This window comes from Eleutherodactylus coqui, chromosome 7, assembly GCF_035609145.1.
Source record: "Eleutherodactylus coqui strain aEleCoq1 chromosome 7, aEleCoq1.hap1, whole genome shotgun sequence".
Lineage (NCBI taxonomy): Eukaryota > Metazoa > Chordata > Amphibia > Anura > Eleutherodactylidae > Eleutherodactylus > Eleutherodactylus coqui.
This window is the reverse complement of record NC_089843.1, coordinates 222,215,147-222,359,325: the sequence shown is the minus strand read 5'-3', so window position 1 is coordinate 222,359,325 and position 144,179 is coordinate 222,215,147. Positions and strand designations below refer to the sequence as shown.

Sequence of the window (144,179 nt, the reverse complement as noted above, 5' to 3'; positions counted from 1 at the left end):
AGAGATCCAGAGGGAGGGGGGCACACCAGATATGTGAGAGATCTAGAGGAGGGGGGCACACCAGATATGTGAGAGATCTAGAGGGAGGGGGGCACACCAGATATGGGAGAGATCTAGAGGGAGGGGGGCACACCAGATATGTGAGAGATCCAGGGGAGGGGGGCACACCAGATATGTGAGAGATCCAGAGGAGGGGGGCACACCAGATATGTGAGAGATCTAGAGGGAGGGGGGCACACCAGATATGTGAGAGATCCAGGGGAGGGGGGCACACCAGATATGTGAGAGATCTAGAGGAGGGGGGCACACCAGATATGTGAGAGATCTAGAGGAGGGGGGCACACCAGATATGTGAGAGATCCAGAGGACGGGGGCACACCAGATATGTGAGAGATCCAGAGGACGGGGGCACACCAGATATGTGAGAGATCTAGAGGGAGGGGGGCACACCAGATATGTGAGAGATCTAGGGGGAGGGGGGCACACCAGATATGTGAGAGATCTAGAGGAGGGGGGCACACCAGATATGTGAGAGATCCAGAGGACGGGGGCACACCAGATATGTGAGAGATCTAGAGGGAGGGGGGCACACCAGATATGTGAGAGATCCAGGGGAGGGGGGCACACCAGATATGTGAGAGATCCAGAGGACGGGGGCACACCAGATATGTGAGAGATCCAGAGGGAGGGGGGCACACCAGATATGTGAGAGATCTAGAGGAGGGGGGCACACCAGATATGTGAGAGATCCAGGGGAGGGGGGCACACCAGATATGTGAGAGATCCAGAGGGAGGGGGGCACACCAGATATGTGAGAGATCTAGAGGGAGGGGGGCACACCAGATATGTGAGAGATCTAGAGGAGGGGGGCACACCAGATATGTGAGAGATCCAGAGGAGGGGGGCACACCAGATATGTGAGAGATCTAGAGGAGGGGGGCACACCAGATATGTGAGAGATCCAGGGGACGGGGGCACACCAGATATGTGAGAGATCTAGAGGAGGGGGGCACATCAGATATGTGAGAGATCCAGAGGAGGGGGGCACACCAGATATGTGAGAGATCCAGAGGAGGGGGGCACACCAGATATGTGAGAGATCCAGAGGGAGGGGGGCACACCAGATATGTGAGAGATCTAGAGGGAGGGTGGCACACCAGATATGTGAGAGATCTAGAAGGAGGGGGGCACACCAGATATGTGAGAGATCTAGAGGAGGGGGGCACACCAGATACGTGAGAGATCTAGAGGGAGGGGGGCACACCAGATATGTGAGAGATCTAGAGGGAGGGGGGCACACCAGATATGTGAGAGATCTAGAGGGAGGGGGGCACACCAGATATGTGAGAGATCAAGAGGGAGGGGGGCACACCAGATATGTGAGAGATCCAGAGGGGGGGGGGGCACACCAGATATGTGAGAGATCTAGAGGGAGGGGGGCACACCAGATATGTGAGAGATCTAGAGGGAGGGGGGCACACCAGATATGTGAGAGATCTAGAGGAGGGGGGCACACCAGATATGTGAGAGATCTAGAGGAGGGGGGCACACCAGATATGTGAGAGATCCAGAGGGAGGGGGGCACACCAGATATGTGAGAGATCTAGAGGGAGGGGGCACACCAGATATGTGAGAGATCTAGAGGGAGAGGGGCACACCAGATATGTGAGAGATCAAGAGGGAGGGGGGCACACCAGATATGTGAGAGATCCAGAGGAGGGGGGCACACCAGATATGTGAGAGATCTAGAGGGAGGGGGGCACACCAGATATGTGAGAGATCTAGAGGAGGGGGGCACACCAGATATGTGAGAGATCTAGGGGGAGGGGGGCACACCAGATATGTGAGAGATCTAGAGGAGGGGGGCACACCAGATATGTGAGAGATCTAGAGGGAGGGGGGCACACCAGATATGTGAGAGATCTAGAGGAGGGGGGCACACCAGATATGTGAGAGATCTAGAGGGAGGGGGGCACACCAGATATGTGAGAGATCCAGAGGGAGGGGGGCACACCAGATACGTGAGAGATCTAGAGGAGGGGGGCACACCAGATATGTGAGAGATCCAGAGGGAGGGGGGCACACCAGATATGTGAGAGATCTAGAGGGAGGGGGGCACACCAGATATGTGAGAGATCCAGAGGGAGGGGGGCACACCAGATATGTGAGAGATCTAGAGGGAGGGGGGCACACCAGATATGTGAGAGATCCAGGGGAGGGGGGCACACCAGATATGTGAGAGATCTAGAGGACGGGGGCACACCAGATATGTGAGAGATCTAGAGGGAGGGGGGCACACCAGATATGTGAGAGATCTAGAGGGAGGGGGGCACACCAGATATGTGAGAGATCCAGAGGGAGGGGGGCACACCAGATATGTGAGAGATCTAGAGGGAGGGTGGCACACCAGATATGTGAGAGATCTAGAAGGAGGGGGGCACACCAGATATGTGAGAGATCTAGAGGAGGGGGGCACACCAGATATGTGAGAGATCCAGAGGGAGGGGGGCACACCAGATATGTGAGAGATCCAGAGGGAGGGGGGCACACCAGATATGTGAGAGATCTAGAGGAGGGGGGCACACCAGATATGTGAGAGATCCAGGGGAGGGGGGCACACCAGATATGTGAGAGATCCAGAGGGAGGGGGGCACACCAGATATGTGAGAGATCTAGAGGGAGGGGGGCACACCAGATATGTGAGAGATCTAGAGGAGGGGGGCACACCAGATATGTGAGAGATCCAGAGGAGGGGGGCACACCAGATATGTGAGAGATCTAGAGGAGGGGGGCACACCAGATATGTGAGAGATCCAGGGGACGGGGGCACACCAGATATGTGAGAGATCTAGAGGAGGGGGGCACATCAGATATGTGAGAGATCCAGAGGAGGGGGGCACACCAGATATGTGAGAGATCCAGAGGAGGGGGGCACACCAGATATGTGAGAGATCCAGAGGGAGGGGGGCACACCAGATATGTGAGAGATCTAGAGGGAGGGTGGCACACCAGATATGTGAGAGATCTAGAAGGAGGGGGGCACACCAGATATGTGAGAGATCTAGAGGAGGGGGGCACACCAGATACGTGAGAGATCTAGAGGGAGGGGGGCACACCAGATATGTGAGAGATCTAGAGGGAGGGGGGCACACCAGATATGTGAGAGATCTAGAGGGAGGGGGGCACACCAGATATGTGAGAGATCAAGAGGGAGGGGGGCACACCAGATATGTGAGAGATCCAGAGGGGGGGGGGGCACACCAGATATGTGAGAGATCTAGAGGGAGGGGGGCACACCAGATATGTGAGAGATCTAGAGGGAGGGGGGCACACCAGATATGTGAGAGATCTAGAGGAGGGGGGCACACCAGATATGTGAGAGATCTAGAGGAGGGGGGCACACCAGATATGTGAGAGATCCAGAGGGAGGGGGGCACACCAGATATGTGAGAGATCTAGAGGGAGGGGGCACACCAGATATGTGAGAGATCTAGAGGGAGAGGGGCACACCAGATATGTGAGAGATCAAGAGGGAGGGGGGCACACCAGATATGTGAGAGATCCAGAGGAGGGGGGCACACCAGATATGTGAGAGATCTAGAGGGAGGGGGGCACACCAGATATGTGAGAGATCTAGAGGAGGGGGGCACACCAGATATGTGAGAGATCTAGGGGGAGGGGGGCACACCAGATATGTGAGAGATCTAGAGGAGGGGGGCACACCAGATATGTGAGAGATCTAGAGGGAGGGGGGCACACCAGATATGTGAGAGATCTAGAGGAGGGGGGCACACCAGATATGTGAGAGATCTAGAGGGAGGGGGGCACACCAGATATGTGAGAGATCCAGAGGGAGGGGGGCACACCAGATATGTGAGAGATCTAGAGGAGGGGGGCACACCAGATATGTGAGAGATCCAGAGGGAGGGGGGCACACCAGATATGTGAGAGATCTAGAGGGAGGGGGGCACACCAGATATGTGAGAGATCCAGAGGGAGGGGGGCACACCAGATATGTGAGAGATCTAGAGGGAGGGGGGCACACCAGATATGTGAGAGATCCAGGGGAGGGGGGCACACCAGATATGTGAGAGATCTAGAGGACGGGGGCACACCAGATATGTGAGAGATCTAGAGGGAGGGGGGCACACCAGATATGTGAGAGATCTAGAGGGAGGGGGGCACACCAGATATGTGAGAGATCCAGAGGGAGGGGGGCACACCAGATATGTGAGAGATCTAGAGGGAGGGTGGCACACCAGATATGTGAGAGATCTAGAAGGAGGGGGGCACACCAGATATGTGAGAGATCTAGAGGAGGGGGGCACACCAGATATGTGAGAGATCCAGAGGGAGGGGGGCACACCAGATATGTGAGAGATCCAGAGGGAGGGGGGCACACCAGATATGTGAGAGATCTAGAGGAGGGGGGCACACCAGATATGTGAGAGATCCAGGGGAGGGGGGCACACCAGATATGTGAGAGATCCAGAGGGAGGGGGGCACACCAGATATGTGAGAGATCTAGAGGGAGGGGGGCACACCAGATATGTGAGAGATCTAGAGGAGGGGGGCACACCAGATATGTGAGAGATCCAGAGGAGGGGGGCACACCAGATATGTGAGAGATCTAGAGGAGGGGGGCACACCAGATATGTGAGAGATCCAGGGGACGGGGGCACACCAGATATGTGAGAGATCTAGAGGAGGGGGGCACATCAGATATGTGAGAGATCCAGAGGAGGGGGGCACACCAGATATGTGAGAGATCCAGAGGAGGGGGGCACACCAGATATGTGAGAGATCCAGAGGAGGGGGGCACACCAGATATGTGAGAGATCTAGGGGGAGGGGGGCACACCAGATATGTGAGAGATCCAGGGGAGGGGGGCACACCAGATATGTGAGAGATCTAGAAGGAGGGCAGCACACCAGATATGTGAGAGATCTAGAGGGGGGGGGGCACACCAGATATGTGAGACATCCAGAGGGAGGGGGGCACACCAGATATGTGAGAGATCCAGAGGGAGGGGGGCACACCAGATATGTGCGAGATCCAGAGGGAGGGGGGCACACCAGATATGTGAGAGATCCAGAGGGAGGGGGTCACACCAGATATGTAAGAGGTCTAGAGGGAGGGGGGCACACCAGATATGTGAGAGATCTAGAGGGAGGGGGGCACACCAGATATGTGAGAGATCTAGAGGGAGGGGAACACACCAGATATGTGAGAGATCTAGAGGGAGGGGGGCACACCAGATATGTGAGAGATCTAGAGGGAGGGGGGCACACCAGATATGTGAGAGATCCAGAGGGAGGGGGGCACACCAGATATGTGAGAGATCTAGAGGGAGGGTGGCACACCAGATATGTGAGAGATCTAGAAGGAGGGGGGCACACCAGATATGTGAGAGATCTAGAGGAGGGGGGCACACCAGATACGTGAGAGATCTAGAGGGAGGGGGGCACACCAGATATGTGAGAGATCTAGAGGGAGGGGGGCACACCAGATATGTGAGAGATCTAGAGGGAGGGGGGCACACCAGATATGTGAGAGATCAAGAGGGAGGGGGGCACACCAGATATGTGAGAGATCCAGAGGGGGGGGGGCACACCAGATATGTGAGAGATCTAGAGGGAGGGGGGCACACCAGATATGTGAGAGATCTAGAGGGAGGGGGGCACACCAGATATGTGAGAGATCTAGAGGAGGGGGGCACACCAGATATGTGAGAGATCTAGAGGAGGGGGGCACACCAGATATGTGAGAGATCCAGAGGGAGGGGGGCACACCAGATATGTGAGAGATCTAGAGGGAGGGGGCACACCAGATATGTGAGAGATCTAGAGGGAGAGGGGCACACCAGATATGTGAGAGATCAAGAGGGAGGGGGGCACACCAGATATGTGAGAGATCCAGAGGAGGGGGGCACACCAGATATGTGAGAGATCTAGAGGGAGGGGGGCACACCAGATATGTGAGAGATCTAGAGGAGGGGGGCACACCAGATATGTGAGAGATCTAGAGGAGGGGGGCACACCAGATATGTGAGAGATCCAGAGGGAGGGGGGCACACCAGATATGTGAGAGATCTAGAGGAGGGGGGCACACCAGATATGTGAGAGATCCAGAGGGAGGGGGGCACACCAGATATGTGAGAGATCTAGAGGAGGGGGGCACACCAGATATGTGAGAGATCCAGAGGAGGGGGGCACACCAGATATGTGAGAGATCCAGGGGAGGGGGGCACACCAGATATGTGAGAGATCTAGAGGGAGGGGGGCACACCAGATATGTGAGAGATCCAGAGGAGGGGGGCACACCAGATATGTGAGAGATCTAGAGGAGGGGGGCACACCAGATATGTGAGAGATCTAGAGGGAGGGGGGCACACCAGATACTTGAGAGATCTAGAGGGAGGGGGGCACACCAGATATGTGAAAGATCCAGAGGGAGGGGGGCACTCCAGATATGTGAGAGATCCAGAGGGAGGGGGGCACACCAGATATGTGAGAGATCTAGAGGGAGGGGGGCACACCAGATATGTGAGAGATCTAGAGGAGGGGGGCACACCAGATATGTGAGAGATCTAGAGGAGGGGGGCACACCAGATATGTGAGAGATCCAGAGGAGGGGGGCACACCAGATATGTGAGAGATCCAGAGGAGGGGGGCACACCAGATATGTGAGAGATCCAGAGGGAGGGGGCACACCAGATATGTGAGAGATCCAGAGGGAGGGGGGCACACCAGATATGTGAGAGATCTAGAGGGAGGGGGGCACACCAGATATGTGAGAGATCTAGAGGGAGGGGGGCACACCAGATATGTGAGAAATCTAGAGGAGGGGGGCACACCAGATATGTGAGAGATCTAGAGGGAGGGGGGCACACCAGATATGTGAGAGATCTAGAGGGAGGGGGGCACACCAGATATGTGAGAGATCTGGAGGAGGGGGGCACACCAGATATGTGAGAGATCTAGAGGGAGGGGGGCACACCAGATATGTGAGAGATCCAGAGGGAGGGGGGCACACCAGATATGTGAGAGATCTAGAGGAGGGGGGCACACCAGATATGTGAGAGATCTAGAGGAGGGGGCACACCAGATATGTGAGAGATCCAGAGGGAGAGGGGCACACCAGATATGTGAGAGATCCAGAGGAGGGGGGGGGGGGCACACCAGATATGTGAGAGATCTAGAGGAAAGGGGGCACACCAGATATGTGAGAGATCTAGAGGGAGGGGGGCACACCAGATATGTGAGAGATCTAGAGGAGGGGGGGCACACCAGATATGTGAGAGATCCAGAGGAGGGGGGGGGGCACACCAGATATGTGAGAGATCCAGAGGAGGGGAGCACACCAGATATGTGAGAGATCTAGAGGGAGGGGGGCACACCAGATATGTGAGAGATCCAGAGGAGGGGGCACAGCAGATATGTGAGAGATCCAGAGGGAGGGGGGCACACCAGATATGTGAGAGATCTAGAGGAGGGGGGCACACCAGATATGTGAGAGATCTAGAGGGAGGGGGGCACACCAGATATGTGAGAGATCTAGAGGAGGGGGGCACACCAGATATGTGAGAGATCCAGAGGAGGGGGGCACACCAAATATGTGAGAGATCTAGAGGGAGGGGGGCACACCAGATATGTGAGAGATCTAGAGGGAGAGGGGCACACCAGATATGTGAGAGATCCAGAGGAGCGGGGCACACCAGATATGTGAGAGATCCAGAGGGGGGGGGGGCACACCAGATATGTGAGAGATCTAGAGGAGGGGGGCACACCAGATATGTGAGAGATCTAGAGGAGGGGGGCACACCAGATATGTGAGAGATCTAGAGGGAGGGGGGCACACCAGATATGTGAGAGATCCAGAGGGAGGGGGGCACACCAGATACGTGAGAGATCTAGAGGGAGGGGGGCACACCAGATATGTGAGAGATCTAGAGGGAGGGGGGCACACCAGATATGTGAGAGATCCAGAGGGAGGGGGGCACACCAGATACGTGAGAGATCTAGAGGGAGGGGGGCACACCAGATATGTGAGAGATCTAGAGGGAGGGGGGCACACCAGATATGTGAGAGATCTAGAGGAGGGGGGCACACCAGATATGTGAGAGATCCAGAGGGAGGGGGGCACACCAGATATGTGAGAGATCTAGAGGAGGGGGGCACACCAGATATGTGAGAGATCTAGAGGAGGGGGGCACACCAGATATGTGAGAGATCCAGAGGGAGGGGGGCACACCAGATATGTGAGAGATCTAGAGGAGGGGGGCACACCAGATATGTGAGAGATCTAGAGGAGGGGGGCACACCAGATATGTGAGAGATCCAGAGGGAGGGGGGCACACCAGATATGTGAGAGATCCAGAGGTGGGGGGGCACACCAGATATGTGAGAGATCTAGAGGGAGGGGGGCACACCAGATATGTGAGAGATCTAGAGGAGGGGGGCACACCAGATATGTGAGAGATCCAGAGGGAGGGGGGCACACCAGATATGTGAGAGATCCAGAGGTGGGGGGGGCACACCAGATATGTGAGAGATCTAGAGGGAGGGGGGCACACCAGATATGTGAGAGATCTAGAGGAGGGGGGGCACACCAGATATGTGAGAGATCTAGAGGAGGGGGGGGGGCACACCAGATATGTGAGAGATCTAGAGGGAGGGGGGCACACCAGATATGTGAGAGATCCAGAGGAGGGGGGCACACCAGATATGTGAGAGATCCAGAGGGAGGGGGGCACACCAGATATGTGAGAGATCCAGAGGGAGAGGGGCACACCAGATATGTGAGAGATCTAGAGGAGGGGGGAGGCACAGCAGATATGTGAGAGATCCAGAGGAAGGGGGCACAGCAGATATGTGAGAGATCCAGAGGGAGGGGGGCACACCAGATATGTGAGAGATCCAGAGGAGGGGGGCACACCAGATTTGTGAGAGATCCAGAGGAAGGGGGCACAGCAGATATGTGAGAGATCCAGAGGGAGGGGGGCACACCAGATTTGTGAGAGATCCAGAGGAGGGGGCACACCAGATATGTGAGAGATCCAGAGGGAGGGGGGCACACCAGATATGTGAGAGATCCAAAGGAGGGGGGGCACACCAGATATGTGAGAGATCTAGAGGAAGGGGGGCACACCAGATATGTGAGAGATCCAGAGGGAGGGGGGCACACCAGATATGTGAGAGATCCAGAGGAGGGGGGCACAGCAGATATGTGAGAGATCTAGAGGAAGGGGGGCACACCAGATATGTGAGAAATCTAGAGGGAGGGGGGCACACCAGATATGTGAGAGATCCAGAGGGAGGGGGGCACACCAGATATGTGAGAGATCCAAAGGAGGGGGGGCACACCAGATATGTGAGAGATCTAGAGGAAGGGGGGCACACCAGATATGTGAGAGATCCAGAGGGAGGGGGGCACACCAGATATGTGAGAGATCCAGAGGAGCGGGGCACAGCAGATATGTGAGAGATCCAGAGGAGGGGGGCACAGCAGATATGTGAGAGATCTAGAGGGAGGGGGGCACACCAGATATGTGAGAGATCCAGAGGGAGGGGGGCACACCAGATATGTGAGAGATCCAGAGGAGCGGGGCACAGCAGATATGTGAGAGATCCAGAGGGAGGGGGGCACACCAGATATGTGAGAGATCCAGGGGAGGGGGGCACACCAGATATGTGAGAGATCCAGAGGAGGGGGGCACACCAGATATGTGAGAGATCCAGAGGAGGGGGGCACAGCAGATATGTGAGAGATCCAGAGGGAGGGGGGCACACCAGATATGTGAGAGATCCAGAGGAGGGGGACACAGCAGATATGTGAGAGATCCAGAGGAGGGGGGCACACCAGATATGTGAGAGATCCAAAGGAGGGGGGCACGCCGGGAACACAGCTCTGTGCCGAAAAACAGATTTCTCGGGCCTCCCTCACACCGGCGTTTTTTTCAGCGTTTAACACTATGTCTTCAGCGCTGCGCTAACTGCTGTACAACGCTGTCATTCACTTCAGTCGGGCTTCTCAGACAAGTGTTAAAAAGCTGTGCTGAAAACGCAGCCAAAACGCTCGCAAAGCGCACGACAACACTGCCGAAAACCGCAGTAAATGCAGCATTTTTGCAAACGCCTGTGTGAGGGCGGCCTTACAGAGGAGACGGAGAAGATAGTGAGAGATGCTCCGACAGACATGCCGAGGTCTTATACTTTAAGGGTTCCCACACAATCGCGTTTTTTAATATGATTATCAATGGGACTTTCTAATGTTAAAGAAAAATCGCAGAAGCGCCAACTTGTGATGAGTTCTTAATATTAGAAAGTCCTATTGACATTCGCGTGAAAAAAACGCAAGTGTGCCGGAGCCCCAAGGGCTTATTCAGAGGGGCATACTTTCTGTCTGTGTATTTCATGGACAGACCCCCTATAGCCTGCGAGGCTATACACATCAACACTTTTTGACATGGATTGATGGTCCGTGTGAAAAAAATCACTACATGTCCTATTCTCATCCATATCACGCATGAGAAAAGGACCTGCAGAGTGAATAGTCCCCGCAGAGGGGGCTGTACAGGGACGGGTGGCAGTATGCTGGCCAATTAAGGTTGCGCTAGAGATTCTCAGGCACAATACTTGCTACGCAGTCTGAATTAGGCCTAATAAACTCTGCGTACCTGGAATAAACAAGTGTCGCCTGGTACCGTCCTGCAGGGTTGTAGCTGAAGGCTCATGAGCCCGGGGACAAAAGTTTAACTTTGGCCTCGACAACTCTATTTCAGACGCTCCTCATCCGTCACTTCTAAGTGACCCGTTGATGCACAATTAGCAATCAGAGGCTTCGCCAGAGTCTTAAGACACATTTTGCTCCCCCACAAAATAAAGTATACATACCCACTGGAGACGGCGTACAAACAATACATACAATGCTGACAACATAAACTAACTTTTAGAGTCAAAATGTGTCATTCCAAGAGACGTTGTACACAGCGGGTAAACAAACAATAGCGTCACATTTGTATCGCTTGTATAAGGGGGACTATTGACAATACAAAAAATCAACTGAGAGGAACGACTGCACCCCAAACAGCAAGATTTATACCGTCTGCAACTTATTTTATTGAAACTTAACTGTCTTTATCAGCGCTCATCGAGAAACGGGAAATAAAGAACCAACTTTACTTTGTTAAACCATAAAAAGTGTTTGTAAGCCAATTTCAGCTTACAGGGAAAGGATCTCCCAAGGGAAACCTCTATAGGGGCAAGAATGGAAAGATGACAGAGGGGGAGAAAGAAGAGGAGAGAGATGAAGAAAAGGAGGTGAGGAGGAATAGGTAGAGAAATAGCGCCTCAGAAGGTCACCCTCAGCGGGACCCCTAACAGTCAATTAAGAAGGTAAACCCCATTCTCAAGCCACTGATCAAACCCAGTGGAACTATGGAACGTCATCCAAACCTCCCATGTGGTATAATAAGCCAACCATTTATCATCGGCCCTGGCTCTCAACTCTTCCATATACATAATTTTGTTTAAAGCCACCGCCCAGTTCAGGCATGTCGCCAGTACCTGGGTCTTCCAGAGCCAAGGGATTTCCATTTTCATGGCTAGGAGGAAGAATCTAAGAATATCCCTTTTACTAGCGGCGATAGAACCCAGCAGGATCGATAATAAAAGAAAGCGCGTGAGCACCTCAGGATATTGTATAGGGCCAATATCTCAGACCATAAGCCAGAGATCCTAGGACAGGACCACCAAATAGTGTGAACGTGCCTGTCCCACTCAAGCACCTCCAACATCTGAGGATACAGGAAATATCTTGGCCAGACGGACCGGGGTGCGATACCACCTTGAAACAAGCTTATAATTCAGCTTGCGGTGCCTACCTGCAACCGACGCCATGTGTGTTAGGTTTAAAGCTTTGGCCCAATCCTCGTCTGTCAGGGATTGGTTTAGCTCTTTATCCCAAGATTTACGTAATCCCCACTCCAAGTCCCAGGCTTCCCCTGGCCACCAGAATACCATAGACTGAAGAGATCTCCCCCTTCAATGCTCGGGGGTTGCACACAACTCTTCAAAAGGAGTGTAGGGATGGACAACTCTGAGATTGGACCCTGAGCTCGCATGAAATGGCATAACTGCAGGTATTGGGAACACACAACCACCACAGGTCCTCCGTCTCCTACAAGCGTGCTCAATGGTTTAATTCTGTCTTCCTGCAACAGATCATGCACTCTAGGAATATGAGTTCCCAATCTATCAAGGAGCGGTAATCCTGTGTCTCCTAAACGAAAGTCCGGATTCCCAACCAAGGAGGTCCACGGGCCCGGAACGGTTATCAGGCCGCCTCTATGCGCAAAGCTGTCCCATATCCTTAAAATAGAGTTCAGAAAGGGCAAGACCTTAATACCCCACCTGCACAGGTCTCCACTAAGCCAGAAGAGACCCTGGGCCCAATACAGGGCAGAATTCTGCTCTAGTTCAACACATAATTTGGAATGCCCCTTGTGTGTTAGGTCCATAAGCTAAATGGACTGTTGAAACTTTATTGGGCGCAACCAAGATGGCGCTTATCTTTATGGCCCTCCCAAAGCTCACTCCCTTCGGCAATTTCCCGACAAACACAATTGGCGCCAAACAGCCAATGCCCTGGCCTGGTGCAAAGTAGGGGGGGGGGGGGGGACTACGCCTACTTCATAGACTTGCTAGTGCCCACAGTGGAAGGAGCTAACTGCAGCTGCAGACTCCTGGGCCCAAAAGCATTACCGGCGGTAGAACAAGGAGTATGTCTGCCGCTACGGACGCAAACATCCGCATGATATGTGGAGTACCTGCGGGATACCCACCACCTGAACCCCAATATTATTGGAGAGATAAGCCGGATCTCATGGAGCTCTTGAAGGAAATTACTCCAGGACCGAAAAAGAAGAAATTTATCCCTCCGGGGACCTTAAAGCCGTGCAGACCACGGAAGTCAACCAAGCCTGGAGGAGGCTATGCTGCTGCCAGCCATCCCATCCACAGATGTACAAAGACCAAGACAAGTGCCGCTGCTGTGGCCACAAGGGAGGAAAGAGCCACCGCTCCTGTGGATCGTGGTCCACAAGGACAACCAGCTCGCTCGGGCACTGATACCCCCGTTGTTGCATCCCCTGATCTGGGATTTTGAAGACCTGCAGCTAAAGGTGCATTTCAGTACAAGGGAGCATCTGCTCCTGTGGAAGGAACTGAGGCCACTGCTGACACTTCCTATAGTCACTAGTACACTGGGGGTGGGTTAGGCCTTAGAAATAGGTAACGAGAGGCTGGTAATTGTGTTTACAGGTTTCACCTTGCACAATCCTCGACTGCGCAGAACGTTTCTAGTGTTAGTGCAGTAATACACTTAAGACGGCACGTCTCCGGATGTATACACTCTGTTTTAGAGGCGCCGGGTTCAGCTTATTTTTAAGTAGGGGGAACTGTAGTGTCCCAGAACATCATTCTGGACCGCTCCATATTGTTATACATGTCTGTCCTATGTAGATGCACTCTGCAAAGCTGTCATGTCTAATTTTCTGTATTTATGTTGCACAGCTGCAGCGTCTGAAGGGTTAACTACATTAAAATCATTGCAGGGAGTTTGGTTGCATATTGTGTGTACCGATCTTGCTATGTCATGTGATGTGGTGTGCATGAATCTATAAGTATAAGTGATTGGTTTCCAAAGAAGAGTTCCATCTTGTCTGCTGAGGAGCGCCCATCTACCATCTCAGGGTTTGCTACCACAGAGGGCACCATCAGCCCTTGTGCAGCTGAAGATGGAGGAGACGAAGAGACCGCCGGACCGTATGTGGAGCGCATGGGAGTGAGTGAGCCTAAATGTGTCACCCATAAAGTCCCACCACAAGAGGGAGCCGTAGTGAGTAATTACCCTGCCAGAGACAAGAAGTGTATACAGTTATATAACAGTGCAGAAGTCTACTGAACCGCTGAAGATAATACTGAGATTTACTGATGATTCCTATGTGGCCGTCTGGAGTATAGATCACCGTATAGAGGTACACCCGTAACTGACACCCACGCGTACTGAAGTCTATGACAGCGGGGTAAACTCTACATACTGAAGTCTGCTATATTGTATGGAAAAGTCACTGGTAAAGTTCTACTGTGCCTCCCCGTTCCGGAGGCCCCGAGGTGCTACACACTTGTCCAGTGTGATTAATGCGCTGTGTGTGAATGCCGGTGCATGGAATGGTGGCGTCACAAACTGACAACTACTACCCCTATCATTGCCTGCCGTTACGGGTAACAAGAAGTTTATCCCTCGCCCCATGGACACTTCTTGGCAGTCACGAACAGGATATATACATACACACATATATTCATTCCTCTGCCCACTGCAGAACTTGGCCTCACGTAACAGGATCGTTTGTATATATATTTTACTTAGTTGTTCACTGCATCTGCACTGTTATATAACTGTATCACTTCTTGTCACTGGCAGGGTAATTACTCACTACAGCTCCCTCTTGTGGTGGGACTTTATGGGGGAAACATTTAGGCTCACTCCCATGCGCTTCACATACGGTCTCTCCGTCTCCTCCATCTTCAGCTGCACAAGGGCTGATGGTGCCCTCATGCCCCTCTGTGGTAGCAAACCCTCAGATAGTAGATGCGCGCTCCTCGGCAGACAAGATGGACTCTCCTTAACTCCAACCCAACCACTCATACTTATAGTCACATGACATAGCAAGATAGATACACATAACATGCAACCAAACTCACAGCAATGAGTTTAATGTAGTTAACCCTTCAAACGCTGCAGCTGTGCAACACACATACAGAAAACGGACATGACAGATTTGCAGAGCGCATCCACATGAGACAGACATGTATGACAATCATGGAGGGGACCAGGATGGTGATCTGGGACACTACACCTGGTAACGTGTGTGAGATCCGCTGTCACGCTCAGTACAATTTTGCTGCCATCCGTGGCAGTACGCTGCGTGACCCATGCAGCATTTTACGCTTACGGCCGTAGAATGCAGCAATGATAAACATAATATTAAATAATGATAAAATAAGAATAATTTTGAAGAGAAAAAAGATTATATTGTACAAAAGTGGAAAAACATAAAAAACACATAAAAGATATTAGTTTGGTGTCATCGTAATCGTTTCACCCGGAGAAAAGTAATCATGTCATTTGTAACGCTGTAAAAAACAACGGCAGAATTAATGTGTTTTTCCCCTGCCCTCCACTATTTATAAAAGTGGCACCAACAACAACTGCAGTCCGCCACACAAAAACCAGGCCCTCAGATGGCCGTGCCGATGGGAAAAATGACAAGAGCTTTGGCTTCTCAATAGTGGAGACGAAAATCCTAAACAAATCGTTGATTCCTTATGGCCCAAATGGGCCGCGCCCCTGAGGGGTTAATAAACTGCTCAGAATTGTTTTACAAGGTACACTGATTGTGTTGGGTGCCGCCCTGCTGGCCATTTTGCTGTCATCACATTTGCTACCTGGCTGACATTTGCATACACACAATGGCTGCCACTGCAGTGACCATGTTGTCGTATCACTCCCCTCCAGCCCAGCATGGCGCGGTTGTCAGCAGTGGTGAGCGATTACGGAATAGGCTGTTTCCACACCGCATTAGCGCTCGATTCAGGGTTTCCATTTTTAAGTGAGAGAAATGGAAACAAAAGGGGAAAAAAGTGATCAGATTTTTTCCCCTTTGATTCCAATGGGTTTTCAAAAAAAAAAAAAATTCTTCCATTCCCTTTAGGTTTCTGCTTTTTGGGATGGAAAAATAATGCTGCAAACTGCGCTAATTTCCCACCCCTAAAAAACGAAACCAAACGGAACAGAAGCAAATGAGAACCTTTCCGTTTATTTTAGATTTTTTGAAACCCCATTGAAATCAATGAGGAAACAAAGATCCGTTTTTTCTCCCTTTTTTATTTGAGTTTCTCTCCTCCAAAAATGGAGCAGAGAGCCGGAAACCCTGAAGGGACCCCAACGCAGGAGTGACGGCAGTCGGGAGTGTCAACCAGATTGTAAGAGATAATTGTGCGTTGGTAGTCCCGACGCCGCAGCACGCTCTATCATGTTGTAATAGCGGTAAACTGGCGAGCGTAAATATACAGGAAACCTACATAAGAAATCATTGTGATAAATGTAAATAAACACAAGCATATTTTGCGCTGCGCATTGAGCATGTACCTGCGCACGCATATACATAATGCTCATTTCGCAAATACGTAGCGTAAATGGGCACATAAATACGCCTACGCTTGTGTGAATCCAACAAAGTGCGCAACAAGTGTGGGAGGAGGCAGCGCTGTGATTAACGTCACGTCTGCCGTGAAAGTCTATAGACGCACAGCGCACGCAAAGTGCATGCAAATGGCGTCACACGCTCCTGGCTCACAAGGTTGTTTCACACCTACATGACATCCAGCTGTGAGGCACTGGGATAGCAGGAGACAGGACTGCTGGTTGAGCTGATGGACCAGTATGTATCGCGTTCACCCCGAGTATAAGACGAACGCAAATAGAAAGAAAGGACTGGTGGGACGGTAGGATGTGCTATGTCCAAGGAGCAGACCCCAGCCCAGGAGACAGCGGGGTAGATTAGTTTACTTGTCACGGTGGCTCTACCATCTCCTACCCGGAGGGCAACCAGGGACATGTCCAAGGGGCACGGGCAGACTATATTAAATAGGGGAACCCACGAGTGGATTACTTAGTTCTTCTTGTCACTCGTCACGCCAGTGTTCCTTCCTCCGTGGTGATCTCTCCAGGGAATAAATAATAGTCCACACACGGGGTAGAATTCAAATGGCCAAACTGGGAACGGTCGGTGAAGCCGTTTACTAAGAAACTTGAACTAACAATCCACAACAGTCCTCTTTACATCCACTGGCAGAATAGTGAGGGTTCAGAACACGTGAAGTGGCAAGGAGGAAACATGGGAGGACAGGGTGACTTACACAGGCCAAGTTATCTGTGGTTCCCTGGTCCTGGACCCGACTCTGGAGAAACTCCACCAACACTCTACTGGTCCACTCTCACGGATCTTTGCAACCTTTTTACCCTACACCGCACGGCTGGCAAACTCCACTTGTATTCCATCAAAAGAGGGGAAGGAGAAAAAGGGGTTCACGGCATTAATGGGATATCCGCTCAGCCTCTTCCATCTCTTCTTGTACTCAGACTGAAGGTATCTGAGTACAGACCAGGCTCTCTTTCTCTCTCTTGCTCCTCCAATAGAAGACTCTCCAAAAAGCCCCTCTCACACATCTTGCACCCACATATATATAACGAGGTCACATGACATACAAATACTTTCCCAGACATAACCCAGACAGTAACCCATTCAGTGCTGCAAAGGTGCAATACACATCATATTCATACACATAGAAGACAGTGGGAAAACACTGAAACACAAGACTACATAGACCATCCAGAAACTTCCAGAACACACGTGCACATCAACTTCTGTACGCTACAGATATATTATTTAACTTCTCTTTAGCATATTAAAAACCAGCATAGGATATGTGTTTCGGGGTGGACGCCTTCTTTAGTCAGGGCTGGATGGGACATCACTTCTAGGACTAGGAATATGGGTCCCAAAAAGTGCTTGTGTAACCAGTGATGGAGCTGGAGACACGGCAGGAGAAGTGAACGCAAATAGAAGGCTGGTCATTATGTTACGTCTGTGCAGGCCTTGGGGACAATGACTTACATGGACGCAACCCAAACAAGGGCAGGAAGGAGCGGATTGAGATAGGGGAACATGCATACACGCGGAACACCATAACAAAGGGAACTGCAAACGGAACTTGCAAGCAGACATCCAACAACGACTGAAACAGTCACCTAGAATACCAAGACGCATAAGCAGATGGAACAGCTAACGTATGTACGAGGCAGTGGTACTTAAGCTCATGAGTCCATGACAAGGGTCCTCGTTGTCTTGGGAGGCCCTACTCTAAAAAGACAAATCAAACCCTAGGAGTCCTGCCTATAAGTGGGGCGATTGTCCCAATAGGGACGGCGCCACACTGGAACCTCAGGCCTGGCTCACCCTAGATGGCAAACGCTGAACAGGACACTGTTCACATCAACAGATGAGGGACATCTACCTTTGAACAGGGAGCTGATCACACCAAGTGTCTGGTCACCTACACAGACATTGAGCATGTCACTGTTCACACCAACAAAAAGGGAATTCCACCCAGAACCACATGTGTTAAAATTACCAAAGAGAAGTCAATCTCAGACCTCGTGTAGAAGCATGGGCCCCTAGGAGAAATACAAATCACACCAGCCTGTTGCAGCATCAAATGATCTCTAATGTATTCAAAGTTGCATGTTGTTTATATATCATAAATGACATCACAGGAAAAGTATATTTATTATTATTTTGCCTGGAACAGGTTTCGGCCGGTATACGGGCTGGTGCCACAAACTTGACATTATTTACTACCATACTCGGCCCAACTAAGGTCTCTCTCACACAGGCACTTTTTACCTAGATTAACGCGGCATTGTGAATTACGCGTTAAATGCGGTATAGCGCTCCCATTGAAATCAATAGGGCTACACAGAAATGCGGAGTCTGTTCTATATTTGGCTATTTAGCGCACCTCATCAGTCATCACAATGATGCGGTGGGATAAAACACGCTGTTGGCTGGAGGGAGCTGCGGCCTCAAAGCGAAAGTGAAATAATGGCAAAGCTTTGCATTTGAAATCGCAGCATTTTGCCGCGTTCATGTGTGGGAGTGGCCTAATAGCTACCGCCAAAATGCCAAACACAGTATTTTTATACAGCTTTCGGCTGCCGCCATTTGGGGAGGGAGTAGCGGACCCACTGTCATCATTACCATACAAACACCCTCACATTCCCTGGTGTGCGCCCGCCACACATGCATTGGGCATATGGGTTTATAGAGAATCTGTCAGATGGAACATGCTGTCTAAACTGCAGGCATGATGCTATAGAGCAGGAGGAGCCGAGTGGAGGGATATTTAGAGTATTTTATTCATTAATATCTCTGCACACCCCGCCCACCGGACTGTTCAGCTCAGAATGTGCAGAGATAGAAATGAATAAAGTACAACTTCTACTGAATCTTCCCTCATAAAAACTTTATATCAATCAGCTCATCTTTCTCTATAACATGATGTCTGCAGACCCCCTTTATCACAGGCACGGTGAACCTGAAGGGACTGGAGAGGTACGATCGCTTGTGCTTCTGAACACCACTTTCCATAGTTGATTTGCAAGGTGTCCACATCAAGCATTGCAGACAGGGAGTATGACACTGTATCATGGGATCTTAAAGGGGTTGTCCCGCGCCGAAACGGGTTTTTTTTTTTTTCAATAGCCCCCCCGTTCGGCGCGAGACAAACCCGATGCAGGGGGTTTAAAAAAAAAACCGGATAGTGCTTACCTGAATCCCCGCGCTCCGGTGACTTCTTACTTACCTTGCGAAGATGGCCGCCGGGATCTTCACCCTCGGTGGACCGCAGGTCTTCTGTGTGGTCCATTGCCGATTCCAGCCTCCTGATTGGCTGGAATCGGCACACGTGACGGGGCGGAGCTACGAGGAGCCGCTCTCCGGCACGAGCGGCCCCATTCAGAAGAAAGAAGACCGGACTGCGCAAGCGCGTCTAATCGGGCGATTAGACGCTGAAAATTAGATGGCACCATGGAGACGGGGACGCCAGCAACGGAACAGGTAAGTGAATAACTTCTGTATGGCTCATAATTAATGCACAATGTACATTACAAAGTGCATTAATATGGCCATACAGAAGTGTATACCCCAACTTTGTTTCGCGGGACAACCCCTTTAAGAAGTTGTGCAAGACACAACAAGCCAGAATTACCTTGTCTATTTTTTCCTGGAAGGAGATTGATTGTGGTGCGAAAAATGTGGAATCATTTGGTCATAATGCCAAAAGCATTCTCCACCAAATGTCTGGCTCTTCACCGATAATTTTAAAATATTTTCCTTTATGGATCCAATAGTCTTTGAGGGAAAGGTTTAAGCAGATGTGTCTGCAGTGGAAGAGCCTCCAAAGAACACAAAATTTAAATTTGCTCTTGTCTCTGTATTGCTCAGTAGACCTAGTCTGTCTGTTTGCAAGAGCTCCATGAATTTGGTGTGCTCCAAAACACAGCCATCTGGTACTCATCCGTTTCTGCCAACATCTACCATCAGAAATTTGTAGTTAGCTTTCACGGGGGCCATCAAGAGTACACTGAAGTAACCCTTGTAATTATAGTAGTATGATGCTGAGAGATGCAAACTTGTTTGCCATCAAGGGCCCTCCAAAGTTGGGGAATGGCACTGTAGCGGCCCAGATGGTCCTCCAGAATAGCCACACAATCATTGTCCTGTGAACACCTTGCTATGTGCTCATTCAGGAGACATAGAAGGTGTCATACGTTGGAAAACCCGTTTTCCCCTTTCTTTCTACAAGCTAAACTCACTGCTTGGCAATAGCTGGCTGCTGATTGGCTGGTTGTCACACAGACACCAAACTGCAAAAATTAGAAAGGGTGACTGGCAGGAAAAAGAACAAGAGACGAGTGGAATGACCATCACTCTCCCTGAAAAAAAGCAGAACAAGGTGAAAGGAAGGCCACGCCTACTGAGACAGACTAGACGGCTGCAAACACTGAGACGCGACATGGGGAACACAAGAAACCTCCAGTCATACACATAAATCACACATACCACACATGCGGCTTCATGCACACAGTGGCATATCTAAACTAGACATTTTTTACATTTTGCATATTTAAATCAGCATATTATATTAAAAGGAAAATATATTACTGTAAATTAAACGTGAGCAAGTGAAGCAAACAAATCCCTGTATTACACATCCTCCTGCACATTACTTGAACGTTGCAAACATAATAAAACTTTGCAATATGAAAAAACAGGTATTTTAAACTTATGCAAAGGGGAAAAAACACTTTAAAGTCCTTTCTCCTTGTAAGGGGCTTAACTGGGGAAAAAACAATGTCTCTTATATAGAGAGTCCCTTTTTTTAAGTCTGAAATGGCTTTACATTACCAGACTACTTGTGACACATATACTTCTTCCTCCGAATCTGAGGACCAACCTGTGGGAGTGACTGAGCTACCCCAAGAACGGATTCCCAGGGAGGCCACAGAAGAGGGGCTGTCAGTGCCCTTAGCATGCCGGGTTGCAGTCCTAGGCAGTGTAGTAGGGCAAGGTTCCTCTAAGGCAGCCGGTCCTGAGAGTGGAGGGCGCAACTCCCTCCAAAGATGCAGGTGTTCCCGGACACTAAAGAACACCTGTACCCCAGGGTCCTCAAAGTCCCGGACAAAAGGATGTAACCCCGGGGGTATCAATATGCGTACCACCTTGTTAGCCCGATGAACCACAATCCAGGGGAGAGGCGGCTCCTCTAACCCATTAGGCAGCACTGTGGAGCAGGTCTCCAATGCAAGATGACCGTCAGGACGTCCACCCCTGTAATCGTAGGAACGTCCCTCGTGGGCGCAGTGACCTCGCACACATTCACCAGGCTGAGAGATCCCCGGGGTCTGGCAGGCTGGAGTGGCCTTAGGTGTAGACACCGTTTTTTTTCTTATCGCGGCCTCCTGTTCTACCGAAGGTGGCGCTGCGGGGGTATTTGTAGGCTCTGGTTCCTGGAGATCCTTCAGACCCCCCTAAAAGAATTGAGGCCGGGGTTGCAGGTAGCCAGCAGCCACACCTGATATCACCTGGCTGGTGCAAATCACGGGAGAGAACATCACCCAGCAAAGTTTAGTGAAGGACTGAAGTGAGGAGTCTGCAGTGGCAGATAACTCCTCCCCTTTTGTGTTTCTGAACGTCACTTTAGTAGAGTGGGGGTCCTGCCCCCTACTTTGCGCCTGGCCAGGGCATGGTTCTTTTCTCCAACTGTGGTGGGAGAATTTTGGCGGAAGTGAGTGAGCCAGAGAGGAGCTTTAGTGATCGAGCACCATTTTGTAAAGTCCCGCTCGGAACATGCGGTGGAACTATTTGAAAGTCATTAAAGCATTTCTTCTTTTTTCTATGTGGCACACAAGATTCAATCGTGTTTCCAGTGATGCCAAAAAGACGCATAATCCTGCAGCGTCCCGTAGGGAGACCCCGGACATATGGCATATGCTGAGGAGCTGGGAGGGCAAGATGCTGGCTTGTCATGGCGGCACTTATAACGCTCCCTCCTCGAGGGACGCACGCAGCCAGGGCAGCGCTGGGCCTCTTCCAGACACCTCCAGCATGGGGATGCCCAATCAATATTAGGACAGGTGCAGAGTTTGCCACGGGTGAAGCCACCGTTCTGACACCCATCGGCATGAACATCGGCGGGGACATAACTGAGCCACAGACAATAGTATAGTACCTCAGGTCCCCAGGAATGGTCAGGGCCTGGAAATAACTTTACTCGATAACTTAAGCAGTACACAAGGCACAAATGACAGATCTGGAAAGTGCAGGAATTAAATAAGACAAAGTACCTCCATACGGCAGACCCAGACTTCAGGCCGCCTGTGTGTGACTAAATAAAGACGGGTACCTCCACTCAGCAGGACCCAGACTTCAGGATGCTGGAGTGCGAACAATAAAAGTAGAGTACCTCCACCTGACGGTCCCAGACTTTAGGACGATCGGATGTGAAACAATTAGGTTGGAGTACCTCTGCACTATGCTTGGAATTAAACGCTCACTCGGTGTTCACTCACTCTCTCTCTCTTTGGGGCACACTCACTTCTTCATGGGTAGCAGGCACTCAGGAAATCTCTCCTCTTCTTCCATGCTTCACTACAGAAGGGCTGAAGGTGCCCTCATGCAGCTGGACCTCCTGACTCCGACTCCAGAAGACATGGAACTCCTTTCCCGCTCTCAATCACTCACATTTACAGACTCACTCATAGCACATTACAGGATAGAATTGATACATTTGCAGACAGTCAGCTCACACTTTGCAGACATTAACCCATCACATCGCTGCAGCTGTGCAATACACATAGCAAAATGACAAGACAGTTTTGCACAGAGCATCTTCATAGGACATACATGTATGGCATTATGGAGGAGGCCGAGAAAGCATGTACTGGGCCACTACAGTTCCCCCCTACTTAAGAATAATCCAACCCCGGCGCCTCTAAAAGAGAGTGTATGAATCCAGAGTCGGGTCCAGAGTACTGTTAGGTAACCTCTGGGAATAAATAGAGAGAGTGTTGAAGAGTAAAGTGGTAAATGTACTGAACTGGATTTGTGTAGCAAAGTCATTAACTGCAAGTCTGCCATTATTGTGCTTGTTCAACTGTTTCCAAAAAGCTAGTAAACTGCATACCTCCAGTTTGCAAACTAAGGCTAACAGGACTCGTGTCAGTTATTTTGTCCTTAGCCCAAAGATTCCTGAAGAGGTGCTGGCATCTCGTGACAAGCCACCGTTAAATTGTGATTACTGCATTGTCTCTTTCTGCCACCGTATACAGCTGAGACAGGCACTTTGCCGCCATTGCTGGGAAAGATTGCAGAGCCACCCGTGACAACCATCTTTATAAACCGTGGTCTCCCCCTGCTGACGCACCACGCTTGGACACTGCACCACAGACAATTAAAGTCCTCTGCAACAATCATGCACTCCTCCGCGGTCTTTGGGAACTGTAGAAAAATAAAAAACTTGGGTTACAAGAATAAACACAGAAGTGAAGCTCACGAGCAAAAGCGCAAATAAGCCGCATTCTGTTAGGTTTCATTTACACTGGGCGAGTAGCACCGGAGACTCTTGTGTCATGTGGGTGACGCTGCATAATGCATGCCCTGTTTTTGTGTCATTCTTGCACCAAAATAGGGCAAGAAGAACGTGGGTCCAAGTGAAGAAGGGAAAAAAAATCACTTGTGTATTTGAACCCATTGAAATGAATTGGGTTCATTTTCCGTGCGAGTTCTGTCCGTGTTGGAAAGGACACAACCCGCATGACTTTAACAGGCGTGTAAATATTTCCTTAAAGTAAAATTTTTGTGCAACAATTTGTTACTTTTGGGATTGTCCACCCTGGGCTACCAAGCTGGCAAGTGTTCTTCAGACCAGATAAGTAACTACAACAACCTACCTTGAAATAATCCACTCTCAGGTTTCTCACTATTGCATCACAGGTTTGAGGAATTATGGCACTTGAAGAAGTACCAGCGATGGCAACTGAGAACTTCAGGCCTTGCAGGGATCTGCCTTCGGCCAAGAAGCGTAAAGCCACCACCAACCGCAGCTCTACTGAGGTAGCTTCACGCATAACGCTCTCAATAAATGGTTTCACCGAAGTCAGCAAAACAGAAAATGACTCCTCAGACCTGCGCAAGTGATTCCTGAACTCCTCCGGGTTTTGGACCAAACTCTCCGCTGACACTTGTGGGACGTTGTTCTTCTTCCTCCATCTCCACTACATGCAACATGATTTCTGCTGCCAGACAGCATTTGGTCCAGCTAAGCATTGTAGCTCTCAAAGCGTCGGCCGTCCTACAGACCAACAGCAGTAAATAAGTAGAACAGGTGCATTAAACGGGGATGGAGTCCACCGAGAGCAATAAGACTGCCAGCTTACAGGCGAGCGGGCACTGCAATGGAGGCGCTCGCTCTTACGAAGATTCCCTCTAGAAAGCAGAACTTCCGAATGAACTATTTACATGTCCAAATATCCCTCGAAGAAGTGACCTAAATGTCTCGCAGGTGGCAGCACTACGTGGCCCTCTATTCGCCATGGCAGGAGCTGAAACATAACGGGTTATTAACCCCTTCCCGCTCCTGGACGTACCTGGTACGTCATGGCAGCCTGGTACTTCCCGCAACATGACGTACCTGGTACGTCCTGGAGATAGCGCGGGATCACATAAGATCCCGCGCTATCCCGCACCGGGAGCCGGCTGTCAGTCACAGCCGGCGTCCCGCTCCAACAGCGGGGGGGCATCGGAGATGCGCCCGCCGCTGTTAACCCCTTCCCTGCCGCGATCTAAGTAGATCGCGGCAGGGAAAGAGTTCACAGAGGGATCGCGATCCCTGTGTGTCTCCGGCCGGAACTCGCGATGTTATCGCGAGAGCCCGGCCTGTCACCATGGCAACAGGACGCCAGACACTGGCGTCCTGTATTGCCTGTGCCTATAATCGCTGTACAAGCGATAAGGCATGGCAGAGCAGTAGCTCTGCCATGCCTTATGACAGCGATCATAGGCACAGTGATGTAAGTCCCTCAGAGGGACTCAAATAGTATAAAAAAAAAAAAAGAAAAGTGTAAAAAAAAGAAAAATGTAAAAAAAAAAATGTAAAAAACCCCTTTTTTATGCTTTTTCTAATATTAGCATAAAAAAAGGGAAAAAAAACTAAAACCCCACATATTTGGTATTGACGCGTCTGTAACGACGTGTACAAAAAGTTGAACACGCTTTTTATTTTGTACGACAAAAAGCGTAAAAAAAAACGCTAAAAAACAGAGGCAAAATGCTAATTTTTAGCATTTTGCCTCACAAAAAATGCAATAAAAGTGATCAAAAAAGCCGTACATTTCCCAAAATGGTACCAATAAAAACTACAGCTCGTCTCGCAAAAAATAAGCCCTTAAAGAGCTCAGTACATAGAAAAATAAAAAAGTTACATGACTTTGAATGCAGCTATAGAGAAAAAAAAAAAGATTTCCAAAAAAAGGGGGTTTTATTGCAAAAAAGTGTAAAAACCTAAAAAAAATATAACAATTTTGGTATCGTTGTTACCGTACCGACCCGCAGAAAAAATTTAGTGTGTCATTTATGCTGCATGATTAACGCTGTAAAAAAAAAATAATAATCTATGGCAGAATTGATGCGTTTTCTCTCCCTGTTATCATTAAAAAAAAAAAAAAAAATTTTACGATATTGTCTATATACCCAAAAGTGGCACCGATAAAAACTACAGATCGCCACGCAAAAAACAAGCCCTTATACGGCCGCGTCCACGGAAAAATAAAAAAGTTATGGCTTTTGAAAAATGGAGATGGAAAAATACCAAAAAATCGCTTGGTCCTCAACGCCAAAATAGGCCGTGTCATTAAGGGGTTAAAGATGATTTTGCTGCTGTTAAATCCCCAGAACTCCGTTTAATGACTCTCAGATACAGATATATTAATGGAGGCAGAAACTCAAAAAGTTTCATTCAACAAAACGGTCTACCATAAGATGTCCTTGTTGCCCATAGCAACCAATCATACTGCAGCTTTCATTTTTCAAGCTGCTGAGATAAACCAAAGGCTGCACTGTGATTGGTTGGGCAGCAAGGATCATCTTACTGTTAGACAGTTTTGCTAAGTGAGGCCCAAAATGTTTTATTCTGCCATAGTTTTTTTGCAAGCCATACACATTGTGCACCTCATTACCAGGTTTCTTTATTGTGTAGTGCCCACTGTATTACCATGTTTCCTGCAAAATAAGACCCTGTCTTATATTAATTTTTGCCCCAAAAGAAGCACTGGGTCTTATTTTTCAGGGTATTTCTTATTATGAAAATACTAACAACGACCTGTCCGTCAGTGAGCGAGTTACAAGCTCCACCCCTGATCACATGACTGTGATGTCATCAAAGGTCCTTCATCCCAAGTGAGTGAGTTGCATGCTCCGCCCCTGATCACATGATAGTGACATCATCACATGTCCTGGAAGTACACAGCTGCTGTCCGGCTGGGTATTCATTAGTATTCCCTAGCAACTGAGGCCATGGGGGTTTGTAGGGAATGGCATACTAACGAACACCTACAGCAGCCGCGTGCTTACAGGACCTGTGATTATGTCACCGTCATGTGATCAGTCATTTGTGTGGAAGGAGTGCAGGGGTCACATGACCAGGAGTGATCAGTATGTGCAAGACTCTGCTGTGCTGCTTTTAATCCCTGTTGTATGAAGAATGTATGTAGCAGTGCTGTGTGTGTGTGTGATGTGCATGTAGTAGAGCTGTGTGTTGCATTGCGCCACCAGAAACACTGGTACTATATAACTTCCAAATAATTACTAGTACTTACCTAGCAGGTTCGTTCCAGGTCCCTCCCGCTGCTCTCCAGAGTACCAATGCGTTTCTTGCAGTCCTCTGCTGTCCACAGAAGATCACTTCCTGGTTACAGGATTCATAAATCCCACTTCCAGGGAGCGATGGCTCTGATTAATTCACGACCGCTGATCAGCCAATCAATACAGCGCTCAAAGAACCAATCACAACCATCACATTGTGGAGGTGGGACTTATGCATTGGCTGAGCCCTGCCATTGATTGCTCAATTCATAATAGCTGTGATTGGTTCTTCGACCACTGCTCAGCCAAGCAACGCAGCGCTCTATGAACCAATCACAGCCATTGCATTGGTTCATTGAGCACTGCATTGAATGGCTGAGCACCACTCGATGAACCAATGCGATGGTGAGATTTCTGAATACCGTAACCAGGAAGTGATCTTCTGTGGGTGGCCAAGGACTGCAAGAAGACCGTTGGAGCTCCGTAGAGCAGCGGGAGGGATCTGGACTGAGCCTGTTAGGTAATTTATTTCTTTTTTCATGTATTGAAGCTAGAGCTTATTTTGAGGGTGTTGCTTATATTTCAAACTTCCTTGAAAATCCCAAAAAAGCAGGGTAGGTCTTATTTTCATGGTAGGTCTTATTTTCTGGGAAACAGGGTATGCTCTGGGTGGAGGGTGAGGGTGATCTGTAATAACCTCTATTATGTTCTGGGGGACGCTGATCTGTAATAATCAATATTATGTTTTGGGGTGTCACGTGAGGGGCATCTGTAATAACCTGTATTATGCTTTGAGGGTGTCATCTGTAATAATCTGCATTATGTTCTGGGGTGTCACATGGGGGTGATCTGTAATAACCTGTATTATGTTCTGGGGTTTGATCTGTAATAACCTGTAATATGTTCTGGGGTGGGGGTGATCTGTAATAACACTGGCCAACAAAAAAACATTTTGGAATGTTTCCTTAAAGGGGTTGTCCCGCGCCGAAACGTTTTTGTTTTTTTTTTCAATAGCCCCCCCGTTCGGCGCGAGACAAACCCGATGCAGACGTTTAAAAAAAGAAACGGATAGTACTTACCCGAATCCCCGCGCTCCGGTGACTTCTTACTTACCTTGTGAAGATGGCCGCCGGGATCTTCACCCTCGGTGGACCGCAGGTCTTCTGTGCGGTCCATTGCCGATTCCAGCCTCCTGATTGGCTGGAATCGGCACACGTGACGGGGCGGAGCTACGAGGAGCCGCTCTCCGGCACGAGCGGCCCCATTCAGAAGGGAGAAGACCGGACTGCGCAAGCGCGTCTAATCGGGCGATTAGACGCTGAAGATTAGACGGCACCATGGAGACGAGGACGCTAGCAACGGAACAGGTAAGTGAATAACTTCTGTATGGCTCATAATTAATGCACAATGTACATTACAAAGTGCATTAATATGGCCATACAGAAGTGTATAGACCCACTTTGTTTCGCGGGACAACCCCTTTAACTTCATAAGTCAAATCTTACTAATTTTGTGGTGAAAAAAACAAATATGACAAAAAAAATTTTTATTAGCTCTCTGTGATATAATATAGGTGGAGGTATGTTATTTTAACGGATTAAGAGAAAATGATGCATTTTAGTTACATATGCTAACAAAATTGAAAGCGCATTTGAAATTTTTTTAATGCCAGTTACATTCTAAGGGTTCTATACTGATGGAAGAATTCCTGGCAGGTGGTTCGGTGTGAAGAGAATCATGTGGTGACGTCATGAGATCGTTTTCTTTTGGCTTGCCTCTTGTAAGTGAGTTCCGGAGCATCCCTACACACAGACCAGCAGTAATCCACAAGCATTGCTTCATTCCAACGGCCCTGATATCTTTGCTTCATTACAGAAATATCCTGGTGGAATCGTTCTCAGTGTTCATCACTGACAGCTCCACAACTAGGAGGGAAGAAGTCTAGGTAGGAGTGGAGAACATGGATTTTAGGGACATGTTGCATCCGAGTTGATGGTATTTTCCTAGAGGTACGGTCACCAACTGAGTGTAGTTATCATCTGTTGCCTAAGAATCCATGAATAACTCTCTTTAAGGCTTGCCAAGCTTCCTTTTCTTTTCTCTCCAAAACTTGGTCAAACGCAGGATCCTTTACAAGTTGTCGAATTTGTGGCCCAACAAAAATACCTTCCTTAACCTTTGCATCGCTCAATTTAGGAAAATTGTCTCTTAAAGGGGTTGTCTCGCGGCAGCAAGTAGGGTTATACACTTCTGTATGGCCATATTAATGCACTTTGTAATGTACATCGTGCATTAAATATGAGCCATACAGAAGTTATACACTTACCTGCTCCGTTGCTGGCGTCCCCGTCGCCATGGTTCCGTCTAACTTCGGTGTCTTCTTGCTTTTTTAGACGCGCTTGCGCAGATGGATCTTCTCCCTTCGGCTGGTCTTGGAAGCATCAGCATTTTGGCTCCGCCCCCTTGTACGCGTCATCACGTAGCTCCACCCCGTCACGTGCCGATTCCAGCCAATCAGGAGGCTGGAACCGGCACACATCATGGGGCGGAGCTACGCAATGACGCGTACAAGGGGGCGGAGCCAAAACGCTGATGCTTCCAAGACCAGCCGAAGGGAGAAGATCCATCTGCGCAAGCGCGTCTAAAAAAGCAAGAAGACACCGAAGTTAGACGGAACCATGGCGACGGGGACGCCAGCAACGGAGCAGGTAAGTGTATAACTTCTGTATGGCTCATATTTAATGCACGATGTATATTACAAAGTGCATTAATATGGCCATACAGAAGTGTATAGACCCACTTGCTTTCGCGAGACATCCCCTTTAAGTACTTAAATGCCTGTCCTTCCTGGTTCATACCTTTGAGATTTTTCATTAAACCCAACTTTATATGAAGGGGTGGAAGAAGAACATCTTTTGGGTCCACGAGAGGCTCGGCAACGACATTTTTCTCGGTAGAGTCAAGATTTCTTGCAGGCCAGTCCGCTTGATTGTAATGTGATTTCCTGTCCCTACTGTCCCCCATACATAAAAAGCATCAGTATTTAGTGTACCCCAGTTGCATTCCTATGAGTACAGAGATGACTTTTAGATCGCCACAGATTTTCCACTTGTGTTCAGCATATTTGATTGAGTCGAGGAGGGCTGTCATGTTTGCATAAGTCTCCTTCATGTTAACTGCATGACCAACAGGAATAGAAGGAAGACGATTGCCGTTGTGCAGTTATACCGCTTTCATACTAAGCTGTGAGGAGTCTATGAATAGTCTATGAAGCCTCCATTCAGTTGGATCATGGTTCAAATTCACACATTTCATCAAGCCATTAATGTCGCAGCAAACAACCAGAAGGAAGCCGATCCCTCTGAGGTTCTCTGTGCTGTGAGACCCTGACATCACGATGGAGAAGATTCCATTGCTGTAGTCTTGACCCTAGAATTTCCGCCTTCTCTTTTGACACGTCAAGGTCTCGAATGAGATCACTCCGTTCTGCCTGACTCAGTCTGTGCGGTGTATCATCTTTTACCTCACAGTCAGGGTCATGGGATGTGGAAGGCTTGTTGGGTTCTTCTTTTTCCACCTCTCCTTCATTTTCTACTTCAAGCTCATAATGTTGGGGTGGAGTAGGAACTGGTAAACTATCTGAATGTGGAATAGGATGAACAGCAGATGGAAGATTCAGGTATTGAATGGTTCCTGTTTTCTTCATTGACAATCCTGCCTTTATAGGTGGAGTCAAGCAGAAATAGCCGCCATCTGTATGGTGTGTAGGCTCCTGCCAAACCATAGGCACAGCAGAAACCAGAGATGTTTTTTGTTTTTCAGCCAATCTTGTAGTTCAAGTGAACAAGAGTTACAACATATATGTGGAGCCCATGACTTGTCCTGGTCCCCGACCTTCATACCAAAGTAATGATGCTAGGCGGTCTTCACAAGAGGCGTCAGATTGCGTTTCTGTGACGAAAATGTTATTTCACCACAAATGTAACAAAAATTATTCACTAAATTTACACATTTTTGTGGCATTTTGATAGAGCAAATTTTACACTTCATAAGCAGAAAAACAGAAATTCTGGAAAAAGGAAAACAGAAACAATATGACCCTCAGTCATAGGAGCATTTATCATGTTTATGACCTACAAACATACGGAGAACGTTGTGTTATGTCAGCTAGAGGTGTGACACCTCCCCCCACCCAAAAAAAATAAAAAAATTACCACAAAATAAAAATGTAAACTCTAAACAATGACATGTCACTGTATCTCCGAGAGCCGGTCGGTCATTGTTATGGAGATTTTTTAATTCAGCAGATGGAAATACATAAGAATGCGCTAATTTTGAGTCCGAAACAAAATCATCGTTGGGCAGTATAATCTGTATTATGTTCTTGGGGTTGGGTGGGTTGATGTGTAATAGCCTGTATTATGTCCTGTGGTGGTGGTGGTGGGGGGTCATGGCTAATTAACTGTATTATGTTCGGGGGGTGGGTGGGGGGGTTGATCTGTAATAATCTGTATTATGTTCTGGGCAGTGATCTGTAATAACCTGAACTATATTCTTGAGGGATGGGGGTGTAATAATCTGTATTATGTTCTGGATGGTCATCTGTAATAACCTGTAATATTACCTTGAGGGGGGGGGTGTAATAATCTGTATTATGTTCTGGATGGTCATCTGTAATAACCTGTAATATTACCTTGAGGGGGGGGTGTAATAATCTGTATTATGTTCTGGATGGTCATCTGTAATAACCTGTAATATTACCTTGAGGGTGTGTGTGTGTGTGTGTGTGTGTAATAATCTGTATTATGTTCTGGATGGTCATCTGTAATAACCTGTAATATTACCTTGGGGAGGGGGGGGGGTGTAATAATCTGTATTATGTTCTTGGGGTGTGTGTGTGTGTAATAACCTGTATTATGTTCTGGGGGGATGTGTAATAACCTGTATTATGTTCTGGGGAACGGGGGTGTAATAACCTGTTCTATGTTCTGAGGGGAATGTGATATAACCTGTTCTATGTTCTGGGGGGATGTGATATAACCTGTATTATGTTCTGGGGGGGGGGTGTAATAACCTGTGTTATGTTCTTGGGGTGCGTGTGTGTGTGTATAATAACCTGTATTATGTTCTGGAGTGGATGTGTAATAACCTGTATTATGTTCTGGGGGGGGGGGGGGGTGTAATAACCTGTATTATGTTCTGGGGGGGGGGGTGTAATAACCTGTATTATGTTCTGGGGGGGGTGTAATAACCTGTATTATGTTCTGGGGGGGGGGGGGTGTAATAACCTGTATTATGTTCTTGGGGGGGGATGTGTAATAACCCGTATTATGTTCTGGGGGGGGGGGGGGTGATAATCTGTATTATGTTCTGGGGGGGATGTGTAATAACCTGTATTATGTTCTGGGGGGGGGGGGGGATGTGTAATAACCTGTATTATGTTCTTGGGGGGGGGGGATGTGTAATAACCTGTATTATGTTCTGGGGGGATGTTTAATAACCTTCATTATGTTCTGGGGGGGATGTGTAATAACCTGTATTATGTTCTTGGGGGGGGGGGGATGTGTAATAACCCGTATTATGTTCTGGGGGGATGTTTAATAACCTGTATTATGTTCTGGGGGGATGTGTAATAACCTGTATTATGTTCTTGGGGGGGGGGGATGTGTAATAACCCGTATTATGTTCTGGGGGATGTTTAATAACCTGTATTATGTTCTGGGGGGGATGTGTAATAACCTGTATTATGTTCTGGGGGGGATGTGTAATAACCTGTATTATGTTCTGGGGGGGATGTGTAATAACCTTCATTATGTTCTGGGGGGGGGGGTGATAATCTGTATTATGTTCTGGGGGTGTGTGATAATCTGTATTATGTTCTGGGGGGGGTGATAATCTGTATTATGTTCTGGGGGGGGGGTGTAATAACCTGTATTATGTTCAGGGGGGGATGTTTAATAACCTTCATTATGTTCTGGGGGGGGTGTAATAACCTGTATTATGTTCGGGGGGGGGGTGATAATCTGTATTATGTTCTGGGGGGGGGGTGTAATAACCTTCATTATGTTCTGGGGGGGGTGTAATAACCTGTATTATGTTCGGGGGGGGGGGGGGTGATAATCTGTATTATGTTCTGGAGGGGGGGTGTAATAACCTTCATTATGTTCTGGGGGGGTGATAATCTGTATTATGTTCTGGAGGGGGGGTGTAATAACCTTCATTATGTTCTGGAGTGGATGTGTAATAACCTTCATTATGTTCTGGAGTGGATGTGTAATAACCTTCATTATGTTCTGGGGGGGGATGTGTAATAACCTGTATTATGTTCTGGGGGGGGGTGTAATAACCTGTATTATGTTCTGGGGGGATGTTTAATCACCTTCATTATGTTCTGGGGGTGGGGGGGAAGGTTACCACTAACTCGGCCTCGGACTACAACATGGAGGTGGCGGGGTGAGGGGGCGCACAGCCGGGGCTCCCGTCAGACGCGGGCAGCCATCTTAAGTCTGTTCTGTGCGGAGAGCCGGCCGTTGTTTGCAGCAGGCCCCGGGCGGCGGCTCTCCTCACGGAGCCGTGTGACTACTGAGACGCCCGTGTGAGGGCCGAGGAGGCCGCCGGCCGCACAGCTCGGAGCGCCGCCACACAATGAGCCGCGGCCGTCAGTCACAACAAAACTGCGGCCTCGCTACACGGAGACTCTGAGCATGCGCCAAGGGCGAACACAAGGGGCGACGAGCTTTGCACGTGATTGGTCCGCTCTGCTGTCAGTCAGCCTTTTTCCGTCCGTGATTGGTTGGCTGTGAGGGACGGCGGAGCACTCTCGCAGTGACGGTAAAACATTTACAACTTCGCTCTGCTACTTCTTAGTATCCTTTCGCATGAGGCGAGAAGAGAAATAGTCCAGCGCTCCCGCCCTGTGTGAGCTCGGGCCGGGGGAGGACGCGGACCGCGGAGTGTGAGTACCGTGCTCGGGGGGGCTACCGCCGCCGTGTGGGAGGCCGGGTGCGGGGGAGCGCGGCTGGGAGGGACGTGACGGGGCCAGTGACCGTGCTTGGAGGCCGTGCGGGCTGAGGCGGCTGTTTATGAGGCGCTGGCACGGGCGGGAGGGTGAGAGCAGACGGATGGAGGGGGTGGGGGAGGGGAGCGCTGTGTGGCGGGGGGAGGGGTGGGCCTCAGCCTCTCCCCTCCCCCTCTTTCTTACTCTGTCTCTCTCGTTACATTGTAGCACTAGAAGTAGTTACAGTTGCCGTTTCCCAGTCTTGAACAGACATCTGTATTCCCCGCCCTCCACAGTCTGGAAGGGGCAGCGACTGCGGACCCCCGAGCCCCACAACTCCTCGGCCGCCTTTGTTTTTCCTGCTTCTTGTGGGGCGCTCCTTCCTCCGCAGCTCCATGAAATCCTGAAGCCCTCCTGGATGTTGTTGACTTTGTAGCGAGGTAAGTGGGGCTGGTGGGCGCCGGGGGGTACGTGTGCCCGGGGGGCCCTCCGCAGAGGCTGCGGGCATCTATATACAGCCCCTAACTGTTGTATTAGGTGTTTATTGCCACCGGCGGGGTTTGTGGCCGTAATCCCGGGCATCACTGATCCCGGTGTGGTGGGCACCGGCGTCCCGGCTGTAAAGTTGTGCCCGCCGGCCGGGGGCACTAAGTTGCCGCTGTGTTGTGGGCAGCGCGGAGACGCATGGCAGGGTGTAATGGTGGATGAGAACCTTTTGTCCATAAGGAATTGGTTCTTCCTGAGTGAGTTTGGCAGGCTCAGTTTGTTGAAGGAGGGGAGGGCTGAGGGAGAAGGAGGGGGATCCACGAAACATCTGCTATGTGTTAGCCGACTCGCCATTCATCCTCCAGCAGAGAACTTCAGGCCGCGCAACTCCTGGGCCGGCCGACCCCGCTCCTCACAAGGGCTGGTGGCACGGCCGCCGGCTGGGACTTGTAGTGCATCGCGGACAGAAGTCCATGTCTTGTGCTTTTAAAGAAAAAAATTGGTGTACGGGGTCCTGAAAACCGCCGGGGAGTAAGAGATTTATCAATCAGCTGTGAATTATATCCTTGGTATGTGGAATAACACTTAAGACACTTTTGAATTGTGTCCGGGGGGTGTTAAAGGGTAGCGGGGGCGGGGCCTGTAGTCACAGCTGTGCGACATATGTGCCCAGAGTGTCCGCGGCGGGCCGAGCGCAGCCGTTCTGCAGGTTGCTGTGTCTGTGGGTTCTATAAACCAAGTGTCTGCGGATCTACGTCCCTCGCTTAGCCAAAATAATGCCGCATGTAAAGACCTAAAACACAGCGGAGCCGCTCAGTGTGCAGCGTCGCTCCGGGGGGGTAAGTCCTTCAGTAGGTGGCCGTCATCTTGGCGCTCTGCTTCACATAATCGTTCACTTGTGAGAATGAAGGATTTTTTTTAAAAGTTACTCCGGCTATTGTGGAGCACAACTGGCATCGGATAGTACCCGGCCCCCCCGGACCACCACATGTCTGAGATCCAACCAGAATAGAACATAAACCCCGTGTGATCGCTCACATACAAAGGAACGGCTTCTGTTTACTTCCAATCTTCAGACTGAGAATGGTCCGTGTGCCGACATCCTCAACACGGCCATGGGGTAAACAATGAACCATAATTCACTTATCATTCATTTTATGTAGGCATGAATATCAGGCATTTCATGGGAAAGGCGATCATTCAGTCATTCGCTGGCATTTCCAGACCCCCCTGACCGACCAATGACGGACTGAATGAATGTAAACAGACCTGATTTGTAGGCATATAGCTGGGTTCTCGTTCTCTCGTCCTCCGACTAACCTCTCCTTGGACGAGGAGTACTAATAGTTACTCCGAGGCTTCCTGGGCCGCGGGATGAGCGCTGCGACGTCTCGCTGGGGTTTTACTTGCAGCCGGATGTGATGACAAATGTTTGTCTGTTCCGCCATGTTTGCTTCACCCCTCTTGGATCGGGCCTGGAAACGCTTGCTGCCCTGTTTCCCTGAAAATAAGACATAGCATGATTTTCCAGAATTTTTGAGGATGCAAAATGATTTTTCAGGCTTTTTGAGGATGCTTGAAATATAAGCCCTACTCCAAAATTAAGCCCTGCTAACAGTTAATTAAAAAAGTCAATTCAAATATATAAGACACTGTCTTATTTTCGGGGAAACACGGTACATAAGCTCAGAAGTCTCTGCGTCTGCACTGGTGTCCTTTAAGACTTATATTTGTTATTTTTTGACTTTTGTGCTTGTGATAAGATTTCAGTTTGCCTTATTTGCATGTGGGCTGACGCCGGCCATCCAGACACTATTGCTATTAACCACACACATGTTGTTCTATTTAGGACACTTCTTACATTGCTCATCTTTTGGTCTTTGCCCTCCCCTACTTTGGGGACAGTGTAATCCCACTGTATATGGTTTTTACTTCTCTTAAAGGGGTTGTCTCACCAAAGCCAATGGCTGCCAATGGCTGAAATGCAGCACCCGAGGACTAGCTGAAGAGGAGTGCTTTAACGCTGGTATCTCCATGGTTCGCACGCACCTACTCCACTCCCCACTTTTCGCGATGCACCGGGGCTGCATTCAGGGTATCGCCTTGGGTGATGCAACCCCTTTAAAGAGGACCTGTCATTGTAACTGGGCTGGCTGCTGACTATGGCTTTGCCCTTGGCTCGCTGTGAATCTGTCAGGTGGGCGGTTCTTACCACTTGCTGCCAATGGATGATGCCCAACTTTAACCAAGTCAGATGTGCTTGCCCACTAAATACATTCCCAGCGTCTGAGCCCGGATCCTAGTAGAGGTTGTCGGGGTGAATGGAGGGGTGTATGGGGAAAAAAAGGGGGGATGGCGTAAGCGAAGCTACAGCTGCAGACTCTGCGGCAGCCCTGCTCACTTTATAGCATGATGGCTCCTCCTTCAGACCCCCATACACATTAGAGAAATTACGGCTGGGCACGGGTGACTCTTTGAAGTGTGTGTGACTCTTACCCTAACAGATGATGGTGAATTTTGGTACCCAATCCTTTTGTTCTTCCTGGTGGTAGCTTCCTCCACTTGCCAGCTTGGCCAAGTGTGCCTGTGTACGGAGACGGCGGGAGGGCTAGCTGGTGACTGAACCATCATCTGGCCAACGGCTATCAGAAGTGTATGCAGCCACTGTAATGGCTATATGGGAGCCTTATTTAAAGGGCAGTTCTACAGGAGGTTTTCAGTTCCTCTCATCTGCACCCCTTGTTTTCGTGTTGGGTACTTTTTAATATGTTTATAATGTAATATGTTTTGTGAATATGTAGTAGTGTTAATATATTTTATTTTTAGGAGTTTGCCTTTTTCACACCTCCACTTCTTATAAAGTTGTATTTTGGTGTCTGGTCAGTTGGGTTCCCATTGCTTTGTGACTGCCAGTGCTGTTCTTCCATTTATAAAAACCGGACACTCACTGGAAACAGGAACGACCCATTAGAAGTTTTGGGATTTCATTAAGGGCTTGTTCATGGGGCCCCCCCCCTTTTTTTTTCTTTTACTGATCCAGTTTTATTAAAATCGGACGCCTGTAAACAGAAGTGAAAAGCGTTTGTTCCGTTTTACATGCTTTCCACTTACATTGGCTTTTCGGCATTTAAGATGTGGTGGTGGTCCCTCTTCAATGCATGCGGCACTGTTGCCTTGTAGTGCTGGGGTCCTATGGTCAAATCTCATCAAAGAGAAACCCAATACTGATGTCACCGTTTGTCAGATTTGAGCCAAGGACACCAGCACTGCAAGGCCACAGTGCTAACAACTGAGCCACCATATTAGCTGGCCTTCCTCTGGAGGTGAAAGAATAAAAAAAAAACAATACAGATGTCACCCTTGGTCAGATTTGAGCCTCGGACTGTAGCATTGCATGGCAGTACTACTAAGGACTGAGCCGCCATGCTTGCTGTTCTTTCTTTGGAGAAGAATGAGAAGCAAAGAGAACATACAGTCCATGCAGATGTTGTCCTCGGCCAGGTTTAAACCTAGAACCCCAGTGCTGCAAGGCAAAAGTGCTAATTACTAAGTCGCCATGCTTTTTATTTTTTCTTATTCCTCTTTCTTCAGAGGAGAAGAATAAGAAGCAAATGGAGGAGAATACAATCTGTTCCTCCTCTTTCAGTTTTCGTAATCTCAGTGGCTAGCACTCCTGCCTTGTAGCCATGGGGTTCTAGGTTCACGTCTGACTACGGACAACATTTACGTGTGTGCGTGTGCGTGTGCGTGTTTTTTGTTATTTCTCCTCTGGAGAGAAGAAAAACAACATGGTGGCTCAGTTGTTGGCGCTGTTGCCTTGCAGTGCTGGAGTCCTATGTTTGTTGTCTTGAACCTAGGACCCCCAGCACTCCGAGACAACAGTGCTAACCACTGAGCCACATGCATTGCAGATGCAGCACCAACTGGAATGAAGGCGCTAGTGTGAACTCAGCCCTATAGTGGAAGCACATAGTAAACAGCAGTGATACTTCTGGACTGATCATAGGATATGTTTATAATGTAACATGTCGGCTCTGTTCACATGTATTTATAACGGAAGACCTAATACTGCTGGTGGTGCCGTCAGTAGTGCCGAGGAAGCTCCTTTTGGGGTCCGTGGCATTCTGCTGATGTGACTAGTGTCACGTAATGCAATCTGCCATGAGGGCTCTGCGGAGCCGATGTGAATAAAACCCAACGGCAGCAAATCTTATAAGGGAATCGTTTAACATTTAGAAAACTGCAAACACAGAAAGTGACCATCGAGGAACAATATGACAAAATAAGTGCAAAAACCGCTTGTAAAGAGGATGGGGGTACAGAGTGCTCGTGGTCAGAGGATGGGGGGGGTACAGAGTGCTCGTGGTCAGAGGATGGGGGGGTACAGAGTGCTCGTGGCCAGAGGATGGGGGGGGTACAGAGTGCTCGTGGCCAGAGGATGGGGGGGGGGGTACAGAGTGCTCGTGGCCAGAGGATGGGGGGGGGGGGGTACAGAGTGCTCGTGGCCAGAGGATGGGGGGGGGGGTACAGAGTGCTCGTGGTCAGAGGATGGGGGGGGGGTACAGAGTGCTCGTGGTCAGAGGATGGGGGGGGGGTACAGAGTGCTCGTGGTCAGAGGATGGAAAGCCCATGTGTAAAATAAATATATAAATCATTTCCGATTATTCCACCTTCAATGTGCCCCGTTATCTGTACAGTTCCATTGGAAAACAAACTGAAATCTTTTAGGCCGGCTGTCCACGGGCGATGCGGTATCCTGCGGCAGCCGTCGCCTGGGAGCAGGAGCCGCCGCCGAGTCTCCACCGGTCAGCCCTATCTAATAGATAGGCTGACTGCGGAGAATCGGGACAATTCGCAGCATGCTGCGAATCGCCCACTGCGAGCGAAGAATCGCAGTGATTCTCCGCCCGTGGACAGGCGTCGGCGCTTTCCATAGCAATGCTGTGGGAAGCGTCGGCCAGCGTGATTCGCCGGTGGCCTACCGACGGTGAATCAACTGCCGTGGACAGGGGGCCTTAGGGTTTAAGAATGTAAAAATACTGCTGTGGTTGTACAAGTCTGCAGACCCTAAAACTAATACTTGCTGCACCTCTGACTTTATGACAGCGCTCAGTCTTTATGGGTCGCTGTCTGTCAGCATGGGGCATCTTGACTTGGCAATCTTCGCCCACACTGCCTTGTAAAAGTGCTCCAAATCTGCTAGATTATGAGGGCATCTGGTGTGTAGCGCCCTCTTCAGGTCACCCACAGGTCTTCAATGGGATTCAGGTCTGGGCTCTGGCTGGGACATTCCAGAACTTAGATCTTCTTCTGGTGAAGCCCATTTTTTGTTGATTTGGAGATCTGCTTTGGGTCGTTGTGCTGAAAGGTGGACTTCCTCTTCATCTTCAGGTTTTAGCCAAGGCCTGCAGGTTTTGTGCCAACATGGACTGATATTTGGAACTGTTCATAATTTCCTCCACCTTAACTAAAACCCGAGTTCCTGCAGCAGAACAGCCCCCCACATAATGCTGCCCCCACCATCCTCACTGGGGGTCCGGTGATCTTCTGGTGACATGCGGTGTTGGCTTCACACCTAACATCCCTTCTGGAATTTTGGCCAACAAGTCCCCCTTCGGCCTCATCAGTCAGAACACGTCCCCCACAGACTTCTGCAGACAGGATGGAGGTTTAGGGCTTGGATGTTCTGCTTAGTTAGTGAAGGCCTCCCCCCACAGCCCGGACATGTGAAGAACACGGGAGATGGTTGTCACATGACTACACAACCAGGACTTGCCAGAAACTCCTGCAGCTCCTTTAATGTTGCTGTAGGCCTCTTGGCCGCATCCTAGACCACTATTTTTTTCTGGCCTTTTCATCAATTTTTGAACATCCCATTCTTGGTAATGTCACTTTTGGGACAAAGGTAATGTATTTCTTGACTTGTCTTCTGTGTTCCATGGTATATGTAATGTCTTGGACATGTTTCGGTCTCCTTCTCCTGACTGATATCTTCCAACAATCAGACCCCTTTGATGTCTTTATGATCTTTATGCACCTCCTAGAAGAGACTAACTTTATATGGGGAACCAGAATCCCTGTAGGTAATGGCAGCGGAGTGCTGACTACTAGTTATCAGGAGGTTATGTGTGATTGGCTAATCCTGAACATCCCCAAATATAACGGGTGCGGACACATTATTTTTTTCCACCCTAAGGCCCGATGTCCGTGGCACGCGCAAATTTTCAGTGCGAATATCCGCAGTTGATGCACTGCAGATCATATTTAAAATGACTTTTTTAATGGCTTGTGGGTGATCGCGGATTGTGTGTTTACATCTCCATTAGAGATAAATGGAGCCACATCCACGATGGAGTGGAGCATGCCGCGATTTTATGGCATCCGCAAAGCACTTAAAAATCAATTGGGGTTTAATTCAGTTGCGGGCGCCCCATTCTTTCCTATTGGTGGCTAGAGCGGCGGATTTAATAAATCAAATCCACACGTGGACATTGGGCCTAAAGGATCAGATAACGGGTCACATGGAGGGTGGATGTAAAGGGCATAACAATGCAAGAAGGGAGCAAGTTAAAGGGACAATACGTCTGCAGTGTTACAGCTGGGATCATGATGGACAGACGTCTAGTTGGGGCTTATTCACATGCGGCAGTTACATCGCACTTTATTGCTATAACCACTGCCAGATTGTGGCAAAACGCCTTCCCCTCCCCAAAATCCTCACTAAATTGTTAGTTTTCAGCATTTTCGCTTTAGTTGCACCAAACCACAAATGGACCAGCGTGACTAGAGCGGTGCAGACGTGTATTTCCAAGGCCTGTTTGGAGCGAGTCTGATGCCCATGCAATCACTGAGGGGCAGGAGAGGTCCGAGAGACCATAATGGGGAGAGGAGTCTCTGGCTGGGCAGTGTGTGAATGAAGGAGTCCTATCGCTAGAACATGTCCCATGCCTGGTCAGGACCAGGAGGACCGCATCGGCAAGCTGCCTACAAGGGGGCAGGTCCTATTCATGGCCATGTTGGCTGTTGGCTCGTTGAACCTTATTAGCTCTTGATGCCATGATTGAATGTTGTCCTCTACCCTCAGGATAGGGGATACGGTTTTGACTGGTGGCGGTCTGATGATTGGGACCCCCCCATCGGGGGGGGGGGGGGGGGTGTCCCAAAGGTCTTCTCATGAATGGAGCCGTTGAGCATGCGCACTGCCAGGGAGAGCTGAGCACTGGAGTTCGGCCATCTCCGGTGGCCTGCATTCTTACTGCCTCTTCATTCATGTGGTGACCTTTGGAATTAGTAGCAATGCCAGCGGTCTGACCCCTGCCAATTGGGAACATCCGCTATCCTATGGGTAGGGAATAGCATTAGGCCGCTATCGCATCGGCTGCTTTTTACCAGGATTAGCGCTGCATCCCATGCACCATGCTGACACAGTACAGCGCTGCCGCTGATTTCAGTGGGGCCTCGCAGACCTGCGCTCGAACACAGGGTTTCTAACTGTATTTTTGAGCAGTCTGTTTTATTTTTCGGCGTCTTGGCGTTTAACACGCCTCCTCACCCATCACAATGATGGGGTGCGTTAAAAAGCGCTGTCGGACGCTGTATCGTGTTCAAAAACGCAGCTCCAAATCGCAGTGAAAAGTGGCGGTTCCAAGCTCCGTTTATCTGTAGGCATCTGTGAGGGCGATCTTAAAGGGGCAGTGCCACGATGGAACGTTATGCCCACAGGGGACAGATTTGATGCAGGATGTCTGCGGATCCGCGCTTGGAGTTCCACATCAGAAACCACAATTTGCTGCGGATTTGAATGCAGGTTTTGCTGTCGGTCTCCTAGCTAAGAGCTGGAATCCGCAGCATCTCTAATGCTATAATGTGCATGCTCGGGGTTTAATATCTGCACCGTATGCTAATTTCCGCTTGGGTTTTGTGTGGATTTTTTTTTTTTTTTTTCTGCAATCCACTCATCCACTTTGCTGCAAACGCTGCAGATATTCTGCCCCAAGTGAACATCGCCTAAGGGGACGGGACAAGTGTCGCTGGCTCACTCGCATTTACACGGCTGCTGTTTACACTGAGTGATCAGCTCATCGTCCATGGTCTATGCAGCGTATGGTGCTGGATGATGAGCTGATCACTCAGTGTAACCAGCAGCCAATCAGTACTGAACGGCCGCTGTGTTATGTCAACGGAGTAGGGGGAGCGAGGAGTGAAATCTCCTGCAGCCGCCCTGCTGTGAGCCAGCGATACTAGCTCCCCTGCAGCAGCACCGCAGCCAGTATGTGCGGGACGAGGGGCAGCCATCGTTTATGTAGGAGCACCGCAGCCAGTATGTGGGGGACGAGGGGCGGCCATCGTTTATGTAGGAGCACCGCAGCCAGTATGTGCGGGACGAGCGGCGGCCATCGTTTATGTAGGAGCACCGCAGCCAGTATGTGCGGGACGAGCGGCGGCCATCGTTTATGTAGGAGCACCGCAGCCAGTATGTGGGGGACGGGGGGCGGCCATCGTTTATGTAGGAGCACCGCAGCCAGTATGTGGGGGACGGGGGGCGGCCATCGTTTATGTAGGAGCACCGCAGCCAGTATGTGTGGGGACGAGGGGCGGCCATCGTTTATGTAGGAGCACCGCAGCCAGTATGTGGGGGACGAGGGGCGGCCATCGTTTATGTAGGAGCACCGCAGCCAGTATGTGTGGGGACGAGGGGCAGCCATCGTTTATGTAGGAGCACCGCAGCCAGTATGTGGGGGACGAGGGGCGGCCATCGTTTATGTAGGAGCACCGCAGCCAGTATGTGTGGGGACGAGGGGCAGCCATCGTTTATGTAGGAGCACCGCAGCCAGTATGTGGGGGACGAGGGGCGGCCATCGTTTATGTAGGAGCATTGCAGCCAGTATGTGGGGGACGAGGGGCGGCCATCGTTTATGTAGGAGCACCGCAGCCAGTATCTGGGGGACGGGGGGCGGCCATCGTTTATGTAGGAGCACCGCAGCCAGTATGTGGGGGACGAGGGGCGGCCATCGTTTATGTAGGAGCACCGCAGCCAGTATGTGGGGGACGAGGGGCGGCCATCGTTTATGTAGGAGCACCGCAGCCAGTATGTGGGGGACGAGGGGCGGCCATCGTTTATGTAGGAGCACCGCAGCCAGTATGTGGGGGACGAGGGGCGGCCATCGTTTATGTAGGAGCACCGCAGCCAGTATGTGGGGGACGAGGGGCGGCCATCGTTTATGTAGGAGCACCGCAGCCAGTATGTGCAGGACGAGGGGCGGCCATCGTTTATGTAGGAGCACCGCAGCCAGTATGTGTGGGGACGAGGGGCAGCCATCGTTTATGTAGGAGCACCGCAGCCAGTATGTGGGGGACGAGGGGCGGCCATCGTTTATGTAGGAGCACCGCAGCCAGTATGTGCGGACGAGGGACGGCCATCGTTTATGTAGGAGCACCGCAGCCAGTATGTGGGGGACGAGGGGCGGCCATCGTTTATGTAGGAGCACCGCAGCCAGTATATGTAGGACGAGGGGCGGCCATCGTTTATGTAGGAGCACCGCAGCCAGTATGTGGGGGACGAGGGGCGGCCATCGTTTATGTAGGAGCACCGCAGCCAGTATATGGGGACGAGGGGCGGCCATCGTTTATGTAGGAGCACCGCAACCAGTATATGGGGACGAGGGGCAGCCATCGTTTCTGTAGGAGCACCGCAGCCAGTATGTGGGGGACGAGGGGCGGCCATCGTTTATGTAGGAGCACCGCAGCCAGTATGTGGAGGACGAGGGGTGGCCATCGTTTATGTAGGAGCACTGCAGCCAGTATGTGGGGGACGAGGGGCGGCCATCGTTTATGTAGGAGCACCGCAGCCAGTATGTGGGGACGAGGGGTGGCCATCGTTTATGTAGGAGCACCGCAGCCAGTATGTACGGGACGAGGGGCGGCCATCGTTTATGTAGGAGCACCGCAGCCAGTATGTGGGGACGAGGGGCGGCCATCGTTTATGTAGGAGCACCGCAGCCAGTATGTGGGGGACGAGGGGCGGCCATCGTTTATGTAGGAGCACCGCAGCTGGTATGTGGGGGGACGAGGGGCGGCCATCGTTTATGTAGGAGCACCGCAGCCAGTATGTGCAGGACGAGGGGCGGCCATCGTTTATGTAGGAGCACCGCAGCCAGTATGTGGGGGACGAGGGGCGGCCATCGTTTATGTAGGAGCACCGCAGCCAGTATGTGGGGGACGAGGGGCGGCCATCGTTTATGTAGGAGCACCGCAGCCAGTATGTGCAGGACGAGGGGCGGCCATCGTTTATGTAGGAGCACCGCAGCCAGTATGTGCGGGACGAGGGGCGGCCATCGTTTATGTAGGAGCACCGCAGCCAGTATGTGCGGGACGAGGGGCGGCCATCGTTTATGTAGGAGCACCGCAGCCAGTATGTGCGGGACGAGGGGCGGCCATCGTTTATGTAGGAGCACCGCAGCCAGTATGTGCGGGACGAGGGGCGGCCATCGTTTATGTAGGAGCACCGCAGCCAGTATGTGCAGGACGAGGGGCGGCCATCGTTGGCCCAACATTCGTCCCCCCAAAATGGGGCTTAAGCTGCAGCCATGGTACTTTGTGTAAACCATATGGCCATGGGTCAGGGGCCGCATTGCGGCGATGCTGTGGGCACATGGGTGATGTCACTAGAGGGACAGCCTTATTTACATGCGCTCTCATACGCCGCACTCTGCAAGTACTGTGGGTCTCACTCACCACATCTTATTTAACCTTTTACATGCCAAATATCCCCAAATGGGATCATTGCACTTCAGTTCTTTTTTGAAAGGCCTAAATTTTACCGCTTTTGCTAAATTTGGCCTCTAAAAGGCTTTAATATCTATTTTGTGACGCTGGGGTGTCACATGTTCACATCAGCATTATGGTTATCTTCATATGGTTGTTTTACAGGGCTCCTTCACATGGGTGCATAGTGTTTAAACCCCACTTACTGGCATTGGGTGGTCAGACGCCTTCTTCACCTGTGGATTTAATGCGTGTGAGAATAAATCTAAGCACATCCTATCTCGTTCCGCATTACAGACAAATCGCCAATAAAGTCGGTGGGATTCCATAATTACGCAGTGCGCACACCATGTTTGTGTATTTATACATGAAGGTAGGAGAAATCTACAAGTGAAAAGCAGTGAATGTGCAAAAAAATGGAAAAGTCTAAATACACAGTTTTGGTCAGTGAAAATGATGCATATCTCATTGACTGAAGGGGCGCGCAGCCGTGTAAACGAGCCCTAAAACGTACCTACTTAAGGTTGTATTTACACGGCTGATGGCCAGTCGGGGCAGAGATACTTGGGCGTGACTCGCATGGCACAGAACACGGACCTCCACACATCTGCACCTACTATTCACACCCAATACCCTAGACGCATTATAGTCAGTGGGTTCTATTTCCGTGTGGGTTTTGCGCTCCTGTGTAAATACAGGCTTACATGGCTATGGTGCTCTCTGCACTGTGGTGGGTTTCACTCCCTTCCCCTCCAGCATCAAGCTTGGTGGGTGGCCAGGGTGCCAGGTAGGGCTGGCAGAGCTGTGCCACCACCTGGGAGTTGTTGAACAGTTGTGCCAGAGTTCAGAATCCAAGATGGCACCCTGTGCTGACACCCCCGAGTCCTTCTGCGGCCGGACTTCATTGCGGACCACCTAAAGTGAGGCGGTGTGCTGGACTGAGTTTGAGATGTGTGCTAGAGATAATAACTCACAATCCCAAGAGAAGAAGCCACTTGCAGACATTTCGTTCTTCTCTGCAGATCTGTAGATTGGATGTAACAGGCTTACCTCCTGTATGTTGTACTATGTATCCTTGTTACAATGGGAGCGGGCCTCTATGACCTGACGGCCAGCTCAGCTTAGTGGCCCTGCGGTCGCGCCAGGACGCCTGCCTGTAATACGCCAGTCTGATACCGGCCTTACCGTGTCGGCCGTCTCCTCCTTGTGCTTAATCTAAGTGCCCAGGGACTAATTCTACAGTGTGGTCTTCAGTCCCACCACACCGATGACAAGTATGTAACCAGTTTGTGCAATAGACAGGACTTTGTAGCCCGCCTATGACATACACTTATATTTGTGCCAGTTGCTCCTCAGATTGGGATAGTCCGGCTTGTGGGGACGCTGGGCACGGCGAGTCCTACACTTGCCCATGGTCAGGACAAGCACTGGTTCCCCCTCCAATGACCGTACCGGCTGTTGTCCGTCTGCATAAGCGTACTCTTACACGGGACGGCCGGCGGAGGCAGCAGTGCCCGACGGTCCCGACGACTGTCAGTCTTCTGCGTTTACAACTTTCAAATTATTTTGTGATTGAATGGCATTCCCCGTATACGTGGCATGGTAACTTACTTGGGTCACATGACACATTTACGGTGCTACCAAAATCTCATCCTACACCTATAGATCACCTGCTTTCTTTTACATGCAATGTCGTAATCAGAAGGTGTTTGAAGGAAGCCTGAGGGCTCGCTCACACGGGGCTGTGGGGGCTGCGTATTATGCGTATTTCACCCCCGCTCACAGCCTATAATGGGTGTGCAAGACAACGCTTATCCTACCCAACTTATTAACCCTTTAACTCCATAGTGACTAAGCTTTTTTTCATTTTCCATTTTTAACCCCCCCCCCCCCCCCCCCATCCCCCTTAAAAAAAATCGCTGCTGTATGAGGGCTCGTTGTTATTTGCAGGACGAGTTGTATTTTTTTACTGGTACTATATAATGTACTGAAAAAACTTTCAAAAAATTCTGAGTGGAGAGAAATGGGGGGAAAAAAAGCGACATTCCACCATCTTTCGGTGCATCTTGTTTCTACGGCGCACAAACTGCAACAAAAATGACCTGCTGGCTTTCCTCTGTGGGTCGGCGATTACTGGGATACCGGACTTGTATAGTTTTTCTTTTTTCTGTACTACTTGTATTTTTTTCAAAGAGATTTAATTTGTTAAAAATTATCTTCTGCTGCAATAGCTTTTTTTATTTCTCCGTCGACAGTCGTGCGAAGAATCCTTTTATTGCGGGACGTCCTGTAGTTTACGTAGGTATCATTTTGGAATACGTACGACTTTTTGATCGTTTTTTAATTGGGGTTTTTTTTTTTTTTTTTTTGAGACAGGATGATCAAAAAAAGTACATTTCTGTCATTTTATATTTTTTCTGCCAACGTTCATCTTGCGGGGTAAATAATGTGTTACTTTGATCAGACTTTTATGGACGCAGCGATACTAAAAATGTATTTTTGTTTTATTAGATTCTTGTTTTTAAGTAAGAAGTACAACTTAATTAATCTTATTCTTACTTTTTCTTTTAGTCCCCACAGGGGACCACAACTAGTGATGCTTTGGTCTCCCCTGCAGTATGATGTAATGCCATAGCATTACATTATGCTGCAATCAGGAAGGCAGTCTACCAAGCCACCCCATGTCTGCCATGACATCCCTGGGGCCTTTCAGAAGGCCCCCGATCGCAATGACACCTGCACGGCTCCCTGCCATCTCCTCGCAGGGGGCCATTTGGGACCCCCAAACAGTTTAGGGGTTAATGGGCCTGATGAGCAGCACGGCTTATCGGAGCTGTTACTGGCGGTGTCTGCTGTAATAAACCCGCCCTCTCCCTCCATACACTTCCTGCAGCTGCAGGACTTAAAAACAGTAGAGGGCGGTCACTGAGGGGTTAAAGATGTGATCTGGTGTAACGCTCAGCGTTGCTGTGAATTTTATCTATTTTTTTCTTCTCCCTCTGTATTTGATTTATCCCTAGATCTTCATGTTTTTTCATTACACTTTTGGGTAAATATGTTTGTATTACATTTATACTTATTTATGTCTCGGAGCACTAAGCCCTGCGGTTACACCTATTCTGGGGGCTGTTTATACTTGTGGTATAAATGACGTGTTCGCTTCATTCCTTGCGTCAGTACGATCACAGTAATACCAAATTGCACAATGTCCTCGGGTGGGTTTGATTTGTGGAATCTACGCAGGAGATGCGCACATGAAGCCGCCCGTAGCACGCAGACTTGATTTGCACACCTTTTGCTGCGGATCCCGCACGGATGGCTTCCATTGAAGTAAACAGTGCGATCCGTGGTAGACCCGCAGCTGACAAAAAGAAAAAATGTACTGCATGTGTGCAGGGCAGAAGAGGGAAGATCCAGACAGGTAAATAACTGTCCTCGGCCGCGGGCAGGGGGGGACTTGGCTGTGGGCTCCGCAGGCGGCATCCAACCCGCCGTGGACATTCAGCCTGAGTTTGTATTTGCATCCCTGCATTCCACACCCCGAAACACTTTTTCTTTTTCTCAGTCAGTTTCTAACTCTGTGAGGTCCTACTTTTATGCAGGGAGGGTTGTAGGTTCCAATGGTACAATTTCGGGGTACGTGTGAGTCTTACCTCTTTATTGTGGTGCTCGGATTTTTCCTTTTTCTTAAAGCATTCTGTGTGAGACGTCTTAGGTTGACGATGGGTGCTGATAGACAACTGAGCGCCAGCTCTTCCTGGCAGGGACTCCCGTAAACTGGTGAAAGTAGTGTACAGTGGTGTAGGACAATCAGCACCGAGGTGACACTGAAAACAGAAGAAGGCCCACATGGGGGTCTCCTAGATCAAACTTCCACCAGCAGGGATGATGCTTGTTTTCAAAGCAATTTTCTTAAATTTTGCAAAGGACAAATTGTTCCAGGTGAGCAGAACAGCCGAGCACGGACCTCCTCCAAGGAACAGCTGGAGAACTACATCTTGTAATTTTAGAATTTTTTGTTTTGGAAGGAGAGCAGCAGCTCTTGTCAGTCCACGTGTCCTGGACATGCAGAGCCATCAACAGCTCTTTGGTCATGAGGCTGTGCTCCCCTAGACATATGTGTTTTAGGACAGCATGTTGGAGTTGACTACGTGCAGCGTTGTATGGAGGCCGGCTTCTGTCACATATGGACGAAGAGGAGGAGGGGATGAGGAAGGGACAGATGCTGCTGCTGCAACTAGTACCGAAAAAAAGACCTAGCGCCTCTTTTGGGGCAAAATGGATATGACAGGGTCTTATTTTTGGGAAAACATGATAGTAACTGATAATGGCGGCACTGCCCTTTTTTGTTTTTCTGCAACACCTTACATGCAGTCTTGCCTGGGTGCTGCCTGCAATATCTGCCTCTTCCTCCTCCTGCAAGATGTTATAATGCTCCTTGTTAGATCAGGTACTTCTTCCTTTTCCAACTCCTCTTCCCCTTCATCGTCCCTTTCCTCCTGAGTGGGCTCTGTAAGATTGAGCATCAAGACCTGGGAATTAAACTTCTGCCTCCTTTTGAGTATTCATTGACCGCACGCTCCGACCACCCTCATCTTCCTCTTTGGAAGAGTAAAGTGGTTGGGCATCAGTGCATACAATGTCTCGGTCCTCTTCCTCTGGTTGTTTGGACCGACTGACATCCATGACACTGAATGATCTAACAGTCCTTCAGACTGATCCGTGTGGACGGCTTTGGAGGCTGCAGGGGAATTTGCATGGCATGAAGTAGAAGGGGAACCTGTGACTGAGGAAGCGGGAGGTAGTGGTGCGTGAGCCATGCTGCATCATCCGCTCTACGACCTATTCTGCATGCTGCGGATGTAACACACAGGCAGAACCACCTCTAAGGCCTCATGTCCACGGGGAAAATCAAATCTGCTCCGGATTTGTAACGCGGATTTGGGCCGCGGATGCAGTGCGGATGAGCTTAAAATAGTATTTTATTGCATGCGGATGACACGCGGATGCGTTTTTTTTCACGCGTGTATGCACGCGGATGGCATTTTTGCATCTGCGCGTGAAAAAAAATGCAAGGCCACTGAAAAAGAAGCCAAACTTGTAATCCGCATGCAGATTTCACGCACCCAAATAAATGGCATTTAACACCCGCAGCGGATTTCCCGCACCCCATAGAGATCAATGGGGCCATCCGGAGCGTGATCCGCACCTAAATGGAGCATGTCCATTTTTTTTCATGCTCCATGATTTTTCTAATTCACATTTATTGACCATCCGCGGGTATTTAGCTACCCGCGGGTGGTCAATGCATTCCTATGGGGCGCGGATCCGCGCGCGGGTGATCCGCTGCGGATTTTAATTATTATTTTCCCCGTGGACATGAGGCCTAAGGGATGGCAGCGGGCTTGTGTCGCCTCCTGCAGAACATGGAGCTGTTGCTTCAGTGGAGCCGCTTGAGGTGCCAACATGGTCCGTCCCCATCCACCAACACATTCCCTAGCACTTGCCTTTTTTATGTTTTTCCTTTTGACGCAGCGTAATTGAGTTCACCCCACTGCTAGCTGCGTAAGGCCTGCAAATAATTCAGTCGCCGGACTGGTAACTTTGTGGCCTCAGACAACCAGAGAACTGCAATATTCCTCACACCAAAGAGTAGTTTGTCTGACTGTCCTGCTGCTATATACGGTGACAGCAGCAGAAGTATCCCCTCTCCCCAATGTACAGACCATGCTTCCTATAGGCATATAAACGGGATGCAGCCTATTTCCCATTTACGTTCTCTGATGGTTTACAGGCTTTCACACCGGCAGGTATAGATCCTCTGTAGAACTGTCCCTGAGAACAGACCACGTAGTGTATAGGCATGTAAACCTGCTGCAGCCTCTGGGCTCAGAGGAAGATGGAAGAAGTGTTTGACCTCATCGGGGCGCCGCAGCTTCTGACTGGACTCTGACCTCTATAGCAGATATTGTGAGGAATTCGATTACTCCCAAACGCCCCGCAATTTTTAGTTACAATTGTGTCATAGTTACCAATTTGGCACAAATCGGGTCAATTTTAATGCCTGGCTGATCAAGATGAGCATCATTAGTTACAACTTGTTTTTGAAAGCCACAGAGATCTGGGTTCCCTTGTGACGACCCCCACGCCCCTCTTAGTTCTCCATTGGTATCCGGTGGCTACGGCCTGTGCGCCATTGTCTTACTGGTCAGGCATGCTCAGTGCCTTCACATTCTGTAATGATAGTTGGTATAGTTGTCCGTGCGCACTCCTCAGTAACTGGCAGTATGGCATTGTGGGAGATGTAGTTTTTGCACTCCCTGGTGGTCATTTTAAATGGGGAGATCTGAAGGTGGCAGAAGTCAACAAAAAAAGCTGCCAAAGTTCAGTTGGATGACTTGGATGGCCAGTTGGAAGAATGGCAATAAGTGGGAATGTTGGGGAAGTTTGGAAAGCTTCGCCCAGTCTCTGGAATAGCCATTCATGTGTTTGCAGTGATACTATTCCCATGCGTGTTTGCTAAAAAGATTGAGAAACGGAAATCTCCTTCCTGGTCTCCATTTCACACACTAAAGGCTCTGGTTCTGTTCAAGTTTCCGGCTTGCTGCTAGTTTCAGCATGCGAAAGCGAACCTGAGACGGAGCGGAGGCGGAAGCTGCGGTGCAGTCTGAAAAGAGCCTTATTTTAATCGTTCTAAAGGCACCTTTACACGCGCCGGTTGGCCTAACAATTGCTCAAAGGGGCGCATTCAAACCAGTCACTCGTTGTAAAGATGGCCGCCAACAGGGCGGTGGGTGATAAGCTGCTAGTTGTTTAGTTTTAGCTTACCAAAAAAAGTTATTCATTGGTCAAAAGTTGTTTGGTATGAAGTCGGTCATTGGTATTTGAATGACTTGTGAACGGATTTGCATGGGGAACCCTCTGAGATCTGGGCAAACCACTAATGACCAGTTCTAGTGCGTGAATATAATGGCTGTCAGTCATGTGACCCACTAAACATGTCATGTGACCCCTGGCATTTAGTGGATTCTGATCAGGCATCTAATTGGTGCAGGGTACTGAGGAGCACAACCGTAGAGTTGGTGGAGAAGCAGAGGTTCCTCACCATCAGCTCGGGGGAACCTCTGTAGAGTTGATGGAGAAGCAGAGGTTCCCCACAATCGGCCCAGGTGCTGCTATTCTTTCAGTGGATATGACATCACTTGGAGAGAGTTACATGTGTTTGTCCTTTAAAAACTTGTCAGTAAAGTTTAAACTGCTCAAAAAAAACCCGCTGCCCCCGCTGAGGTCATGTGGTGGTTTTAGTAAGGTCAACAGAAAATCCAGAGGAGATAAGGAGAAGAATAAAAGAGCTGCTGCTCTGTACAGACTGACAGACGGGCAGCAGGGCGGTGGACTGGGGGTTGGGCTCCTTGGTAATCTACTATCCACCTATTAGATCCCCCATCGATGTGAGTTGAACTCCTGCGGTCACTTGACATGTTTGGTCACAACTGACAGCCATACTACGGACAGTGGCGTCCATGGACTGTACCCCTCTGCTGTGCCAATAAGGGCGCTGCGCTGCTATAAGAAAGGGATGGGAGCAGAATTGTAAATGCATTCTGTCTATTAGATAATGGTAGGACTACTTCTGTAACTAAGGCCGGCTGCGGACGGGCGGGTCGGATTCTGCTTCTGGGAGCCCGCAGCCAAGTCCGACCCTGTGCCCAGCCGGCATCCGCGCGTACCTGTGTTTCTTCTTTTCTGTGCTGCGGATGGTCCACACAGCTCGCCGTCGGACATGCGCAGTGCAGTGTTTTTTTTTTTTCTTTAAACTTCTGCTTTTCCTGTGGAATCCGCGGCCCGTCAGTTTCCATGGCCTTCAATGGAAGACGTCCGTGCGTAATCCGCAGGAAAATGGAGCATGCTGCAAGTTTTCGTCCACGAGTATAAACCGCAGTTGGTTTCCGCTCGTGTGCATGAAGAATCCCATTTGGACTGCATGCTATTGGTAGTTATTTGCTGTGTATTTGTTCCAAATTCCGCAATTCAGATCCGCCCGTGCGCATTCACCCTAAATAACTGTAAAAAGCAGTGGCACGGACGCCCCCTCTAGGGCGAGGTCACACCCGGCTCTCACGGACGGCTGCCCTGTATTTGCAGTACAACCTCGAGGACCCTCTGATTCCCCCTGCAGGTTAGCTAGCTGATAGGGCTAGCCTGTGTGTGTGTACTAGTGGCTCTGCCTGGAACCGTGTCGGCACGTGACCTGCATGGACATGTTTAGGAAGTATGGGGCTCACTGATTACACCATGTGATCATACTCTAACTTCTGACTAGTGAGAGAGCCTCGGTCCTGGCCGCTAGCCGTATACAACACACGACCTTCTCTCCTGTTGGGGGGAATGAGAGACATACCAGCAGCGGTTACTGCTGTACCTGCAGAGCAGCGCTCCTCTGTATTCACCACCCTGTGTCAACTATGCAGATAGCCGAAGATGGGCTTTATTACCACTTCTCAGCTCAAGAAATGTTCTGTGCTAAAGACCTTCTGAGTAACTGGATGTGGTGGGGATCGGCTGCCATGAGGGGGATAACCCTTTTAGACGATACGAGCAGCATTTAAATGACTGGACGGGGGGGGGGGGGGGGGGGGGTTCTCTACCCCAAATGCCAGATTCCTCACACAAAACAAGAGGAATTGTGGGGTACAGATTAGCTGCCATGGCAGCTGGGGACCTTGTGAAGGCCTGGCATGGATTCCAACCAATATACTGTCAGCTCCGTATGATGGCCGGGGATCAGGAGTGACGGGCCCTGCTAATCTGCTCCCGATGACTTATCCTGAGGATAGCCCCCCTGATTTATGAAGCGCAACATTGTGAAACTATACAAATAGACTAACAATCTATTCAGAACCTCCGAAATAAGGCAGATCTGTGCTGCACTCTGACACGAGAAGTGACCAAAAAGGAGTTCACCTGAGATGATGGATTGATTTAGGCAACTCTATACATACAGTGACCACTGGGTAGGGGGGTACTTTGAGAGAAACGTTACCGATTTGGCTGGGGCATTGACATTTATGAGCTGTAGTGTTTGTTTGTTTGTTTTTAAATGGAAATTAGACTATGGCAGCAAAAGCAATATTTTTAGGTTTTTGTGTTTTCCCCCCTCATTCTTCCTCATAGACAACGATTAATGTAATTTTTTTTCCTGCTCCTTAAGAACAAAACCTTGCCAAAAAGGCACAATTTTTTTAAGTTTTTTTCATTATATTATATGGTATTTTAAAGACAATCTCCTGGTGTTGAAAGAGTTAAAGCAAACTTCTATGTATCCTATAGTTATGATGCGAACAATTCCTTCTTTAGTGCGTCTGAATCTACTTGTAATCTTGGGGTCCGGACCCGCCAGAATGCAGTTGGCAAAGGTTTTCCTGCAGTAATGGTGGCCGGAGGTCCAGCAGAGGCTCATCCTATTAGAGTCCAATCACTTGCTGATGGCTACAATGTTGGGCTTTACGTGTATCATGCGATGTACGGCTTAGGGTGTAGTGAAGGGATATCCCCTTCCAGGAAGTCCCGGTTAGCGCCGCCAAGAAGCCTTTCTATTGCAAGAATTGGCCAAGTACAGAAGTAGTGATGGATGGGCGAGGAGCTAGTGGCATGCGCTCCGCGGATCCCGGCCACCAGTTGAAGATGAAAGATGGCTGCTTTTCCGGGCAACGAGGGCGGAGGAATGAATATTTTCAGAATGGGGCGTTTTGGAAATGAGCAGCTTATGGGTGACTGCATTATTATGAGATTTGGAACCCCTAGATGGTTATGAACCCGAGGTTGGCGTACATGTTTAGCTACAAGTAGGTGCACTGGGCCTTTTTTTCCCCTTTAGATTAGAAGACTGTTCCAAACAATGACCGTCCTATTGCAGGTCTTAAGGGGTATGGGCGCTCTTTTTCTTCACTTTAAATGCATGTATTTTGGGCTGGCTCATTATTTTTTGCAATAAGGTTTAAATGTTTGTCTGGTTACTATGTGAAAATTTGTAGCCATATTTTTATTTTATTTTATTTTTTTTTTTTGAAACCCCGTTGATTTTTAATAGGTTTTCAAAACAACAGAACGCAAATGGAGAGGCTTCAGTTTGCTTCTATTTCATCATTTTTCCGCCCCCCCCCCCCTCCATCCAAAAAAACCCAAAACCGAATGCTGCACACTGCCGTTTTCCCATCCAAAGAAAAAAAACGGAAGCAAACGGAGGCCTTTCCATCTGCAGTCTGTTTTTTTTTTTTTTTGAGCCCCCTACCTCACCTTCTCCAAAACCTGAGCGGAGAGCTGGAAACTCTGATCTGAGCCCTAACGCAGGTGAGGAAGCGGCTCTCATTATGGGAGCCTCTGTAGGTCTGTCGGTATGTTGGACTGACACATCTCTGCTCTGAGGTGATGAGAGCGGTGCAGGAGATGGCGAGAGCGGTCCAGCTCACCGACTCCTCTTCTATGGAGACTGAAGTCTTTACCTTTAGAAGTTTTGGAGACGCCTGGTGCAAACATTTTTTAAAATTAAACTTTGTATTCCAACAATGATCCCCCAAAGTACATGCTTTATAGGATGAAGAAATGCCCCAATGGTGTCCGGAGTGCTTCCTGCCCCGTGGGGCGCGGGGGTTTCTGCAATGTGTGTCGGGTGATTTTTCGCCTCCTTCAGCCGAGCCAGCCTTCCATCTAATCGTCTTTTAGACATAACGATTATCGTTAAAACCAGCACAAGTGAATGATGATTATTCAGTCCAACGCGGGCGAACAGCCGATAAGAACCGCTCATTTTCTGCAGGCGTAAAGATCATCGGCTCGTTCTCTTTAAACCGCCATTGTTCAGTCCCTCTCCGTCGCTTATACAGGGACCGACTGATTCCTGTGTGAACGAGCCAACGATAGACTTGCTGTCTGAACGGGCGGCATGAGAGCGGGCGATAAGCCAAGGAGCAGCCTGCAGAAAATGAATGACTAGCAAAACGCCAACGATTCTTCTGCGCAGTCCGGTGGTTCGCTCGCGCTTAGACTGAACATCTCACGTTCACTTTGGCTGGTCTGAACAAATGGTTCCATCTAAAAGGGCCCCGACTTCCCTCATGTATGTGAGTAGGTGCCTGGAGGGTCAGAAGGAAGAGTTGGTTGAATCATCTTTTGGGCGCCGGTTGTAAGGTGTGTGCCGATGTTATGGTTGGGAGCGGCAGAGATCCTGGTAAAATGTTGTTTATGTACGTCTGATGACCCCATCAGGATCTTAGAATGTTTTTGCTCATAAGGAATGGTTGCATTTAGTGATGAGCGAGCATTGCCCTTAGCGAGTACCTGCCCGCTCGAGAGAAAAGGTTCGGCTGCCAGCGGGGAGGAATGGAGGGGAGCAGCAGAGTAGGAAGCGGCGTGTCCGATGTCTGCTGTGGATTCTCAGACAGATGACCTTGGCCCCGTCGGTGGGGCCCATCCGCATCTGGCTGCTCAAGAACTGACAAGTGAATTAACATGGATTGAAAAATCTGAGCCGTGCGAGCCGAGGCCGGACTCGCGCTAGAATAGTAGAATGGTTCGCGCCTTCATGTAAATCTTGCATTTGTCTCCATTTTCTTGCTATAAAATTAGTAATGTTTCTCTATTTCTAAACTAGGGCACCCCATTTTAAAAACTGGATGAGTATGAATTCACAGCAGAGAATGGCAGTGGGCACAGACAAGGAATTAAGTGACCTTCTGGATTTTAGCATGGTAAGTGGTTAACTATGAAGTTCCCTTTTAAAGCAGTTGTCCGTGTGTGACGATATATTGTTAAAAATGGATCCAAATCCGCTAAAGCAGTGAAAGCAGCAGTACTTCTCCATCCGCCCCCGCGGTCCCTCCGGCCTTTGAGGAACAGCTGCAGAAGTCGTGTGCCGTTCTTCTGGTGCCGCCGCTCTGGTTCTGGGAGCCATGATGCCAGGAGAATGTTACCGGACTGCTATGGCCTCTGATGGTAGCCGCTCCTACATAGACTGGGAGGGCTACGGAGCAGGGCTGCTGGGGGAGGGGACAGGTACGTACGAGGCTTTTGGTTCTAACTCTGGGTACATTTTTAAAGTCTCCCATGCGGACAGCCCCTTTAATATACTCTTGCTCTTAATTTCTCACTTTAGTACAGGGAATAGTAACTAAATAATAGAAGTTGCCCATGTTTCCTGGTTGCAGGCATATACGATGCTTGTCATGCAATGTTCAGACTTGTTGCCAATGTTTACCTGGTTATATTGTTGCTTCAAAGTTTGGGAATCCTTTTGGAATTTTCTGTATTCCTGCTTTTACCATATATGACCTAAACCACATCAGGTCAAGTTCTAAAATCAAACCAATAAGTCACGAATATCAGACCTGGTCACTTGTTTTATTGAGGGAAATGATCCAATCCCACATGTGTGAGTGACAGAAGTATGTGAGCTGTTTTTAGTATCTGGTTGTAGCCCCCCCCCCCCCCCCCCCCCCTTAGTGCCGTGATGACGTTTCTGCTAATGGTTGATTAGTCCTGATCGTCGGCCTGGAAGAGTTTTAGTCCATTCCTCTGTATAAAGCTCTGTTCTGTCAGCGGGTTTCCTCCCATGAGCCGCGCACTTCGGGTCCTTTCACTACATTTCTATAGGATTATGGTCCGGACTTTGACTTGGTCATTCCAACAGCCTGACTTTCTTCTTCTTTCACCCTTCTTTAATGCCTTGTGTACTTTGGGCCGTTGTCTTGCTGCATGCCCCGCGGTCTCCTGAGGTTCGGCTCGTGGACAGATGTCCGGACAGTTTCCTTGTATAATGAGTTGTCTGGACCAAGATGCAGCACAACGGGCCCAAACCATGATCCTACAACCACTGTGTGTCACAGAGGGCATGCGGTTGGCCCAAACCATGATCCTACAACCACTGTGTCACAGAGGGCATGCGGTTGGCCCAAACCATGATCCTACAACCACTGTGTCACAGAGGGCATGCGGTTGGCCCAAACCATGATCCTACAACCACTGTGTCACAGGGGGCATGCGGTTTTATGCTGTGATGCAGTGTTTTTCTTTCTCCAAACAGAACGCCGCTTCTTTGAGCAAAAAAACACTCTATTTTGATCTCTTCCATAAAACATTGTTCCAGTAGCCTCCTGGCTTATCCACGTAAACCTGAACAGCAGACAGGCAGCAGTGTTCTTCTTCTTCTTTCCCCATACAATCCTGCCATGCACACCATTGTCAACTCATTGTCCTGATGGTCAACTCACAAACATTAAACTTGGCTAATGTGAGAAAAGACTTTAGTTGCTTAGAGGTTACCTTGGGATCCTTTATGATCCCTTACACTATTATATGCCTAACTCTTGATGTGATCTTTAATAGCCCACCACTCTTGGGGAAAGTAGTAATGCTCTTGAATTTCCTCCATTTAGGCCTTGTTCACATGGGCGACACTGCATCACCGCAAGAAAATTGCAGCGATGTCACATCACTGGTCTGTGCAATATTGCTGCGGTATCTTGCGGTGATACCTTGACTTTGTAGCACCACATGCGAGGATTTTCCGGGGAGGGTGGGGGGAAGGCTTGAAATATAAGCCCTACCCCGAAAATAGGCTGTAGCTGAAGAAAAATATGTATACATCACCTAAAAGTGCTGTCCGTGGCTCCACTTCAGCTTCTTCCCGTCTCTGGCACTGGTCGTTCTCTTCTGTTCTGGCCAAGGATTGAAAAATCCCCGCCTCCTGGAAGTGATGGCTGTGATTGGCTAAGCGTCAGCCAATCACAGCCAGCACTCAGTGAATGGCTGTGATTGGTTCATTGAGCGCTGTCTGTGATTGGCCGACGCTTAGCCATTCACAGCCAGACCTTCCAGGAGGCTGGGATTTTTCAATCCTTGGCCAGAAGGTGAGAAAGAAAAACGCTGCTGGGACCCGGGAAGAAGACTCAGCCAGACTGACGGTGCTTTAAAGGTGCTGTATGCATCTAGGGTTTAGATTATAGCTTTCTCCTAGTGTCTAACTTGCATCACAGTGCACAAAAACTGCGTTTTCATGCGATGCAACAGATAGGAAGGCTCTATGGGGAAATGTGGGCTGCCAAACCTCGTGTGTCGCGGGCATATCGCCGGACCTGTGAGGTTTTTGTGTCGGGTTGTTGCAGGCTACAAAACATTGCATGTGTGAAGGAACCCATAGGAAAGCACGGGCCTCACACACATGCGGTTTGTAGCAACGCGACAATCTCCCGTGTGAAGGAGGCCTTATACACAGTCTGTCTGTGGACTACAAACTCGAGAGATGGTTCTCTAACCTTTTCCAGCCTGAAGAGCATCAACAACAACTCTTCTGAGGTCTGACGAGATCTTGTGTTTGTGCCGTGAGGACCTTTCCATAAACGTCTGTATGAAGATCAGACTTTGATACATTCCTGTTCTGTAAAGCAGGTCGGCCGCTCACACCTGAGTCATCCCATTGATTGAAAACCCCTTCAAATTATCTGCTACAACGGTTCACATACTTTTGACACTCAGACATGTAATATTGGATCATTTCCCTCCAAAGACCGAGTCCAATATTCTTGATTCTTTTGTTTTGATTTGGTTCTCTTTATCTACTTTTAGGACTTGTGTGAAAATCTTATGTAGTTTTAGGTAAAAAAATAAGCAGAAATATGGAAAACTCTGAGGGGTTCACAAACTTTCAAGCACCATTGTTGACTTGCATGGGTTTTGTGTTTAAATGAAAGGCTTACCATCCATATGTATCCAAGTGTGAAGCGCTGCCACCATTGTATCGTTGTCCCTGCGTTCTCTCATTATGTTAGCGGTGGTCAGATATTACCTGTACTGCGTCTGCTGCCCCCGGTGGTGCGGGGTGCTTGCTCTTACAGCTGTATGTCTTCCCTCTGTATTCTCTGTACGACCGCCTTCTCCTAATTACTACTTTTGGCTGATTTGTGGAATTTAAGGAAGTAAAGTCTGGAATTTGCTCCTTGAAATCTGCTTTTGTTTGAATGGATTGTGAAATGTGTCACCAAAGAAACCCGTGTTATTGCAGATGCCAGTGCCAGCTGTCGTGGGGTGATGGGCGGCAGTGAGGCCTTCCTTGCGTCTTTCAGACATACTTTCATTTACTAGCGTACTTCTGAAGAAAACAAGTAATTGTCGTTGTTTAGTTACTTTCCTTAGTGCGCCACTTCTGGCTGGCAGTTTTAGGGCATGCTTTGGCACGCTGCCGTACCTGCTTGTGTATCTTTGTTTTACTGGTGTCTTATGTTTACAGTCGCGGGATTCTAAGATCATACGAGTCTGGAATGGCTTTTCGAATTACTTGGTTTTTTTTTTTTTAAACTCCTCATAAACCCTACAAATGCATAAAGGATCCTTTTACCCCAAGTAAGTAGTCATTGGAACGAGCGGCTTTCAGCTGACATCCGATTACACGGGAAGTTGGCTCATTCAGTCCTCGTTAGTCTGTCAGGGGAGTCTGGAAATACCGCCAATAGTTCACTGAGGTTGGAATATAGTTTTATCCTGTTAGACGGAACGACTGGCAAACATCGAGCGGCGGTCCTCACACCCGTATACACGGAATGACAGAGAAGCAAACAAGTACCATCCGTAGTGCAGTCGTTGGCGCGTTTACACCCAACCATTACCGCTTATAGTCACCCGATCCAGTGGTTCATATCAATGATATTCCGTGTAAAGGAGTATTTACAGCAGACACAAACCCATGGGAGGAAAGCATCCTAACCCTAAGCACATGCGGTCGGGGGTCTCATCTGAGGTCCTGAGCATCGCGCCACTTGTGTCTTCACTGAAAACACTGAAAAAGAGGGGGGGTTTAGATGCAAAATGCTGCGGGTGACACAACCCCAAGGGTGTATTAAGTTGGCGGTCTAACGTTTATTGCGTATTGTCGCAAAAAGTGGTTTTTATAGAGCTTCATAATTTCCCAAAAACACAAATCCCATAACCTGCATATACATATATACACCTACAGCACGGGGCGGCGTTGTTTCCCATAACCTGTATATACATATATACACATACAGCACGGGGCGGCATTGGTTCCCATAACCTGCATATACATATATACACATACAGCACGGGGCGCAGTGTTTCCCATAACCTGCATATACATATATACACACATACAGCACGGGGCGGCATTGTTTCCCATAACCTGCATATACATATATACACATACAGCACGGGGCGGCATTGGCTCCCATAACCTGCATATACATATATACACATACAGCACGGGGCGGCATTGTTTCCCATAACCTGCATATACATATATACACATACAGCACGGGGCGGCATTGGTTCCCATAACCTGCATATACATATATACACATACAGCACGGGGCGCAGTGTTTCCCATAACCTGCATATACATATATACACATACAGCACGGGGCGGCATTGGTTCCCATAACCTGCATATACATATATACACATACAGCACGGGGCGGCATTGGTTCCCATAACCTGCATATACATATATACACATACAGCACGGGGCGCAGTGTTTCCCATAACCTGCATATACATATATACACATACAGCACGGGGCGGCATTGTTTCCCATAACCTGCATATACATATATACACATACAGCACGGGGCGGCATTGGTTCCCATAACCTGCATATACATATATACACATACAGCACGGGGCGGCATTGGTTCCCATAACCTGCATATACATATATACACATACAGCACGGGGCGGCATTGGTTCCCATAACCTGCATATACATATATACACATACAGCACGGGGCGGCATTGTTTCCCATAACCTGCATATACATATATACACATACAGCACGGGGCGGCATTGGTTCCCATAACCTGCATATACATATATACACATACAGCACGGGGCGGCATTGGTTCCCATAACCTGCATATACATATATACACATACCGCACGGGGCGGCATTGGTTCCCATAACCTGCATATACATATATACACATACAGCACGGGGCGGCATGGTTTCCCATAACCTGCATATACATATATACACATACAGCACGGGGCGGCATTGTTTCCCATAACCTGCATATACATATATACACATACAGCACGGGGCGGCATTGTTTCCCATAACCTGCATATACATATATACACATACAGCACGGGGCGGCATTGTTTCCCATAACCTGCATATACATATATACACATACCGCACGGGGCGGCATGGTTTCCAGACCGGTTTAAAACTTTTGCAAAGTAAGAATGCTTTCACAAAGAAGTGTGGTGTTTGTATGTTAATAGTTTGTTAATTAACAAGTGTTAGCAACTGAAGAAAAGAGAAATGTTGTTTTCATATTTTGTATGACCACCCTTAAAACAGCTTAACCCCTTAAGGACCAGACACTTTTTAGGGATTTTACCCATGTGGCGGTTTTACTGCCCAATTTTGTCTCCTTTAGCTATCAAAATTATTTTTACTGCGCTTTTTTTTTTTTTTTTTTCTTTCTTCCCAACCCCCCCCCCCCCCCGTGTCATATAGGGCGATTTTAATATCTTATTCCCTTTTTTTTTTTTTTTCTGTTGGGGATAAAATGCTAAAAAAAAATTTATTTATTTTTTTTAAATTTAGTATATTTATGCTAAAATAAAGTTTGGAAACGGGTTCCTCTGTTTCGGACGTTGTAATGTATAGTATGTATGGTTTTGGTTCACAACCCGGGCTCCCGTAGTGAACTTTCACTTTCTAGTACACAGTGCTCATTGAGCGCTGTGTACTCAGGGAAGGAAAAGGCAGGAAGGGCTAAAAACCCCTCCTGCTTCTCCGGGTTATCAGCTGATAACCTGTCCTGCCTCTAATTGATTGCCGAGGCAGGAGGCTTAAAGTGCAGCTGTAATTTAACTATCGGCGGTGCTTTAAGCCCAGGACCAGGCGCCGTATATTTACCGTGCCTGGTCCTTAATGGGTTAAACTCTTCTAGGTACGCTTGCACAAAGTCAGGGATTTAGTAGGATTATAGTCAGGTGTATGATCAACCAATTATACTGAACAAGTGATAATGATCAACACTTTCATATGTAGGTTTAACTACAGTCATTAAGTGAAACAAACAGCTGGGTGAGGAACAGCCAAACTGCTACAAAGGGGAGGTTGTGGAAGACAGTTTCCTGTCACAGGTTACATCATAGGAAGTCTGAGCACTACAGCAAGATACGAAGTAGTCTTTCCCAGGCAAAGATTTCAAAGCAGACTGGGGTTTCAAGCTCTTTTGAAGAACTACAAAGAAATAGGCAACATTGAGGACCGCAGACTCGGTGATTGGCCAAGGAAACCTGGAGTGCAACAGATGAAAGATGCATCATGATTTCTTGGCTTCAAAATCTGAAGATATGTAACAGTGCCATCAGCTCAGAACTGGCAGAAACCAGTGGACCCAGATACTCCTCTACTGCTCGGAGAGGTCTGACCAGAAGTGGCTGTCATGGAAGAATTGCTGCCAAAAAGCCATTCCTTCCATGTAGAAACAAGGCCGAGCTCCTCTGGGCACAGAAACCTAGAAAGTGGGTTGCAGAAGATGCTGTGAACTAAGATTCAAGCTTCAGAGCCGGGAGTTCTGTAGAAACTGTTTGGGTAAGAATACAAGGAGAGAACAACAGAAAGGACCCCATTATAGGCATTTACTATAGGCCGCCTGGACAAGCAGAAGATATGGAGGAACTCCTTCTACATCAGATGGCCAAGCTCTCAGGGAAGCCCAACATAGTGATCATGGGGGATTTTACCCATCAGACATTTGTTGGGAATCTCTCAGGTAAAAGTAATGGATCCAACAGATTCTTATCCGCTCTTGGTGACAACTTTATCTTCCAGAAGGTAGAAGAGGAAACAAGGGGATCTGCTATCATGGACCTAATTCTTACCAACAGGGAGGGAATGGTGGAGGAAGTAAGGGTGGCTGGGACCTTAGGAGGCGGTGATCATGATATCCTTGGATGTTGAATAACAAGGGGAAGAAGACCTGAGAAGACTCAGACCTCAAGGTTGGATTTCAGAAAGGCAGATTTCAATGGACTCAGAAAAAGGAAGAATCCAATGGCTGGATGTTCTTAAGGACAGAAATGTCCAAGAAGGTTGGGAAATATTGTGAAATGAGATTCTCAAAGCACAACCGTTACCAATCCCTAAAAGAAGGAAGAATGGGAAGCATTTAAAGAGACCAGGATGGATGAACAAAGAAAAATGTTTATCAAATGGAAAGAGGGGGAATATCTAAAGAAGAATAATCAAAAAGTTTTTTTTCTAATATCTAATCTGTCTCCTCCCTTTCAGCTTCATCCCAGACAGATGTCTGTCCAGCCTTTGTTTGAACACTTCCATTGAAGGAAAACTCCACCTCCTGTGGCAACCTGTTCCACTCATTGATCCTCCTCACTGTCTAATATCTAATCTGTGTCTCCTCCCTTTCAGTTTCATCCTATTGCTTCTAGTCTTTCCTTGTACAGATGAGAATAGGGCTGATCCCTCTGCAGTGTGACAGCCCTTCAGATATTTGTAGGCAGCTATTAAGTCTCCTCTCAGCCTTCTCTTCTGCTAAACATTCCCAGATCCTCTAACCGTTCCTCATAGGACATGATTTGCAGACCGTTCACCATCTTGGTAACTCTTCTCTGAACTTGCTCCAGTTTGTCTTTTTTAAAGTGGGGTGCCCAGAACTGGACCCAGTATTCCAGATGAGGTCTGACTAAGGAAGAGTAGAGGGGATAATGACCTCACGCGATCTAGACTCTATGCTTCTCTTAATACACCCCAGAATTGTGTGTGTTGGCTTTTTTTTTTTTTTTGCTACTGCATCGCATTGTTGACTCCTTCAGTCTGTGAATGAGCCTTCGCAGAAATTCATCCATGGGGGAGAAAAAAAAATTATGGGACTTTGAAAGCCCCAATGTAGAAAAAATTTCCTCAAAGAGCACATTATTATCCTTCCTATATGTAATGCATGTCACCTTGAGGTTAATGTATTGCCTTTTCATGCGCTCAATATAAATGGATTATCTCTGTAAACAATGGTGGTATACACCTTATATATGGGTTTTCAGCAGGTTTTGTTTTTGTATTTCCCCCCTCTTAAGTTGGGGTAAAAACCCCTTTAACCCTTTCTAATCCAATTTCCCTGCCACCCGCACGTTCCCCAGCTTTTATTTTGGGTGGGAAAGCACTTTCTGGATTCCTTGGAATTACTCAACAGAAACGCATAAAATTACTTGTCCTGATGATTTTATTAGCAATTTCTTAAGCATGAAGTTAATATGTATATTACAGCATGCAGGAGCGGTCTGCCGTCCGATCAGTGGGGTCCTACTGATTGCTAGAATGATGGGCTGCAGCGCTCACCCAAGCGCTCGCTAGGTTTACTTGTTTTCGGCTGCTCTCTGGCGCCCAATGCGTGTGTTGTGCAGGCTTGTGAGGTGTTTTTCTTCCGTTGCCCTGTAGAAGGCCGTCTGCCTTTGGCTCTATTACATGTTCTGTTTCTGACTTTCTTACCGGTAATGGAATTCCACTTGATTGAAATTGCAGCAATTGACGCTCGCCAATGTTTCTGGACAATCCCGTGCAATACTCTTCTTTCTCGGGCCGAAATTTTTGGCAGCCGATCCATTTGCTTCCCAATAGCAATTATGTGTCTATGTAGATTTCTGAAATAACACCTTGAATTGTTGAGTGAGGCACAACCAATATTTTGGTAATCGCATATTTAGATTTTCCCTATTTTTAAGAATTGCTTCCCTCAGTTCATTATGTTCTGGTTTGCCACTTTTCTGACTGCCACTTGGATATGTTGTACAATATACTTCACCAAGCTAAAGCAGGAAGCCAAAGTGAAGTTATTCAAATGAACTTAACAAATCTGCAAACACTATTCTCTTTCCCCGGGGTTAGATGGACTAGGTATTATTGTAGCTTGACGCCACCAGAAGCTCGGGGTTTGACAGGAGGAACGCCCCTCTCACACCCCCAGCTCCGGATAGGGTCAAGGCTGGAAGGTCCTAGCAGCACAGTGTGGGTTGATCTGTCCCAGCGCTGCAGCCTTAGCCTGAGGGTTACTATACTTCTTAGGCTTACATTATTACCGCTGTTACATGGCAGCATTCACATGTCATAATGTAAGCCTAAGAAGTACAGTAACCCTCAGGCTAAGTCTGCAGCACTGGGACAAATTTATGCAGACACTGCCGCGTGTGTGCTCTGTCTTAGCCACCATTTCAGCCATGCATGCTATGCTCCCGGCCGGCCACTCATCTGTCCGCCCCACTCTCCTTCCTGGCCACTGCCTCATGCCTCCTTCCCGGCTGGCGGCTGTCAGCTTGTTACGCCTGCCGCATCAGTGGTCAGTGACTACCACGCCCGGGAAACCACAGTCAGTTCGGTTTGGCCTCCCTGCTGCCGATGGCGTGCAGCACTTCTACAGTGGTGGGGGGGGGGGGGGGGGGGGGGCAGCTGCAGCGCCGCCAGGCGCTCTATGGCTTTTCTATTCATCTTTAGTGCCCTTGCAGGACCTGCTGCCTAACACCCTGTGCAGCCAATCAGGACCCCCCCTCAACTTTGCTCCACCAGGAATCCCTGGTGGCTTCAAGAATACCAAGTGTATTAAAAACACTACCAGAACAGTATGAGTAGAGGAGTGATTAATCCGCTGATGGGGATGTGAAGGTTTTCTGGTCTGTATATTGGTGTTAGGGGGTCACCAGGCCGGAGTGTTATCTCTGCTATAGAGTTCTCATTCTCCACTGATGCATGAATCCACCTCTGATGTTCGTTCTGGTCTGGAGAGTATCAAGGTGGTTATAAACTTGTACTCCCAAATAGTAACCTATGTTCTGTTGTGTCCGTGACTAGAAAGATGCTCGGCCGCAGGGAATTCTTTCTTTCTATAATTGTATGGCGATGAGATCTCCTCCTGGCTTTCAGTTTTTGTCCTGCTTCCCCGATATAAAGCCCCCAACAGGTTATTTACTGCAGCGGATCAGGTACACAACAGACATGGAACATGTGAATGTCCTGGGATCTTCTAGTCCTGCTGTGTGTTGGGGATCTGTATCCTGTCCGCAGTCACTACATTACAGGGATCTTCTAGCCCTGCTGTGTGTTGGGGATCTGTATCCTGCCCGCAGACAGTACATTACAGGGATCTTCTAGTCCTGCTGTGTGTTTCTGGATCTGTATCCTGTCCGCAGTCAGTACATTACAGGGATCTTCTAGTCCTGCTGTGTGTTGGGGATCTGTATCCTGTCCGCAGTCAGTACATTACAGGGATCTTCTAGTCCTGCTGTGTGTTTCTGGATCTGTATCCTGTCCGCAGTCAGTACATTACAGGGATCTTCTAGTCCTGCTGTGTGTTTCTGGATCTGTATCCTGTCCGCAGTCAGTACATTACAGGGATAAGCTCCTCTTTGTGTGTCGGAGGACAATGCACTCTGGATTATAAGGTTCCTCAGACTTGGAGGTTGCCTGTAACACACAAGCGGAGGGTTTGGGAATATGGCGTTCAGGCGGTCCTATGGGGTATGACGGAGTTCCCTTACGGTTAGATGCTCTTGTTGTGGACTGTAGGTCACCACCAGAGATACCATCGTTCTCTTCGTTGTATCGGAGCAGTTGACTTCTGGGTATTTTGATGGCTCCAATTAATGATCAAATCATCCAAGTGGGATGGGAGCCCTGACTTGTAAAGTGTCCCTTTTTCAGGATGCTATATTTGTTCATCCCTGTCTGTTGGCGGGAGCAGATCTGGACTTTTTAAGCTGGCTCTGTTCTACACATTCGATGGCCATCAGCTGAACTCTCTCAGAGCAGTCATACAGGGGTTTGAATACGCCTAATGCAGCCGTCCACTGCAGAACCTTTCTAATTTGACACCATAATAAGAACCTGCAAAAGAAGTGAAAAACCAGGTAGAAAGTTCCCGATGTGTGATTGCACCAAACTTACTAACTGCAGTTCTCTTGTGACGTGACCGGCTCTACCCGCATGTAATTCAATGGGAAGCATGGGCAACTTATACAGAACTTCAATGTAGGCCTCGCACAATGAAACCCACAGATTACAAGTTAGAAATGATTCATTTTAGTTTTAAAGTACTTCTTCCTATGAGCTTCTGTCTGGGGATAAATCTGGTGATGGAGGGGTTACCTCTTCATAGAGTAAAGGAAAGGTTTGCTCAGCAGAGGCACCCAGCAGTATCGGAGGGATTCCCCTTCACTATCTAAATATTAGCTTTCTACTCCTGGTGAAAGAGGTTGTGAAAAGCTAAGGTGTAGGTGGGGGACCCTCCATTTCCTTCTCAGTTAGGTGGGTGAACTCTCTACAAACTAGATGGGATTGACGGTGTGAAATCAACTTGCAGGGAAGTGAGAAGTTCACTTCTCTAAAAAGGAGCAGCGCTGTAAGTGCCGGCCAGGATGTGGAGGACTACAGGGGCTCCTCGAATAACACTTCGAAGTGTCAACTGAAACTTTACAAATGACTTAAATCTCATTTAACGTTAACCCACAAGTCTATTGCCCATCGGGGCATTTCTTGTATTCAGAAACCTAAAGGCTCACTTCCTTTGTCTGCCCCATTCATATCTGATGGTTATCCCCGGAGTCGGTAACCTGTTCTCCTACAAAACCTCTGCAAGCTCTTATTCTTGGCCACTAAAACGAATTGTGTTCTTTATAAACATAGAGCTCTTACAAGATGTTCACAGAGAATACTTTTTCGTTCATAGAATAAAACGTATGTTTAAATTGTACTCCATGAAAAAGGGAAAAAACCCTCAACCCCTACAAGTTCGAGGTAGACTAAAAAAAGATTAGAGTTGTGGCGTCATTAGGTGAAGGTTTCCCCCTTGGCTCTATAAGAGGCTCTCGGAGGCTCCTTGTGTGGGGCTCGCAGAGCTCCGCACAGAAACGTCGCTCCGCTCTGCGCTGGCAGCCGGCACATGACAGATCGGGAGCTGCGGGAGCCGGTGAGTTCCGTGCTGCTCTTTCTCCGTTTTTATATCTTACAAAGCTGCTGTCTGTTTTATGTCTGTGCAGTTTGGGGGGTCAGTGACTGTTTAAAGCCAACGGACATAAATGAACACCGATTCTTGATGAGTGTCTTCTGTACAGGCGACTATTTGCTGTAAATCTGCCGTTCTCGCCTGCGTTCCCTGCAGGTGATTTCAGCCGTACACAAGCATTATCCCAGAAGCCAGAGATGGGATACAATGTAACGTTTACCAGGAGTGCAGAGAGGAGGACTCTGAGCACCTGCTGTACTTGTATTACCAGGTTTTCTGCAGAAAATTGCACTTCAAATTGAGGACAAATTTCCTTTTTTTTAAAAAAAATCTTATCCACAAAATTTACCACTGCCCCGTTTAGACCGATCGGTAGACCCATCGCTGTATAGCTCTGCCCCGTCGACTGTCCCTCCCCCGTCATCTTAGGTCCTGCACCTGGCACTGTCCGTGTATCAGGAGGGCGGTCCCCACCGCTGCCTGTCAGACTGTCAGTCAGGTCAATCGCTCATGGACAGAGGACTGCAGGGACCTCAGAAGCGTCTGTCCAGGCCGACGGAGGATGGGGCCACGACTGCAGAGTTGGGGCCCTTTTTATGTGGAATATCGTTCACATCCATGAGTGATGCAGAATGAATGCGAACTGCTCGGTGTGATCGCGGCCAGAGATGTTCATATTGTTTGCCCGGTCTATGCAGGCATAAGAATCTTTTGTTTGCCAGTCGTTCGCCGACCGTTCCCACGCATTTCCAGACTCCTCTGACAGACCAACAATGGACCGAACGAAATAATGGTGAAAAAACGTAAACTATTTGCAGATGTAAATGGCCGTACTGCGATATTGTCGTGTGAAGGGTTGGTTTTTGGAGCGAGTTTGTTTTTCTTCGTGGCCTCATTTTAGGATCCGTGTGTCTTGTATATTAATCGGCTGCTCTGGACTCTTCTCTGCAGTCGGTGAAATGTTCTGTCGTTTCCCTAAGACCTCTGTCCACAGGCGATAGATATATCATTGTGTTATCTGCGGCGATAATCCACACGCGGGGAACGCAATGAGCGCTTTCCTTAGGATAACTATGGGAAGCGCAGCCCGATGTACAAGAGGGGAAAATCGCAGTGATTTTTCTATTCTCATATAAAAGTCGCCATACCACCATTTTTATATCATTGATAGGTTAGTCGCGGTGACTTTAGCGTTCTCCCACGGTGGAAATCCCCTGCTCGAAAATGCTACGCCCTTGGACAGGCGGCCTAAGACTACTGATCTGTAGCACTGACAGTCTGTCGGTGCAGCCCGGGAACCCATAGTGGCCTTACAGGCGTGTCAGGTGCATTATTAGACACTTTAACACCCGAAAGTCGACCCAACGATTATCGCTGTTCTGCTTTCACATGTGAGCCAGGACCGCTCAGTGAATGGCGCAGACGCAGGCCAGAAATCTGAGGACTAGCTTACTGCGGTGGCATTTATGGTGGTCATCAGTGGGCCAGCTATGGCTCCGGTGGTTTCACACAGGCAATGCCGTGAATGGAGGCAGAGCACGTTGGGCATCTCCTCCGGCCGGCTCCATTCACAGTAAACAGGCAGTCTATCAAAGTCCACCGCTGAGCCACCACACCTATTCTGTCACTGCCAGAGAATGGAAGAGCAGGAAGAATAAACACGAGCACATAAGAAGCCGCTAGACCTCACCCGTGGGCCGCTCTGAACCTACCGCTCCAGCACTGCCTGGAAGAACGAGAGGGGTGGCTCAGTGGTTGGCACTACTGCCTGGCTGTGCTGGAGTTGTAGGTTCAAATCTATCCAGGTCTATTTTGACTTTTTATGTTTTTGTTTTATACTTGCTTTTTCTCTGGCTGTGAAAGAACAAGCTGTAGAAACCAGAACGACAATGGGAAATACAGAAGCGGACTGAGACTGGAGGTCATCCGTCAGCCTATTGCTGCCGGCTGCTAAACCAACATTTTCTCTGTTTCCACAATGGAACAGAACAGAACGCAAGTGATAATGGCGCTGTGAGCGCTCCGACCGCCTTCCGGGCGGCCCATCTTCTGCCTGAATCAAGCGCTGTTTGTTTTTATTTGCAGAATCTTGTTTCAGAACTCAAATATTTTTTTTTTTTTCCGCCTATCGAGCGATTTGTGTTTTTAGGAGGCGGATAACGCAAAAAACAGCAGTTCCATCATTGTGTGTTTTTATTTATTTTTTCTCGTTCCCCCTCATTTCCGTGCAATATGAATAAAATTAACGCACAGGAATTTAGGCGGTGCATCCAAAACGAAGCAAATGCAGGTTACTTAAAGTGGTAGAAAGTGAACGGCGAATACTTAGAGGGTGCGGCGGCGCTCTAATAGCGTCATGACGTACAGTACAATGCCACCAATATCAAACTGATATTTATTTTACTACTCTTGTACGGCACAAGGTTTTTCCTCGCTCCCGCTTGTGTTACCATGTATTTCCGCTTCCGCTGAGGTCCTGCTGTGTTTCCTGCGGGGGTGCAGGTTCACCGGTGCAGTATAAGCTGCATGCAATCAGCGTGCCGCAGAGACCTCAGCTAATGGAGCGTTTACTAATGCCGATCTGATTACAGTGCGCACCTGCGTTCCTGCGACAAAGGAGTCTCGTAATACATCTTCCACATCTGGCGGCTCCTCCAAGTGCCAGATGGGAACCTGCGCTAGCTTGGAGCTGACATGGCTTCTGCTACAATGTATGCCAGCGTGGACCACGCCTCACTGCCAGGCCACAACTACTTCTTGAAAAGTGCCTGGCATACAGTGCTTAAAAAGTTGCAGTTTGGGCAAAATTGATTCTTTTGTATGCTGGCACATAACAATCCCACATAGTTCAGGTAATTACAAACACAAGATACCCATTACATGTTTAGGTCTTTAATTTTTTCCCATAAAGAGGAGGTGTTTGAGGGGGAATCTTTTTTTTTTTTTATCCCCGCCCCTCTCTTTATTTTTTAAATTACTGGTATACTACACTGCAGTACTTAGTAGTGCAGTATGCTTCTGATGGCCTTCCTTTTAAGGTGCTATCACACAAGTGGCATTATTCTGCAGGACGCTGCTTACTCTACCGCTGTAGACTTCCCACTTGTGTGACAGCCCCTCGGGACCCTTCCTTTACATAACGATTATCATTCAGATTCTGGCTGCATTTTATTGTAAATGCCGGCATGCAGTTGTGCAGCATTAAGATCAAAATGACATTGGGCCGTGTAAACGGGGAGTCCCTCCTCTATGAAGGACTGCCTGCTCACCGTGAATGGAGGTGGGTGGCGGATCGATCTCCATCCAGAGTGATGAAAGCTCAGGATCAATGTGGCTGCTCGTGTTCCCCAACGGTTGTCCAGTGTAAAGGCCCTCAGGAGCCCAGCTGTTCTGGGCATGGGGAACCTGTGTCGGCCTTAGGTTGACCACCGTGATTTAGCTGGAGGTCCCTTAGTGAACACCATAAGTATATATGTCTGGCTTTTCATTAGGAGGTTAACGAGGATCTGTCAGATTTCACAATGCCAGGTATTTACACTATTGGATCTTTTTGGGACTGTTCACATCAGCCCTTGGTGCTTCCATAGTCCTGTTCAGCCATCCTATGATGGGACTAGGCAGCACCAGGCCGACTCCATGAACTAGAATGCAGTCCTTCCGTCTTCCATCATGCCCTCCGGCATTTTCCCGGACACAATGACTGTCTGCTGTACTACGTTTGCCTAAGATTTGGGCATGTACCTGCTGGAGCCTCCGACACTGGATAGATCCTTAGACCTTATGAGGCTGGTGTACCTACCTTATAAATACGTATGCGGTAATCCTTTCTTAAAGGGAGTCCGGCTGCAGACAGATCTCTGGAGTCCGCCACAGTCGTGGACTAGACTTAAAGGGGTTGTCGGAGTTGTGCCATCGCTCAGGTCATCTTTGATCGATCCGTTCTCAGCCCTGAGGGAAGCCTTGACTTGCTGGACATTGCAGGGAGAGTAGTATATGGTGGCCATTCAGATGAATGATGTGCTTTTACAGCAAGGATGGCCCTGCCAGAAGGAGAACCGCCTTCACAAAGCAGCCCTTCCTTACGGTTCATGGAGGGGGATGCTGAGGGCTGCCGCATGTCTTAATGGGCACTACAGCTTCTCACTATATATGTTTTTACTGCAGCGGTAGGCAAAGGAAAAACCTGCTATATTCCATGCATGTGGCTTTATAGCCCTCTGGAGGCCATACTGGTTGGGTGGTAATTGCCCTTAGTGGCTCATGTCACATTGTTTGCATTGCTGGGTTTTAATTACCATCCTCTTGTTTTCCAGATGTTCCCCTTGCCGGTGGCGAATGGTAAGAGCAGACCTACAACCCTGGCCAGCACTCAGTTTGGAGGATCAGGTAAGGATGTCGCCGTGATACAATCAGTTGGCCAATGTATTTGTCTACGGTCTATGAAGTAGGGGCAAGTAGGGGCGGCATTCTCGTGCTGGTGTGTACATTAAATACGTGAGCACCATCCTATTCCACCCTCCAGCGACTGCCAGCATGCCTCGCGAGGTCACTAGGGGCCCCTTTATAGTGCTTGGGAGTAACTGGGCCTCCTGCATCGGGTCTAGCGGGACCTCGGCTCTGACAGTCTCCTACAGACCGCTGGGATCGCAGGGATCCGGGGTGTTTACAATCCATATCCAGATGTTTGCTGGAATCTGTCAACATTGGCCCGTGAAAATGTAGAACTTGCGTGTTGTGGAAAATTCTAAGTTTTACCCCAAATGTTTCATATTTAAGGGACAGCAGCAGAAAGACTCCTGTGATTTGATGCCCATGAGTGGATGTAAGCTAGGGAGGGGCGCGGGCTCCTGTTGGAGGATTATATGGATGCTGGGGTCGCCGGTACAGTGGGACCTTAAAAGGGACCTTATTTTGTAAAGCACCCACCCGATGCATCATTGGCTCTTCTGGACGGATGGTGCCTCTAAGAGCCTCAGCAGAAATCCACGGATGCCACGCCACATATTTCTGCATGTATTTTACTGCGGATCCACACAGCAGATTTAGGCCGGCTGCACACGATCGGGTCGGATTACACCTGTGGGAGCTCACAGTGGTATCCTCTGTGGCCGGTCGGCAACCTCATGTTCCTGACCTTTCTTTCTGTACTGCGGAGGGTCCGCACGGCGAGCGGCTGGCATGCGCAGTGCAGTGTTTTGGGTTTTTCTTTTTTTTTTATTAAATCCTGGTTTTTCCCGTGTTGTCGCTAGGTGGTGATGTGGAATCTGCGACTTTTCCACAGTGTCATTGCGGAAGGGCCGCTGGTCGAACTGCTTCTATTGACTTCAATGGAAGCCATTCGTGCTTAATACGCCCAGAAATGGAGCATGCTGCGACTTCTATTTACTTTTCCGCTGTGAGCAGAACATCACAATTGATTTTCGCTCGTAGAGAGGAAAAAGCATTTTGCCGCAGCATGCCATGCAGGCGGTATTTCTGCAGATGCCTGCTCTGGATACTGCGATGCAAATCCGCCCGTGTGCAGGCGGCCGTATCCCTGCGAACGGGCAAAATCCGCACGCGGCATTTCTGATACCATTCCGTGTTAAGTGACTTGTCGCTCCTGAATACATAATCGCATACAATCGTCCCACACGGATTCTGCCCATTCTCAGGGCTAAATACTGGCAGATCGCCGCCGCTCAGTCATGGATTTCCACTATGGTTTTTGGAGTTAGAATCGTCTGTCTTCCGCCGTCCGCAGGTAGAGGGGGGCCGGGCAAGAAGTAGCAGTTCTGGAGCTTGTACTGTAGGTCCGTTTATAATGTGGGGGCCGTAGGGAGCTAGAGAGAATAACGCAGCAATGCTGTCAGCTTACGGGGTCCATATGCATGGCGTTCGCGGTGCGGTATAGAGGACGCGTTAATCTTCTGCTGGTTAGTAGGATCACGGGGGAGACCAAGTTTACGGGGTTTTTTAATGATTTACTGTTTTTGCACAAGAATATATTTTTCCACCTGCGTCTTCAGAGAGCCTGGTTCCTCCATCTACGGACCGGGCTGGGTTTTCTTTTCTTTGGGAGGAGCCGCCTTTGTCATTGGTACAATTTTGGCTCGCCTGTGGTTTTTGTACGCTGATGAGCCTGATTATGGCAATGCGGAATTATTTATTGTTCAATGTGTGTTTTATTGAAAAATCAGTAAGGTATTCAGTCAGTCATAATTGATTGGAGTTTCTCATTAGTCAACAAACAGAAAGGAAAAGAAATATTAATAAAAAACTATCATCGGCACAATCCAGCATTGTCAGATATCCATCGGTACCTGTATTTTCTCCTTTAAGTATCTAGACTCTTCCTTGGGTGGACCCAAGTCGGATGTGTGCCTTCTTACTTGACATTTCTGAATTATTTATATAGAGTGCGGGCCACCACCACCTCCAGAATCTGTCGGCATCGCTCCGGTTTTGGTGTCCATCCTTGTCATTCTATTCTGAGTCCTTGGAGTCAATATGTATTTTTAAAAAAAGCCCTTTTTTTTTTTTTTTTTACCCAGCAGTGTGACATAGCTCTTTTTTTCCGCCTTACATACTATGTCCATTTAGTGCAGCCTATTACCCCCCACCACCCCCAGTATTGCTCCAGAGGAAAGCAAAAAAAAACAAGGTACAAGTAGAAGCCAATTTTCCCCATTTTTAAAAGGACAAAATTACCTTCCTGACTGCAATAAGACAAAGTGCTTCAGTGACCCTTCTGAGGTTATTCCTGATTGTGACGTTGTCACTCGGGACGTCCGGACCCTCTTGTACTCTTCATTGTGAGACGTCCCCTTATTCTGCAGGTCACTGCGATCACAGATCCCACATTTATTTCACAGATTTTCGCACACTTGTAGCATTTCTGTGCCTCCCCACCCGTCAGTTGTTCTGGTTTCCGCTGCCCGTCTGCCCGGCTGGATGGGGCCTTTGTTTTTCGCAGGATGATCTTATGCTGTCATTATAACATGCTGCAGTCGGACAGGCTTGTAGGAGCCGTGTGGTGATTCGCTGGGGGGTCGGGTTAAAATTAACTCTTTAAATAGAGCCAGATAAGTTAACGCTACTTACCTGTCCCTGGTGCTGGCGATCCAGCTCTGCAGCCCCGCGATTTATCATGTCTCTGACAGCCAATGTCAGGTGACCGCTGGCTGCCAATCACAGCGTCTCCACCCATGCCCTGACATCAGCGCACACCTGCAGGGTTGCATGAAGCTGGGAGTTATGAACAGCGATGCCTCTGATTGGCAGGCGGTGGTCACTTGACTTTCGCCGTCAACAGACTGGGTGAGTTGTGGGACCGCAGCGCTGGATCGCCGGCACCAAGGATGAGTAATTATCTTTTTTTTTGGCTCTATGCTTAAAGTTTATTTTAACCAGACAATCCCTTTAACCTTCTGATATTCTAGTCTTGCAGAGATCTAGTGAGGTCCGAGCCAATGGTCTATTCAGAAGGAAGTGGGTGAAGCTTCATTAACCCCTTCAGGACTCCCCATAGACTACAAAGACAGATGGGCACTGCCTGGACATTTATAAACGTCCTTGCAGAGAATCCCCCTAGCGCCCCCTCTGCTGTGCAGGAGCTCTGTGATCCTGCAGTCCAATCGGAGTGATGGCTGTGGGACACTACTCTGCCCTCCATCATGGAGGTCCGGCAGCTCACATCATAAAAAGGAAAGTTAGAAACTGCTGCCGCCCTGGTGGACACAAGTAGATGTTTAGGAACTCTCTTGTATTACAAGCAAAAATGGCAGATTTTGAAAAATGCTAACTTCTCCAGATTTTGGATCCTTTTCTAAATGTAAAACCTACCAACCAGAATTTACCCCGGATATGAAGGAAGATGTCACGAGGAGTCTGAGAACTCCTTGAGGAAGTGATGGCGCTGCCGCAGAGTCTTCTGCTGTCCGCTAGTCTCCCGTGGCAGCTGCTGGCCTATACAGAGGGGAATACGCGGTACTGAGGTGTAATGTGCGGCGCTGCCTGCCCCACGTCCCCGGAGCCATAAGCAATATGAAGAGGTGCAGCAGCGTCCGCAGGCGTTGGTAAGCCGTCTATATTGGTGTGCAGGTTATGTGATGTCATAATCCCTGTTATCCTTTAAGCAAATGTCACCTAAATCCTCCAACAGAATGCAAGAATTACACTCAAATCACACATTGGAGCGGATGCAGTGAGGTGACCCATAAAGGGCTCTCCTGAATGGTGACCTCTGGCACCTACCGTCATCACTAGGCCCGCAGTGACCTGCCGTAATGTCCATCACCCCCATGTCCCTCTGTAATGGGGTGCTGCACCCGCTCTTCTATCTCACGTAACCCTCCGCCTGAACTACTGCACAGATATGTACAGCAGGCATATCGCTGTAATCAGCAGGCCTGTCACTACTTTATGGCGCCCTTAGAGCAGTATGAGGCGCTGACTGATTCCTTTTAACAACTCATCATAACTTTTTATTTTTCCGTTGACATGAGGCCTTGTTTTTTGTAGGTCGAGTTGTATTTTGCAGTGTTGCTATTTAACCCATTAGGGACCAAGCACTGTAAATATACAGCGCTTGGTCCCGGGCTTTAAGCCCAGCCGTAAGTAAAATTACCCCTGCTTCTGTAATAAATCAGAAGCAAGCCAGGTTGTCAGTGCGTAAGTCTCAGTTTTAACCCTTTCTGCCGCCTCCTTCCTTTAGTACACATCGCTCAATGAGCGTGAGGAACTAACAAGTGGAAGTGTTTTTTCCACCACGGGAGCCTGGGGGTCACATGACTGCCGAGATCCCCCGCCACAGCAGAGCTGCAGGGTCGTAGCAGACCCTGATCACTCACTAGTGTCATTACAGGGGATGTTTCCCTGTAACTGGGGCTCCTATGGATGCACCACCTACAGTGGGAAAGTATCAAAATAAAAAAAAATAAAAAAGTGAATGACCCCCAGAGGTCTTATGATGTCATGGGGAACATAGATAGTAGAAAAAAAAAAACAGAATAAAACAGCAATACAGACATAGGAATTTTTTTATTTTAGCGTAAGTTTACTGACTTTAAAAAAAAAAAAAAAAGAAACTTTTTTTTTTTTCTTAGCATTTTACCCCACATAAAAAAAATGGTGGCGGCGGGGGGGGGGTGGAGTATCAGTGAAAGCTATTTAAAAAATCACCCTATATGTCACAAAAAAAAGAAACCAAAAAAGAATTTTGGTAGCTAAAGGAAAATAATAGGACAGTACAACTACTACATGGGTAAAATCCCTAAAAGTGTCTGGTCCTTAAGGGGTTAATGCACCATATAATGCCCTCCTAAAAATTCCTAAGTTGGGTGCAATGGGGGAGAAAAAGGCGAAACGGTTCTGTTTTTTTCTTATTTTTTTGTGGGGAGGGGTTTCCAGGGTACCTGGTGCCGTAAAAATGGCGGCCCTTTATTCCGGGAGCCAGTAGGAGGATGGCGGCGGGGCCTCGCTTAGGTTTTCTGCTACTTTAAAAACCTGTTTTTGTCGATGTCGACTCTTATATTTGCGGGGTGAGCCGTACCTTCTGAGTATAGGTTTGGATTATATGTGACTTTTTATTCGCCTATTCAGTTTTTCGTTATGTGAGGTGACCAATAACGTGTGGGGGGGGGGGGGGGGGGTCACGGCGCAGGATAAAGAGGGCATTATTGGAATTTTACAGAGGATGCATGGACAACGTTGTTGTTTTGTTGTGTTGAACATGGAGGAAGAGTTTGACTAGTTGGGTTTTTTTAGTTTACAGTTATTGTTGGTCTAGGTATGCATCCCCTGTATTAGTGTATTGTAATTCTCCCCAGCATCCCCTTGTCCTCCGTGGCCGGCCGGAGCACCTTCACAAAGCCACAGGCTACCATAGTAACTGAATGGAGACCAGAGGGAGCCCCCTCCCTTGGGTAAGCCATTTACATGCCGCGCTCAGGGGATTCGGCGAGTACAAACCGCTCTGCTGGACCTCTGAGCCCCATAGTGTAGTTCATCTGATCGCTCGCACCACCGTAAGCCCCGCGCTGTAAGAAGCCGTATTGGCGGTTGTTAAGGGTTCTTGGCTGTGAAGCAGCCTGAATTAAAGCCATTTGTAGCAAGGAGCAGCCATTCTGGAGGGATCGCCTATTAGAAGCATCCAGAATTGGTTAAAAAAAATTGCTTAAAATCCGCTTTAGATTAAAAAAAACAAAGCTGCCCGCTGATAATTCTCTGGCTGATGGTACAGAAGCGCTAGTGGCAGCCGCCAGCCCTCGTGGTTTCCCAACAATTGCCAGGCTGAACGTCCATCAGTTGGCGCTCATACCTGTAATGCAGCCCAATCGTTGGCGTTCTCCTCGTTGGCCCCTACAGTTCTCACTTATTACTGATACTTTGTTTTACTATTTCTATAATTGCAGAACATTGTAGGGTTTGTTTTAGGGCTGTGTCTCGGCAGCGCGTGGTCGCAGGGGGGGGGGGGGGGGGGTGCGTGTAATATGCTGTACCAATATACCATTGCCTCACACACATTACACAGAATACCTGTGCAAAAAAGATTGCAGCGTGTCGTGGCGTTTCTGAAGCGTGGGCGCACGCCAAGATGGTGGCCTGCAGGGAGGTGCTCGCTGTGCGCCCTTTCTGTTTGGCAGTGAATCTTTCTGTCTCCATCTCTGCTGCCTTCATCAGTTTTTGCCTTTCTGGCAGTGCTGTGATTGGCTGCTCCTCCGTTACGTGGCCTCGGGTGCTGCAGGTAGTACTGGGCACCTTCAGGCTTGGTAAAACCTGCTGGCATGCCGTAACAGAATACCCGCATCCACTCTGCTGGAAATCCACAGTGACCACCTCTGCACCCAAGTGGTGCAAATTTAACCACGTTTTAAATTGCGGATTTAACCCTTGCGTTTCAGTGCAGCAGAAGCAGGCGTGCTGACAAGGTTCCACTAATTCGCAGCGCTTTTCATAAACGCTGCAAATTCTACATTTTCTCACCACGTGAAGACTTTTTTAAATTCCCCTCCAGGCTCCTTTTACTGTGATTGCTGCAGCGTTTCCAGCCGCTGTGGGAGTGGCCTTGGAGCGCGGTGCTACGACACGGTGATGGTGCGGGCGCTGTGTGCTGTGTACATGCTTGCACTAACTGCATGTATATGTGGTTAGTCGCGCCGCAGCTGCCCGTGTTCCTGGGTATTTGTATGTAGGTAGCTGACTGCTCATTAATCTCCGCGCTCCTCCTCCGCCCCCGGCTCCCCGTATGCCCCCCTCCATTGATTAAAAAACAAAATTCAGCAAGGATGCTTTATGAATATGCAAGAGCAACGGAGATTAATATGCATAATTATGTAAATTAGATAGCAATTAAACAAGCCATTCTCCAGAGGGAGGAGAGGAGTGGGGGAGGGTTGTTGCCACAAAAGAGTTGAAGGGTATTCTTCTGCGTCGGAGGCAGACATTACATCCTAGCGGTATATGAAGATCGGGGCCTCAGTGTATTCACATCTATTACCGCTGGCACAAGGCGAGTGTCCGGCTCATCTGGACGGGAGGACAGGACAGCGGTGTTCCCGTGGGGCTGCTGGATGTCCGCGGTTCCTGCAGATTACATATGGTATTCGCCCTATCACTGATGAGACAGTCTGCAGCTCGCCCGCTGCCAGGGCTGCCGCCCTTCACATTTACATTCATGTCAGATGCCACGTAGGTTCTGTGCAGTGTTTCTGCATCGTGTGGATGAGGTGTTGGCCGGCGATGGCCGCCTGCACAGACACGCTTTTCTGAGCCAGAAATCGCTGTGAAAATGTTCCCTTCCAGCTGCTGGGCGGTGTAGCCACTAGGAGTTACAGGACAAGTACCGGTCCAGATGGGGGTCCGCGGCCCGTGGGGGCTTGTGTGGCTCTGCTAGACCCACCAGACAACGGACGGCCAACACAGCTTTCTGTAGCCTACGTGAGGAGACTGTGGTCACGGTGACCGCCGCCATCCTGGGATGTCATCCATTAGCATCTCCCACCAACCAGGAGGCGGCCCGCTCCTCCTTCCTCTGCCGAGGGCAGCGTGGCTCCGTAATCTGCAGTACCCCACAGATACACATGTAGCATGCCTGTACACTGCCTATTTTATGCACCCATAGACTATGGTGGTGTATTCTAGCGCCAAATTAGGCCACGCTGCGTTGTTTTTTCAGCAGCGTAATAAGTAGGTCTGAATGGCCCATTGCAAATGAATGGAGGTTTATCACGGTATATTGCACTCATAATACGCAGCCGAAGTACGCTTGTGTCAGCGATCCCTTACCCGCCTGCTGGAGGAGGGCAGGTAAGAGGTTGGGGGGCGAGCCATGCTTATGTGTAAAGGGTAGGTCATCTAAGCAATACTTTCGCAAAGTCTTCAGACCCTTTTGTTTTACTTTGTTGTGGCCTTTTACAAACTAGAAAACCTCAATACCCAATAATGAGAAGGTGCTGGAAATATTGGTCAATGCAAAATGTATTCACCCCCTGCACTCAGTACTTGGCTGAAGCGATTCGCAGCCTCCAGTCGTCTTGGGTTTGATGCCCCAATATTTGCACACTTGGATCTCAGGATTTTCTGCCATTCCTCTCTGCAGCTCTGTCTGGTTGGATGGGGGCCGTCTGTGGACAGCCATCTTCAGAGATGGTCTGTTGGGTTCAGAGCTCTGTCTGGGTCACTCAAGGACATTCCCAGAGTTGTCCCTAAGCCCCTCACGTGATGTCTTGGCTATATGTTTGAGTCATGCCTTGTTGGAAGGTGACCCTTCTCCCCCGTCTGAGGTTCAGATCAGGTTTTCATTATTTCTGTACTTTGCTCCATTCAGCTGTCCTCCAACCCTGAGCGGTCTCCCTGCCCCAGCATGATGCTGTCCCCACCAGGTACCTCTTACCGAGGCCCTTCTCCCCAGTGACTTAGTTCGGTGGGTCGGCAGCTCTAGGAATAGTCCTGGTTGTTCTTCCATGTAAGTATTATGGGGGCTGCTGGGCTCTTGGCAACTTTCAGGGCACCAGATCTCTTTTTGTAGCTTCCCCAGATCTGCGTCTCCACACAATCCTGTCTCTGAGCTCTGCAGGCAGTTCTCTCCTCCTCATGGCTTGGTTTTGGCTCTGATCTGCATTGTGAGCGGTGAGACCTTAAAATTGTTAATCAACTGCATTTCCCACAAGTGACTCCAATCAAGGTGTGGAAACATCTCAAGGATATTCATGAAAGATGGGAGGCCCCCGAACTAAACTACAAGTTTCATACCAAAGGCTGTGAATGCTTATGGCAATACAGAATGCTGGCTTGTAAATGTAAAAAATGTAAGGAGATTTTGAACATTCTTTGACATTTTGTCATTATGAGGGGCTGAGTGCAGAATGAGGGGGAAACTTTAAATATTTAAAGGCCACAACATAAAATGTAAAATAAATGCAAGGATCTGAAGACGTTCCAAATGCATTTTATATAATCTCTTAAGGGGAATCGGTCATCCGAGCCCCATACGTTACTGACTGGCAGTATGGAGATGGGCGATGATACGATGGCGTGCACTGGAGTGGATATGGCGCGCGCTCCAGTTGTTTCTGTCTTATATCCCTTGTAGAGCTTCAGCGGTCCTGGTGTTGCATGCGGCTGGCTACCATCGGGTGCGGTCAGGAGACCACTACTGCGGATGGACCTTTCCTAATAACTCAATAGCTGCAACATATCAGAGTCAAGGTAGTAAATGTCAACGGCTCTGCGCAGGGCAGCTTAGTTAATTGGCGTCAAGAAAAACCGTGGCAGGTTGGGTCAAGATTTATTACATGGGTTGTGGCCTGATATTAAATGTAGCCCATTATACCAACTAATGCAAATGGAAGGCTCTGTGTAAAGCATTGCCCTGGTTTCCAACGCCCCCTGGCTATCATTGTCGCCAATGACACGTCCTGCAGCTGCTCCGCGGGTTCCCTGCCTGAGTATACGCACACGTCCGCGGGTTCCCTGCCTGAGTATACGCACACGTCCGCGGGTTCCCTGCCTGAGTATACGCACACGTCCGCGGGTTCCCTGCCTGAGTATACGCACACGTCCGCGGGTTCCCTGCCTGAGTATACGCACACGTCCGCGGGTTCCCTGCCTGAGTATACGCACACGTCCGCGGGTTCCCTGCCTGAGTATACGCACACGTCCGCGGGTTCCCTGCCTGAGTATACGCACACGTCCGCGGGTTCCCTGCCTGAGTATACGCACACGTCCGCGGGTTCCCTGCCTGAGTATACGCACACGTCCGCGGGTTCCCTGCCTGAGTATACGCACACGTCCGCGGGTTCCCTGCCTGAGTATACGCACACGTCCGCGGGTTCCCTGCCTGAGTATACGCACACGTCCGCGGGTTCCCTGCCTGAGTATACGCACACGTCCGCGGCTTCCCTGCCTGAGTATACGCACACGTCCGCGGCTTCCCTGCCTGAGTATACGCACACGTCCGCGGCTTCCCTGCCTGAGTATACGCACACGTCCGCGGCTTCCCTGCCTGAGTATACGCACACGTCCGCGGCTTCCTCGCCTGAGTATACGCACACGTCCGCGGCTTCCTCGCCTGAGTATACGCACACGTCCGCGGCTTCCTCGCCTGAGGTGAGGTAGATTCTGCTCCGTATATACACAGAGAGGTCAGTTCTATTCTCCTCAGTATGTACACACAGAGAGGGGAGGCAGGTTGAAGTTGCAACCACTTAACTTTCCCTATTTAGGATCTAAAGAATGTTTGTGCCAATTTTCACGTTTGTGTGGTGCAGATGTAATCTAACTAATAACACACATAGGGGGTCACTTACTTTTGCATTTAGGAAAAATAAAGAAGTCACAACTTGATTATTCAATCCTATTTAGGACCTAAAGAATGCTCTTGCCAAATTTCAAGTTTGTATGACACTGGGAAGTTAGAGAATTAGTAGTCAGTCCTTTCGCCTAACGTACGTACGTATTTCCTCTTCCAGCTCTTACATTTGTTTGTCTGACATTAAACAAAATACTAGAAAAGGTAGCAGACTGGTTCCCAGAGGAGAAATCCAAGACGATAAGCAGTGCCCTCAAGCAAGATCATCCTACAGACTGGGAGGTGGCGTCCAAGTGGGCTGAGGGAGGATGTAATCTCTGTAATCCCAGCAACAGTAACCCAGGGATGCAGTGATGCTAGGTGGGTTGGAGGACAACTTCCCCACTTCATTACAAGGTGGTAAGAGATCGCTCCAACTCTGGTTTGTGGTCCTTCCATTCTCACAGATCTGAAGAAGATGATCAACTACGAGAAGTGGACCTGTTAACAGACTCAAGACGTGCGGGCCTGGCTTCAGAAACAACCTGTTGAGCCAAAGGAATTGTTCTGTGCATTTCAGCGGCTCACCTAAAAGTCAGAATTAGTTTGTTGCCAGAAGCAGAACCCAGGAGAATGGGCCCTTAAACCACAAGTGTTCATCTCCCCTCAAAGAAATGGGTCCCCCTCAAATGGTCTTGTTGGCTATTAAAGAAAAAACACCTAGAAGCACACAAGGTCCTTCTCTTTGAACCCCAAAGACAATTTATTAGCAAGTTTTATCATAACTGGAATATGGACTTGGTCTATGGCGTCCCTTTTCCACTAAACCCATCCGTTCTAGGGAAGATCTGATAAGAGTTGGCAAAAGTAATCTCTACATTTTGACTGAAAGGCAGCTGGTTACCAGCCTTGAAATGTATGGAGCTAGAATAACTATCAGAAAGAAGATATTCTTCATCAAGTCCTCCAGTTTATCAGAATGTTAACAGTTTTAAACTGATGAGTCGATTTCCACAATTCAATGGGTCTAAGATGTAACCTCTCCACATACACACACGTCTCGGCTATACAGGGCATATTAGACCTTTTATCAAAACCCACCTGAAGACCGTCCAAGTGTACTCACAGTAAGAGTCTCTGCTTCAGGGCTCCTTCACACGGGTGTATTGTTCATCCGTAGTTTGTGAGACAAAACCAGGAGCGGGTCCAAAATGCAGAAGAAATGCAGATCTTTCCGTTCTTTCTCTCTGTACGTTCTGCTTCTGGTTTTGGCTCACAAAATACTGATGAAAAATATGCCTTTGACAGAACACAATTGGGTTAATACTCATTGTCAAAAACATCAGTCTCCCAGGAGTTGCCGTTTTGCTGCAAAACGTGGCATGCTGTTACATCTCGGGCAGACATGTAAGTAATTTAGTGTTGGTGGCTGATTAGATGAACCGTTTTGCTACCTGAAGCCCTAAAAGTGGTTCCAGCCTCGGCCTATTAAAAAGAAAGAAAGCTTGGTGGCTCCTTGTGTGCAGTGGCCTTTTTTTTTCTGCTTGTGTAGAGCTTGTTGACCACTAGACTCCTCTACGACACAATGAAAGACTTTTTGCCCAATTAACAGAGCGAGAGGGGCGCATTATTGGAATGTGAGAAGCTGGATGGTTCTATCGATGACTTGCCCGTCACCTGAGCCTTACTGACCAGACAGGTGTCGGGGACCTGTAATTGTGTGAGGGCATGCACAGTGTGACCGGCCTCAGGATGCCCCCTACAGACCACCAGTAGTGTAGGTCGTCTAATCATCCGACAAGCACCAGCAGCTCCAACTGTTGTGCTGACTGCCATCCAGAGACGGGCGGCGGTTTCCAAGAGGCATCTTCCAGCAGGATAATGCTCTGCGGGATACACCAGCGTATCACAGGAATGCCTCCACAACATGTATGCCTCTAAGGACCTAGACAAGCTGGGGGCTTGGGGGGGGGGGGATGGCAATTGAAGTTCAATATTGATAAATGTAAGGTTATGCACATGTCCCTCGCCCCTATACCTCTTGTAGATTGGTGACAAGAACATTATCCCCCCACTATATAAGGCACTTGTCAGGCCCCACATGGAATACTGCGTACAGTTCTGGTCACCGGGGCTCAGGAAAGATGTTGCAGTGCTTGAGGGGGTTCAAGGAAGGGCAACTAAACTAATACATGGAATGAGAGGACTGGAATACCCAGAGAGGCATCAAAACTGGGATTATTCATCCCGGAAAAAAGACGGCTAAGGGGCGACCAAATAACTGTATAAATACATGAGGGGACGATACAAGGATCTCTCCATGATCTGTTTATACCCAGGACTGCCACGGTAACAAGCGGGCATCCGCTACATCTAGAGGAAAGCAGGTTTCATCACCAACACAGAAGGGGGTTCTTTACTGTAAGAGCAGTGAGACTGTGGAACTCTCTGCCTGAGGACGTGGTGATGGCAGGATCCATAGAGGAGTTTAAGAGGGACTGGATGTCTTTCTAGAGTGCTGTGATATTACAGGATATAGACATTAGGTGACCAGCAGGTTGTTGATCTCAGATGGTGATCCAGGGATTACTCTGGCTGCCATTATGGAGTCAGGATGGAATTTTTTTCTTCCATAGGAGCTAATTGGCTCGCTGTTTTTTGTTTGTTTTTTTCTCTTCCTCTGGATCAGCAAGGGGGAGGTTAAACCAGGCTGAACTAGATGGTGGTTGTCTTCATTCAGCCTAACATACTATGTTACATCTTGTATCCAAGACAGAACAGGGTACAAGAGCCTCCCTTCAAGTGTTCATATTTTGATTACAATATCAGAGCAAAAATATTATTTGAGAAAAACTGAGCGACCGCCTGTCTGAGTTACATGTGGTGATGTCACTGCCATGTGATCAGTCACCGATGTTCTGAGTTCCGCCTCTGATCACATGACTGACATCACAGGTCCTAAAACATGCAGAGCCTGGCAGCAGTTGTGTGCTTACACGTCCTATGATGTCACAGTGATGTGATCAGGGGCGGAGCTCATAGCCCCAGTGACTGATCACATGATTTTGACATCACAGGTCCTGTATGCACACGGCTGCTGTCCAGCTCTGCTGGTTTAGGACCTGTAGCCAACTCCAATCCCTTTCACTATATTATATTAGTAAGTGGCGTGTTGCGCCCCCAGAAACACTGGTACTACGTATATCAACATTAAAATCAAACTTTCATTGCATTCCGACAACTTCTAGGTGATAATCCCCCCCCCCCCCCCCCCCGACAAGAATTGTGGATTTGTAAAGGCAATCTGGGAGATGAAGATGCCTCTGGGGAAAGCAATCCATCCATAAGACCTGAAGACACTCTGGTTCTATTTAAACCCATCTTTTCTGACATCCTAGAGTTTTCTTTAAAGGAGATGTCCCGAGGCAGCAAGTGGGTCTATACACTTCTGTATGGCCATAATAATGCACTTTGTAATGTACATTGTGCATTAATTATGAGCCATACAGAAGTTATAAAAAGTTTTATACTTACCTGCTCCGTTGCTAGCGTCCTCGTCTCCATGGAGCCGACTAATTTTTGGCCTCCGATGGCCAAATTAGCCGCGCTTGCGCAGTCCGGGTCTTCTGCAGTCTTCTATGGGGCTCCGTGTAGCTCCGTGTAGCTCCGCCCCGTCACGTGCCGATTCCAGCCAATCAGGAGGCTGGAATCGGCAGTGGACCGCACAGAAGAGCTGCGGTCCACGGAGGAAGAGGCCATCTTCAGCGGTGAGTAGAGAAGTCACCGGAGCGCGGGGATTAAGGTAAGCGCTCCGGTGAGCTTTCTTTACCTCCCTGCATCGGGGTTGTCTCGCGCCGAACGGGGGGGGGGGTTGAAAAAAAAAAAAACCCGTTTCGGCGCGGGACAACCCCTTTAAAGACAGCATTTCTAGCTACTCCCACTTCAAGGAGATATTAGCTCCTTCCTTCATCAAACCCTACCTTTTTAAAATTCTGCATGATGAAATTATCCTAAGGTTGGATCCCACATTTCTCCCAAAAGTAGCGTCTCCCTTCATTGTAATCAGCAGATTGTGCTTCCTTCATTGTGATGTGTTCCAGGACACCAGCAAGAACCTCTCCCCCCACTAGATGTAAAGCTTGCAGTTCTTACTATCTTGACAGAGCAAGATCCTGGAGTTTGGACCATAATCTATTGATTCAGTATGTTTCCACGAGTACCATTCGGACGGCCTACAATATTTGGGGGAGAAGGGGGGGGGGGGGGTTCCCCGGGGGTTCCCCTTTCCCCTTTCCCCTTTCCCCTTTCCCCTTCAGGGTTCAAAGCTCACTTGATGAGCAGTGTCTTCTTCCTGAGCCAAGTGGGTGAATGCTTCTGTTAGCCAGATCTACAAAGTGGCCAGCTGGTTGACTTTGCGCACCTTCTGTTAACCTTAAACTGGCCATTATTTCTAATTAGGACTTGACCTCTGGACAGAGTTCTTCAGGCAGTGGTTTCCTCCTTCAGCCTACTTTTTTGGTACTTTTCCTGGTTGTCCATTATGACACCACTCGACTGTTTTCCCTCCCATATGTCTACTTTGTGGCTTTATAATATAGTAGATCAGTAAATTGGTTGCATCCATCCTGGTGTAGTAATTTGGAAACGGCTGGAGGGTAGTGATGAGGGGGCAGTCTAACTGTCCCTTCAGGGCTCAAGAGGCCAACCTCCTCTGGTGCTCCCCTGATGGTGTCCTGGATCTCCAGTTACCAACCGCTCTGAGGCCGCTGTCTGTCACACAAGCGTTTTGTAAAAGGTTTTCAATGCAGCGTTTTGCAGCGTTTGTTGCCTTTTTTTACATATTTTGTGCATTAACAAGTCACCGTTTTTAGTCGGCACTTTAAACGTCTCCTGAACGCTGTAAAAAAGGGCTGCGTGTGAGCGGCACGAGGGGCGCCTACACCCAACGATTACCGTTAGACATAAATGTAACCATCATTCAGTGTAAACATGGCTAACGACTGAACCATCGTTTGTTTGCTTATCTTCCATTGCTTTATGCACACAAAGCGTTGGTTCATTCACTAATTGTTTGGTTTAAACAGGGACCATTCAGCGTTTGTCATTCATTGGGGCCGCCAGCTGAACGGCCCTGTTTAAAGATATGTCTATCAAAGTGAAGCCCGAGCAGACGGCCATCGCTTTATCAGTTCACTCTGGCAAATTAATTTTCGCTCCGTGATGCCTCCGTGATGCTCCCCAATGCTCCCCAATGCCCCCGTGATGCTCCGTGATGCTCCCCAATGCCTCCTTCTGACAATGGATTCCATATAAAGCTGCACTAACACATGGCAGGTAAAGCTGTAGTAAGTCTGTCGCCTTCCCTCGGCCTTCTCACAACCTCTCTGGCTTCAGGAGCCCTCACTGCAGTCAGAGACGTGGAACACCAAACCCCTCTCCGATACAAATGGGGATTGGGCAGAAGGTTCCCTCTAAGCCAGGGGAGGTGCTGACCAGATTATTAAGGTAGCTGGCCAATGTTCCACCAATGGTGGACGACCTGAAAATCCTAACATAAGGCCATCCATACATGTGCTGTCTGATGTTAGGGGGGCAGAATTATTAAATTTCGTTTTTAAGAAGGTTATTTATTTTTTAAAGCTAAAGAATATAAAAAATGGTATTTCCATAATTATATAGACAGATTAAATTTACCGTTTATGCTTATTTTAACCGTACGATTGTTTGAAAACAAAGTCCGAATTAGTTTTTTTTTTTTCCCCTCCAAATTCTCAGTAATGGTGTTTTCCTTTGTGCCCGACCCCCGCCACACAGTAATAGCATGTCCCTGTGTAATGTCTGCCCACGTTGTAGAGAATGATGGACGGTGGGACTGACCCGGGTTGTTGTGTGAGGAGCTCTTTAGAGTCATTGCCGGCGCTGAAAAGATTACCAGCGGGTGGAGAAACCAGCCGGAGTTTGAATAAAAACACGCCATAAATGCCTATTTAGTGACACAGGTGGCAGTGGATCCGTTGGCTAGGAGTCCGTTCTTGCGTGCCACTCAGAAGTGGCGCTGTGCTGTCAGTTTCCCGCAACTGTGTTTAATAGCGGCGGTGACGCACTAGAACAAGTATGGCCGACGAGCGTTCGATCGCGGATCCTGGGAAGTCGCCGCAGCGCAACCAAGCTGAGACTGGATGCCGTAACAATCAAAGGGCATTTCAGGGCTAATAATGTTGGGCCACGGTCGCCCATGATGCCAGTCTAGACGTGTATATACAGTGCAATTGTATATTAATGAACCGGTAGATACAAAATAATTGATTATGAATAATCTGAGCCGTACGAAACGGGTAAATGAGGTCATGTCTCCTAATTACTGATATAAGAGATTTTATTGTGTATATATGGTGTAGAGACTTACTGAAACGATCACGTTAGTCCAAGTCCCTTATGGGGACAAAAAAACGTAATTGGGTAGGTTTTTTGTTTTAAAAAAAGCTTAATTTTACATTCATGTTCCTTTTCACATTTTGAAGTTAAAAACATTGACCCGTATCGCCACTTTCATAAAAGTCCAAACTAATAAAATAACGCCCTACATAAAGCACATGGTTAATGCAGAAAGGATGCGCCATTCCAGACTTAACTTTACACCTGATCGCTTTTTATTACATTTTTTTTCTTGGAGGCAGGGTGACCAAAAAAGCACAAATCTCAAGTTTCTTTCCCCCCCCCCCCCCCCCCCCCTCTGACTGCATTCTCCGTGCTGGGTGAATAATGCGTTCCTGTGATAGATCGGACTTGTATGGAATAAAAGTCTATTAATAAGACCTTATTTAAACGGATTTTTAAATTTTCCTTTACTCCCCATAGGGGACATGAACTTGCGGTGGGTTGATGGCTCCTGCAGTATAATGTAATACCGTAGTATAACATTATACCGCGATCTGACAGGCATCCGAACAGCTCCTCACAGTCAACATGAGGGGCAGTTTGGAATCCCCAAACTCCGATCGGGGCTTTTGAATGCCGCTGTCAGAATTGGTGGCACTTAAAGGGTTAACTGCGCTCAGTGGGCGTGCTGATTGCAGCTGTTGTGGGCGGGGGTCAGCTGTAAGTAACAGCCGGCACCCGTATTGTAAGGTGATGGATCAACTCCCTACAAACCTCCATGATGTAACTACTGCACACCATGGGGCATTAAGGGGTTAATAATTTAGTCCTGTAAAACCCATTTAAATGTAACCATTGAAAACTACGACTTGTGCCGTAAAAAGCAGAGTTCAGGCAGCGGCGTCACAGGAAAAAGGGGAAGGAGAAAACAAAATGTTGGGGTCCTCAAAGTGCGACCGGTCCGACGGAGAACGGCAGGAGAGGGTACTGGCTCTGGTCTACAAGATTCATTGGGATGTGATCATCCACTGATTTACCTTCATTTTTGTTGTAACCCCTCCCCCATTCTACCAAAGTTGTAAAATAAAGTGTATGTGTATAAAATATATCTATCTATATCCCATTTGGTTCATTTGGGATGAATCGGTGATGATTTAGTAAAGGGGTGTCCCTTCATCAGACGGGTGGTGGATCTCCTGTCTTATCTCGCTCTCCTCTGTTTGGCGCTTCTTGTTTTGCTTTACCACCCTGCTGTTTGATGTTTCCGACCTGCAGACTGAATGTCCTTTACCTCTTACAGGGATGGAAGAAAGGAGCGGCTCCGGCTCTTGGGCAACAAGTGATGGGCCCACCTTTGACCAGGGCAGAGTAAGTAAACCATTCCATAGAAGTAGGTTGGGCTCACACGGGCGTATGCTTACTGGGTATTACATGGGCTCTGTGCGCCCGTCTGATACGCGGTAACATTGGCTTGTGCCGATCCCGTCACATCAATATGTCAGACGTCTGTAATTTGTGAGTGCAAAAAAGAACGCAGCAGGTTCAATGTTGCCTGGTATATACGCGAGATAGCGCCCGTTGTTTGCCTAGACCTTGTGTATGTGCCGTGCGTATATCCCGGACGTATAAACAAACTGGTGTACCGCGTATGACTGGGTGTGAGGTGCGCTGTCACGCACAGTACAATGTGGCAGCCGTACGCCGGGTCACCGCCGGCTTCACGGCTGTAAAATGCCACGGGTTACACTTCTGCCCGTGTGAGCCCGCCTTACTATTGGGCAGTAACTTCCAACAAGGCCGCCTGCGATGCCTGCGATGAGTCTGTCTGCATTTAACTAAAATGACGCTTTATGGTCAAATTGCACTCTATGAGAACCTCGTTGTACGTGTTATCAGTCTCCTGTGTGTTGGCACCTCGCCGGTCACATTACCCATAAACCATTAATGTCCTGGATGTTGTATTGTCCCGTAATATCTGTAACCCGGCCTTGTGTTCCCGCAGGGCTACAGCGATGGCAGTCACTATGGGGAGCACAGGGAGGTTCCCTCGCATGAAGGCAATCTGTCATCTTCAACCTTCCTGTCGTCAGGACTTGTGGGTGAGTGCGGGCGATCAGGGATGGCACTACCCTTACTGTACGTCTGGCGGTCTCTCTGGCATCAGGGGTTTTAGGAAAATGTTGTTTGACCTATGAATATAAATATATATATCTTTACAGTAGCCCCCTACACAGGAGTGACGGGGACTGTTTGTAGTGTCCACTAAGTCTGAGGTCAGGTTGCATTGCAGCAGGCTTAGGGTGCTCTCACATCTGCGCTGGGGATCCCACGGAGCAGGAAAGGGGAATTCCCTCAGCCGAAAGGATCCGCCTCTGGATCAGTGGGGTCCGCCGGCTTCCGGGCAAAAGTAAAAACGCTGCGTTCAGCACTTTTCAGCCAGATTCTCAACGGGATCTCCGAGGTACTGCTGCAGATGTGAAACCACTCTGAGGGGGCCGTCACACATGCAGTAAAATATCATCGAAATATCAAATTCTTTGTTTTTAGGCAAAAGTACATAAAATTAGGATACAGGAATTTGAGGTTGTTTAAAAAAAAAAAAAGTTATAACCCTAATGCAGAAAGTAGTTAGCACCCGGTTACAAAAGTTCAAAACACTCATTTCTGTCATTTTGTTTTCTTACAGTTTTAGGCCTTATTCACACGAGTCTGATTTTCAGTGCTTTTAAAGTGTATGTGACATGTATGGGTTAGACGTAAAAAAGAGGTGCGTGTAATCCGGGTCATCCCCCTTTTTTGTCCAGTGTTTTCCCCTCTAGAATCTCTTGAATCTGTGCAGAGCGGAGTACAGGGGGTCTCTGCGTGGACTCTTGGGTGTTTTGGACTAAAAGTTTGCCCATTGACTGTGAATAAAAGTTGCTCCTGTGAATAAACCCTAATGAGTTGCCTAAATTCTTTTCCCTTAAATTAATAGCATACGTGGAGCTGTTAGGTTTCTTAGGTTATTACAGATAAATGATTCTTTGTCTACATATAGTCCTCTGGTCCCCCGCCTGCAATCATCACTTTCTGAAATTACTGATAACATCTGCACAGGGGTTCCTACTCTGAGAAATCGGGTTACAGCTGCCGTTCTTAGGAGACTATGGAGAGAGGAGGAGGGAACAGCTGTGGAGACTATGGAGAGAGGAGGAGGGAACAGCTGCGGAGACTATGGAGAGAGGAGGAGGGAGCAGCTGCGGAGACTATGGAGAGGGGAGGAGGGAGCAGCTGCAGAGACTATGGAGAGGGGAGGAGGGAGCAGCTGCAGGGAGGCTGTGGAGAGAGGAGGAGGGAGCAGCTGCGGAGACTATGGAGAGAGGAGGAGGGAGCAGCTGCGGAGACTATGGAGAGAGGAGGAGGGAGCAGCTGCGGAGACTATGGAGAGAGGAGGAGGGAGCAGCTGCGGAGACTGTGGAGAGAGGAGGAGGGAGCAGCTGCGGAGACTGTGGAGAGAGGAGGAGGGAGCAGCTGCGGAGGCTGTGGAGAGGGGAGGAGGGAGCAGCTGCGGAGGCTGTGGAGAGGGGAGGAGGGAGCAGCTGCGGAGGCTGTGGAGAGGGGAGGAGGGAGCAGCTGCAGGGAGGCTGTGGAGAGGGGAGGAGACTATGGAGAGCAGCTGCAGGGAGGCTGTGGAGAGAGGAGGAGACTATGGAGAGCAGCTGCAGGGAGGCTGTGGAGGGGAGGAGGGAGCAGCTGCAGGGAGGCTGTGGAGAGGGGAGGAGGGAGCAGCTGCAGGGAGGCTGTGGAGAGGGGAGGAGGGAGCAGCTGCAGGGAGGCTGTGGAGAGGGGAGGAGGGAGCAGCTGCAGGGAGGCTGTGGAGAGGGGAGGAGGGAGCAGCTGCAGGGAGGCTGTGGAGAGGGGGGGAGGGAGCAGCTGCAGGGAGGCTGTGGAGAGGGGGGGAGGGAGCAGCTGCAGGGAGGCTATTCACAGATGCCGCTGCAGCATCTAGGAATTGTTCTACTTGATAGAAGAACCAATAGTAGTAGTAACCGTGCGCACAGATGAGGGCTGCTTATGGGGAGCTTTAAGAAGTTGGAGGCGTACTAAGATGACCGTATGTTTTCTCACTTTGGGAAGGTATAATCTCTTTACTCCTGGCTTATGTATTTCAGGGAAGAACGATCGACCGCCATACCCTACATTTGGCAGAGACCCTGGGATGCCTGGTCTGAACCAGGTACTCATCATCTACCTGCTTTGTGTGCATAGAGGAACATATACAGCTGGCCCGAAACAATAACACATGCAGTTCTTAAAGAAAATCACACCTTCTTAAACCTGTTATTTAACCACTTCAGGACCGCCCATAAAGTCCAGACAGTCCGTGCCTTTGTAAAAGACCCTTGCAGAGAGTCTGCATAGCGCCCCCTGCTGTGCAGAAGCTCCAGTAGCTTGGTGTCTGACCGCTGCGCTCACATGCAACGATCACCATTCAGAAAATGGTTTCAACAAAAGTGAACGATGATTGTTCAGTTTAAACGAGATTCGGGCGTTTCTCGCTCACCGTACAGCTTTAACCGGCATAACAATCTGCGCCGGCTCGTTCAGTTTAACCCCCGATCGTTCAGAAATGTGGTGTCACATGGAACGCTGAACGCTTAGTGAATAAAATCTGTAGGACTCCCTACAAGAATCATGCAGTCTGAATGCGCTGCCAGAGCGCGGAGGAGCGGGTGATGACGTCACCATCTCATCCGCTTGGGCAAATGAGAAGCTTGTAAGACGGGCATCAGCATGGAGAACAATCAGCATGGAGAACAATCAGCATGGTGAAAAGAGAGTTGAAATAATGATGCTGTCATATAATGTACGATTAGCGTTAATAAACGACGGTTACTGTAATATTCTGTGTGGTGTGACCGCCCTCTACAAGCAGAAACTGTTCCATTCTGAAAAATACAAATTTTTCCAGATTTGCTCCTAATTTTAGTTTTTGTTCCACTTCTACATACTGTGTTCTGGTGTTTTACTGCAGCAGCCTCTATGGCACCTGATGGCGGCTCATTATCAGGGGTAGCCAGGATTAGACGATCACCACCCATATCCATAGGCTGTGCAGGTCCACTGTAGGTATAACCTGTGGATAGGTATGGCACTGAAGCCCCTCCATCCACCGGCTTGGTAGGAGTTTCATGTACTGAGACCCCACCAGTCTGATATTGATAGCCCATCAGCATTGTAGTTCAGGTAGACATGAAGATGACTTGTTACTGCAGTGTAGCGGCCGCAGTAGTCACACCAGGATGAGGGGCTGTATTCACCCTCCTTGATTTACTATGTATAATATGGACCCTGTACTATCCTTCGTCTACTAGAGCTGTATACAGAAATGACACAAGTATTTCAATGCCTTTAAGTTTGACTTCTGTTTTTTGTTTTTTTCCCCCCAAAAAAGCCCGGCTTTATGACTGGTGATTTAGGCATGAATAGCCCCAATGCACTTTCACCCAGCGGAGGAAAAGGAGGCTCACATTATTATCCCTACCCGACCAGCTCGCGACGGCGTCCTGGAGATGGCAACATTGGTATAGCGTTTACCTTGTACTGTGTGTATGTGCAGTTGATACAACTGGCTAATTAACCACATTCTCGGCTCACACATGCTGCAGGCTTGTGTACAACTGATTGGTTAGAAGGCGGGATTCACACACAACAGACTTGTGACTAATCCCTTCCATTTCCTCTGAATTGGTCGGTTTTGGTACAAGCACATGCGTTTCTGCAAGCCCCGCTCAGGTGAAGACGACCATTACAGAAATCTGCTGCATGTGAAGTCAGCCGAACTTTTGTTCTACCCATTACCACTTGGCTCACTTGATTTTGGCATTGCTGTCCCCTTCATAAGTCAGTAATCAGACACTTTTCTTACAGATGTACAACCTAAGAAGGTTCGGAAGGTGCCTCCAGGACTCCCTTCATCCGTAAGTGGTGTTCATGCAATATAATGAATGTTCTAGATTTCAACAAAGAATCAAATCTGCAGGTAATACAAGATCTTACAGGAGTCTTCCGCTCCTGTAGGGAACCTGCCAACAGGTATGAGCACCATAAGTTATGGCAGGATCCCTGTAATCCGGAGAGGTATTATACTTACCTGGCTGCCCGATCTAGCACCGTCGCCCAGAAAGGTCAGTGTGGACTGGGCTGCTGGCTGCGTTGTGTGGGTGCACCCCCATAGCAGTCAGGGAGTGCGCTTGTACAGCTGCATGCTCAACATTGGCTTTTAGAGGTGACCGCGCTGGATCGGGGGGGGGGTATAGGATAACTTAGTTTATGGTGCTCATACCTGCTGACAGGTTCCCTTTAAATACATTTAGTGGCCACGTTAATTTGATTCAAAATTCTACCCTTCTGTCCCTTCGCAGCCCGTGGCCTCATGTAGACATCATGCACTAGTGCAGCCTATATGGCAAAGAATGCAGAATCCTTGCGGCCCTGTACCGCCTGATACAGGGCGGGTTCATGCATGATTGGTAGGGGTCCTCACTCGCTAATGAGAGGAATGGTCTTAGAATGGATCTTCTCGTTATTCTCCAGTTTCATCCCACGCAGGTTATTAGGCTTCATATGAAGTTGGCCCAACTGTGTTTCTCCAAGTAGGGGGATTTAGATTGTCAGCCTTGTTGAGCCAAGCACCTAACTGTTGGTAATTGCTACAGCACTGTGAAATATAGTAGCAAATATAGTATATATTACGATAAAGCCTGTTGTGCAAAAAAATACAATGGGCTCTAGAAAACGGTTATTGGTCATTTCCTTAATTTTTCATGAAGGTTTAAACTACACATATTTAGGAGCCGTCAATATGCCTTGCCCTCTATGTATAAGGAACTAGGGGACCGTGTAGTGTTCTTCACCTGACAGCCTGTCGTTCCCCTTTCCCTGCGGTCCGACCCTCTGGAAATGTTCAGAAACCTCTGCAGTAAAGCCAGGCTGATTAGGTCCAACAGGTTGTTAGTTTTTACGTTGTCAGATTTCCTCTTTCTGGAGACTTTCCATTAGTTTAGCTCCTCCAGATGTCAAACTGGCCTGTAGTTCCCGGCTTCTTCTCTACTACCCTTCCCATGGATGGGTACAACATTGACCGTTCTCCAGTCATCAGGAACATCACCTGTTAGAAGGGACTGGTTACATAGTAACATAGTATGTTAGGCTTAAGGGAGACAATGTCCATCTAGTTCAGCCTGTTTTCACCGCCCCTTGTTGATCCAGAAGAAGGCAAGAAAAAAACAATGAGGCAGAAGCCAATTAGGCCAATTAGATTGGAGTTCTTTAAGAACTATGAGGTGAAGCCATCTGGACCCATCGCCTTACTCAACTTTAAGCACGGAAGTTCACTTATAACATTGGCGAGAGCCTTATAACTAGAGGGACTACCGGGCCCAAACATATTATCATCCTGATAACTAGAGGGACTACCGGGCCCAAACATATTATCATCCTTATAACTAGAGGGACTACCGGGCCCAAACATAGGATCATCCTTATAACTAGAGGGACTACCGGGCCCAAACATATATTATCATCCTTATAACTAGAGGGACAACCGGGCCCAAACATATTGTCATCCTGATAACTAGAGGGACTACCGGGCCCAAACATAGGATCATCCTTATAACAAGAGGGACTACCGGGCCCAAACATATGATCATCCTTATAACTAGAGGGACTACCGGGCCCAAACATATGATCATCTTTATAACTAGAGGGACTACCGGGCCCAAACATAGGATCATCCTTATAACTAGAGGGACTACCGGGCCCAAACATAGGATCATCCTGATAACTAGAGGGACTACCGAGCCCAAACATATATTATCATCCTTATAACTAGAGGGACTACTGGGCCCAAACATATTGTCGTCCTGATAACTAGAGGGACTACCGGGCCCAAACATAGGATCATCCTGATAACTAGAGGGACTACCGGGCCCAAACATAGGATCATCCTGATAACTAGAGGGACTACCGGGCCCAAACATAGGATCATCCTGATAACTAGAGGGACTACTGGGCCCAAACATAGGATCATCCTGATAACTAGAGGGACTACCGGGCCCAAACATAGGATCATCCTGATAACTAGAGGGACTACCGGGCCCAAACATAGGATCATCCTGATAACTAGAGGGACTACCGGGCCCAAACATAGGATCATCCTGATAACTAGAGGGACTACCGGGCCCAAACATAGGATCATCCTGATAACTAGAGGGACTACCGGGCCCAAACATAGGATCATCCTGATAACTAGAGGGACTACCGGGCCCAAACATAGGATCATCCTGATAACTAGAGGGACTACCGGGCCCAAACATAGGATCATCCTGATAACTAGAGGGACTACCGGGCCCAAACATAGGATCATCCTGATAACTAGAGGGACTACCGGGCCCAAACATATTGTCATCCTGGAGATACAGAACAGAAGTATCTATTGGAATGCCCAGCGGTGCCCTGATCTCCGGTCATATTGTTATTATCCCCATTGTTTATTTTTTGTAATTCCACAGTTTTTCTTCTGTCAGTAAAATAAGTGATAAAGTTTTAATCCTCCTTAATGGATTTGGCCGTTTCTCCCTCTTTTGTGCTTTGTCAGCATTAATGCTTTGCCTCCTTCCGGCTGATGTTCTACAACCTTCAGCTACACTTCGTTTCTTTAACCCTCTTATCGGCAGACTTCCTTTCTTCTATATTAATAACTTCTTTAATTAACCATAGTGGTTTGTTTTTTCTCTTACCTTTGCTAAATTAGTTTGACGTTCCCTCTGTGACGTCATTGGACCCCCCCCCCCCCCCCCCCCCGCAATGTAATCGTGGAGGGCTGACAGGTTGCCATGGCAACAAGACGCCAGATATGATCGCTATTACAAGGGATAAGACATTGCAGAACTGAAGTCTTTCAATGCTTTATCATAGCTGTTATGGTAAGGTCCCTTACAGAGATTAAAAAAAAATGTTAAGACTATTTTTTTGTGCTTTTTTTCCCTATTAGTATTAAAAAAAAAATTTTTTAAATAACATAAAATTTGGTATTGTCGTATCCGTGACAACTCTTACAATAAACTGAGCAGTTTTCATCCTGCACCGTGAAAAGCGTTAAAAAAAAAAAGGCAAAATACTTTTTTTTTTTTTTCTTTCATTGCCTCCCAAAAACCGCAATAAAAGTTATCAAAAAGCTCGTCACGCAAAAAACAAGCCCTCACAGAGCTCCGCCCAGGGTAAATATAAAAGTATAGGACTTTGAATGCAGCGATTTTAGAAAATAAAAATTAAAAAAAGTTTAATTGTGAAAAAGTAGAAAAACCTTAAAAAAAAAAATTAAAAAAAAAATTTGGTATTGTTGTAACTGTACCGACCCGCAGAAAAATGTATTGTCATTTATGCTGCATGAATAACACTGTAAAAAAGAAAAAAAACAAACCCAAAAATCTATGGCAGAATTGATGCGTTTTCTCTCCCTGCGATCATAAAAAAAAAAAAAAATTTAATAAAAGTTTTACAATATAGTTTATGTACTCAAAAATGGCACCGATAAAAACTACAGTTCACCACACAAAAAGCAAGCCCTCATACGGCCGTACGGGAAAATTAAGTTATGGCTTTTAAAAAGTGGAGATGAAAATCCCCCAAAAAATCGTTGCATCCTTACGGCTGAAATAGGCCGCGTCATTAAAGGGTTAAACTGCATGGCCTCTGCTTGGACAGAATGTGTCAATGCCATATAGTAACACCTCGTGCATGGAATCCAGCAATGTGTTACGATGTCAGTAGCAGCCAGCTAGTTTGGACGTATGGCAGATTTGGAGTGCTGACTAGTTGTGTATATTGCCTGGTAACAGGTGGGGAAGAAAATGAATGTTCCTTTTTAATGCAGTCCATCACCCTACTTGGCGTTCATTTAACCCTTTCCCTGCCAGGGATGTATCTCATATGTAGGCATGTCAGTAGCCAAGATCGTTAGAGGCTTTAGCAGCAAGGACATATCTCAATCTCAGACTAGATCCGACCTTAAGCTGTGAGCTTTGACTTGTTTTAAGTGGAAGCGGGTTGCGGTTGAAGTGGAGCTGCATATACTTGCAGCATTCATTTAAGAATGTGTTTCTGCAGTCCATATCTTGGGCTAGGTGGCACCTAGAGCTGTGATCTTGGTCTCTTACATGCTCCATATTAGGAGCTGCTAGGAGAGGGGGAGTCTAGGCTTAACTGTTACTTTATTTCATGAGAAACCTCCTTAAAGAAGAAGAAAAACTGATTCTCAGACGACCGCTTTGATTTTAAAAATCTGTAAAACGATAGATTTAGGGTCTAATTATATGGCGCTACCAAACTGCAAATTTCTTTTGCCCCAGTTCAGTGTGTTTTGGTGTGTCCTAGTATGAACGCTGTACATGTGTGAGCAAGTCTGAGGGGACACGCATAAAGTCCTACATTTTTGCACAAGTGGGGATTTGTGCAGCATGGACTTTTCATCTGGTTCTCCTCACCCCTCCCCATGTCCCCCCCCCCCCCCCCCTTCAGAATAGGAGTGAGACTGGCACTTCCTCAGCTAGTCTCCCCCCTGCACCTAATTAGCCCCTCGCCGCGTACACACAGACCTCAGGAAGGTTGTTTCGATACAGTTCCATTGCTTCTGTCCTGTCTGCAGCTGGATCACTGCACTGACTACTTCTCTAGCGCTGACTACTTCTCTAGCGCTGACTACTTCTCTAGCGCTGACTACTTCTCTAGCGCTGACTACTTCTCTAGCGCTGACTACTTCTCTAGCGCTGACTACTTCTCTAGCGCTGACTACTTCTCTAGCGCTGACTACTTCTCTAGCGGTACCCGGTGATCGTTACCACTAGAGGGGATGTCTATGGTATTTATCACAGATTGAAGAGAGTCAAATATATATATTTTTAACCCATTAACGGTCACCGTAAGCAATCGTTGTCTGACAAGTTCTACAGAGTAAACAAAAGCACAAACCTTTGTCTACTTTCATACACCTGATCGACCCTCAGTGAGAGCTGCGCGGCCATCATCACTGCATGCAGGACATACAGGGCTTAGAGGTGCACTTACCTTTAAGGTGTGTCCTTTTCTGATTGACAGGTGGTTACTTTAAAAAAAAAAAAAAATCTTAATCTTAATTTAAAACCAGATTTATGGCCTAACTGTGGACTCTGCACAAGCTGCCCCACCCCCACCCCACCCCCCAATTATTTTTTTTTTAAATCAAGTTTTCTGCACTTGACCACTTGGCATTTTTTTTTAACCACCTTCCTGAGAAATAACAGTTTATTTATTTATTTATTTTTTTGTATAAAGTGTTGCATGGCTTTTTGATAACGTCTCAGGTGCTTACTTCCAGAAAATATAAGGGTTAAGGCTGCCTGCACACGGGCGGGTCAGACCCTGCATGCAGGATTCCCACAGCGGAGTTCGACCTGTTACCAGGCCTGCTTACCTGTCCGGCACCTTCTCCTGTGCCGCCAATGTGCCGGGCGGCACAGTACAGGGGACGCCGCACCTTCGCTATGACGATGACGGGGCCTCCTGTGCTGCGGATGTGCCGGCCGGCACAAGCGCAGTTGAGAGGACGCCGTGCCATTGCCATAGTGATGACGTAGCTCCCGCGGCCATTCCACAATGATTGCAGAATGGTCATGGCACAGACAGCTTCTATTGACTTCAATGGAAGCCGGTCGTGCATATCCCGCAGCAAATCGCAGCATGCTGCAATTTCTTACCCACAAGGGGGAAAATCACAGTCGATTTTCCACTCGTGGACAGGAAATCGCATTTTTCCATAGCATGCTATGGGCTGGATTTGCTGCGGAATCCCCCTCTGAATTTTGCTATGCAAACCCACCCGTGTGCAGGAGGCCTTAGTATGATTGATTTATTTATATTTTTTTGTAATTTTAAGCTTTATTTGTACATATCAAAAGTATACAAAATTGTCTCGGCTACCAAAGGTGCAAAATGTTTAGAGACCCCTGGCAGCGAATGGATTAATGACACTATTCACAGTAATATTAAAAGGGGTTTTCTGGAGTTATTTTACAGGATTTTCTAAAACAAAAGGAGCCCCAGCCCCCCCATGCTTCTCTCCCTGCAGAACGGACGATCTGTATATATACAGTGGACCTGCACTTATTTTCTGGCCGCTCTCTGCTGTTACTACCCAGCAGGGCCGATGGAGCTGCACTTATATGCTGACTCCTCTCTGCTGTTACTGCCCAGCAGGGCCGGTGGACCTGCACTTATATTCTGGCCGCTCTCTGCTGTTACTGCCCAGCAGGGCCGGTGGACCTGCACTTATATTCTGGCCGCTCTCTGCTTTTTCTGCCCAGCAGGGCCGGTGGACCTGCACTTATATTCTGGCTGCTGTCTGCAGTTACTGCCCAGCAGGGCCGGTGGACCTGCACTTATATTCTGGCTGCTCTCTGCTGTTACTGCCCAGCAGGGCCGGTGGACCTGCACTTATATTCTGTCTGCTGTTTCTGCCCAGCAGGGCCGGTGGACCTGCACTTATATTCTGGCCGCTCTCTGCTGTTACTGCCCAGCAGGGCCGGTGGACCTGCACTTATATTCTGGCTGCTCTCTGCTTTTTCTGCCCAGCAGGGCCGGTGGACCTGCACTTATATTCTGGCTGCTCTCTGCTTTTTCTGCCCAGCAGGGCCGGTGGAACTGCACTTATATTCTGGCTGCTCTCTGCTGTTTCTGCCCAGCAGGGCCGGTGGACCTACACTTATATTCTGGCTGCTGTCTGCTGTTACTGCCCAGCAGGGCCGGTGGACCTGCAGTTATGTTCTGGCTGTCTCCACATGTTACAGTACAGGTTTGCCACAACTTCTGGAAAACCATGATGTGTGTCTGATTTGTATCCCTTGGACCAAAGGCCTACTCCTATCCCAGGCTGGGTGCGAAGGCCGCTGTTGGGGCATAGTGACTAGGTTAACCTTTACTTGCGGGTATCTCCTCTTTATTGTGTATGAGCGCCGCTGCGAGCCCCTGACACGGCATTCATCACCAACGTACCAACCTAGAATGGGCCGAGCCTAGAGAAGCACAAATAAACTTACTTCCATGGTGGCTATAAAGGGGTAATAACTTGGTGCTAACGGGTTTTTTCCCTCTTTAATTCTCTTTTCTGTCAGCAGATGTGATTTTGAGAGGGGCTCAGATGTTGGTTTAAAGGGGGTATTCCTAACTTGGGCATTAATGGCTTAACCACTGAACCCCTATCTGCCATCTATGTAGGGAATGGGTGGCCTGGACGCAGCTGGCATTCGTCTAGGGAGAGAATGAATCAGGACGTTGGCACGCTCACGCACGGCTCTCTCCATTCAGTTCTACGGGAGTTACCACAGCGGCTGAGCATATCCTTGGCATATGCCGTAAATGCTTACGCTTAGAGGACCCATCCGCTCTCCTGACTTGGACTTCCCATGAAATAAGAAGTCGTGCTGTTTCTCTGGAAGTTTCCTCTAAGGCCTCATGTCCACGGGCAAAATATGATTTAAGATCCGCAGCGGATCTCCCGCATGCGGATCCGCATCCCATAGGGATGCATTGACCACCCGCGGGTAGATAAATACCCGCGGATGGTCAATAAAAGGGATTTAAAAAAAAATGGAGCATGAAAAAATCTGGACCATGCTCCATTTTCGTGCGGGTCTCCCGCGGGGACGGCTCCCGCGGGCTTCTATTGAAGCCTATGGAAGCCGTCCGGATCCGCGGGAGACCAAAATAGGAATTTAAAAGTATTTACCCATCCGGAGCGGGCCGGGAAGGTCTTCTATTCCTCACGGCCGGATCTTTCTTGCTTCGGCTCGGCGGATGTGCCCGGCGCATGCGCGCGGCACGTCGACGACATGCCGCTGGCGTGACGAATTCATCCGCCGGCCGAAAAAGAAGGGGATGGGGGCACTCCATGCCACAAGATAGGCATTTCTGTAAGGATGCTCTTTAGATGCAACGACCTGTTGTGGCCCGGCCGTCCTCTATAGATGAACAGTTGCCTGTGTAGATGGGCCAATTTGTCGTCCAGTTTCTATGCGGCCGGTGTAAAAGGGCCCTTAGACTCTCCTCTAGTTTGCCTTCAGATGCCCTGCCAAGTCTCTGAACCAAGAGTGCTTAACCCATGCAGTGCTGCAGGGCCTGAGCTCCAGTAATTGGAAGACTTGCAGGCAGCGAACACTGCCGGAGCCTTCCTCTAGACCGAGGACTACAAGTCAAGGTCCCAACCGCGTACCTCTGTAAAGCTCTACCGGCTGTCCTGCAGCCTCCAGGACTTGGAATGCAGCTCTTGGGCACCCCACATCTACTACAGCACCACTGCTCGGTGAGGAAATTGGCTTTTGGTCTGTAGCCCCGAGGTGCCCTCACCTGCACCCCATCCAATGTGGTCTACCTAATACTAGGTACCAAATGCCATACTTGTGGTGGTGATGTAGGTGAGACCCTGCAGAAACATAGAATGAATGCTGATTGTCACACAATAAGGACAGATCTACCTGTTCAAAGCAAATAGTTGTCCGGATCACATCAGACATCTTGGACTGTGAGGAGTCTGGAAGTACAAGTCGGTGAGCACCTCTGATAGAATGTGTCCCATCCCCCCCCCCCCCCCCCCGTAGTGATGGTCTTATTATGGGGCTCTTCAGACTGTTAAAGGGATGGAATGGCTTGTAAGCTTGTGATGTGCCATTATCTAAAGAAAATGAAACGCGTCGGTTGTTGATACTTTTTTCATCTTTTGAGATTTTTTTATCCTTGTATGTAAACGTCTTGGTTGCGCCTTATGTTTTTCGGGCAGCCCCCCCCCCCCCCCCCCCCGGCTCCCCGCTCTGTAGTGTAAGCACTGTGCATGTTACGGCACACAATGGTGTTGGTGTGAAGATCCCGTCTTGGAGCGGTGCTATTGATCCACCTACCCCCTCGCTCACCCCATTTTCCCAGCCAGACAGAGCAGAGGAAATGACTTCACTATAAGGAGGGGGAGAACCCCCTCCCATCCCAACAGTAACGGGGGCTGCGGAGGGGAGGAGGGGAGCTGTGTGATTTACAGCTTCCTGAGTAACTGTTAACTACTTCACGTCTGCTGTCTACTGCTCACGTTTACCGGAGGAGCGAGCGCTCAGGATGAGGGGGTCTGCTCGCCGCTCTCGGTACCTGGGCTGTAGAGCCACAGTTGTGCGGTTTTATGTTTCTGCCACGTTTTATTTTTGCTTTTTTGCTAGCTGCCGTATAAAAACACAAAACCATTAGGATGGATCTATGCGCCGGCGCTATTCAGCGCTGATCTGAGTGTTGGCGCTGCGGGCACTTGGATGGCATTGGATGTCTTCTATGATGCTCCGTAGGTCTTTGCATAAGCCGGTAGGGTGGGTGCATGCGGAGAACACACCGGGCAGCAGAGGGTTAAGCTGCATCCACTGAAACTTGATCCTATAGTCTGGGACAGGAGCTGGAAATATCTCCTGGGAGGGGGAGCCGAATTCCACAATGCCAGTTAGATGCCTTGGCCATATATCCCCAGCAAGTCTATACGGGCCGAACCGCCTCTCCTTGCAGAAGGAAGCTGCCGATTCTGCATCTACGGCCGCGGCGCTGATTCCGTCTACCTGTCCTTCCCGTTATTTATCGGCCCTGGCTCTTCTATTGCCCTTTTTCATTCTGTAGGAACATCCTCTGCTCCCAGCTGCCCTAATTGATGGCAGCGTGCCATAACACAGCAGATGGCACTGGGTTGGGGGGGGTGCCAACTGACTCACACCCACACAAGAATGGAATTATGATTTTATTTTCTTAGCCTTATTTACCATTCACTAGAAATCCAGACAATGGCAAAGAATCGGTGTTAGTAATATTTATCCCTGTGTGCGGGCTGTACTGGAGGATATATATATATATATATATATATTACAGCGATCATGGCGGGGCATCTACTGAGGGCAGGATGTATTGAACAGTCAGTTCATAACGATGTGTCGGATGCAGGACAAACGGCCAAGTAGAAGGATGGGAAGGCTGTGCGACTGGGTCACAGCGTCTCCGCAGCGGCGGTCTTGTGGGGTCTACCAGATACATTGCACTCACTTTCTTGGCTGCTTCCCGAAAACTGTGCACACATGCAGCTACCTCTTCATGGACTCTGAGCGGGGGGTGACATGATATTTGGGGACGCCATTCTAGGGATGGATACAGGGCACAAAGGTGCGACCCACAGCTACCAAAAATGTACAACATATCCCGTGCATATGCCCAGACTCAGACTGATCCGCTAGGAACCCGGTGGGTCCCCAGCTGGCCCTGAGCTTCTAATTGGCTTCCCTCCCCTCCCTGACTGCAGACTGCACTGACTGATGGAGATGTAGGTGACAGCAGGGAAGAGGGAATTATGTCCAGTAGGTGGCAGCACAGTACAGTGCCTCCTGCTGGTAAGAAGCAGATTCTGCAGGCACACCACCTTCCTGTGCTTCTGGCTATGAAGAAGTGTTTGACATCCCTCCCCGCTACCGGGATCTGCGGGTGCAGTAACTCCTCTGGTGCTGAGCTGACAGAAGTCAGTATATATGTGCGCTGCTCTGTTATGGCTCATTGTTTGCCCCAAAGGCCCCCCTTCAGTTCTTCTTTCCTAATGCCCCCTTAATGCACCTGCTCCAGTCTGCCCCCCACCTTTGTGCCCCCTTATGGGAGTGACTTGTGTGTTTGCATAGAAGTATCTTAAATCATTGAAGATGCAAGGGCTTGTGTTCACAGGCCAAAAAAACCCCATTAACCCTTTCCCGTTTTTGGTTTTTCCTACCCGCTTTTGAAACCTCATAACACTTTTTTTATCCATCAGCATTTCTGCTGCGTTTGTTTTTTGTGGGACAAGTTATATTTTTCAGTGGTCTTATATAATGTACTAAAAACCAAATTTCTAAGTGGAGTGAAATGGAGAAAGAAAATCGCAGTTTCGTCATCTTGGAGGGAAGGGGTGTCAGGTTTTTATGGCAAAAATGACATAAATGTATTCTTTGGGCAGTACAGTTACAACGATCCCAAATTAATAGAGCTGCCCTTTTATTTCTGCCTTTACAGGGCCCAAGGCTGCCGTGGCAAACCACCAGTACCTTGCGATATTGGCTCCTAATTGCCAATCTCGGCACCTAAGGGTTAACCGCTGCGACCAGCGTTCACACTGATCATGGCTGTTGAGGGGGGGTGTCAGTAGTAAGACGGCTCACACCCTCCCGCTCCATACAAACCCCCGCATGGGGTGTGAGGGGGTTAATGCACAAGAGTTGGGTTTTACCCAGTTTTCTATTGCCGACAGTCAAGTCCTCAAATAAGACCTTTTTAATATTTTTAGATGACTGAAGGGGTTCCAGGGAAGTGCCTCAGCCTATTTGTATAGTACAAGCGATCAAGTCCCTTATGGGGGCTGCCAAAAAGTAGTAAAGTTAGATACATTTTGAAAAAAGTTTTTTTCACTTTTTTTTTCTTTTAAACCTTTTGGCATCGCCGTGTTTGTCAGGCAGACTATTAAGGTGTCGGACTAGTTATCCCGCGCCGTAAACACTGGAGAAAGGGTTGGGGGTGTAGTGCTTTTTGTTACCCCATCTGCGTGAAAAAGTGACTAAAAAGAGATAAGAGATGGATGTACTCCGGAATGAACTACGGCTCCTCCCGCAGAGAGCCCTCACAGCCCGGTCCGCCACAATGTAGTCCAGTCCCAGGATATCACAACGGAGAGGAGTTAAAAGGCTCTCAGTCAGCTGTTACAATGACACATTCGCAGACGTGTTCCATGGCGTCTTTTAACGCCCCTCATTACAATGGGTGGAGGGGCGAGTTTAAAAAGTGCTGAACCCACTAAAATACAGCAGACAGCGTTAGAAACTCCGCATTCGAGCACTCGTCTGATAAGCCCCAGTGAACTGAATGGAGGCGTTTTATAGTGTTTAGCGCATGATGTGACGAAGTAGGGAAGACCGGCCCCGTATAACCTCTAAAATAAGGGCTCTGTGTCAGCTCCCAGTATTACATGTGTTCTTGGCATTCAAAGAGTTAAACTCCTAATGGTGCTTCTACACATTGGGCCGTATTCGGACAGTCCTATGAGAGCCGTACCTGAGGCCCATCTGTGTGTGGCCCCGTATTCTTGGACCCTATACACTGGTGAGAACGAATGCCAATGGGGCATGCAGCAGATTCTCTTACAGCCCATCAGTTCGTGTGGAAGAACCTTCTTGTGAAGAGCCTAGTTGGCTGCAATGGGTGCGTGTTGTCTGTGGAATACATGGACCGCGCGGGGCCCGAATAGTTGGCCGTCTCAATGGGCCCCAAGACTAAAGATGATGGAAATGACAATTTCAACCCAAAAATTGATGTTCTGGTGAAATTGAGCAACGAGCGATTGTGTTTGACTGCCAATGAGGCACCATCATTAACTGCGATGGTCTGCCGTGTCTGAACCTGCTGGCCTGCAAAACGTTCTCCGACAGATCATTGAACATGTATGGCCAGTCTGAACAACCATAGTGGCCAATATGGACTAAGAACACAAGGCGATGGCTGGTTCAGCCACCAGCCTACTTCTAATGGTTATGGCTCTCTTCAGGCTATGGGCAGATGTAAAGTGTATGGCAGACATGACTAAAAGGGAAACCCCTCTGACCTAATGTAAAGACCCCATAATGCAAAAGGAGTACTAAAACCTGTTCTGTACGTAGGATGCTAAGATCACGGGGGATATACTGTACACTATAAGACTACATTAGATATGCCTTGCTTTATGTACCTACAAATACTGCATAAACACTAATCAGCCTGAGCCTACTATACAACCCCCACTATATACAGCCACACATGAGAAGGTGCCCATAGAGCACGCCATTGGGTATCCTTCTAGTTCGGAGATCCTATGAGGCGTCCAACACCAGGTGAGGAACGGCCAGACGTGCGCTCCGCTTATCTAAGCTCTGTCACCATCCATTAGGGCATGAGGGCATACGTATTGTAGACATGGCAGAGGTGACCATAGATGGTATATGGTGTCCGGGCTGCATTGGGTGCAGAGACTTGTACCAACGATGATGATGATCCGTTCAGCCGCATCCGGCCGTCGGTCACTCTATGGATCGATGACCTTCACGGCTTCCTTCAGTTCGGCTGACATGGTGGTGGTGCCCTGATTGTATCTCGCCATCTTGTTCTTTGTCCTGATCTTTTCTGTACCGACACATAGCGTTAAAGCAATTTCCCGTTTATCCTTATGAAATCCTTCTGTTTGCAGGTTTACCCGGCTAATTCAGGCGATGAGTACAGCGGAGACCGAGGAAATTACACTTCAAAGCCAACTAACTCTGTTTACCCTGGTTCTTTCTACATGGCCGGTAAGAGTCACATGTCCTAATGTGGTACCCCGGGTGAGCAGCTGAGCGCCCGCGTCCGCCTTCAGGCAAATAGATGATTTTGCTGGAGGAAGCCATGGGTAGACATTTGCAGGGGACGTCAAGTATTACGCAATGACCTTTCAGATAATTGACCATATTGTAATACAAGAATGGCTCAAAGTCCACCTGAACGGAAGGGGATCTTACAGATTACCTCTTTAGTCTGGCTTAAGACCCATTTACAAGACAAACAATGCTGACACTCGTCCAAGTGATGCTCGCTCTCACACAGAAGTGTGTATTGCTTAAAGTGCTGCCGGCATGGAGGCGGAGCGGGCCCGCCGCGCTGCCGGCGTGGAGGCGGAGCGGGCCCGCCGCGCTGCCGGCGTGGAGGCGGAGCGGGCCCGCCGCGCTGCCGGCGTGGAGGCGGAGCGGGCCCGCCGCGCTGCCGGCGTGGAGGCGGAGCGGGCCCGGCGTGGAGGCGGAGCGGGCCCGCCGCGCTGCCTGCTACGTCCCCATTCACAAGCTGGTCAGAACTGAATGACTGCTGTTTACACTGCATGACCGATGACGATCGCTCACATTCAAGTATTTGCTCAGCTCTGAATGATGATTGTCGCGTGTCATTGGGCCATCATATGTTTATCGCTTTAAGCGTTCATAATGGGTGAATACAATATAACCACGATCTTACTTTGTGTCAGCAGATGGACTTCACAACTCGTCAGATATCTGGACTCCTTCTGGTGGCATTGGACAGGGCAGTTACAGCGCCATCCTAGGTGGCTCTCAGCCTTCTCTTTCCCAGCCCTCAGGCTTCACCGGCCTGCACCCCCATGAGCGAATGGTAATGAAGTGTGAAGCTGATCATGTAGCGCACTGTTACTTTGACAGTAGTGTATGAGTACTAGATGGTGTGGCTTCTCCCTGCTTTCATCTCGCTCCTCTGTAGCTGCTCTTAGATATGTCACACTTGTTGTACAAACCTTCCAGCATGTTGTAATCCTGGTAGAAATCCAAGGCTAGACAGAAAAGCCAAAGTCAGAGTCCTATGTCTGTACATTACTATGGCTGCAGTGCAAAAGCAAACCTGTGAGCCGGGTGTGATGGCGCACAAGTGCCAAGCGGTACGCCAACGTTACAAATAGGAGTTTGGCTTGCATTACTACCATGGATATAAATGGGGGCTCTTGGTGCACTTTGTGGTAAATTGCCCCGACAAGGCCGTCTTTTTGCATGGGACCCTCCCCTAATTTGGGTGTAAGATTCCCAATGGACTCGGCAGGTCATCCCTCTACTTCAAGCCAGTTTCATGAGGGTATTACAAATGGCCTCACAACAGTAAGTCAGCAGTAGGTACGTCATCATTATTTCAGCCCTGTTTTTCTCTATTATATTTCCCTCTGGACAATTAGTGATCCGTATTTGCCCAAATAGAAAATGGCAATACAGAGGCAAAACGGAGAATATGGGTATAGAGAAAGTTAGGCAGACTTAAAAAAAAAAAAAAAAAGAAGCTGTCATAAAAAACGCAGCCATGTGAACAAATAGATTTACATTAACACCTTATTACAGTCTGCGAAACGATGTACCAAACGGCCAATGGGAAGGAGTGCCGACCCAACATGGGACAGTCTGAACGTACATGAGGCGAACCTGCACATGTACAAAGCATTGGACAGTACACGGGGGCGCAGCCGCCTCCATTTTTGACAAGCACTCCTTTCCATTTGCCCAAAGCGGAGTCTAATTAGACCTGAGTTTAGCTTGGAAACTGTCAGCTCAGTTAATTTGGAGGTTTTGGCCCAAAAAGGAGTCTTTTTAAGGGTAGTGTTTCACATAAACCGGCTGTCCAAGGTAAATGGGCTCTCACAATGCCATCAAAATCTGCACTCTAATTTATTGTATAGCTGGTAAAGACAGCAAGATTGCAATTCTAGATTCATGCACTGAATGGTGGCCCATCTTGGTGTTTGCAGTGTAATCCCCGGAGATGCATTGGTGTGCACAACCGCTCACACGCCTGACAGTTGTCCGTGTTTTCACAGAGCCGCGATGTTCGCTCAGTGAATGCAGGCAGCGTGGGCAGGAGATCGCTTCAGGCTGCCCACAAACAGGTAGTCGTTCATAGATGAGCGACTGCCTGATCACACGGGCCGATCGTTTGGTTATTATGCCTGCAGAAACGAATGCCAAGCGATAAGTGAGCGAATTACCGCTTGTGGTTCAGTGGCCGGCCTCACTTACCCTGAGCGGTCCTGGTGTCAGTCGCACGACCCAGCGGCAGTCTGAAGAATAATTGTTCCTGTAAGGGCCCTTACAGCTTTCTGTCTCTCAGGCGTTCCAGATGCATTCCAGTGAGGTGAACCCTGCTGTTTCCTCAAGTTTTCCTTCCGCTTCTGCACAGTATGGAGTCTCGAGTCACACACCTCCCATCAGTAGTGGTGATACCATCATAGGTACGTTGGTTTGGGGGGACGCTCGGTCACGTCACAATTGTCTGAGCTCGGGGTGTCTCCAGAATGTGAAGTTTAAGGAACATTGTAATGTCTTCTCCAGAGATGGCGCTCTGGGGCTTCAGACTCGTAGACTGAAGCAAAATCCATTGTTTTCTAACTGACTCTCATAATAATTGATACTTTAGGGACGCGGACATCGGGGTGTTGGGTTTTTTTTTCTTTTATGACTGCGTTCACAGTTTGGGATAAATGTTTTTATTTTAGCTTGTTTTTGATTTTTTTTTTTTTTTTTTGTACGTACTTTAAAAAATCTTTTTTTTTTCTCCTGGCTTTCTTGTCCCGTGAGGCCGGCTACTCACAGGCATATTTGTGTACACAAGATGCAGAGAATAGAATCCATTGATTTCAGGGGCTTCAATCACATTTCTGTATTTTTCACATGTAGTTCGGTTGCCAAAAAATATGACCTGTTCTATTTTTCTATGTACTTGCGCACCAAAGGCCCCCATGTAAGTCATTGGGAGGTGCGCAAATGTGCACACAAATACGCAAGGACATGCTTGAAAAACTGCATAATTCCACTGGAAAAAGGGCACCTCTGGAACTAATTAGCCATTTCAATCAATGCGTTTGTTCGCTGCACATAAATGAACGTGCCCTGCGGGCAGAAAAAAGACAGTAAAATAAGACCGCGCGCAAAAAAGCCTCATTCAGTGCTCAAACATGTTGCACTGAGGCGCGCACAATTGTGTGCAGCTGGCCAAGGGGACTGGAACTTGAGGTTGTTTGATCACTAGTACAGTGGGGAAAAAAGTATTTAGTCAGATCCCAATTGTTCGCCTGTAATTGACATCATAGGTAGACCTCAACTATGAGACAACATGAAAAAACACATCCAGAAAATCCCATTGTCTGATGTGTAACGGATTTACGTGCAAATTATGGTGGAAAATCAGTATTTGGTCAATAACAAACAAGCAGGATTTCTGGGTCTCACAGACCTGTAAGAGGCTCCTCTGTCCTCCACTTATTACCTGTAGTAACGGCACCTGTTTGAATGACACCTGTCCACAACCTCAAGCAGTCACACTCCAAACTGCACTATGGTGAAGACTAAAGAGCTGTCGAAGGACACCAGAAACACAATTGTAGCCGCACCAGACTGGGAAGACTGAATCTGCAATAGGCAAGCAGCTTGGTGTGAAGAACTCAACTGTGGGAGCAAGAATTAGAGATGGAAGAGATACAAGACCACTGATGATCTCCTCGATCTGGGGCTCCATGCAAGATCTCACCCCGTGGGGTCAAAATGATCACAAGAACGGTGAGCAAAAATCCCAGAACCACACGGGGGAAGCTACTGAATGACCTGCAAAAGCTGGGACCAACGTAACAAAGGCTACCATCAGTAACACACTATGCCGCCAGGGATTCAGATCCTGCTGAAGCCAGTACATGTCCGGGGCTGACTGAAGTTTGGATGATCCAGAAGAGTATTGGGAGAATGCCATATGGTCAGATGAAACCAAAGTAGAACTCTTTGGCATAAACACAACGCGTCGTGTTTGGAGGAGAAAGAATGCTGAGTTGCATCCAAAGAACACCATACCTACTGTGAAGCATGGGGGTGGCAACATCATGCTCTGGGGCTGTTACCAGGACGACTGATCCGTATACATGAGAGAATGATTGGGGCCATGTATCGTGAGATTTTGAGTGCAAACCTCCTTCCATCAGCAAGGGCACTGAAGATGAAACGTGGCTGGGTCTTTCAGCATGACAATGATCCCAAGCACACCACCAGGGCAACGAAGGAGTGGCTTCGTAAGAAGCATTTCAAGGTCCTGGAGTGGCCTAGCCAGTCTCCAGATCTCAACCCTATAGAAAACCTTTGGAGGGAGTTGAGTCTGTGTTGCCCAGCGACAGCTCCAAAACATCACTGCTGTTGAGGAGATCTACATGGAGGAATGGTCCAACATACCAGCCACAGTGTGTGCCAACCTTGTGAGGACTTACAGAAAACATCTGACCTCGGTCATTGCCAATAAAGGATATAACAAAGGATTGGGATGAACGGCTGTTATTGACCAAATACTGATTTTCCACCATAATTTGCAAATACATTCCTTAAAAATCAGACAATGTGATTTTCTGGATGTTTTCTCATGTTGTCTCTCATAGTTGAGGTCTACCTATGATGTCAATCACAGACGAGAACTTGTACAATTGGGATCTGACTAAATCCTTTTTTTCGCCACTGTACATTATACTGCAGTACATCTGTACTCTCCTAAGATGTGCCACAGGCATGCCTGAATAGGCAGAAATACATGGCAGCTCTGAGCGCCTTCCAAAGGCCTCAGCCTGCCATGTCACCTGAACGGCACCCTCAATATCATCACGGGGTGAATGAGTGGGGTGTTTATATGCAGCTGCCTGACTTGACAGCAATATTTAATATAACCACAGTCAGCATTATCTCTGACCATAGCTGATGTAGCTGGGTGTGGAACAAGACGATCCACATACTGACTACTCAGACCTTCGCCCCTACAGGGTACATGAAGAACTGAAAGGGCTTTTCTCAGACTAGGATATTAACCCCTTTGTGACCACCCTATAGTGTTTTTTTTAACATCCAGCTTGTTTTACAGCTGACACCTGCAGGCAACAGCGCAGACGAGCCGCGCGGATCATCGGGGCTGTCAATCCTTTAAATGCCGTTGTCAATTCTCACAGCGGCATTTAAATCCCCCAACCGATGTTCGGGGGTCCCATACGCCCTGGCCGTTCATCTTAGTGGCTATGCCTGGTATAGCAGCTCGACCCCTTTCACTTGAATGAGACCAAGTTGCGCACCGGTGAACGCCGCACGTGATGGATGATTGTGAGCTCTTTGGCCAAAGTCAGATCCCCAGCAATCTAATATTAATGGCCTGTTCGGAGGATAAAACAGAACCTGAGGATAGATCATCAATATTGTAGCCCCAGATAAGACTGTATGCAGTAGGCTCCTCAGCCCCCTCTAGTGGCAGCGAGCGCGTTATGTTTATTCAGGAGTCTCAGCTGCTATGAGGTTTATTCAGAGATTAGTGGAGAATTTTAAAGCCATTTACATTCAGAAAAACAAATACAGCAGATTAGTGTTGGGCGCTGAGATCTACTCTGAGATAATGGGAATGTTTCATCCAAACCCCTGGACTGTGAAGCAGGTACAGAACAAAGTCTTGCATCGTTCGTCCACATGTGTAACGTAGTGTTTAATAAGCTGTCTTTATTGTTCCTTCTTTCCCTTAAGGTAACAGAGGCACTGCTACCGGGAGCTCAGGGGATGCACTAGGAAAAGCGTTAGCTTCTGTAAGTCTATGAGGGTGATGGTTCTGCTGGCTGTTATTACAGATGACCCTCACACCTCCTGTTTACGGACACTCGGATACATACATTTATCAATGGAAACAAACTCAAAACTGAGGAGGAAAACTTTTTTGATGTTGTGCAACAGAGGTGTCAGCGTGGCCTCCCTTGTCACGGGACACATGGAGGCGGTAGTAGAGTTCCTGACGTAGACGTTGTAGCGGACCGAGGTTGACTGATGCAATGGGTCTGGGATGCTGCAGATCCTGGTGGGCAGTAAGGAGGGCAGGTAGATTCTATCTTTAACACCCTTTCCCAGAGAAAGAAAGGCGTGAGGTCTGGGCAATGTGGAGGCCAGGGAAGAAATTCTCTATCGCCGCCGCCCGCCCGGCCCATCCATCTGTCCGGTAGCCGCTGCTCACATCTGACTTAACTGTGAAAAAGGAAAAGCATTGCGCAGAATCTTCACTACAGGATGTACAATTCTCTGTGGATTTCTGAGGACTTCATGTGACGCTTCCACAGACCCGTCCCGCTGTTCCTACGCTTACTGGTGGACGGATGGAGGACCTTCGCTGACAGATGCAATGCCTGTCTTTCCTGAAAATCTGAGTGCCGTTCATGAATTGTGCGCCCACTGGGTGGTTCTTCACTAAACATTGTTCAAAAATGACATTACACCCTAATAGACTTGTAGACGCGGACATAAGGGACAAGGAACACTCTTCATTGTCATATTCCCCTAGGTCTCATTTAGCAGAACTGTTAACAGTAAGACATCCTTGTTGTCCATGGCAACCAATCACAGCGCAGCTGTCAATTTACCTCCGCAGCTTGAGAAATGGAAGCTGCGCTGTGATTGGTTGCTATGGACAACAAGAGCGTCTTACGGTTTCAGTTTTGCTAAATGAAGGCCAAAACTTTTTATTCTGCCATAGTTTTGCTAAATGAAAGTTTGAGTTTCTGTTTCCATTGATATCAAATTTCTGTATCTTGAGTATCATTAAACGGGAGATCTGAGCATTTCACATCGGGAAGATAATGTGTAGTAACCCTGTATATGTGCATGGACTTATAAGGAGCCTGTCACATCCTATAAGCACCATAAACTAAGTTGTGCTTGTAGGACAGGGAACAAGGAGTGTGCGGATATGCTTTTTATACTTCGCATGGGAAAGGGGAAGCCGGGTATCACCAGCGGAAGTTGGCGCTCAGTCAGTTTGACTCTTCAGGCACACTTTTCTATATGGGACACTGAAGAAAAAAGTCAAACTGACTGACCAAGCGCCGACCGGTGACAGCGCGGTAATGGGGAGCCGGGTAAGTATAAAAAGTATATCCCTGGACTTCTTGTTATGGAGCTTTAAGAATAGCACAGGTTACCTTTAAGGATGCATTCTTTTACTATCGGAATCAAACTCCTAACGACCACTTGTCCGTGTGTATGTATGTGTGTGGGTGCTTCTCATACTCTGTACCTGGTGACGTCATCGCAGGTCCTACAACATACATAAAACACAGAGCCTGACCGACAGAAGAACAACCAAGTTAGGCCTCTGGGAAGGGGAGGACAAAAATAACAAAATGAGAATACATCTAAGGCCCCATTTAGACACGATTATCGCTTTAAAATTTGCTCAAAAGCCATCTTTTGAGCGATAATCGTTGTCTAAACGCACGGCCGTCGTGCACTTTTTGCTGATCGCTGACTTTTAGTGCCGCACGCTGAGTACTCAGCAGGATACCGCTGATACTATTGTTTCAGCTGGTATCCTGCTCAGAACAAATCACAGGTATACAGAAGATTGCAGTCTCGCTGTCTTATGTATACAGCGTGAGCTTCATTTACACATTAAAAAGCTGTTAAGTAGCTAATTAGCTACTTAACAGCTCGTGCAAAGTGAACACTCAAAACTGTCACTCAAACTGCCGTTTGAGTGATCATGTTGTTGTGTAAATGCACACAACGATTATCGCTCAAAAGATGTCTTTTGAGCGAGAATCGTTGTCTAAATGGGCCCTGAGCTGCTGTAATCTCAGACACAACTCAACGGTCCTGACAGAAGACACCGACCTACCGCCACTACAGAAATCCAGTAGGCTAAAGGACCTGCAATGATGTCACTGCTGTGGGAGGAGCCATTGTGCAGTTTGGTCAAAAAGATCCGGTGGGCTGAAGGACCTGCGGTGAAGTCACTGCTGTGGGTGGAGCCATTCTGCAGTTTGGTAGAAAGTGCTGGATGCATACTGAATAAACAGACAGCAGCCACCAGGACCTGTGATGACGTCACCATCATGTGATCACCTGTGTGGGGGGAGTTATGGATCACATGACCAGGGTCTAATCACTGTATCCAGGAGTCTGCTGAGCTGGTGATGTCTGGAAATCAGCATGGATGTACCACAGCTGTGTGTGTGTGTGTGTCTGTATCAGGATGCATGTAGTAGAGCTGTGTGGGGATCGGGAGGGATTTAGTACAGCTGTGTGTGATCTGTGGGGTCAGGATGGATGTAGTAGAGCGCTGTGTGTGTTCTGTGGGGTCAGGATGGATGTAGTAGAGCGCTGGGTGTGTTCTTTGGGGTCAGGATGGATGTAGTAGAGCGCTGGGTGTGTTCTTTGGGGTCAGGATGGATGTAGTAGAGCGCTGGGTGTGTTCTTTGGGGTCAGGATGGATGTAGTAGAGCGCTGGGTGTGAGATCTGTGGGGTCAGAATGGATGTAGTAGAGCGCTGGGTGTGTTCTGTGGGGTCAGGATGGATGTAGTAGAGCGCTGTGTGTGATCTGTGGGGTCAGGATGGATGTAGTAGAGCGCTGTGTGTGATCTGTGGGGTCAGGATGGATGTAGTAGAGCGCTGTGTGTGTTTTGTGGGGTCAGGATGGATGTAGTAGAGCGCTGGGTGTGTTCTTTGGGGTCAGGATGGATGTAGTAGAGCGCTGGGTGTGTTCTTTGGGGTCAGGATGGATGTAGTAGAGCGCTGGGTGTGAGATCTGTGGGGTCAGAATGGATGTAGTAGAGCGCTGGGTGTGAGATCTGTGGGGTCAGAATGGATGTAGTAGAGCGCTGGGTGTGTTCTGTGGGGTCAGGATGGATGTAGTAGAGCGCTGGGTGTGAGATCTGTGGGGTCAGAATGGATGTAGTAGAGCGCTGGGTGTGAGATCTGTGGGGTCAGAATGGATGTAGTAGAGCGCTGGGTGTGTTCTTTGGGGTCAGGATGGATGTAGTAGAGCGCTGGGTGTGAGATCTGTGGGGTCAGAATGGATGTAGTAGAGCGCTGGGTGTGTTCTGTGGGGTCAGGATGGATGTAGTAGAGCGCTGTGTGTGATCTGTGGGGTCAGGATGGATGTGGTAGAGCGCTGTGTGTGTTTTGTGGGGTCAGGATGGATGTAGTAGAGCGCTGGGTGTGTTCTTTGGGGTCAGGATGGATGTAGTAAAGCGCTGTGTGTGTTTTGTGGGGTCAGGATGGATGTAGTAGAGCGCTGGGTGTGTTCTTTGGGGTCAGAATGGATGTAGTAGAGCGCTGGGTGTGAGATCTGTGGGGTCAGAATGGATGTAGTAGAGCGCTGGGTGTGTTCTTTGGGGTCAGGATGGATGTAGTAGAGCGCTGGGTGTGAGATCTGTGGGGTCAGAATGGATGTAGTAGAGCGCTGGGTGTGTTCTGTGGGGTCAGGATGGATGTAGTAGAGCGCTGTGTGTGATCTGTGGGGTCAGGATGGATGTGGTAGAGCGCTGTGTGTGTTTTGTGGGGTCAGGATGGATGTAGTAGAGCGCTGGGTGTGTTCTTTGGGGTCAGGATGGATGTAGTAAAGCGCTGTGTGTGTTTTGTGGGGTCAGGATGGATGTAGTAGAGCGCTGGGTGTGTTCTTTGGGGTCAGGATGGATGTAGTAGAGCGCTGGGTGTGAGATCTGTGGGGTCAGAATGGATGTAGTAGAGCGCTGGGTGTGTTCTGTGGGGTCAGGATGGATGTAGTAGAGCGCTGTGTGTGATCTGTGGGGTCAGGATGGATGTAGTAGAGCGCTGTGTGTTTTGTGGGGTCAGGATGGATGTAGTAGAGCGCTGGGTGTGTTCTTTGGGGTCAGGATGGATGTAGTAGAGCGCTGGGTGTGTTTTGTGGGGTCAGGATGGATGTAGTAGAGCGCTGGGTGTGTTCTTTGGGGTCAGGATGGATGTAGTAGAGCGCTGGGTGTGTTCTTTGGGGTCAGGATGGATGTAGTAGAGCACTGTGTGATCTGTGGGGTCAGGATGGATGTAGTAGAGCGCTGTGTGTGTTCTGTGGGGTCAGGATGGATGTAGAGCGCTGGGTGTGTTCTTTGGGGTCAGGATGGATGTAGTAGAGCGCTGTGTGTGTTCTGTGGGGTCAGGATGGATGTAGAGCGCTGGGTGTGTTCTTTGGGGTCAGGATGGATGTAGTAGAGCGCTGGGTGTGTTCTTTGGGGTCAGGATGGATGTAGTAGAGCGCTGTGTGTTCTTTGGGGTCAGGATGGCTGTAGTAGAGCGCTGTGCGTGTGATCTGTGGGGTCAGGATGGATGTAGTAGAGCGCTTTGTGTTCTGTGGGGTCAGGATGGATGTAGTAGAGCGCTGTGTGTGATCTGTGGGGTCAGGATGGATGTAGTAGAGCGCTTTGTGAGATCTGTGGGGATCATAATTGATGTAGCACAGCTGTAGTATAATTTCCTAATGATTACTAGTATTGTTGTATACCGGTTAAAAGATGAATATCTTGTTATCTTTATTTGTAGATTTATTCTCCAGATCATTCCAGTGCAAACTTTTCCTCCAGCCCGTCTACACCCGTGGGGTCACCTCAGGGACTAACAGGTAAAATGGGATAAATGTATCAACTCTGTCTGTCTAGTAGTTCTGGTTAACGAGCGAGTCAACTAAAGCTACATGTTAAAGCTGTTGCTTACTTCTCCCTTCCATTATGACTTTCATCCTTTCATTCTTTCTTCATGAGCATCGCTGATACAATGGCCACTATAACTTCAGCATTAGTAGCTTTTGCATCCGACGCTTTATATTTGCTATATAAGGTGACTGTTGACCACGTGAGAACGATGTGAAGACCCCTCACTTTAATCTCCATTTGTGGTGTTCTCCTTAGGATCAGGACAGTGGCCTAGAGCTACTGGCCCCGGAGCGCTGTCACCCAGTTATGAGGGAACACTACACACTTTAGTAAGTATACATTGTTCCACTTGAACAGTTTCAATTAATGCAGTTTGGCGCGTTAACAAAAAACGGACAAATTAACTTACCCCTTTATTTTTTCTCCCTACCACCTACAGCAGAACAAAATGGAAGATCGTCTTGATGAAGCCATACATGTGTTAAGGAGTCATGCAGTGGGGCAGACTGGTGCACTGTCTGGAAACCATGAAGACCTTCATGCACTCTTGGGAACAGCCGCAGGAGTACTCGGAGCTAACTTCCCCGCTGCAGTCCTCTCCTTGGCAAATAGACATGCTATGGTTAGAATTTATGGATATTGCCCTTACACACCTCTATACAGTAACTGCTGGGGTCCCACTGCCGGTGCCGCTCCCAGCATAGATCAGCGGTTTATTGTCCGTATGTAGACCAGCTTAGCGGCAGTAACGAGCGTTCCAGTCACACATCCTAGTTGTCCTTTCTGTAAAGCTTCATCCCCCAGGTGTTACATCTTCAGAATACTATCAGTAATTGCCATTCGACCTTCCATCCCTCTAGGGTTCGCCACAGACAGAGGATGGTCTACCAAATGCTCCAAATCTGCTTCACAACCCTGTTACCCTTTCAACACAACCCGGATCTCTGTCTGACTTGACACGGCAAACAGACTCCTTCACTGGTAAGAATGAATAAGGCCATTGCCACTTGCATTGAATGAAATCTCTTGCCTTGGTGATAGTAGATCCTAGTGATGACCTTGTCCTTCCAGGACACCCTGGGCTCGGCAGGACTGTGTCAGCTGGCGCAGCGGAGATAAAAAGGGAAAGTAAAGAAGATGAAGAGAATAGGTCAGTGGCCGATCTATCAGATGATGAGAAGAAGGATTCCAAACCTCGAAGTCGGACACGCTGCTCAATAAACAGGTCTCGCTGATCTCTGGGAGGGGCCCACGTGGTAGAGAGCAGTAGGCTGATGGTTAAAGCCCCGTACCAATAGCTGATACCACGGAGTAGTGTTCCGTATTAGTGGGCTTATACTCATCATCTATTAATGCACTATGTACCTGTATAGTCCCAAGCCTTAAACTATGTAATTGTGCTGACTGCCTCTTCCCTTTAGTCAAGATGAAGATGATGAGGATGATAACCTTCCCCCAGAGCAAAAAGCTGAACGTGAAAAAGAAAGACGAGTGGCCAATAACGCCAGAGAACGTCTTCGTGTGCGGGATATTAATGAGGCATTTAAAGAGCTGGGGCGGATGTGCCAGCTCCATCTTAACAGTGAGAAGCCACAGACCAAGCTCTTGATACTGCACCAGGCGGTATCTGTCATCCTCAGCTTGGAGCAACAAGTGCGAGGTGAGTGGGACTTGATAGAAGAGTGGTGGGGCACAGATCTGTCTGTTTTTCCTTATCCCGTCCTCCCTCTTATATCTTCCACCCCAGAGATATACATGTATTTCCTTCTCTGCTTTAGTCTTTTGTCTAAACGATACATGTATATTCTCCTACTGCCCCACTCTGCTTGCTAATGTGACCTTCCTTTTGCTTTTTTTTTTCGTTTTATTTTCTTGGGGGGGTTTAGGCAGTAGGTTGTCAAGAGCTGAAATTTGCATGAAACATAAAGGCTGTGTCAGCTCCCCTAGACTATAGCAAGAAGTATCTGGTTAACCACGATAGGCCATGTCTCCATCTAGCGACCGTCTCTTATAGTCTCATTTGTGCAGTAACATCCTAGAATGTGAAGTATCCCAATGCACAAACCTCTGCAGCAGCAAGACTCCATCGCCCTCCACTATGATAATAAGAGGCCATCTTCTCTAAGAGAGTGGTTGACTAGGACCAGCTCGCTATTGGCATGTGTTATGAAGTGTGTGTGTTGTATTGGCTGTGCATGCTGTTTTTGTTTTTCAAGGTAATGCTTCCCTTTATCTGCAACATTTCTTTTCCAGAATCTTTCTTTATTTTCCTTTGGTGAGGTTTATGGAAGCTACCTCTGTCATTCCAAAAACTCATTCAAATAGCGTGTCAATTTCAGTCTGTTCTTGCTCTCTATGTATCAGTTCTAAAATGCATAGAAAAACATCATTTTGTCATCTTCTATACTTCATCTTTTTTCCCCTACCATTTCCCTTTCCAAAAGCTACCGATTCCTATCTTCACAGACAGTTCTTCAACCCCCTTTCCCCACCACCTACACACACTCCTTGTCCCACTGGCTTTGCACTTATTGCTCCTCTGAGATGACGAGAGGAACCCCTTCCACCGGCAGTCCAGCTACTGCCCCTTGTTACTTGCTGCACCAGCTCTAGGCAAATTGGTTCCCGAGCTTCCGACGTGCGTGTGCACACACACAGAGCTTTATTCTTGGGAGATAAAGCTTTTCATCTAGAAGTGGAGTCTTAATTTTTGCTCTGGAATGAAGAGTGCTATTGATCACCTCGAAGTGTCAAGAAGTGAAGTGCGTTGGCATTAGTGTACAGGATGGTAAACCGTGTGATCTGTGTATTCTTGTGTTGCATATATATCCTAAAGGGAGTCGAGCTATAAAGTAGAAGACTGAGAACTGTAGCAAAAATACATATTGAAGGGAAACCAGGTAAATTGTATAGAACCTGAGACCATTTAAGTATGAAGACTATGAATATCTGGATCATCTGTCCCCGACGATGGTATGACTTTGCATAGTTACATGACACGGGTTCATCAAATTCACTTTTTTTTTGCTGTCATTTGTGCATGATTGCTAAAAATAACAGATCTTGATTTTTTTATTTTTTATATTTTTTTTAAAATCCAAAGCCATTGTAACGGAGACCTTAGTGCGGCTGATTGTGTTTCTATTGATCCGTTTTCCATGTACTGCTACTTGTTGGCTGGGTAACTCCTAATTCTTGTGATATGCTTGCAGGGACAGTAATACCATGCCTGCTGGCTTAAGGAGTGTTCAGTACCTTCCAGCTAACGCAGTAGAAGAGGCCACATAGTTGGGTTTCTGATGAGTGACTTTGGATCTACAGTTTTCAGTCTTCTCTGCATAACTCTTCAGAAATATCTTGTTAATGAAGTATGCAATGAAAACCTTTTCTGACCATCCAGGACAAACTCAACCCTACATTAAACCTGCATTTGTCGTGTTCTTGCAGTCGTTGTGCATCTGACTATACACAGGCAATGTGACTGCTTACTGTTGGGTTCTGGGATTTTTAACAATGTTCACAAAGTATCATCTTTTATAGCATTCTATTGGCCGGCATTCACTCGGGTCTTGGCTTCCACAGCAATTGTCAGTATCAAACACCTGAAAGGAAAGATAAACTCTGTATTACACAAGTCAGATCCGTTGGGTCCAGGACTTCATGATGGAGAGAGAAGAATGTTTTGCTGACTTTACAGATTTAGTTTTAGCTGTACCTCCTGCCCAAATCCGGTCAATGTCCCCACAAGTGCTTGGAGGCTGATTTCGGCAGGTAGCCAAATAATTTTTCATTGAGTGCCTTTTATATATTTTTTTTTCCTTACAAACTCCACAATTTAAAGTCCTTTTATCCAGCCAGGGTTTCTACATATCTTCAAGTGTTAGAAGTGGGTCCTTCTTCTCTTTTTCCCTTGCCTGTGTATAGACAGCTTGTCAATGACCATGCCTATGTAGAATGAATAATATATACAGTTTAGCACCCCCGGTAATGAAAGGTTTATTGGGGTCTTGAGTTTACCCTCCCCCGATTTAACCATTCACTTTCCTGGGGTCCTGCAGCGGTGGAAGCAGTAAGGAGGAGGGCAGCTCTGTGGAGGAGAAGGACGTGCGAGATCGTGAAAGACGAATGTCAAACAATGCGCGAGAGAGAGTGCGCGTCCGAGACATCAATGAGGCTTTCAAGGAATTGGGCCGCATGGTGCAGATGCATTTAAAAGCCGACAAAGCCCAGACCAAGCTCATCATCCTACAGCAGGCCGTGCAGGTCATAATGAGCCTGGAGCAGCAAGTGCGAGGTATCCTCCACTACCGCCCTAGTATCTTTATAATTGAACTTCCATTCTTCCTGCATCAGCACTTATTACATTTCTTCTCATCCCACAACATTTCTCTTTAAAATACAAGCACCATCATGTCTGCCTTCATATCTGTTTCCACTTTGTATCACTCGTGTATATGGATCCATGGGCTCTTTAAAACTAATTCAGAACTTAGCAGTGAGTAATAAACCCCTTGTCCTGTTGTGCTTCCCTTCTCTGCCACCGTTTCCATGTTTTCCTTTACCTTGTCCTGTTGGGGACTGGAGGTTCTTGTGATGTTGCCATCATCCACCTCTATAATGCAGCTCCTTCTCTCCCTCCCGGTCAGTTGCCATACTCAGACATTAAGTTGTTCATCCACTGCTAAAGTTAGATTTTTTTTGGAGGATCTATCCTTTACACATTGAACCATGGCCAGCAGGAGCGCAGACTAAATAGTTAATGGATAATGTAACTCCCAAATATATTGTAAGGGCAGCTATAGGGAATCAAGAGCCCCCCCCCCCCCCAGCCCCCCCCCCCCCTCGACGCCTCTCCACAAACTATAAAGCATTGTTTAGAGAGAGCAAGTCATTTGGGAGTAATCTGTTCCTTACAGCAGGAGCTCTTCTGCTGGGGACTCTATATTTTGGGGAGTTGCAGATTAGCCTTCGGACTTCCTAAGCAGGGCTACAATGTAGACCTGATGATGGCACAGTAAATCCACTTCTGTTACCTTTTTAGAATTACTCAAACATTCCTCAATAAGTTTTTAATTTTTGTATGGATCCTTATGAAAATTGACGCGAGTGAAGAAAAGCTCTTGTCGTTGCCCATAGCAACCAATTACACAGCAGGTTTCATTTTTCAAGAACCCTCTGAGGAGTGCGCGCTCAGCTGGGATTCAGTTTTTTGTTTTTAGACGGCTTTCAGAAATGTGCCCAATAATTCTTCATCCATGACCATTTTCTTAAGAAACTATCCAAAAATTAGTCCTTGAAAAATGTGTGTATTTCCTAGTGAGGGAGTCCTTCAGGATGTCTAATACTGCTGCTGGAGATGGGCTATTGTGCTGCTCATGTAAAACAAAGCTGACAGTGCTAGATAGACCTGAAAATCTGTTTAAACGTACCCTTGACGTATGTTTGAGTATCAGTAAGACTTGTACATCTTCCGGCCCCCCTCCTCTGAGCGGTCTCCTAGTTGGATGCTACATCCGTCCATCAGAGCAGAGGGCGGCTGAGACAAGTTGTGGAGGGTTCGGTACAGAACACTAGGGACACTGGATGAAAGGCAGTATAGAAACCCGGTACCGGATCTGCCTGTCAACCTGTATGATCATCCAAGTAGATCAAAGTATCCGGTAATGTCCCTTTTACAGGGGCCAATAGTCGGGTAAATGAGTGACGTCCCTGCTAAGGTCATCGGCGCCCATGCAGAGCGTTTACACTGACAGACTTCACAGCTGGATCGCGGGTTTCTTGCTCAGCGCTTCAACTTCTATGTGAAGCGGGGAGCGTTTACACGAAACCACAAGCCAGCGGTGGGTTTTTATGCTGACTGAAAGGCAAGCAGAGAGGTATGTAGAGGACCGCCCTGACAAGGTCCCTGTCATCCAAACCAGTATGGACCGTGATGGAGAATCGTGAAGGAATGCAGAGCAATAGCATGAAATCTGACATGCTTATACTGATTGGAATCGGTACCCCTTCATTCGTAATATCCGGCTAACGCATTTTGAGGCCTGTTGCCGTTTTTTTTAATCAAAAGCTGTAGGTTCATGGGCTAGTTCCTACCAGGAGAGCTTAGGGGTCTCTCCAGCTCTCTGAAGAGCTCACAGGCCTCAAACATGGTAGTTCTGGACAATAATAATGGAGGATTCAACTTTCCAAGCTCGGGGGTTTTGCTCCAACCAGCAGTCATGACCGAGCTCCTGCTTTCGCTCCGCACGCCTTCCCTGCGCATGAAGGGTTTGCCATTAGGATTGCAATGCAAGGAGGATTCCAAGGTCTTCGCCTTCACTGTCTTGCTGATACCAAGAACATACACAGCTATGGTTAAACAGGTTTCCAGGTCTCCTCTCTGCCGGCAATGTTACACACAACAGCTGAGAGATTGTAGTAATCCAGAACCCTTGGTGGATATACCAAAGATACAACTGAGGCAAGCAGAGAGCGCAGTCTCCAGGGTACATGGCAGGTCCTCCGCTCTATCCTCACATCTGGTACATGGCAGGTCCTCCGCTCTATCCTCACATCTGGTACATGGCAGGTCCTCCTCTCTATCCTCACATCTGGTACATGGCAGGTCCTCCGCTCTATCCTCACATCTGGTACATGGCAGGTCCTCCGCTCTATCCTCACATCTGTCCTTTATCTGATCATCACCCTTTCCTTACAATCTCTTCTCTTCTGTATGTTGATATAAATGATTCTATGTAACAATGTCTATCGGCTCTGCTCTTACTATCGTAGTGTGTTACAATGACATGTTGCCTTTAACTACGCAGGCTGCTATTACTAATTTATCTCCCTCGCTGTTACTATTTATTTCTACTATTTTCCTTGCCACAATGTGTGACTGTGTGCGTTTTTGCTGTTGAATGCTCTTTTCAAGGACTTGTTTAGTTTTGGTAATTGTGACTATAGCCGAGCATGCCTGTCGGACAGACTTCAATCCATTTCTGCAATGCTGTTCTTAACATCCCTTATAAATCAATCTCCATGTATGATTGCTCTTGTCAACTAGATGATGTGACTTGTGCACCTCTTGTGTGAGATGGTCGCATCTAATTGTCACTCATGTTGTCCCATTAGAGTACTACATCTAACGATCGCTCTGTTCCATAGAGAGGAATCTAAACCCGAAGGCTGCTTGCCTGAAGAGGCGCGAGGAGGAAAAAGTGTCGGGTGTCGATCCACAGATGGGGCTGCCTGGAGGACTGCCTGGTCTTGGGGACTCTCATAACCCAGTGGGCCATATGTGAAGTATGTAACAACTCCTTCATTCTCTATCCAAGGAATGTGGTAGAATTATTCCAGGCTGAGGAAGGTGAAATCCTCTTAAGATTTTGGTAATCTTGAATTAAAAAGAAAAAAATCCTTTCTGACTCAACACTGAGCCTCAGTAGGGTTTACAAATTTAGGCAAAGGTTGATCATACCCTCTCCATCCCTCATTTGAGGAGGACCTGTCAGCTGTAGACGGTAGAAGCCCAAAAATTCCTTCCTGACTTCAAGCCTGGAATAATGCCCGGACCAACGATTTTTGTAAAGTAAGCTACCATAACATGTAAGGCCTCTCTTGAACTCTTTTAGTGACCTCACCATCACCACATCCTCGGGCAGAGAGTTCCATAGTCTCACTGCTCTTACAGTAAAGAACCCTCTTCTATGTTTTGTGAAAGCCTTCTTTTCTCTAGAGGGAGCCCCCTTGTTACAGTCACAGCCCTGGGTTATAAAGAGATCTCTATACTGACCCCTCACATAGTTATTAGGTCACCTCTTGGCTGTCGTTTTTTTTCCACACTAAACCCCAGTTTTGATAACCTCTCTGGGTATTGTAGACCTTCTATTCCATTTATTAGTTGTCCACTCTTGAACCTGCTCAAGCTCTGTGTCTTCCTTGAGAATCTGTGCTCTATGCAATGTTCTCATCATGTGTCCCTAGACTTCTTTTCATGTCCCCATGATCCTATTTGCCTTGGCAGCAGCTGCCTGACACTGGTTGCTCCAGTTAAACTTCCAGTTATAAAATCCCCAAGCCCTTTCCCATGTCGGTGTTCCCCAGTGGTTTCCCATTTACTGTGTAATGGTGACATGTATTTCCTGCCTGTGTGCAGAACCTCACATGTATCAGTGTTACCCCTCATTTGCCACTTTTCTGCCCAAGCCTCCAGTTTATCCAAATCAATTTGCACACGCATCTTATTCTCTCGTTACTTTACATAGTTTTGTATCCTCCGCAAATATTCATATTTTACTGCACAATCCTTCTACCAGGTCATTAATGTATTAAAAAGATAGGGCCCAATACTGACCTTGTGGGATCCCACTAATAATGGTGGCCCCTCCAGTACTGCCCCCTGTGGCACCCCACTAGTAAGTGTCCCCTCCAGTACTGCCCCCTGTGGCATCCCACTGGTAACGGTGGCCCCTCCAATACTGCCCCCTGTGGCATCCCACTGGTAACGGTGGCCCCTCCAATACTGCCCCCTGTGGCACCCTACTGGTAACGGTGACCCCTCCAATACTGCCCCCTGTGGCACCCTACTGGTAAGGGTGGCCCCTCCAATACTGCCCCTGGGGCACCCCACTAGTAAAGGTGGCCCCGAAAATAAGACATCCTCTGAAAATAAGACCCAGTAGAGGTTTTGCTGAAGTGCTAAATATAAGACTTCCCCTGAAAGTAAGACCTAGCTCTGTCCCTGCTGTGCAAGTCTGCTGTGATGAGCTCCCCCTGGTGGCTGGAAGCTGCAATACCGTCCCTGCTGTACAAGTGATCCAGGAACTGCTGTGGGTGATGGTTACAGTCTGCAGACAGTGTGTGGGAGCCAGGTACTTTACAGCCCTTATTTCTTGTGGCTCTGTGTGAGTCAGGCACGACAAGAATTCCTCATGCAAGGACAGGGCTATCGCTAGACATGAGAGATTTGGGCCAATGATTCTGAAAGAAATAAAGTCACAAGAAATTCACCAGGAAATTCCGGGTTCGGAGTGTTCTGATGATCCAGACTGTCGCTGAATAAACCTTGCTTTGTGTGATTAATAAATATCGGGATCGGTAAATGTACCATAGATTGTTGTACATGGAAATAACGGTAGTAACAAGGAATGCTTGATAGGATTCCCAGTTTGTCTGGCTCTGCTGGTCTGTGATGACAACTACTGGGCAGGATATAAGAAATGGGCATCTTTTTGTTCAACAATAAGTGTGAATTCTTCTTCATGGAAAAATAAGACATCCCCCGAAAATAAGACCTAGTGTATCTTTGAAAGCAAAAATCAATATGACACGGTCTTATTTTCGGGGAAACGGGGTAGTAAGGCTAACCCCTCCCAATACTGCCCCCTGTGGCACCCCACTAGTAACGCTGGCCCCTCTTAATACTGCCCCCTGTGGTACCCCACTAGTAACAGTGACCTAATCAGAGTAGGTACCATTAATAACCACCCTCTGCTTTCTATCATTGAGCCAGTTACCCACTTACATACATTCTCGCCCAGACCAAGCGTTCTCATTTTATACACCAACCTTTTATGCGGCAAAGTATCAAACACTTCAGAAAAGTGCAGATATAGAAGATCCAGTGACTCCCCGGTGCAGTCTAGAACTTACCTCCCCGTAGAAGCTGATCAGGTTGGTTTGACAGAAGCGATCTCTCATAAAGCCGCTGATATGGAGTTATACAGCTATTTTCCTTGAGGTCCTCCAGGATGGCATCTCTTAGAAACCCTTCAAACATTTTACCCACAGTAGAAGTTTGACTTGGCAGCCTGTAGTTTCCAGGTTCACTTTTTGACCTCTTTCGAATATCCGCACCACATTTGCTATGTGCCAATTCAGTGGAACAGACCCTGTCTCAATAGAGGCCTTAAATTTATGAAACAAGGGTCTGTCTATTGCATTACGTATGTATAATACTGTATGCCATCAGGACCCAGCCACTTGCCTATCTGAATCTTTTTAGGGTAGCTCCACACTTCCTCCTGGGTTAGACTGGTTACATTTTAATGGGAGTTTACTTTATCGCTCTGCATTTCACCTGATATTTCAGTTTCCTCTAAAAAAAAACACTGGAGAAAGATTTGATGTAACAGACTTGCTTTCTCTTTATCCCCCTTTATTTTTTTCCTCTCCTTTTTTTTTTTTTTTCTTAAGAGCCAACAATTTGAGGTTTAATCTTCTTACTATTAATTTAGGGTTAGTTTTACTCTCCTAGGCAGATGGTCTCTGTCTCCACCTTTTGCTGCTTTTATTTGCTTTTTACATAATTTTATTTTTTTCCTTATAGGTTGTTAGTGCTTCTTCGCTGCCTTCTTCTTTTAGTAGTTTAATTCTGTTGCTTGCCCCCTTTACCTCTTATTGAGCCACATTTGTTTACTCCTTTTCATAAGCCTTTTATTCCCGTAAGGCATGAGCTGCTCAGAGTGAGGATTATAAGACTGGTTTTAAAGATTTCCCATTTGTCCGTACTCTTAGTTTTGAGCCCACTGTCCCAGTCGATGATAGGGTTAACGCCATCTCTGAGCTGATTGAACTTTGCCTTTCTGAAGCTTGGTATTTTTGTGGCCCCCCTGATGAAACACCCGTTAGAATACGTTTTCACATGTTTTTCAATTTGGTCAATCTTTCCCAGATGTCCTCCAGCCTGCACCCCTGTTGTTCTGTCAGGTCTGTAGGTTAATATTATCCCCTTCCCGCAACAGGGCGTAAACTTACATCCTGGGGATAGTGCGGGATCACATATGATCTCGTGCTATCCCGCAGCGGGAGACGGCTGTCAGTCACAGCCGGCGTCCCGCTGCAACAGCGGGGCGGCATCAGAGATGCGCCCCTCCGCTGTTAACCCCTACCCTGCCGTGATCTAAGTAGATAGCGGCAGGGAAAGAGTTCACAGAGGGAGCGCGCTCCCTCTGTGTCTTCAGCCGGCTGTATTGCCAATGCCTATTATCGCTGTATAATCGATAAGGCATGGCAGGGCAGTAGCCCTGCCATGCCTTATCACAGCGATGGGCAGTACTGTGGTCAAAGTCCCCCAGGGGGACACAAGTTGTGTTAAAAAATTAAAAAAAAAATGTTAAAAATTAATTAAAATTTATTTTTAAAAAAAAAGCCCTTTTATGCTTTTTCTCATATTAGCATAAAAAAGGTTAAAAATTAAAACCCCATATATTTGGTATTGTCGCGTCCGTAACGACGCGTACAATAAGCTGCACATGCTTTTAAGTGTGCACAGAAAAAAGCGTTAAAAAAACGCTAAACTGAGGCAAAAGGCTAATTTTTAGCATTTTGCCTCCCTAAAAACGCAATAAAAGTGATCAAAAAAGCCGTATGTACCCCAAAATGGTACCAATAAAAACTACAGCTCGTCTCGCAAAAAATAAGCCCTCACAGAGCTCTGTACATAAAAAATAAACTTACGGGACTTTGAATGCAGCGATTTAGAGAATAAAAAAAAAAAGATTTCCAAAAAAAAAGGTTTTTATTGCAGAAAAGTGGAAAACCCTAAAAAAAAGTAAGAATTTTGGTATCGTTGTAACTGTACCGACCCGCAGAAAAAATGGAATGTCTCGTTTATGCTGCATGATTAACGCTGTAAAAAAAATAAAAATCTAGGGCAGAATTGATGCGTTTTCTCTCCCTGCTATCATAAAAAAATAATAAGTTTTACAATCTAGTCTATGTACCCAAAAGTGGCACCGATAAAAACTACAGTTCGCCACGCAAAAAACAAGCCCTTATACGGCCGCGTCCACGGAAAAATAAAAAAGTTATGACTTGATAAATGGAGAAGAAAATCCGCCAAAAATCATTAACCCCTTAAGGACACGGCCTATTTTGGGCTTAAGGACGCAAAGTCCAAAAGGGCCGTTCCGCTAGATGGCCCTCTACAAGTTGGGTAGGGTAATTATTGTTCTAGTTATTGACAAAGAATCATTTCCTGTAGGGTTCAGTTTCCCAGTTTATATCCGGAGAGTCGAATTCCCCCATAATAATTAGCATTCGGTAAAAATAACTTAACTTTCTTTCTTTTAAATAAAAACACATTAAAAAAACAAACCATTGAATCTGCCTCACTGTAGTCTAGGATTGGCAGCATAGCTTGTTTTTCTTGAAGATGCAATAGTGGGATTGCTGGGATAGTAATGGGCTGAGATACATGGCAGACATGGAGGCTTTTTTCACACTTCTGGCTGACATTGGAACCCATTGGTATCTTGCACTCACCCTGCAGGGTGCGATGGGTGACAGACGTATACCCCTAGCCCTGTCATCTGCTTAAATGCTGCAGTTCCTATTGATTGTGGCATGTAAGGTCTGAGGTCTGTCTGGATCTGGTGGTTAGAGCAGGATCCTGGCTGTCAGTAGTTGGCTTAGCCAAGTGTATCCCTATTGGTCAGACTTCCAGCATTAGTCATACAGTTTAAAGGTTTTTGGTTATTTAAGCGTATCCCTATTTATTCGGACGGTTCTGTACTAACCCCTCCCACCTGTTCTCCTTACTTAAGGCCCATTTAGACACAACCATTATCGCTCAAAATTCGCTCAAAAGCCGTCTTTTGAACAATTATGGTTGTGTCTAACTGCGCTGACATCATGCAGTTTTCGTTAAGCCTTCGCTCGTTGTCTTTCAGCGTGCTGATGATCAGCCTTATCAGAGATTCACAGCGGGATACAGCTGATAATATTTTATCCCGCTCCCTGATGACAAGCTGGGTATGAAGAACAGAGCGGTCCAGCTGCGTTCTTCATGCCCCACTCGGAGCGCTCGGCTGTATAACAGCTGGGCACTCGGAGCGGGGAACAGTTGGATGCAGAAGACAAGTGGGGACGCACCCGCTTGTGTTCCGCATCCTCCGCTCATAGCGCTCAGCTGTGTAACACCTGGGCGCTCGGAGCAGGGAACAGCTGGATGCAGAAGACAAGCGGGGACACCCTGCTTGTCTTCTGCATCCTCTGCTCGCAGCGCAAGGTGGATCACTCAACGTTTGAGCGATCATCTTACGTTGTAAAGAACATCTTTTGAGCGATAATCGTTGTCTAAAGATCACGATCTTCCCCTCTATTTCTCTGGTTCCCCTTCCCCCAGTCCATAGTTTAAACACTCCTCCAACTTTCTAGCCATCTTCATCCCCCAGCGCAGATGAACTCTCCCTTTTGAGATGCCGCCTGTTTCTACGGTAGAACCCAAAGCCAACAGCAAAGTCAGCCCAGTTCTCCAGGAACCTGAGCCACCTCCTTCCTACACCAACTCTGGAGCCACTTGTTTACCTCCCCAATCTCCCGCTGCCTTTCCTGTGTGACACGTGGTACAGGTAGTATTTCAGAAAACACTTTTGGAGGTCCTCACCCCTAAGCTTACATCCTAGATCCCTGAAGTCATTTTTAAGAAACTTTTTCACCTACCTCTGTCATTGATGCCAATGTGCACTGTGACTATGGAGCCTCCTTTTTATCGCATCGCAAAGCACGAACTTGCAATTTTCGTGCGATGTAATGTCTTTAACTCCTATTGTCTTTCTCGGTCAAAAATCGCATGGGGCAGCGATGTTGTTGTGAGAAAAAGCAGCGCTGACGCTCATTTCGTTTTTCCTGCACAGAGGTCATTAGTCTGTGAAAAATAGCTGTTGTGCAAAGTCTCATAGGCTATAATGGGGCCATGTATCCTCTATGGAATGCACAGCCCGAAATCCCTGCCGTGTTGAATAAGGTCTTGTGTATAGATTGTCATATGTCCAGAAAGTCTGCGAACCCCCAGCAAGCAACATGAAGGTCAAGGAGCTCTCCCAACAGGTTGGGATAAAGTTGTTCAGCATAAATCAGAGTTGAATTATATAAAAATATCCCACGGAGCACAATTAAACCCGTTATAACAAAGTGGAAAGAATATGGAACAACTACAAACCTGGCAAGAGAAGACCACCCACCAAAAACTCTCATTTCAAATATGCCAATGTTGCCTCTGAAGAGCTCCACAGTGGAGATGGACATGTCTGTCCCTAGGACCACTATGAGACAGACACTTCGCAGAGTAGGGCTTTATGGTAGAGCAGCCAGAAAAAAAGCCATTGTTTAGGCAAGTTTTGAGTTTGCCAAACAGTACAGTTAGAACTGACAGAAAAGCCAATCATACCATTAGTAGCACAATGAATATAAAGAACAACCACCGCCATATAAATGTTATGCCAACGAATGCAAGAAGTCTGATCGGTAAAGTGGGTGAGCTTGAAGCAAGAATGTCTGATGAAAATTACGATATAGTGGGAATAACGGAAACATGGCTTGATAAGTGCGATTTGGGCGGTGAATTTACAGGGTTACAATCTCTTCAGAAGAGACCGTGGAAACCAGAAAGGGGGAGGGGTGTGTCTGTACGTTAAATTGTACTTAATGCCGAGGCTACGGGAGGATATAGGGGTAGGAGAAGAACATGTGGAATCTCTGTGGGTAGAAATACAGGGAGAGAAAAAAACAAAATCCTTATAGGGGTTTTCTATAGACCACCAAAAGCAACAGAAGAAACTGAAACCCTACTACTAAGGCAGATAGAAGAGGTGTCAACACACATTAAAGTAATTTTTATGGGGGGCTTTGATTATCCGGATTATAATATGGGAGAACGAAACCTGCAAATCTCACAGGGGTGATAAGTTCTTGAGAACAATTAAAGATAATTACCTTACCAAACTTGTGCAGGAACCAACTAGAGGAAGGGCCACTCTGGACTTAGTACTAACTAACAAACCAGACTGAATAATGGGGGTGCAGGTTGAGGGGCACTTGGGGAACAGTGACCACAATATAATTAATTTCCAGCTGTCATTCAATAAGAAGCCTCATCAGGGAGCGACAAATAAACTAAACTTTAGTAAAGCAAAATTTGATCAGCCTCAGAGCTACTATCGGTGATATTAATTGGGACAACACCCTCAAAAATATCAGCACAGAGGACAAATGGGAGGAGTTTAAAAAGATCCTAATCACCTCATGTGAGCAGTTCATAGCATTTAAAAAGAAAAGTACAAGTAGAAGGAAACCAATGTGGCTCGACAAGACTGTAAGGGGGGCAATAAGTGAAAAAAAGATCATTTAAACTACTAAAGCAAGAAGCAGTGTAAAAGCGGTGAGACTGTGGAACTCTCTGCCTGAGGACGTGGTGATGGCAAAATGCATAGAGGAGTTTAAGAGGGACTGGATGTCTTTCTAGAGTGCTAAGATATAACAGGATATAGACATTAGGTGACCAGCGGGGTTGTGATCTGAAATGTTGATCCAGGGATTATTCTGGCTGCCATTATGGAGTCAGGAAGGAATTTATTTTATCTTCATAAGAGCTGTTTTTTTGTTGTTTTTTTTTGCCTCCCTCTGGACCAAGAAGGGGGAGGTTTAAACCAGGCTGAACTAGATGGACATTGTCTCCCTTTAGCCTAACACACCATGTTACAATGTAAACGGCATGTGGCAGACTGACCAAACATGGAAGAACATGCTCTGGTTATGGTCACACTCTCTTTCAAACTATTTACTTGGACAACTATTGGCGCATGTAAAAGTATCCTAAAGGTTAATGGAGAACCCCTCTGACACATTGCTGCCAGAACAATCAACACACTTCACAGCCCAAAAACAGAGTTCTAAAATAAAAATTAATTTCCGCATATAAACTGGTAAAGTAGACAACTGATACTGACATTACCATCTTACACTTTACAGTATGAGCACCTTGAAGGTAACTTCACAGCTCACCACCTCAGCTCTTACCGTTAAACAGAAAACTCCCTAAATATGAGGAACAGAACTCATCCTTTCTTATTGTTTAAGAGGTGATAACCTGAAATAAGTTCTTGTGTCCAAGAGGGGGCAGTACAGGAGAAGTGATGACAGTAACGGGCCTATGGTCTTTCTTCCTGGGGTACACACATACAGAAACAGGAGATAGAACTTTTCATGCTGCTCCTGACTTCAAACGAGTTCTACGCCCCTGTTACAAGAATATTCAACCTGGTGGTGGTGTAAAACTTAGATTCTGACTGTGGAAAGGGTTTGGAGTCCTGATATGCTACATATGTGCTTGGCCATAAAGGGTTAAATCCTTGTCCAGTAACACATGCCTAGATCGTTGGAAGTGGAGGCACAAACTTAGGGGACGTTTAATTGTGTATTTATGATGTACAGTCAATAATTAGCAGTGTGCGGTCCATACCTGGCGGAGCTAGGACCCGTCGCCACTCCTGACACCTCTGCTTTGGTAACTTCTTGTATCTCCATAAAATAGCAATTCTGGAGCATCTCTCCTCACAGGAGCAACGTGGAGGTCTGTGAATAAATTGACACTTGGGTGTTACCAGATGGGGGCAAGTACCTGCAGTCAGTCATATCACTGTATATAGTGTCAGACTGTGTAGCACAGAATTGTCAATTCTATTTAGGGGGAACAGAGGAATGACACAGTACAGAGTTCTAAGAGAAAATGCTCAAAAATTGCTTTTAGTAAATTTTGTATATTTCCCCTTAAAGCCATGTTTGGCCTGTTGAAGGTCCTCTCTAACCCTTTGCTGATGCAGTCAGGCGGATGCAAGCGTCTGCTGCTGTGTCCCGTCTTCTCCTGCACACGATGGGGATGTTTGTAGGGCAGAGCTGCAGGTTCTCGGCAGACCCAGATCTGCGCAGCTTGTACACGGCATCACACGCTGCGATCATCCAAACTCACAAGAGAGAATAATCATTTGAAGGACATTTCACATATTTATTCTCACTGCGCTGATTGTTCAACAAAGCACAATTCTTGATGTTTTTCTAACCCAATAAGATTAACCTCGTGACTAATGACGTATTGCTTTCCTGTATTAGAACTATAGTCAGTCAATAAAGATTCAGTGTGTACGCGCCTTAAGCAGGGTGGGCTGAATACTTGCCACGGCTCATCTCTACATATCTGTGAGAGCTAATTACTATAAATCATATAGTTTTCGGCCTCTCTGATGCATCCAGGTATGAACTAATTTGGAACCCAAGGCTTGAAAGGTTAATGTGACCGGTCATGTTTAACGGTCCTTAACAGCATCACAAACGATTACTTGTCACTGGTTATAAAGGGGTTTGTCTTGGTGGGAAATAGTATGACGCATAATGAGGACGTCTAAAAAAATGTTTTTGAAAACTGTTCTGTGTGCTTCCTGCTGTAAAGTTGTGTTCTTCTTTCTCAACAGTTTCATCACGTTTGCTGGATTTTTTACAACATATGTTGGGTTATTTTTATATATATATAATTCTAATTTTTGAAAAGGTTTTACAATATTTGTTTGGAAAAAAACTGAGACACAGAATTCTTTGTGGCCTTGATTATATTTTACTGAGAAATGAACTCTTATGACTATAAGTTTTACAGTGAAAAGAGGGAAAAAACTGACTTGGATTGACATCTCAACTTTGGACTTGCGCTTAAAGAAAGAGAAGTCAAGAGGAATTTGCCTTAACTGAAAAAAAAAAAGAACTTATTTAAGTGGTGGAAGTTGTAGAAAGTTTGCCCAGATGTTATCCGCCCCTGCTCTGCTGGAAGTATTTTCCCAACCTTGTGCCTACACTTCTAAGACAAAACGAGAGACTTTTTTTTTTTTTTTTTTTGCTTTGTTGGAATGAAAAAAAAAAATACAATTAAAAATGAGCTAGGCATGTGAGTATTTCTTTTTTTTTTTTTTTTTTATTTTAAATTAGAACAAATAGAAAAATATTTTTTCAGGTTTTGTGTTTTTAGCTATGGATTTTTTTTAAATAAAATTCAGAACAAAATTTTTTAAATCAAAAAAATAGACAAGAGCTACAGTGGTCTCTACTTATCTTGACTCCCTGATACCTCAGTCACTGTGCTGTCTACCTTTCCTATGGTTTAAGTTTCCTTCTGACTAAGTCATCCTATTCTGAAGAATTTGGCTAGCTGTAATGATTTTAGGAGCTGAAAGTGGTAACACCTCTGGTGCTCCAGATCTGCGTTCACACGTACACTATATATATATATATACACGACTAGAATATATATATATGTTGTCTGATAAAACTAATCTGACGGTGGGATTCCTGTGGAGATCAGGAGATCTTGTGCAGCTCAGGGTAGGACTTGAAAAAGTATCACAGGTATTATAGCAAATTTTTTGCAAGCTCTAGGGGGTAAAAGACTTGGTGCTCTGCAACATTAGAAGACGAAAAAAATCGAGCTGATGTTTTCCTGATTTGATAGATTTACAGTATTTGCTGGAGGAACTAGTAGGGGCTGTATAATCAACACCAACGCCTTCAACGTTGACCTTGTATCGTTCCTCTGCTTCCCTAATCTTATCAGTTAGATCTTCAAGATGCACATTTTTGGATTGAATGGAATTATTTCAAACCGCTTTCACTATTGAAGAATTTCCACTGACCCGTCGGATCTACAGAATTTTTGAAAGCCCGCAAGATTTTATCATTGTGTTTTTATCATTTGTATGTCTTTTGTTTTGTAGCTGAATTGCGCTCGTGTTCAAAACGAATCTGCGATTTCAACAACCCCCCCCCCCCCCCCCCCCTCATCTGGTTTTCAACCTCCTTGTATTTAAAGGGAATGTATCATCATCTAATGGTATATTTATCGAAATCTGGTTTTACTTTAAACCTTTTTGGATTATTATTTTTTTTAATTTGAATGTGATCTAGCCGTACACCATTCCAGTTCCCACACTAACCACTACAGTAACTGCTGTACTGCGCTGATCTGGGTCTAGGGAAAGCCCGATAGTGACCGTACACAGAAAGGTGGCCCACTATTCATCTTCCTTGGTTCTCGGGGTAGGGCTATAGTCCATCGCTTCCCAGTTTCTGACTATTGACTCCATTTATTGCAGATGCGATAAAGCATAAGCCTTGCCACACAGTCTATACCTGCAATCCCAGGAAGGAGTTGTGTGCCTCCATTATCTCCAACCCCAGGGAATTTTTTTAAAAATAGAGAAAAAAAAATAGCTATAACATTTAAGAAATAATGTATTTTTCTTCTACAGACATCTAATGAATGAAATTAAAATCATAATACATTCCCTTTAAATGTGTAAATAAAATGCCATTAATGTATATGCTCTTCATGTAGACAACTGCATCGAGCGCGTCTGTAGAATAAACACTTGTAACCAGATCTCTTGTAGAAAACTTTTTCAACACTTCTGTCAGCGAATTGTGTTTTTCATGTAATGTAGCATTAAAGTTGCAATTATGGCTATTTTGAATGGAGGGACTGGATTTTTCATAATGGGAATTGATCCGAAGTCATTTTAATAGCGTATATATATTCTTTTATCTGGAAATGGTAATTATTGAAGACTTTACCAGACAACAGCATTCCATGTAAAAAGGCAGCGCAGGAAAGTCTGGCTGCAGATTAGAGTCGGTAAAAACCATTACTTGCATTGCCAAGCCAGCCATGTTGTCCTGCCGCTCGGTCCAGATGACCTATTCAAGTAGATGCGTCTCCCCTCTCTGCCGTCGGCGTCCCGAGCAGCCAGCACCCCGGTCCTTGTCACCCGATGTAATTGGATTCTTCTCTTCCATAGGCACGGTTGGGCTAACATGCAGAGTTTAGATCAGATATTGTGTGTGGCTGGCTTAATGTAGTCGGAGTATAGTTAGTCAATTGCATATTAACTGAATGTCTTAAAGAATGTGTTAGGGTCAATTAGTGACTTGGTTTTCTTATAATTTTTTTTGCCTCTCCCCACCCCGGTAAATCATCTCGCTGTTACAGTTTATACTTTGGATGGACAATTGAACCTGTTCCTCCTTTCCCTTTCTTGTTGAGTATTTCTACTTAGCCCAGAATGTGATATTTATTTCCCATAGATCCATATAAGCAAAGGCTAGTCATGTCATCGCCTTATTAATCCCCCAAAAATATAGCCAGAAGGTAATTTAATTTTGAGAATGTTTCATTCAAGACATAATTTAAATATGGAATTTTGTTTCTTGAGTGCCTCAGAATTTTTTTTTATATATATACACATGTCAAATCAGCTGGCTGGATTTTTTTATTAATGAAAAATAATCCTTTTTTTAATGGATTTGGAAAACTTACCTGTAAATATACCTGTGTTGTAGCAATATATGTAAGCTTTTTATAACTGTATAACTTCTCGAATCCCAGTCTTTCAGATGTTGTATACTGATGAATGATAAAAAATAAAAAGAATACGTTAAAAAAAGTTTGTAATAAAAGTTAACATTTTTAAAAACAAAGGGTTTCCCATATTTGTTTTTGTACGTTTCTTTACTTTTATTGTAAATGAAGGGAAATGGTGTAACGCCACACAAGAAGTAGTTGCTTGTGAAGCTGACCGAACACGAGGCATTTCTACACTGCAGAGCAGGCCAGCCCATCTGCAAGCAAACCATTGTCTACCATGCAGAAAGGGTTAATGGTCCATTTTCTATTATTTTTTTAACTTTTATCTGATCGGCGTTCGGGATAACCGTGTGCCTGCTGAAAACGTAATGGGTCGTGTGCTACATGGCAAAACTGTACGTGACGTATTGCCACACTTTATGATGTGCCTTTTGCGCCGTGTGACTGTTTCAGTGGCGTCCGGCAAAACAAACGAAAAAAAAGCGCTTGACCAAACCACGTCATTTTGGAGTAGGCTGCGGTGTTTGGGAAATGTCTATGCGTTAGAAATACCACAAGCGTTGCACAACTCCATTTTGCACAACTACTTCTTTGTCTTGAGCATTCAGCACAGTAACGTGCAGCCACACACATTTTGTTTTGGAGGTACTACCTAGGCTTGTGTCCTACATTGTACATTCGGGGGTGTCGCTGCCTCCATTTAGGAGATGCACTTCTCAGTTTTAACAGAAGGGGTTGTCTTGTCATTTGCACTCAGAAGTTGATCAAGATGTGTGCGAAGAACCCCAAATCATATGCATGGTTAATGTACGAGCGTGCGGTTATACCTTTTTGTTTTCAGTTATGAACATCACGGTTCAGCCTCCCTGGCACTAAACTCGTACGGGCAGATTTACTAATATTGTCTAGAAGTTATACTAATACAGATTCATCACAGCGACTGGATGGTTAACCTGTCGAACTTTAATACCGTCTGCTCAAAGTTTGTACCACCTATTGGATTAGTTATGCCAAGAATTGCACCAAAATTGTGATGCAATGTGGCCCAATTTTTGGTGCAATTTATGTCCTGCCCCCTTTTTTATAATTCTGCTTTGGGAAAAAAAAAAAACTGGGGGCAAGTCAGGAAAATTGTGTCTAAAAATGCACAGTAAAAATGGTACAAAGCACATAAGACAGTTTTTGTTTTGGCCAGAGAACTGTTGTATTTTGTATAGTAAATGTGTCCTATAATCAGATTATCCTACCCAGCATACAGAGACGGCGGCACGGCATCACCTGAACCAGTTCCATGTTGGCGAGCGATATGTGGCTGATTCACAGTCCTATATTGCGCTCTTCAGTGTGAGGTTATCGTAACTTATAGTGTTGTGTTCCCACTCCTCAGTCTCCAGGCTGCTGACCACGATCTCCTGCAGCACAGAAGCAATGCAGAAAGGCCTCGAGCTCGGATACCAGCAGATTGTCGGGCTGCCATCACCTGCTGTATAAGGGAACGTTCAGCGTTATTTACTACACCGTGTGATTACGTCAGGGGGTTCTGTCACAGCAGCCAAAACAATAGCATTGTGGCGCATCCCCCGAACCAAACAGGAGTTCCTGGCTTAGTGAAATGGACACCACTTTAGTGCCGTCTGACGCGGGGTCCATTCTGTTTGGATTATAGAATAACGTAATTGACTGCTCTATACTCTGAAATGAACAACGCCCTTGTAAAGCTGACTCCAAAACGGTGTTCACATTAGTGAGTGGTTCTGTTTGGGGTCGCTGGCAGCTCTGTTTTCATCAGTTTTGTGCTAGACCCCCCTGACATAATCACGCTGTGTGAACATTCCTTTAGAATTTTTTAATTTTTTGTATGGTTTCAACAACTCCTCCAATTTATGGGTAACTAAAGCCAGTGATTGATGAGATTTCATACCTCATTGTCTACTGTTTAATCATGCAAACCTCGACCACCATTGTTTTCCAAGACCTCCATTTGTCGTCCTTGTGATAGGATGGCTAAAAACATAAAGCACACTGTGCTATTTTAAAGAGATTGTCCGGGTTCAAATTCACTTTGTATATTGTAATCACTGCTTTGGCGCCAGTTTTAAAAAGGGTACGGGTACTCTCCCCTCCTCATGCCTGTGATCCAGCCCTGCAATGATTCTATTCTCTGTTGACAGTGGAAGTCAGGTGACCGCTGCCTGCCAATCACCTGGCATCATGGCGCCCAAGATGTGAGGGTTGATGCTAGAACGGTCAGCGATGCTGCAGCCTCTGACGTTCATTTGGCTCAAATTTTAAAAAGTGACTTTATAACTGGACAACCCCTTTTACTGGACCAGGTAGAGGGGGAGGGGCGGGCTCGGATTTGGTGCAGACACCTAGATGCCACGCTACTCATTGAATTCCTTAGTCATTTGTACATGCAACTTTTAAAACTGACCGCGAAGTAAGACCCCATTCACATCTGCGTTGGGTCTTTACGCTTCACTGTTCCATTTTTGGAACGGAGAAACTGAAGTGAAGCAAATGAATGGATCCCTTTTTTTCTCCTATTTATTTCAATGGTTTAATAAAAATGGAAATGGACTTTTTGGTTCTAAAGAGAGATGAGTGAGCATGCTCGTCTAAGCTTGATGCTCGTTCGAGCAGCAGCATACTTGAAGGTGCTTGTTACTCGAGTGAGCACCACGTGGTGCTCGAGAAAATTCCATCTCCCCTCCCTGCTTGTTTAGCACCTCTGGGTGCTGCCAATCTCCACTATCTAACAGTATACACGGTTTACATTTTTTAGGGGGGCCTGCTGAAAGCCTACGGTATATAACCGGGGTCTGGGTGCTGTCAATCTACGCTAACAACAGTATACACTTTGTGTCTATTTTGGCCTATAAGCATATGCAAAATAACTTGCATTTTGCCCAAGCGCATTATCCAACATGACTTTTACTCCTAGTCTTCATCAAGTACGGGGGTGTCCAAATGAGGGTGTGGGCAGAGGCCGAGGTCCTGGGTGGGGTGAAACTGTGCCTGCTGCTGAGGGATTAGTAGAGCGCCGTGTATCTACGCTACCTAGCTTCATCTCACATTTTGCAGGTCCGTGTGGTAGACCATTATTAAAAGCATAACAGTGCAACCAGGTGATGATGTGGATATTGAATAACGCCTCCAGTAATTTATCCAACACCCAGTCTTCCACACAGTCCACTCCTGCTAGTCAAGGCCCTGCACTTTTGAATCCTCAGGCTGCTCCTCCTTCCTCCCAGCCTGGCCACCCCAGAAAAAGGAGAGATTCAGAACAGGCAGACTCCCAGCCACCTAGAAGTTTGTCGTGACCGAATGCCAAAATTTGGACCTTTCACAGCCTCAGGGTGATGAGGCTGGGGACTTCCAAGTAGTGTCTCAAGAGCCATTTGTGGATGATGAGGATGAGACACAGTTGTCTGTCAGTGAGGTTGTTGTTAGGGCAGTAAGTCTGAGGGAGGAGC

At 47.8% G+C, this 144,179-nt stretch overlaps 1 protein-coding gene across 7 annotated transcripts; it reads left to right on the top strand.

The window, feature by feature from the left end:
* The first annotated feature begins 33,845 nt into the window (after positions 1-33,845).
* Positions 33,846-139,535, top strand: TCF3 (transcription factor 3). 7 transcript variants are annotated; one of them, XM_066574485.1, is made up of 21 exons: positions 33,846-33,998; positions 34,269-34,480; positions 56,941-57,037; positions 73,631-73,703; positions 91,766-91,833; positions 92,468-92,564; positions 94,617-94,681; positions 95,900-96,029; positions 96,376-96,425; positions 109,781-109,880; positions 110,588-110,727; positions 112,219-112,339; positions 115,638-115,696; positions 120,433-120,511; positions 120,798-120,871; positions 120,982-121,164; positions 121,403-121,523; positions 121,614-121,767; positions 124,601-124,836; positions 127,689-127,826; positions 137,771-139,535. In XM_066574485.1, the coding sequence occupies exons 3-20, from the start codon at positions 56,963-56,965 to the stop codon at positions 127,823-127,825; spliced, it is 1,962 nt and encodes a 653-aa protein (XP_066430582.1). In that variant the 5' UTR covers positions 33,846-33,998; positions 34,269-34,480; positions 56,941-56,962; the 3' UTR covers position 127,826; positions 137,771-139,535. The 7 variants fall into 7 exon arrangements, with proteins under 7 accessions (XP_066430582.1, XP_066430579.1, XP_066430581.1 ...); XM_066574482.1 differs by lacking the exon at positions 124,601-124,836 and adding an exon at positions 121,964-122,202; XM_066574484.1 differs by lacking the exon at positions 124,601-124,836 and adding an exon at positions 121,964-122,202 and having other exon boundaries at positions 110,585-110,727; positions 120,985-121,164.
* The last annotated feature ends 4,644 nt before the right edge of the window (positions 139,536-144,179 follow it).

Excerpts from the sequence above, each read along its gene's own strand:
- TCF3 (XM_066574481.1), top strand. The coding sequence starts at position 56,963 with ATGAGTATGAATTCACAGCAGAGAATGGCAGTGGGCACAGACAAGGAA. Across the intron at positions 112,340-115,637 it reads TAGTGGTGATACCATCATAG|GTAACAGAGGCACTGCTACC; the intron begins GTACGTTGGTTT and ends CTTTCCCTTAAG. Across the intron at positions 121,524-121,613 it reads GCAAACAGACTCCTTCACTG|GACACCCTGGGCTCGGCAGG; the intron begins GTAAGAATGAAT and ends TTGTCCTTCCAG.